This window comes from Hemiscyllium ocellatum, chromosome 33 (assembly GCF_020745735.1).
Source record: "Hemiscyllium ocellatum isolate sHemOce1 chromosome 33, sHemOce1.pat.X.cur, whole genome shotgun sequence".
Classification (NCBI taxonomy): Eukaryota; Metazoa; Chordata; class Chondrichthyes; order Orectolobiformes; family Hemiscylliidae; genus Hemiscyllium; species Hemiscyllium ocellatum.
In genome coordinates this window covers 6,471,466-6,572,825 of record NC_083433.1, presented here as the reverse complement: position 1 = coordinate 6,572,825, position 101,360 = coordinate 6,471,466, and the positions used below count along the sequence as shown (strand labels likewise).

The following is a 101,360-nucleotide window of genomic DNA, read 5'->3' as shown; positions in this document are numbered from 1 at the left end:
ACAGGTTTGAGAGATGAAATTTAATGATATCATTACTTATGGAGTAATAGATTCTGTGCACACTCCAAACTAGCTGGATGTGACTGAATGACAAATGAAGTCTCTTGTCGTTGGAAACACGATATTAACCTTCTCTCCACCTTTTCCAAACATATGAATGTGTCCCAGAATTTTACCTGACAAATTAAATGCTAAGGTTTTATTTTTGCTAGCTTCAAAATGGACCAAATTTCAAATGTTCATTCATTAATGGGACATGGGCATCGTGAGCTTGTCCAACATTTATTGCCTGTCCCTGGTTGCCCTTTTGTAGATGATGGTGAACTGCCTTCTTGAACTGAAGCAGTCAATTGACTTAGCTACACCCACAGGACTGTTAGGGAGGGGGATCCAGGATTTTGACCCAGTGACACTGAAGAAACGCCAATGTACTTCCAAGTCAGGATGGAGAGTGACTTGGAGGGACATTCCTTGTCCTTGTATATGGTATCAGTCATGTGTTTGGAAGGTGCAGACTCAGGACCCTGAGAGAATTACTCTCGTACATCTGGTGGATAGTACACACAGCTGCCACTGAGTGTCAGTGGAAGGGGGAGTGAATATTTGTGGATGTTTTGCCAATCAAGTGGGCTGCTTTGTCCTGGGTGGTGTTGAGCTTCTTGTATGTTGTTGGAGATGTACTCATTCAGGTAAGTAGGGAATATTGCATCTCACTCCTGAGTTGTGTTTTGAAGGTGGGAAGACAGGCTGTTGGGAGTCAGAGATTAGTTACTTGCTGCAGGATCCCTAGTCTCACTGAATTTATCTGACCAGTCCCATTCATATTCTGGTCAATGGTAATCCCAGGATATAGATAGTGGGGGATTGAGTCATGGTAATGTTATTGAATGTCATGGGGTAATGGTTAGATTCTCCTTTGGTGGAGGTGGCCGTGACCTGGTACTTGTATGGCTCAAATATAAATTGTCAATTGTCAGCCTGAACCTGGATATTGTCCAATCCTTACCATATATGGACATGGACCACTTCACTTAATGAGAAATTACAAGCTACTATGTAAATGCAGTTGAGAAATAAAACCAGAACATCCTGGAGAGTCTACATGGGTCTGGCCGAATCTGTGGGAGGAAGCATAGAGTTAATGTTGAGTCCAATGACTGAGTCAAAATGTGACTCAAATTATTAACTCTGTTTCTCTCTCCAAAGAGGCTGGCAGCTCTGCTGAGATTCTTCAGCAATTTCTGCTGTGGTTCCAGATTTCCATTTTCTGCAGGATTTTGCTTTTTGTTTTATCGAAGTGGTTGAAGTCCAAGGTGTGGTGGAGATGTGTTCCCTTTGATTAACCTCAGTGTGAGATAGGCCTGACAGAGTGGCTTTGATTCACATCTGGAGCCACCAATAACATCTCACTGAGAAGCCTCTTGTGAAAGATGCCTGTGGGCACAGTTGATGTGTCTGACCAGAAACTGTATTCATGTATTTACAGACATTCTGGTTAAAAAGGATCCAAAACATATTGGTATCCAACGGTCACAAAAGACATTATCCAAATGGATGGATATCACATGGTCATTCAATGATCACCAGAGACTTTGAAAAATGCCTTTGGGTACTGGCTCTGGGGTAACTATTGACTGATCCTTTATCTAAGATTACATTGAATTTAGTATCCCTAATTTATTCGGAAGTAGGGATGGGGATAGATTCAAAACAAAATCAAGGTGGTGAAAAACAAACTCCTACAGATGATTTTCTTCAAATTGACAGAGATGAAATAGGACTATAAATATCTTTGTGAGTTTAATCTTGCGACATTAATATCGCGTTTCATTGCCGTTCCCATGAAAGTCCTAACATACTATTCTATGGGATGTGGGTAATGGCTAGGCCAGCATGTACCCCATCCCCGGAACCAATCATATTGCTGTAGGTGAGTCTGGCGTCCCGTGTAGGCCAGCTCAGGTAAGGACAGCAGATTTCTTTCCCTGAAGAGCACTTGTGTACCAGGTCGGGATTCTCCCGGACAATGGACAACAGCTTCATGGTCACAGAATGTGGTGCTGGAAAAGAACAGCAGGTCAGGCAGCATCCGAGGAGCAGGGGAATTGATGTTTGGGGTATGAGCCCTCCATCAGGATGAAAGGCTGATACCCAAAATGTCGACTCGAGGGCCGCTGGGCCTATACTGCGCTGTAACATTCTCCTGCTCCTTGAATGCTGCCTGACCTGCTGTGCTTTTCCACCACCACACGTTTTGACTCTGATCCCCAGCATCTGCATTCCTCACTTTCTCCTAATAGCTTCATGGTCTTCTTTGACTGGATTCCAGATTTTTATTGAATACAAATTCCACCAGCTGCAATGGCGGGATTTGAACACGCCCCTACCCCAGTCTCGTGCTGATGGCAGTAGGTCATCACCTTCACTGCCTTAGACTACAGCTAACTGCCATCAGCATCTCCATCCACGTGTACAGGACGGTGAAAGAAATGGAGATAAGTGGAAGGTACATCTGGCGGTGAAGTACTGCAAAGCACCTAAATACAACGGTAACATCATGGGAAACCCCTTACTATTGGTTTGCGAACTGACTGAAGAGAAAAATATTTGGATGTGGAGGAGGGTGAAGGTGAAGCATTTACTTCAGTCCACGTTGAATTCACAATGCCCTATCTAAATTAGTTAATGGGGCACAGTTCCACAGACTCCACTCCTGCCAATACCTCCTGGTTGATGTTGAGGAGTACCTGTCTAGGTTAGAGAGGCTTAGAAAAAGGAGTTTATTTCAAATAGTGAACATTATGGCTGTGTTCAGCATTATCCAAGCAGCCACTCTTGCAGGTTCTCACTGTGTAGGGTTAAACTTCCCCAGTGAGTCTAATGCAGTAATTGGATTGGAGAGGGGGCCTAGGGCCATCACATGTTAAGATTACTGTGACATTTCACAGATTCACCAACTTTTCAGACTACCGAAACCTGGAAAGCTCTAGAGTAGACAAAATTTCAAACTTGTGGATTAGACTGTAATATTGACAGGACAGTACCCTCACCCCATCAAGCACAGCTTACTGAGCTCTGAAGACAAGCCTCCAAACTTTGCTTTTAAAAAAAAACCAGCAAATTTGATACAGTTGTGATTTCAGAGAGAACTGACTGTGAAACTTGCTCTAATTTAGGATGCAGGGAGTGGGGAAGTTGGTTGTGGATTTGTAAAACCAAAACAGCTGAGGTTTTAGTCTAACTGGTGATGGTCAGATAGTGTTAGCAAAGTTATTAACAGCAGCACTGGTCCTTGTACTTGTCTCCAAGGAAGAGGTTTGTAAAACTCCTCTTGCAGATCAGAACCTGGTAGTGCCCATCTCCCACTGTAGCAGATAAAACATTTCCTCCATAAACTCAGCTCTGTACTTGGTCTTATACCCACCCCACATATTTGGGGTCAGATGAAGTAATTTGGACTGGATTTAATTACTGATCTGGATCAAGAGATCCTCTGATAGCAAGTCCAAGCACAGACCTATATACACAGTTAGACCTAGTCAGCAAAAACCAATCCAACAATGAGCAGTTTTTTTTTTAAAAACAGTCAGTACATTCCATCATCAATCCCAGGACAGTGAGCTACTTCTACATCTTCAGATTCAATAGATCTCATTCATAAAAATGAAACAACAAAGTCTTGCTCCCTGCAGTCAGTTCAGTCACTCTTCCCCCAGGGTGAGCCTGTCAAACAGGTACTCTCCCAGGCCATTCTCAGGGGCTCCCAGTCTCTTCAGGTTGGTGATGTGATCTCCCAGCTTCTTGATCATCTTCACTTGCTCATCCAAGTAGTGCCTCTCCAGGAAGTCACACAGCTGGAAAGCAAGGAGAGAAGCCGATTAATGTCAAAATCAACTTGACTTTTCTCCAAGACTGGTATTCCCCTCAGTATGGAGAGTGGACAGTTAAGTGATGTGACAGATTGCTGAAGAGCCTTTAGAAAGTGCTCAGATCTGGGCTACACTAGAAGCATGGTCCACTCCCATACTGCACTCCCCACCATTTACATAGAAATCAGAGGCTAAAGGACCAAGTGTCTTATCCATTTAAAGACAGAGCCCAGATGTAAACACATCAGGAACTCACATGAGGGTCAGTGTGGCCAGAGGAGAGTTTGTGCAGATCCAGCAGACTCTGGTTCACATCCTTCTCCATCTGCAGAGCCCTCTGCATTGCCTCCAGACCATTGCCCCACTCATCCTGCTCTGGCTTCTGGAGGGCAGGAAAGGCAAAGTGGTCACTTTCTTTCAACTGGAGTCCAATTCAGCAAAAGGTGGTCACAAGAAAGAAGAGGGTGTAACAAGGCACAAATAAACCAATTGTGTTAAGCCACCTCAAATCCAGATTAAGTGAAGTTATTTCTAACCGAGTAGAATAGAAACTAAATTAATCCAACCTTGACATCCTGCAGGAGGACTTCGCATTCCAGAATAAACGTGGAGGCCATCGGTTTCTCAGCGTGTTCCTGTTCCTCATGGGACTGCTCCTTGAAGAACTCAGCAAAGTGACACAGGGCAACATCATCCCGGTCAAAGTAAGAGAACTGGAGGGGGAAAGAGTCAAATAAGCCAACTCACATCTGAAACAGAATTGCATATTATGATTTTAAAAGTTAAAAGCCAAGCTTAAGATTGTTGTTATTTAAAATTTGATGGGAACTGACTGCAAGAGAACAGGCATTAAGGAGACAGTTTAATGTCAGAAACTGACCACTGTTTCTCTGTTGTGGAAATTGTTCCTGACTATACATTCTAGTACCCAAGAAAAATTACATGAGACCCACATTGCTATCTTCAGCTCAAGACAACAAACATTAGTGAGGACACATACAACATTGCACCAGCTATGGTCACCTAATCATAACCACTGCTTCAAGTTACTGGCCAGTTAACCTGATTGTGTTGTTGGTTAGTTACATAGGAAGTAGCTGAGCTAGTCCAGCATTAAACCCCCACAGAAGACAGCTACTACAAGGAGCAGGCATTGCTCAATGTTAACTTCAACAAGAAATCCTTCACCACTCAATGGTTTCCCTCCCAGGAATAGAGTATGGCATAAAGCAATTTCATTAAACTGGAGAAACTCCAACTTCTTCAAACAGAGACCAGGAGAACCAGCCTCACCATGGAGAGGTAAACATAGGAGGAATAGAGCTCCAGGTTGATCTGCTTGTTAACAGCATCCTCACAGTCCTTGTGGTAGTTCTGACACACTTGGGTGGCCATCTTCACTATTCCCACTCACTATCACAGTGAACTCTAGAACTAAGCCTCTCACCCACAAACCATTCTATTTATTCTCCTTGGACATCCTGCACCCAACAGGGAGTGGCAGCACCAATGATTGATGATCCCTAATAACCCATCAGGAATCACCATGCAATATAAGCATCAATGAACAAAGGAAGAGGGGTTTGGCAAGGGGCCATAACCCAGAGCCAGAGATTTGGGAAATCAATCTTGCGATCATTGCTTATAGATGAATAGATCCTGAACAAACTCCAAACTTTTTGTCAATGGATGGATAAGAATGAATTTGAACAATCTGACCTAAACTGGTTCTTCTGCTTTAATGGGACAGTTTGAGGTTTCACACAATGACATCAGGTTCTGTTACAAATGGGTTCAGTTCTGAAAGTGATGAGATGTGCTCCCTTGGATTAAATTTAGTTTTAGGTGCACCAGACAGTGACTGATTCACATCTGGAACTGTTGGTTATGTGACAGGCTGGTGCCTCTGGGCAGAGATACCACCAACAGACACAGACACAATCAATGCTCACGCACAGAAAATGTATCTGGGTGTTGACACCTGTTCTGGTCAAAAAGGATTTGAGGTGCAATGAATATTCAGTGGGGGCTTTGTCCAACTGATAGACATCACGTGGCCACTCAATGGACACCCAGGTAGCCGCTGGAGACTGGTGATAGGCTGCCTTCAAGTACAGCAGGTAAGAGGCAAATCAGACGGACTGGTGGCAAGTATTTCAAAGGGAATGGAGTATAAAATGAGGAGCATCTTGCTATAACTGCACAAGGCTCTCGTCAGACCACAGGAGAAAGTGAGGACTGCAGATGCTGGAGATCAGAGGAGAGAGTGTGGTGCTAGAAAAACAGCAGGCCAGGCAGCATCTGAGGAGCAGGTGAATAGATGTTTTGGGCAAAATCCCAAAAGGCTGAAGGGCTTGACGAAGCCAGATTGAAGGGCTTATGCTGGAAACATCGATTTTCCTGCTCCTCAGATGCTGCCTGACCTGCTGTGCTTTTCCAGCACCACACTTGACATGTGCCAAACCACAGTTGGAGTACTGGGAACAGTTTTGACCCCTGATCTATAAAAGGGTTGGAGGCAGTCCAGAGAAGGTTCACTGGGCTGATCCTATGGAAGGACTCGCTCATGAAGAGCAGTTGAGTGGGTCAGAATAATGAGAAAAGACATTACCTGTAACATGTTTCTTCATGAGGTTGACAGGATGGATGCAGAGATGGTGGTTCGGCTTGAGAGAGTGTCCAGCACCAGAGTGTCTCACCTCAGAGACAGACATCACCTGTTGAAGACAGATAAGGAGAAATTTCTCCCAATCCCTTCTGGATTGGTGGAATTCTCTTGCAGGGGGCTGTTAAGGATGGGTTGAGATAGGTTTAAGTTTGTAATGATCAAAGTTTACAGAGACAACCAAGGATGGAGAGGAGGATCATATTTCTTATTTAAAGTATATTTTCAATCATAGAAATAAATCTGTCATTTGTCATGTCATTCATAGATATATACATTGTAATGTTAAGACATTACAAAGAACAGATTTAAATCAAATTTACAGTTCCTTTTTACAGTTCCCTTTATGAACCATCCAGTCTTATTGATTTGATGTGGCTTCAGCAGAACCCACCTAGTGAATGGGTGCCCTGTTATATGATAGCAAAGGAACCTTCTTTAACCCCCAGTATATGGGGTTACCATTGTCCATTTGACTGTCCTGTCTCTGGGGTAGCTGTCTGCATCCCCATGGTGAGCACAAACTGCTGGACCTGCGTTGGGCCGAGGTAGCTATCCAGCTCCTCACTGGGGTCATTTACCCCACTGGTGTCAGAGCCAAGGCAAGGGTCCGCACCGTCCAGTTCTGCATCTGACAATGGGACTGTCAGAGGATCACAGCTTTCAGTTCCCTGTAGTTGTGGGGCAGTGGGTACCCCCTGGTTCTCACTGGGTGGAGGGTAGACTTCAGGGGGTCTGTTGTTTCCTGGTTCAGAGGAAATGCCCTCCTCTATCTACAGCACTCTGGGATGACCTTCTTTGCGCCAGTCTTCCCCATCTGATGCGCTGGCTGTCTCCCTCATGCAGCTGTCTTTTCCCCCTTTGCTGGGAGGCTTTGGGGCCTGGCAGGATTTTCTCTCCCTGTTTTTAAAACAGGGATCCACTCCTCTGCCTTCTCTATTACCTCCTCCTCCATTGCTTCCATCTGCCCAGCTAGAGCTAGGATCAGCTGCTGTCTCCTGCCTCCTCCACTCCAGCCTGTTCTTTCTGGGTGCCACCAGACTCCATTTCCCTGCTGTCTGGGTGGACCTTGCTGGTCTTTGGTCCATGGCTCACATTGCCACCTCCAGCCATCTGTGCTAGAGTGGGTCCCCCATCTTGGGCAGGTCTTGTACATGTGGCCCACCTCTCCACACAGGTTGCAGCTCTTTGCTTCCTGACAGTCCTTAGTCAGGTGACCCTCCTGTTTGCAACTCCTGCAGATGGTCACCTTGCAATCCGCCACCACGCATCCTGCTTTCCTGCAGGTTCAGCACACTTTCAGCTGCCCTGCATTTTCAGGTAGGTAGCCTCTGCTCCCTCCAATTGCGAAGCTAGAGGGTGGGTGGAGAATGTTCCCATCGTCAACCCTCAGAGTTACCCTGACCTGCCGCTTACTGGTCCAGATCCCAAAGGGGTCGATCACATTGGTGGCTTTTCCTTCAACTTGGACATACCTTCCCAGGAAGGTCAGGACATCAGCCGCTGGAACATAGGGGTTGTACATATGGATTGTAACAACCCGACTCCTGTGCAGGAAGCACACACAGTGGGATTGCCAACAAGATGGAGAATAGCGGCTCCCCTTCCTTCTCCTTGAAGACCTTCAGGAGCTGCTCGCACTGCTTCACACTTCTGAAAGGCACATCAAAGTAAGCATGCCCCAAGGGAATCCTGCAGGCAGTACACATCCGCTGCAGTAAACCCACAGCATCCCAACAGCACTTTAGATGCTATCGACCGGTGTATGACCCTCTACCTTCTTCACAGTCACCCTGACTGTTTCGAACCCCCTGTCCAGGGCTGCGGGCAGCTGTTGAGGCCATAAATCTTGAGGTTGGCTGGTACCTGAATTGGCATTAGGCCAAAGCCAGCATGAAGATTCACCAAGAGCAGGTCAGCACAACCAAACAATCCTCCAACATCCAATCATGATCCAGCAATGATCTCCACTAGCTCTGATGACTCAACTCAACACCTGTCCTGATAAGATCAAGTGCCTGCAGGCAGTACACATCCACTGCAGTGAACCCACAACATCCTAACAGCACTTTCTTGTACACATCCACTGCTTCAAACCCACAGCACTCCAGCAAAGTCTTCTTCACAAACACCATCCGATCAACACCTCCACCTTCTTCAGTCACCCTGACTGTTGCAAATGACCTGGCCAGGGCTGCAAGCAGCTGCTGAGGCCGTAGCTGAGATTGGCTGGTACCTGAATTGGCATTAGGCCAAAGCCAGCATAAAGATCCACCAAGAGCAGGTCAGCACAACCAAATGATCCTCCAATGTCCAATCACAATCCAGCAATAGTCTCCAGCAGCTCTGACAACTCACAACATGATCCCCATGGTTTCTCTCCCACCAGCACAATCCAGTATCAAACCTGCAGCTCTCAAGCAGAATCCCTTCCTCTGGTCCTCAGGAACTACACATATTCTGAGCCAAACACCAAACAGGGTGAAAAATAGGAGGAATCAAGCTCCAGGTTGATCTGCTTGTTAACAGCATCCTCACAGTCCTTGTGATAGTTCTGACACACTTAGGAGGTCACCATTACTACTCCTACTCACTATCACCTAGATAACTAAACCACTCCCCACAAGCTCTTGTATTTTTCCTCCTGGGACACCCTGCACTCAACTAGGGACAGGCAGTACCAAGGATGAGTGACAATCTCCAATGTCCAATCAGATTCATTCTTGAATCCAGACACCAATGAACAAAGGAGAAGAGGTGGGAAGGGCTGACAGCCATAGCCAATCAGCTGAATCAACCCATCACTGTGGTTTAATTGCTTGGATTAGTAATGCAGCAGCTTGGACAAAGGACTGCTGAGATGAGTTCAAAACCCACCAAGGCCGCTGAGAAATACAAACTTGAGAAAGGAATCAGCAATATCTTTTTTTAACCTATCAGTGTAATTTCAGACTTTGAGCTGCCCTCTGACATGGTCTTCGAGGAGAAAGTGTGGACTGCAGATGCTGGAGATCAGAGCTGAAAATGTGTTGCTGGAAAAGCGCAGCAGGTCAGGCAGCATCCAAAGAGCAGGAGAATCAACGTTTCGGGCATGAGCCCTTCTTCAGGAAGGGCTGCACTTTTCCAGCAACACATTTTCAGCTCTGACATGGTCTGACAAGGTATGCAGCTCAATCAAGCTGCTGTGTGAAACTTAAACAGGAACAAAACCAGACAAACTACCCAGCATCAAACTGGGCATCGAAGCAGGCATTAAAATGGCACAGCCAGTCCAGCCGCGTTCTCTTCATTAATGTTTGGCGAGTTGTACCAAATTTGGGAGAGTTGTCCCACAGACTGGATAAGAAATGGCCTGAAATCGTCATTCTCATGTCTTTCAGTCAATTTCCTTGACTCTTCCATCACCCTCTCAGTGGTTCGCACTGCTGCCTCACACTGCCAGGGATCTGGGTTTGATTCCACCCTCGAGTGATTCTCTGTGTGGAGTTTACATATTCTCCTTGTGTCTGCTTGGGTTTCCTCCCACAGTCCAAGGATATGCAGGTTAGGCTAATTGACCATGGGAAATTGTCCCATAGAGTCCAGGGATGTGTAGGCTAGGTGGATTGGCCATGGGAAATGCAGTGTCACAGGGATAGGATAGGGAGGTGGGTCTGGGTGGGATTTTCCTTGGGGGTCAGTGAGGAATAAATGGCTTGCTTTCACACTGTAGGGATTCTATGATTCTACCTCTAGCCCTGGCTATGTCCTGTCCAGTGACCAGACTTACCAGAAGGGGCAACACAATGACACAGAGTCAGAACCGAGTGACCCTGAGAGTCCTCAGTGCAGTCCAATGTCATTGGATCAAACTTGGGCAAGGATATCTCCTGTTGACTACCACCTATAGCTGATGAGTCCACCAGGTTGAACATCACTTAGAAGAAAAACTGGGGGTAGGAAAGGAACAGAATGCACTCTTGGTGGAGAACCTCAATATCTATCATTGAGTATTTCCATAGCACAAGCGTTTCATGTGCCAGATTGGGTCACAGTAGATGGCGCAGGAATCAACACAAGAGAAAAACCTTATCATTACCAAGCTACCTGACAGAAATCCAGATCCTCATGACACAGTTGGTCAGAGTGACCACTGCACTTCATCTTGTGGTATGGTATTTACATTATGCTGAAATCTAGCAGCTCAAAACTTAGGCAGCACTAAGGTTTGCCATCCCCCAATGTGAATATTCACTCCTTTGGTTACACATTAGCGGCAGAGGATACCATTCTCCAAGATGCACTGCAGCAACTCATCAAGGCTCTATTGACAGCACCTTCCAGATCCACAACCTCAACATCATTGAAGGGCGGGGTACACTTTGATCCACCACCATTGACAAGTTCCTTTCCAAGTCACTTACTTGCCCGACTTAGAATGGTATCACCATTTTAACATTGTCACCAGGTCAAAATCCTGTAACCCCTTCCCCAACAGCATTGTGGCTGTACCACAGGGGCTACAGTGGTTCAAGGAGACAGATCACCACCAACGTTTCAAGGGCAACTTCAGATGGCCTAGCCAGACACACTCCCATCCCGCCAATTTGAACATTAGAATGTAAGAACTGGGAGCAGGAGTAGGCCTTTCAGCTTCTCGAGCTAAACATCACCTGGTGCCAATCTCCTCTTTTTATCCCCACACCGCTGCACATTAATTTCAAACAAATAATTGCCCAAAAGCCTCCTTGTTATAGACTGGCTCTGGCCCAGTGACATTACCACTACGTCACCCCTCCCCATGTTCAAGCTGCAATCAGATTTCTTTTGGTGAACCACTAAGTGCCTATTTTTTAGTGGGTGGTGAGCAATAGAAACATGACACACTAATAATTAAACCAGCATTAAAGAGCTATCAAAGGATGATTTCCCTCCCTCTTGCCAGCCTGCAGTCCAGTCTGTGCTGTGCACATTAATCACAGGAATCCCAAGTGTTCAATGTATTGTATGGCCCATGATCAGGGACACTTCAGCACAGCCAAAGCTGCAGAATGGAACTTAGGCAGCTGGGCTAACCGGTCCCCACAATTCTGCTGTGCCTGGGTCAGGAGATGGCCAAGACTAGAAGCTGAACTATGGGAAAGTCCTGTAGATTTTCCATGTATCAAATGACCAAGACCAGTGTGGGACTGTAGTGAAATATCCCTTTGGGTTCATCCAATCAACTAATAAGATGACAATATGAGGACATTTTATAAATTCCTGCTTTGGAAATAGAAGCAGTCTGACTCAAGGTTGGGTTACAGACAGATTCTAACCTCACACCTTTAATGCATTGTTTGAGCTGTGATGTCACTTTTTTAAATACTGATAAAAGTTGTCTAAGTTGTCTCAGGACTGTGACTTGAAATAAATTCTGGGATTTACATATTAATTAATTTGAAACCTGCATCCCTATTCGAAGTGATTAATGACTTAATAGCAACCTAGGCTTGTTCAATACACAGCATCAGTTGTATGACTGTGTCCTATGATCCTGCCCCACTCGGTACCTGATGAAGGAGCGATGTTCCAAAAGCTTATATTTCCAAATAAACCTGTTGGACTATAACCTGGTGATGTGTGATTTTTAAGGATGAGGATAAATTGCCATTATAACAAAAAGGGTACTTTCCCTGTAAAGTCAGGAACATAATATTGATGCAAGACATTCCAAATCCCAGATACAGTATATACAGGCCACAGTTGGTGATAGGTTTATTGGTGAATGCAGCTTCTATCCAGGACTATCCAAGCAACTGCAAAGTTTCGGAAGAGAAGCAGGCAGTCAGAATAATCATCCAATCAGAATCCATCACCAAAAAATGTTTTCTGGTCCAAGATGTCCATTGCATCTTGTGATTGGTGCCTTTTGATGAGTATGGAGCTCTGATTGGTTACTGGGAGTGGTCAATGACCAGCTGAAATGGCAATCTTGCTATAAAAGGCGGGGCTAGTGACTTTGACCCAAGTGTATGAGTTAGGAGTTAGAAAGCTGTGTTCTAGTAGAAATGGCTTCCCAAGTGTGTCAGAACTATCACAAGGACTGTGAGGATGCTATTAACAAGCAGATCAGCCTGGAGCTCTATTCCTCCTATGTTTACCTCTCCATGGTGAGTGTGGTGTTCCTGTGAATGTCCTGAAAATGTTGGGGGTTTCCTTACTCCAATTAAATAGTTTTAAGTTAATCTCAAAGCCCAACAGCAAGATTTCAAACTAAGTCTGTCTGTGTTCTCTTAATGAAGCACATTCCTCTATTACTAATGAAGAGGAAATTATAGGCTGCTCTTAACCTAAGTGCCCTAGTAATGAAAGGATTAATACAGTATCCTTCATCCAGAAGGAAGTTATTCATGTATCATGCCTGTTTGCTTTTTATTCTTTAGATAGTGCCTTTTTGGCTAAGCAAGCACTTATTGCCCACCCCTGTTGCTTAGAGTAATTGAGCTAACCATGTTGTAGTTGGTTTGGAGTCACATGCAGGAAAGACTAGATGAAAGTTTCCTTCCCTGCAGGACATTAGTTTTCCTGCCCACTGTCAATTTGGTAAACTAATGTTTCATTGTTAGACTTTTGTTTCCAAATTTGAATTGTATTTCTCCATCTGCCATGGCAGGATTTGAACTGGGTCCCTAGGACACTGCCTGGGTTGCTTGATTAACAGTCCAGTAATCACACCATTCAGCCATTGCCACTCCTAGTATTAAGTAACAATGCCCTGCTTTTACATACCCCCCCCCCCCACCACTTTTATCTGTAACATCAAACCCCTCCATGCTGCCTGCACAATCTATAGGCAGTGCCTTTCATCCTCCAACTAACTCAAAGGGTTTCTTTTCTACTCACCCCTGCTTTATCATGAGTTGATGAACATTACAATGCTGAGTGGACAGAATCTACACCCACTTTTAAGGGTGGTACAGTGGCTAGCACCGCTGCCTCAATGCCAGGGACCTGGGTTCAATTCCCACCTCAGGCAACTCTGTATGGAGTTTGCACAGTCTCCCTATGTCTGCATGGGCTTCCTCTGGGTGCTCTGGTTTCCTCCCACTGTCCAAAGATGTGCAGGTTAGGTGAATTGGCCATGCTAAGTTGCCCGTAGTATTAGGTGAAGGGGTAAATGTAGGGGAATGGGTCTGGGTGGGTCCCTCTTTGGAGGGTTGGTGTGGACTTGTCGGGCTGATGGGCCTATTTCCACACTAAGTAATCTAATCACTCCTGAAAAACACTGACTACTTGGCCATCTGCAATTTTAATCTGTATGTGTAATTGCAACCTTTGATCATTGACAGTCCTTGTGAACTTCATTGGAAGTGAACACCCTTGAAAAGCTAAGAGCTAGGTGGGTGTGCAAAATCAATGCATGCTAGTCATAATACTGAGACTGAAATTCCTACTTTAAACTAGTGGGATCTATTTGGACAGCTCTAGAATCTTAAAATTTTATTGCATTCTTAAACTTAGGTGCAATTGAGTTCTATTTCTCTCTTCTCCCCCAGTTCTCTTACTTTGACCGGGATGATGTTGCCCTGCATCACTTTGCTGAGTTCTTCAAGGAGCAGTCCCATGAGGAACAGGAACACGCTGAGAAACTGATGGAATTCCAGAATAAACGTGGAGGCAGGGTCCTCCTGCAGGATATCAAGGTTGGGTTCGATGGAATGAGTAGTTTGGTTTGTGGGTTAAGTCTCCTCTAAGCACTTATTTAATGAGTTACCTGTATGTACTCAGTTGCTGATGTCACTAACTGGGTTAAAATTGAAAGGTGCTTCTCCCTGTGGGAGGGGACCAAATTGATTGCTTTTCTAAAACTTCCCCTCAGACTGAGTTGAGGAAGTCATGAGGGTCAAATCCTGGGACAGTCCTCCCACCTGATCTTAATATTCCATTTCTTTTGAACAATAGCAAAGAACCACTTTGGTGTTCTACAATTGAATTAAGCTCCATTTGATGTTTCTGCCATAGACTACAGCCAGGTCAATGGGCTGGCTGGCCTGGTGTAACTTCTAAAATCTGATTCCTGGTCATGATTTGGAGATACTGGGTGTACAAAGTTTAAAAATCTCTCAACACCAGGTTATAGTCCAACCAATTTAATTGGAAGCACACTTGCTTTTGGAGTGATGCTCCTTCATCAGGTGATAGTGCTCAATCCTAACATAGAATTTACAGTGTGATGTAACTGAAATTATAACCTTGAAAAATTGCCTGTTAAACTTGTTAGTTTCACTACTATCATGTGTAAACCATAATACCTTTAAGTTTCATTCTCAGGTTAGCTGTTAACAATGGTGATAGCTCTTTCAATATGTTGAAGGTGTTAGTTCCCTGTGTTCTGTCTAGGCCATGTTTAGATTAGATTCTAATCTAAAGTGAGATAACAAAGTTTTACATAAATTTATGCAGTTTTGAGCTCAGTTCTACATAAATGCATGCAGTTTTTGAGCAAAGTACAATTTAACCCTGCAAGTACAAATTCACTCCCACAATGTCTGTGGGGACTGTCTATGTACCATTGCACAAAACACAATCTCAGATATTCCTACATGCTCTCTCTCAGGCACTCCTACACACATACACACTCCCACATGCACCCTCTCATCGACTTAAGACACTCTGCACTCACCACACACTTTCTCTCTCTCTCTCAACCCCCAACCCAGACTGATAGACACACAACGATCCACGTGCACACACTTATATTTTGTGGGGCAAATTTGTACTTGCAGGGTTACATTGTACTTTGCTCAAAAACTGCATGCATTCATGTAGAACTGAGCTCAAAACTGCATAAATTTATGTAAAACTTATCTCTTTCTAGATTAGAATCTATCTGAACATGGGGGCTAACACCTTCAACATATTGTCTAGCTATCACCATTAACAGCTGACCCAAGAATGCAATTTTTTAAAGTTGTGATTTACGCAAGTGAAACTCGCTCATCTAACAGATGAAAGGCCTAACAGCAATCAAGTTCTCAATATAATTTCAGTTACATCTGTTTTTGCTATAAATTGTTAGGATCGAATCCTCCATTATCACCTGATGGAGGGTTGCTCTGAAAGCTAGTGCTTCCAATTAAACCTGTTGGACTATAAACTTGTGTTGTGATTTTTTTAACCATGATTCCTGGTGACATGGCTTTGTCTTGTGCCCCTGTTTCTCCATGTTTGTTCAATCCATTTGAAGCATCTGCCTCTTCTCTCCCTCCAGAAGCCAGAGCAGGATGAGTGGGGCAATGGTCTGGAGGCAATGCAGAGAGCTCTGCAGATGGAGAAGGATGTGAACCAGAGTCTGCTGGATCTGCACAAACTCTCCTCTGGCCACACGGACCCTCATGTGAGTTAGCAATGTTTTAATGAGCTTGTAAGTAAATTTTCTGGTACACAACACTTCACAATCTGAGATCCTTTTTTTTGAGCATGGAATTCCCCAACGCACCAATCCCCTGAAGGGATGGGAGGGAACAGTTGTCCTGATCCTTAATTCTAAGATCCTGCTGTACAGGATGTTTTCAATATCTGTTAGTCTCTTGACTAAAGGTAGTCTTTGCCTGTCAATGCCATTAGTGTTTAAACTCCAGTCAACTCTTGCCATTTTAAAAATTGTTTTGGACACTTCTATTTTTTTTTAAAATAGATAAAACACAAATGGGAACTCAGGCCTGGCAGCATCTGAAGAGAAAGCAGTGTTAATGTATTGGGTTCCAGTGAATGTTCTGATTTTTTTTGCTGCTTTTTAAGCATCTGAAGTTCTTTCAGCTTGTCAGTTTGGATAATACATGGATTTTAGTATTGTCCTGATTGCTCAGCAGTCTGTCCTTGATAGAGACATACAAGATCATCAGGATTAGATGGGGTAGATAGTGAAATATTTTTCCTAGGATGATGCCAGCTTGTACAAGGGGCATAACTACAAATTGAGGGGTGACAAATTTAAGACCACATCAGAGGCAAGTTCTTTAGGCAGACAGTGGTAAGGATGTAGAATGTCCTACCTGCTAAGGTAGTCAACTCTGCCACATCAGGGAGATTTAAACAATCCTTAGATAAGCACATGGATGACTTTGGGATAGTGTAGGGGGATGAGGTGAGTAGTTCACAGGTTGGCAAAACATCAAGGGCCAAAGGGCCTGTTCTGCACTGTATTGTTTCTCTTTCTACTCTAAGAAGGTGCTGAAAGTCAAAGTAAATTTTGAAGTTAAACACTAAAAGCTGCCTGAATTGATGGGGTTGAGCTCCCATTGAACTAGGTTTTAGTTTGGTTTTTCAGTACCAGTTACTGCTAGGGCCTCTAAGCTGGATGTGGAAGTTGTTTTTATTATATAGCTAATCTGGGCTGCTTTCTGCTGCTAGAGTTGAGAATTTTACTGAATTTCTTTGTCAAGGGTGTTATGGGCTGCGACTATTTAGTAACTAAATCTAGCTTCCAAGAGTTAGAAACTAACTACTTTCACACTGTATTTTAACTATCCAGTCTCTTGCTTCTAGACTGGTATTTGACCAATTGAATTACATCTAGAACAACACCTCACATTGCCTTTAAAATGAGTTAGGATCTCAGCTGCCTCCTTGACGAGGTGAGGGTTTGGCCTGGTTAGAACTTCTTCTTTTTTTTGCCTTCCAGCTGTGTGACTTCCTGGAGAGGCACTACTTGGATGAGCAAGTGAAGATGATCAAGAAGCTGGGAGATCACATTACCAACCTGAAGAGACTGGGAGCCCCTGAGAATGGCCTGGGAGAGTACCTGTTTGACAGGCTCACCCTGGGGGAAGAGTGACTGAACTGACTGCAGGGAGTGAGCTTAATGTTTTTCTAGATGTTTAAAACATGCTGAGATGTAGAGCTGGGAGACCTGGGATTCAAGTGTTCTGATCACTAACTCAATAAAACTTTCAAAGACTGGATTTTGTTTTCAATAGCTGCTAATTCTCTTTCAACACCAAAGTGAAGATATTCACTTTAAGTGAACACATCAAGATATGGTTATGACATAACAAAGTCCTAGTTTGCTTAATTGCATTGCAGAAGGTTACTTAATCCAATTGCAATTCACCAACTTGAATTTGTGTAGTGCCTTTCTCCTAGAGGGCATGGGACAGATTCCAGTCTTAGATGGTAGTGGGTTTAGGAAACACTAGCTGCTTGAAAACAAGCTGCTGAAATTCTCCTCAGTCAATGAGAAACTGACCTAGTGAAGCCAGGAGTGTTAGCATTCTCACGAAAGAATAGTGCTAGAGTGAAATACCCTTGCAGTACAAACAGATGCAGCTCTAAAAGCTGGGCTAATAGCATCTGGCTGATTTTTCTCTAATGTTTCAGGTTATGACCCTTCATAGAATGGTGGATCCCTCTGATTATAATATTCATGAAATCCTGTGCAGAGTAGTTTATAGAATCACCTGGGGCTTGGAGTTCTTTACATGTAGGCCCATGCAGTCATTTGAGCCTAGTCTACCACTTCAAGCTGATCTATGGCCTAGCTCCATATGTCTTCCACATTTTTCTTTTAACAAGTCCAAAATTAACAAAACAATTTCTTAGTGGAAAAGTTTACAAAATCTCCAGCTTGACTTGCTGCAGAAGTGTTTCCTAACCACTCTACTGAACAGTGGTACTAATTCTCAGACAATAGCACTCGTTCTAGAATCAACAACCCAGGGATTACAAATTGAAATAATTTGTTTTGTCTTTCCTGTGATCTGACTTCAGATTACCACCTATCCCATGTAAATACTTGGGGAAAACAAGGAGGGATTGTATAATCTCCCTTCCATAAATCAACACCTGACATTCCAGTGCCATTCTTGTAAGCCTACACTCTCTTCCAATGTCAATCTATTCAAGTTATGATACCCAGATCTGTTCACTGCTCCAAGGGGGGTGGAGGGTATAATCAGGGTTTTGTATAACAACCTTTTAGCAAGAAGATTTGAGGCCAGTGTTCTATTAAGCTTCCTTGACTGGCACATTTTATTCTTGAAAGAGCCAAGTGGAAATCTGTGTTGAAAATTGATTGTAAAGTTGTTTCTTTAAAACTCCTAATTAAATCTCAAGCAGTAGCTTTGAAGGGGAGTTAAAAGCTATCAAACTCAAGTTAACTCACTTTACAGTCGTTCTCTCCATTAACAAAACCCCAACATAACAAACTGTAATGTTTACATGGAGTGTCATCACACATTAATTTGTCCTCCACTCTACCGGATCACCATTTTCCTTCATGCTGTCAATGTTTTCATCTTTTTTACAACTGGAACTATCCAATGTTTAACCATTCACTTCAGGAACTTGCTTAAGAAATGCTGTGAAGGCCAAGGAGATTAGTATTAATTTTGCATCTTACAAGGAGGTTACTATCAAAATCCTCCAACACAAAATGGCAATTCTTATCACTGTCCCTAAAGGTAAATACTGAATTCTGAGTTCTTGTAGATAAGACCAATCATTTTCCCCCCAGTCACAGTAAATTCAGGTCTCAATCAACATTTCTCTTGGAAACTGAGTGATTACGTGATGCCTATCAGTTTGCATATGATCCTTTGTGACCACAAAGAAGCTTTTGTAGGACAGTGGTAATGTTCTGACATTAGAGATAGGAGGCACCGGCTCAAGGCTCATCTGCTCCAGAGGTATACAATAAAATCTCTGAACAGATCAATTAGAAAATATTCCTCAGCCACATTGAATGTCAATGGAAAAGGACTCATCGAACAAACAATACAGACGGGCAGGAAAAGACCAGCTGCTCCATTGAGCCTGTCCCTAACCCCACTGCAGCCAATGTGGAATGAGTCTGTGGGTGACACTGGCTACAGTCACATTCATTCCCTCTCAGTCTCACATTTCCATTTCTCTATCCAATACCTGATTTGCAAATTCAACTTGAATTCAAGATAGCTTCATTACTTTGAGTATTGTGTCAGCTTCTCAACTCCTCACAAGTAACAAACATGACCAGGTTATGAAAAGCTGCCCCAGCAAAAGTAATATGTTTTCATTAAATTGAAAGTTGTAGTTCCAGGGTATTAAACATTGAGATCTTTGCAGATTATGAAAACTTCAATGATATCATCAGATCTAATTTCCCAAATTTCTCTGCAGTCCAAATCTGTGATTGGATCTGGGTTTCAGCCCCAACCACACAATCCCCTCTCCTTTGTTCATTGGTGCATGGATTGATAAGCAATTCCTAGTGATGATCCCTGATAGCCAATCAATGTTGATGATACATCTCTCTGGTAGAGTGCAAGATGTCCCAGGAGGATAAATACAAGATTTTGTGGGAGAGAGGCTCAGTTCTAGAGTTGTTTAGGTGATAGTGTGCAGAAGTAGTGAAGATGGCCTCCCAAGTGTGTCAGAACTACCACAAGGACTGTGAGGCTGCTGTTAACAAGCAGATCAACCTGGAGCTCTATTCCTCCTATGTTTACCTCTCCATGGTGAGGCTTGGCTACTGATAGAATAAAGTCAGCCTTAAATTCAATTGAGTAGTTAGAACACCTCTCAATATGAGTCGGCTCATTAAATGCATTTCAATAGCTTTCCCTAAATGTGGTATGGTGAATATTTTAAAAATAAGTTTATTGTTACTTGAAAATAGCTGCCCCCTTTCCTGACCAGTTCAAATCTAAAAATAATACTCCTCTTATGGAGCTTTCTAATTAAGGCAAATGTGATGTTGTAAATAGTCATGAGTATTGTTAATACTTAGCTCTATCCAATCAAATCCTTTGGATTGGAAAATCAAATATCTTTCAATTGAATATAACTTATATGACATGCTGCTAGACATACTAATTTTTAATATTGGTTTCTAGTATCCCTAGTTCTTAATTTAACTGGGTGACTTGTTAAACTCTAGCAGCTAGTGGAAAACCTTTCACTGTCTTAATCTTTAAACATAATTGTTACCCTGAAGTTCTACCAATAATCCTGATTTTTGTTTTCAAATGTTGTGGCTTTTTTTCTCCTTGTGCTTTCAATGGATCAGCATTTTGCGCAGGCTTGGGAAAAGAATGGATCATGGAAATTTGTCTATTCTGACTCTCTCCTTGTCTATTCTCTGACTTGCAGTCCTCTTACTTTGACCGGGATGATGTTGCCCTGCGTCACTTTGCTGAGTTCTTCAAGGAGCAGTCCCATGAGGAACGGGAACATGCTGAGAAACTGATGGAATTCCAGAATAAACGTGGAGGTAGAGTCCTCCTGCAGGATGTCAAGGTTGGATTTAATTTTACTTCTAACTAGCATCAATTAGACTTGTGGCACTAAATGTTTGAAACAAATGATTGTAACTATGTTGTAACTATTATGACATGCTAATTCATTGAAGCATCTGTTTTTCCCCCCCTTCAGAAGCCAGAGCAGGATGAGTGGGGCAATGGTCTGGAGGCAATGCAGAGAGCTCTGCAGATGGAGAAGGATGTGAACCAGAGTCTGCTGGATCTGCACAAACTCTCCTCTGATCACACGGACCCTCATGTGAGTTCCTTCTGCTATGATTGTTGACTTGTGTTTTTTGTTTCTTTGCAGTTGTAAAAGATCTCTGGTAGAGTCTGCATAGATCCCCTCCCTAACTCCTGATATGGTTGGCTCTGTCAGAATCTGTTGCATTGGCCTATGACCAATGTGGACAAATGTGGTGTTTTTTGTCATGCTCTGAAGCATTGACAAAAGAGCATTTGTTCCTTACAGGTCATGCTGGTGCCTTTTCTAATGTTAACTAGCCATTCAAAACTAAAGCAAAACCTTCAGAATTGGTCTTTCAGACCCCTTTTCAAAAACAGTTGGAAGTTGCATGTGCAGTCCAATCAAATTGCAAGATTTCTAATTTCAACTCACTTAAATTATTCTAAACTTCCTGACCTTGTTCAATTGAACACTTTTTGGGCAGGTGCTATTCCATTGCTTAGCAGTGACTTGCTGTGTCACTGGGCAAATTGCAAGACCCCACCCCCACCCTCAGTAGTGGCATTGAATATAAATGCTGTCTTTGGATACTGTGAATAAGTCATGTAATTCTTGAACCCTACTGCTAACTGATATTTCAGGGTTATGTTAGGGCACTGACCTCTTAGTTCTGTGGCATCACTTGATTATGTACCAAAGAATGGGATTCTTACTGTTAAGGAAACTTCTTTGCTTTTTTTTTCCCCCAGCTGTGTGACTTCCTGGAGAGGCACTACTTGGATGAGCAAGTGAAGATGGTCAAGAAGCTGGGAGATCACATCACCAACCTGAAGAGACTGGGAGCCCCTGAGAATGGCCTGGGAGAGTACCTGTTTGACAGGCTCACCCTGGGGGAGAGTGACTGAACTGTTTAGTACTTAGCTTGTGTAGTTGAAATTGTCCTGTAATGACAGATTTGGCTTGATGTTAATGACAGCTCAACATTAAATAAACTGCTCAATAGACAAGATGGTGTTAAATGGGTGCCTGTTCTTAAACACAAGACAAGTAAGTACACTGGGCTACTTCAGTTTTATCATGAGTTTGCTGCAAAAATTTTAAAAATACTCAACTCTCTCTTTGGCATTTTTCTATGTTGCAATCATAGAATGTTATGTCACCCATGTAAACTGTTCAGTGCATTTTTTTTTCTTTGGACTAAAATTTCCACCTGAATGGTGAGCAGCCAGATCACTCCCTGCCCCAACCCCCAAAAATCTCCACAATCACCTGATGGAGTAGCACTCAGAAAGCTAGTGCTTTCAAATCAACCTGTTGAGCTGTTAACTAGTGTTGGCTTTTTTAAAAAAAAAAATCCCAAAAAACATTTGGGCTAATGCTGACTGGATTGGATCTGAGATCAAAACCTGGACTGTTGCCCTTGATCCTGAATATTTTTCTTGCATCAATATCAATTCCCCAGATATTCATGGTTAAGAATTGCAGAAGGAACAGTGCCTTGAATCTTTCAGCATCTCCTGCCCACAGAGACAATAATTGTATCTCTTTTGGGTGCGACATCTAAAATTGAACATGGAATTAGGAGTGGAATGCCTTGAGACAGGTCATTAATCCAAATATCCTACTGCTCTCTGGGCAAGTGAAATACTGGAAATCTGATCTTGATGCAAATGAAATGCAACAGGTTTGTAGCACCTTGGGGGAGCAGCTCTGAAGAGCTGCAGCATCTTGGACAGAATGTAGGCTAACTTTTTTCCCCACAGATACTTCTAGACCCAATAAATTCTCCTCAATTATTTACTTTTTTCTTATATTCTTCCCCACCCCCCAAACTGAGGAAAGTAGTGAAGAGCCACAGTTTCCAGATCATGTACTTATTAGCTGTTGTAATGATTAGTGATCGGGATAGCTCCCAAATTGTCAGTCTTTTGGTTTAAGCACTTGATCAGGTTTACATGAATTATTGGTGTATTCACACATGATTAACCGTGATGTGCCTCCACCCAAGGGGCCATGCTGTCAAAGGTTCTAAAAGTTGAAACTTTCAGTTACAAACAACAAAGTAAACCATTAGGTATTTACTGATCAAGCAAAAGCCATGTGCTTTATTGTTGGAAGAAAGAAAAGCAGCATTCCAGCTTGAATATCATGGGAGAAAGTTTCCACAAGACTAAGTATTTCAAATGTTACGTTTACATCAAACTGCACTAATAGCAGTATCTTGATTTTTACCAAAACCTTTTGAGTAGGGATTGCTTTTCCCCCAACACAGCCTAACAGGCTATAAGTAGCATTTTAAAGTGATAGCATCAAAAACGTTATCCTAATCTACTTAGTGTGAGTTGGAGGTCACAGACATCCTTTCTGAATTTCCATATTCTAAATAAAATGGAGCTCCACCTTTTAGAGCTGGCTGTCATACAGCCAGATCACCAAGCAGTGAAAATTAAGACCACTGGGGACAAGGGGTTGCACAGATTCAACATCTGAATATTCTTTAGAAGATTAATGTGATCCTACTAAACTGTGGGACATGCAGAAAAAAAACTCAATGGAGAAGTAAACTTTAAAATTCACAATCTGGATATTTTAACAGGCCACTGTCACACAAAATCAATTGTCCAGTTTGTGGGACTGTCTGAGACAGGGGAAAGGATGGTTTTTATGGTGGGTAGGCTTTCTGAAAGAAGAATGGAGCTAGTCGTAACTTTTGAACCATTCTTAAAAAGACTTCAGAAAAATAGAAAGGTCATGACATCAATACTCTGCTTAAAGACGGCAGGAAGTATGAAGCCATTGTAGCTGATCAATGACTAGATGTGGTTGACAATACTTCCAAGCTGGATGCTGACAAAGCAAGCTGTGCGTAACCATGGTTTGTCTGTTAACATTGCAAAGCTGCCCTGAGATCCATGATCTTTGCAAGTCTCATTGTATAAATGGACATCAGGCAAGAAATTTGATTCCAGAGAAGCAAGCAAAGGCTAGAATAAGACACAAATGAACTAAGGAATATGCAACACAAGAGGCTGTTTGTCAGAGAGCTGCATAAGCATAAATTCATATGTGAGGTTAGCAGTCAGACTGACCAGGTTGATGTTTCAGAGTGCGAGAGCCTTGTTTTCATATTGTGAATGTGACTCACTGTGTGGACAAAGTCAAACACTTATAGAGTCAAACAGCAAGGAAACAGACCCTTCGATCCTACTATTCCACACTGACCATGTTCCCAAACTAAACTAGTCCTACTTGAATAAAATTAATATAATCATAAAAAGATAGTTTTTTTTATCTAAGTTTTTTACATGATCCTTTCAGCACTTGAGATGAATGTTTGTAAAAAGATTTACTGTGTACTGGTGATAAATGGATATACATACTACATTTGTGGATGACACTAAGGTTGGTGGTGTTGTGGACAGTGCAGAAGGATGTTGTAGGTTACAGAGGGACATAGATAAGCTGCAGAGCTGGGCTGAGAGGTGGCAAATGGAGTTTAATGTGGAAAAGTGTGAGGTGATTCACTTTGGAAGGAGTAACAGGAATGCAGAGTACTGGGCTAATGGTAAGATTCTTGTAGTGTAGATGAGCAGAGAGATCTCGGTATCCATGTACATAGATCCCTGAAAGTTGCCACCAGGTTGATAGGATTGTGTGTATTAGCTTTTATTGGCAGAAGGATTAAATTTTGGAGCCATGAGGTCATGCTGCAGCTGTATAAAACTCTGGTGTGGCCACATTTAGAGTATTGCATACAGTTCTGGTCACTGCATTATGGGAAGTATGTGGAAGCTTTGGAAAGGGTTCAGAGGAGATTTGCTAGGATGTTGCCTAGTATGGAGGGAAGGTCTTATGAGGAAAGGCTGAGGGATATCTGGCTGTTTTCATTAGAGAGAGAAGGTTGAGTGGTGACTTAATTGAGGGATCATAGTTTTAAGCTGGTCGGAGAGAAGTATAGAGGGGATGTCAGAGGTGGGTTCTTCACACAGAGAATTGTGAGAGCATGGAATGCGTTGCCAGCAGCAGTTGTGGAAGCAAGGTCATTGGGGACGTTTAAGAGACTGCTGGACATGCATATGGTCACAGAAATTTGACAGTGCATACATGAGGATCAGTGGTCGGCACAACATCGTGGGCTGAAGGGCCTGTTCTGTGCTGTACTGTTCTATGTTCTATATAAAATAACCAGAGAGTTAGATATAGAGTGGACAGTGAGAGTCTTTTCCCTTGGATGGTGATGACTAGTACGAGGGGACATAGCTTTAAATTGAGGGGCGATGGATGTGGGACAGAAGTCAGAGGTAGTTTCTTTACTCAGAGAGTAGTTGAGACATGGAACGCACTGCCTGTAACAGTAGTAGACTCGCCAACTTTAAGGGCATTTAAATGATCATTCAATAAACATATGGCTGAAAATGGAAGAGTGATAGGATAGATGGGCTTCAAATTGGTTCCATAGGTTGGCGCAACATCGAGGGCTGAAGGATCTGTACTGCGTTGTAATGTTCAATGTTCCCACGGGAAGTTCAGGTGGGAAATCAAAAACTCTTAGAGGGATGTGTTCTGGAGGGCAATAGATTCCACTTTATGGACTAGAAGCTTATAACATTGCATATCCAAAGAAAATTGACAAACACATGCTGAACACCAAAGTCAACACAGAAACTAATGCAAATATCACAGGCATCCCATCTAAGTTGGAGCTAATCCCTTGGAACACCTGCTCATGGACTGAAACACTTCTGTTTAAAAATCAGCTATTAACATGTGATCTCAGAGAAACAGTAATGTGAAAGAAAGGAAGCAGAGGTAGAGATGAAGAGAATTCATCTTAAACAATGAGTCATTATGATCGGAAATGCAGAGCCTGGAAGGATGTTGGAAGTATATTCAATAAGAACTCTCCAGAGGGAATTAGATCGTAGACATTTAATGAAATGTGAGAAAGATAAGGGAACTGGGATTCATTGGAAAGATCCGAAGGGTAGCAATTGTCACAATGAGCTACATTGCCACACTTTATGCCCACAAATCAATGATAAGCCAAAGAATTCGAGAACAATTGTGTCTTAATATTTCAATCTGGTTCGAATATTCCTCAGCCACATTGAAAGTCGACCAGAAAAGGACTCATCGATCAAACAACGCTGTCGGCCAGGAAAAGGCCAGCTGCTGCATAAGAAGACCATAAGAAATAGGAGTGGAAGTAAAGCCATTCAGCCCATCGATTCCGCTCCACCATTCAATCATGGCTGATGGGCATTTCAACGCCACTTACCCGCACTCTCCCCGTATCCCTTAATTCCTTGCGAGATTAAGAATTTATCAATCTCTGCCTTGAAGACATTTAACGTCCCAGCCTCCACAGCGTACCATGGCAATGAATTCCACAGGCCCACCACTCTCTGGGTGAAGAAATATCTCCTCATTTCCATTTTAAATTGACCCCCTGTAATCTTAAGACTGTGCCCACGAGTCCTAGTATCCCCGCCGGAAGGAAACAATTTCCCAGCGTCCACCCTTTCTAAGCCATTCATTATCTTGTAAGTTTCTATTAGATCTCCTGTCAACCTTCTAAACTCTAACGAATACAATCCCAGGATCCTCAGCTGTTCATCGTATGTTAGGCCTACCATTCCAGGGACCATCCTTGTGAATGCTCCGTCGCGTCTGTCCCCAAACTCACTGCAGCCAATGGGGGATTGAGTCTGTGGGTGACATACTATTAAGTAACATTCACTCCCTCTCATTCTCACATTTCCATTTCTCTGTCCAGTGGCTGGTTTGCAAATCCCCTTAAGGCAACTTGATTTGCTACGGTTGTTGCATTAGTTTCACAGCTCCTCGCAAGTAAAAAAAACTTGACCAGCAAAGCATCATCAGTAAAAGTAGTAACTTGTTATTAAGCTTAAACTAGAGTGTTGAACAACGAGACATTTCAATATTGGAAGAAGGTCATGGAACTCAAAAGCAGTGACATCAATGAGATGAATTTCCCAAACTTCTCTGTATTTTAAGTCTCTGATTGGCTCTAGGTCTCAGCTCCTCCTCCACATCCTCCTCTCCTTTGTTCATTGGTGTATGGATTGATTGGGGATATCTGGTTGGCTGTCAGGGATTGTCAGTCATCGTTGGTGATGTAATTCCCTGGTTGGGCATGGGATGTCCCAGGAGGATAAATTCAAGAGCTTGTAGGAAAAAGGCTCAGTTTTAGAGCTGTCTGGGTGATAGTGAGCAAGAATAGTGAAGATGGCCTCCCAAGTGTGTCAGAACTACCATAAGGACTGTGAGGCTGCTGTTAACAGGCAGATCAACCTGGAGCTCTATTCCTCCTATGTTTACCTCTCCATGGTGAGGCTTGTATTTGTGTGACTATGTTCTTAAAAGTGTGATTTTTCTGCAGTTGAATGCAATATCTCATGTTTCTTTACTTTTGAGGTCTGTGGGAAATACTTAAGCAATGAACCTCTCTCTGGTATGAGAGGGGTGATTTGTGGAGTGAATGAATGGCTCCTTTGTTTCAACTTGTAACTAGTGGCTGAGAAAGAACAGTAGCTCCTCATGAAGGCTGTATTGGTGCAGTGTCCTCACCACTGAGTCTCAGCTTAAGTTCAAATGTCCTCTGCTTCAGAGGTATTAGTAATATCTCTGTATAGATTCACTACAGGAAACTGAGCAGTTTCATGCTGGTTAACAAGTACACATACCTATTTATATTAGGGGAAATAAGCTCTCAATGGGATGACCTTTTTTAAGCTTTTGTTGGGTGAAGTTCTAAGGTTCCCTTGTTTGTTTTTCATTTTGATCAGTCAGAATGTTGACTGTCTGACCTTCTCTACCTGCAGTAGAAAGCACTTGTCCAGCAGCTTAAATCCACCACATTTGATGTGGAACTTTTTAAAGACTGAGGAAAATGGTCCATAATGTTAAGATTGCCTAAACTAATTTTTCAGTTAACTTTGGAGGGAAATGAGTCCAAAATAGTCATAAACCTGGTTAACTATTCTTTCTTGCAGTCCTCTTACTTTGACCGGGATGATGTTGCCCTGCGTCACTTTGCTGAGTTCTTCAAGGAGCAGTCCCATGAGGAACGGGAACATGCTGAGAAACTGATGGAATTCCAGAATAAACGTGGAGGCCGAGTCCTCCTGCAGGATGTCCAGGTTGGGTTTGATTTATATCTCTAACCAGCTTCACTGGAACTTGATGTAGACAGGGGGCTGGAAGAACATGGCAAGCCAGGCACATCAGGAGGTGGGGAAGCTTTTTGTTTTGGGTGTCCCTCTTCAGGACTGGGGGTGGGTTTAGAGGGAGCTACAGATAAATGGGGTGGTGATAGGTGAAGACAAGTAGAGAGTATGACCTAGTTGGTCAATGGGAGGAATGAATCTGCTTGAAGGGAAGCTATTTGAAACTAGAGAATGGAGGCAGTATGGTGTCTCTCAGCACCAGGGTCCCAGGTCTGATTCCAGCCTCCGACCACTGTCTGGGGTGTTTGCACATTCCCTCATGTCTGTGTGGGTTTCCCCTCAGTCTAAAGATGTGCAGGTCAGATGAAATGGTCAACCTAAATTGCCCATAGATTTAGGTGCATTAGTCAGAGGGAAATGGGTCTGGGTGGATACTCTTTGGAGGGTCAGCGTGGACTGGTTGAGCCGAAGGGCCTGTCTCCACACTGTAAGGAATCTAATCGGAGTCCTCTGGGCTGTAGGCTGCCCAGGTGGAAGATGAGGTGCTGTTCCTCCAATTATCTGTAGTTTTGCTTATATCAACAGAGGAGGCCAAGAATCTTCTTGTGAGAAGGGGAGTTGTTTCTAACTCTAACTTGTGGCACTATGTTTGAAACTATTGAATTAATTGGTTCAATGCTGTAACTATTATGATATGCTAGTTCATGGAACATCTGCCTCTTCCCTCCCTCCAGAAGCCAGAGCAGGATGAGTGGGGCAATGGTCTGGAGGCAATGCAGAGAGCTCTGCAGATGGAGAAGGATGTGAACCAGAGTCTGCTGGATCTGCACAAACTCTCCTCTGGCCACACTGACCCTCATGTGAGTTCCTCTTGCTAATGTTAATCCTATCTTTTGGACAAGACTTGTTCATGAGCCTCAGGTCTCTTAATTCACTGCTAAATGTTGGAACATTGTGATTTTGGGGGTGAAGGAAAAGTCTTGTAATGGAACTCATCCACTGTTTCTCAAACTGATCATATACTACTTGGCAAAAGGGGAAATTCAAACTCCAGTTGATTTCTGGTTTTCTTGTTTAGTATCTAACTAGTTTCCTCCTTGCCTTTCCCTTCCAGCTATGTGACTTCCTGGAGAGGCACTACTTGGATGAGCAAGTGAAGATGATCAAGAAGCTGGGAGATCACATCACCAACCTGAAGAGACTGGGAGCCCCTGAGAATGGCCTGGGAGAGTACCTGTTTGACAGGCTCACGCTGGGGGAAGAGTGACTGAACTGACTGCAGGGACTGAGACTATTGTTGGGCTATGCTGTAGAGATGAATGGCCTGACTTCTAGTGGTGACCTGGGATATATTGTGAAACTATCTACAGTGAATAAATGTTCACTACCTGTAGTCTAAACACTTGTTTTGGTTTTTTTTGAAAGCAAAATCTGAAAATGTTACCCTCTACAAGCTGGGAAGACCCACTGTTCCAGCTAACCTTCTAATATTAATCAATGTTAATTTCTGAGCATTATTGGGAGTTCCTGTCTGGGATGTTGAAACCTGAATGCTTGACTATTTCCTGTTGCTCTAATGATTAACTTCAGCTATTTGTTTAAAATACAAAGCACAAACTTAGCTGTGACCACTAATATCTCAGCTCAGTGTAGCCTAAAGTTTACTGATTGCAATGCAACAGCCCATTAGCTAATAGAATATTTTCAAGGCTAATTGCCATGCAATAAGATAAGGACCAATCTTATTCCATATTTCCACCGAACCTAATCTTTGACCAAATTGAGAATGATCATCCATTGAAGGTTGGAGAGTTTGACTGACTTTAGTATCACTAGGATGGCTCTCTTCTGTGGAAGGTCAGCCTGTTAACCACTAGTCCAGGATCTATATCAGATCTTAAAGACTTCACCCAAAAATCTACATTTTGTAAGATTAGGTTAGGGTGCTATCAACTGTCCAAGTGACTGGTTTTTCAGGGTTTAGAGGCAGAGTCCCCTATGCTGCTAGGAAAGCACTAACTTCAAATGTGGGAAGCTTCCCACTTCACAGCTGCATTTTTTTTAACTTCAATATGCTTTCCTGAACAATTCTTTTTCCTTGGTCTGTGGTCTAATTCTGGCTGTGCACTGTTCTCTAACCCCTCCCTCCAATTCCCTGATATGCTGTAACCATTTACTGGGCAGGTGCCCTTTTTTAAGCCATGGTTATTCCTGATCAGATATTCATCCTTCAGGAGAGAAGGGATAAACCAACTTCTGGGTGGGTCACCAATACCATTATCCCTTGACACCTTTTACTGGCACAAATACCTTGCTTTTCAAAGGAGACAAATTAATCAGGCTCTAAACCAAAAAGGTCATTGTGCTCAGTAGCTAAGAAATTTACCAAGTAAATTCAAGATTTGCAGATGCCAGTGTTGGACTGGGGTGTACAAAGTTTAAAAATCACACAACACCAGGTTATAGTCCAACAGGTTTAATTGGAAGCACACTAGCTTTCGGAGCGGTGGTGTTACAATGGAGCCCTCCACAATCACCTGATAAAGGAGCGTCACTCTGAAAGCTAGTGTGCTTCCAATTAAACCTGTTGGACTATAACCTGGTAGTGAGATTTTTAAGTAAATTCAAGATTAGGAGAAGAATTAGGTCATTCAGCCCACTGAATCAACTCTCCCATTCAAGCATGTTTCTCAATCTCATTCTCCTGCCTTTTCCTTGCAGTCCTTGATTTCCCCTTAATGAAAAACCTATCCATTTCTGTCTGAAACACCCTCCATGACCTGGTTTCCACAGCCCTCTAGGAATGAATTCTACCCATTAACCACTCTCTCGTAGAAGAAATTCCTTTGAAGGTTTATGTATCATTCTTCTTCTGTGAAGAGTATGTGAAACATTGGCCACTTTTTAGAGTGTAATCGTGATACTCTTGAAGCAGTTTATTTCAAGAGACCTAGCTTTGTGCATTTGTTGGAAGACCTTTGTGTTGTTTTCTTATCAATGGTGATTTCTGCTTCCACCACAGTGAGGTTCAATCTCTTAGCTGCAGCATTGACGGAGGGAAGAGAAGGGAGGTGGGAGTTCTAAAACCTGTTCTTAGGTTGTGATCTTTACAGCCCATTAACATAAGGCACTACAATACATATTTAACCCTTTTCATAACTTGGAAAGTTAAGTGAGGCATGATCTTCAGGAGTTGGCTTTCTGTTGAGGGATATTCAACCCCTCATTACTGTTATAGCCACAGAGGATCAGTGTCTAGCTTGTTTTCAACGGCATCTTTCCCTTTGAGGTGTTGCTGTTTGAGGTTTTCTGAGTAGCTTTTTCTGGTATGACATTCCATGCTTTCTCTCAGGTCTTTGCCAGTCACTGAATCTAAATCTAGTCAACTGTTGGCTGTACGTCCTCTTTTCAAAAGCACATTCTCATGAAAAGTTCAATCTGTCTGTAAGTAGACAGGGATTTTGATCCATTGTCATGACCGAAGCAATTTAGATACTCCGCTTTGCAGACCTGTTCCATCAACTTATAAACCTCCTCTCTTTTCTCCCCCCCCCCCCCAAACCAACAGCTCCTCCATTAAACAATCTGTTTATGTTTGGGTGCAACATCCATTTCAAACCTGTTGTATCTTGGTACCTAGATACTAACCACCTGTGTTTATTGTCACCAATTCTCCCTTTGATGCCAGTTAAAGGGATGGTTTCAAAAGCTGTGGTGCAGGATGAATGACAAAAAGTCTCTCCTTACCTTAAGTATTTTATTACATAACTCTTCTTCATTGGTAGTCCTTCAGGGTTGAGAATAACTTGCTTTCTTCTGGCAGTGTGGGTTGTACGATGGTTGAACAGACCAATCCTGGAGGTGCAGAATGTGTCCCAAGTGGGGTCAGGTGGTGTCTGGGGAGGTCTGGGTGTGGAGGAGGAGGGGTGAGACCCTCTGGATACTGCCTGCTCTTTCTGCTACTGGTACTTGGTTTTCTCTCAGTGTGGTTAGTGTCTTCATGGATGTTGTTTCTCCAGTTTGTGCATTTTGAGGGCAAGTGATTCCTTTCTGTCAGTGGACATTTTGCATTTCTTCAGACAGGCTTTTATAGTGTCCTTTTCTCTGCCCTCCTCACGGTCACTTACCCTTGTATTCCACTCAGTCATAGGTCTGTGCCTGTGCTGTGCACTTCTTTCAGTCCAATTCGTCCATTCTGACCAGATATCCTAAATTAATCTAGTCCCATTAGACAGCAATTGGTTGCTATCCCTCTAAACCCTTCCTGTTCATGTACCCATCCAGATACTTTTAAATGCTGTAATTGTACCAGCTTCCACCACTTCCTCCAGCAGCTCAGTCTGTACACGCACCACCATACACGTGTGAAAATGTTGTTCCTTAAGTCCCTTTTATACCTTTTCCCCTCTCACCCTAAGCCTATGCCCTCTACTGCTGGACTCCATCAACCCAAGGAAAAGACCATGTCTATTACCCCCACCATGCCCCTCATGATTTTATAAATCTCTGTAAAGTCACCCCCTCAGTCTCTGATGCTCCAGGGACAACAGCCCCAGTCTATTCAGCCTCTCCTGACAGCTCAAACCCTCCAACCCTGGTAACATTGTTTTAAATCTTTTCTGAACTCTTTCAAGTTTCACAACACCATTCACGTAAACAGGGAAGATATTTGCCTCTCTACAAAGACCTTGTGTCCCACAACCACTTCTATTTTCAATTCATTCAGAGGATGTGGGCATCACTAGCTAGGCCAGCATTCATTGTCCAGAGGGCAGTTGAGAGTCGACCACATTACTGTGGCTCTGGAGTTACATGTAGGCCAGACCAGGTGAGGATGGTGGATTTCTTTCCAATAGGATATAGGTGAGCTGATGGATTTTTACCAACATTCGATAATGGTTACATGGTCAGCAGTAAATTTGTAATGCCAGGTCCTTTTTTATTTTATTGAATTCAAATTGCATCATCTGCTGTGTTGGGATTTGACCTGACTTGCTCCAATTGCCAAATAGCCAATGCTTCATCCAGTGGCTGTGCTATACTTCAGAGTGGGTGGAGCTTCATGTTCACTCATAGATTAACCCTTTCGTGTATGTTTCCTTATACAACAATAGACGATGGGAATCTTCCATTTCCAAATCCTGCTGGATCCTTATTGGTGTCCTTCACACCGTGAATGGATTTAAAGTTTAAATGATGACCGTTCTAATTAGTTCATTTTAACCAGAAAGGATTCGGAAAGGTTGAGGGAACCAGACTGAACAGTGGTTAGAATGCTGCCTCACAGCGCCAGAGACCCGGGTTCAATTCCCGACTTAGGCAACTGACTGTGTGGAGTTTGCACATTGTCCCCGTGTCTGTGGGTTTCCTCCGGGTGCTCCGGTTTCCTCCCACAGTCCAAAGATATGCAGGTCAGGTGAATTGGCCATGCTAAATTGCCCGTAATGTTGGGTAAAGGGTAAATGTAGGAGTATGGGTGGGTTGCGCTTCGGTGGGTCGGTGTGGACTTGTTGGGCCGAAGGGCCTGTTTCCACACTAAGTAATCTAATCTAATATCAGAGGCATGGATAAGATAGGTTTAGAGAGATATGGGCTAAATGCAGGCAAATGGAACTAGATTAGTTTGGGAAACTTAGTTGGCATGGACAAGTTAGACTGAAGGGTTGGTTGCCGTGCTGTATGACTCTAGGGCTCAAATGGCAGGGCCATCAGGAAAGGATCTGGAAATGAGACAAATTGGGCAGCTCTTTTTTTTAAAAAAAAAGCTGTAACAGAGAGGGTGTGCCAAATACCCTCATTGTGTGACAATGAGTAAATGAAAAACTGTCTCCAATTTTGGTCTTCTTGCTTGAGAAAGGATGTAGTGGCATAGAGGGGATACACAAGAGGTTCACTAGGTTAATTCCAGAATTGAGAAGGTTGCTTTAGGAGGAGCGATTAATAGATTAGGACCATACTCATTGGAATTTTGGAGGCTCTTAGAGACATATATAACATTTATGAAGGGAATAGATAAGATAAAAACAGGGAGGTTGTTTCCACTGGAGTGTGAAAATAGAATTAGGGGGCATTGCCTTAAAATAAGAGGGAGCAGATTCAGGACTGGGTTCAGGAGGAACTTCTTCACCCAAAGGGTTGTGGTTCTGTGGAATTCCCTGCCCAGTGAAGCAGTTGATGCTATCTCGTTGAATGTTTTTCAGGTAAACTTTTGAACATTAATGGAGTGAAGGATTATGGAGAGAGGGTAGGTAGGTGGAGCAGAGTCCATAAAAAGATCAGCCATGGTCTTACTGACTGGTGGAGCAGGCTCAAAGGGCCAGACTGCCTACTCCTGCTGCTAGTTCTTAGGTTTTTTGGATGAGCTGAAGAGTTTAAGAAAATCTGAATCGACAACTATCAGATTCAAATATTACTCAGCCAATTTTAAAGTCGACCAGAAATGGACTCATTGAACAAACAACACAGATGGGCAGGAATAGACCAGCTGCTCCATCGAGTCTGTTCCCCAACCCCACTGCAGCCAATGGGGGACAGGTCTGTGGGTGACATCGGGTACAGTCACATTCGCTCCCTCTCAGTCTCACATTTCCATTTTTCTGTCCAATGGCTGGTTAGAATTCCCCTCAAAGCAAGTCAGTTTGTTTAAAGTATTGTATCAGCTTCACAGCCCCTCATTCGGATAATCCATCTCAGCAAAATGTGAGAAATTATCACTAAATTCAAAGTTGTGGTTCCAGACTGTTATCTGGTGACTCATCTTCAGATTTGGAAAAGGTCGTGGAATTGAAAAGCAGTGACATTAATTAGGCAAATTTCCCAATCCTCTTTGTATTCCAAATCTCTGGCTCTAAGCTCCTCCTCCACATCCACCTCTCCTTTGTTTGGTGGTGTCTGGATTAATGGAGGATTTCTGATTGACAATCCCTAATAGCCAATCATCATTAGTGCTGCCTCTCTCTGGGTGGGTGCACAGTGTCCCAGGAAGATAAATGGAGAGCTTGTAGGAGGGAAGCTCAGTTCTAGAATTGTCTGGGTGATAGTGAGCAAGAATAGTGAAGATGGCCTCCCAAGTGTGTCAGAACTACCACAAGGACTGTGAGGATGCTGTTAACAAGCAGATCAACCTGGAGCTCTATTCCTCTTATGTTTACCTCTCCATGGTGAGGTTGATGTTCCTTGGTGCTGTGTTCTGAAATATTGGGATTTCATTGGATTGGATGTAAATTGTATTTCTTTTGATCCTGGGGATGAGGTGTAGGGATAGGTCTTTGTGTAGTGAGTACTTCTGGAGTGAAATACAGGGTGATATTGAATGATTGTATTTAGCTGCAGCTTCCCTTGTATTGAGGCTTCATGTGCAAACCACTTCACTGTTCTCAACAGACTACTACCACCCTGAAAGGAGAAAGTGAGGACTGCAGATGCTGGAGATCAGAGCGGAAAATGTGTTGCTGGAAAAGCGCAGCAGGTCAGGCAGTTCCTTGGATGCTGCCTGACCTGCTACGCTTTTCCAGCAACACATTTTCAACTATTACCACCCTGGCCAAGTACTTTTTGGGCATTAAAGCATGCACACTAGGGTGCTGAAGTGAAATGTTGGCAGATACCTGCTAGCTTATTTCCTCTGTTTAACTGCTCTGTCTCTCTCCAGAGGTATTCAGTTCTGATTAATGTTGGTTTTTAAAAAATGGGAAGAATGTAGCTTCCACTGTAGTGGGATAGCCAAAAGTGCTCTATATCCTACAAATTTGCTTTCTTAATGTAGTTACTAGGCATTGTGCCTGAAGTTCAGAAGCACCAAGTTATGCACAACATGGTCTTCCTGCTAACAATGAAAACAGGCCCTTCAGCCCTCTTAGCTGAATGCTCAGATCCATTCAGAGACCTGAAGTGTAATTAGTAACCAGGAGAATGGTTAGCTGTCCCTATATTTGGCATTGTCAATCCATCTGAATGGACAGATTGGTGTTTCCCCCTCCGAAATGATGGGTTGTAGGAGCTGTTGCTGTGTGGATATCCTGGGGATCATGGTAATTTCAGGCTAAGATTTTGACTTGTAACCAAGGGAGAGGTCAATGATAATTCATACTTGTGACCGATAAAGAAGTGTCTTTGTATCTGGAAGAAATGACTCTTTGGGGAAGAAAATCTTTCATGACACAGCTTTGTCATTTCAATTCTCGCCCTCTCTTCCCCCAGTCCTCTTACTTTGACCGGGATGATGTTGCCCTGTGTCACTTTGCTGAGTTCTTCAAGGAGCAGTCCCATGAGGAACGGGAACACGCTGAGAAACTGATGGCATTCCAGAATAAACGTGGAGGCCGAGTCCTTCTGCAGGATGTCAAGGTTGGGTTTACTGGAATGAGTGGCCTCTGGCCTGGAGTCCCTTCACAACTTAATTTCCTTTTTTGAAATGAGTTTAATGTAGCAATCTCATTCTTGTCACAACTTTGTTCCTTTTATAAATATCTAGTTTGTTTTTAACCTTCATCCAACTGAGTGAAATGTCTGCCTTTTTTCTCTCCCTCCAGAAGCCAGAGCAGGATGAGTGGGGCAATGGTCTGGAGGCAATGCAGAGAGCTCTGCAGATGGAGAAGGATGTGAACCAGAGTCTGCTGGATCTACACAAACTCTCCTCTGGCCACATGGACCCTCATGTGAGTTTTCATGTGCTTGGTTCAGTTGGAATGATTGCTCTGAGCTTCATCAAAAGGCGTCCATTTCTGAATAGCCTTGTTAATGTCTCAATTCCATGGGCCTCTGTGGTAAACATTAACCCGATGATCTGGGATCTGATACTGTTTTATCTTACCAATAGATCCGATTGAAATTGCATCCGTCTCTTCTTCCTGGACTGGAGGATGGTCTTTTTTTTGAAAATTTCTTTTGTTAAAAAAATCCCTCTTTCCAGCTGTGTGACTTCCTGGAGAGGCACTACTTGGATGAGCAAGTGAAGATGATCGAGAAGCTGGGAGATCACATCACCAACCTGAAGAGACTGGGAGCCCCTGAGAATGGCCTGGGAGAGTACCTGTTTGACAGGCTCACCCTGGGGGAAGAGTGACTCAACTGACTGCAGGAAGTGAGCTTTTTGATGTGTAAAATGGAGACAAGATCTTTTGGAGTATCTGAGACCTGGGCACTACTGTGACTATACATAAACTTTAAATAAACTGCTCCATATAGGACTAAGAATGGCCTCATTTTGGATTCCTTTCCCCATAACACAAGGATTGAAATGATGCAGCAACTTTGAAGCATAGTTTAGTGCACAGGGAGTTCTCTCCTTGATCTTGACATTCAACGTCAACCTCATCCCTTGACGTGAACAGTAGTTGCCACTAACGGGCATGTCATGAAATGCTGACCTTGGCTGTACAAACTGCTAACCTAGTCCTTATGGAATATACTTTTAAAATTTAATCAAGGGGAAAATATCTCTTCAAGAAAGATCTGACTCGACTCACTACTAGATATTTACAGCAAGGTTGTACTCTAACACTATGCACCTTTCTGATCCTGTGCTGTGAGGTCTCCCACACAGGTATGGCTAAAATCAGCTGTTAACTTTGATGGTGTTAACTTTTCCCAGACTCACACTTTTTGTCCAGAGATATTTGAAATCAAACAGCAAAGGCAGTAACTGTGCAAATTTACTCTAGTGTCAGACATCATGCAGAGGCTGGTGTGTGTATGGAATGAGCCATCAGAGGAAGTGGTGGAGGCTGGTACAATTGCAACACTTAAAAGGCATCTGGATGCGTATCTGAATAGGAAGAGTCAAGAGGGATATGGGCCAAGTGCTGCTAAACGAGATTAGATTAGGTTTGGATGTGAGGTCGGCATGGACAAATTGTTTCTGTGCTGTACACCTCTATGACACTATACTAGCTAATTCCATAAGTAGCACATCATCTTTAGATACAGCGCAGCAAAGGGTCAAAAGTATTTCATGAGCTGAAGCAACTCACAATTGAAGAATCATCCAATTTATTCCTAGACAATCCAACCAATACATTTTGGTAAGTAACAATTCTTGTCCATGTACAAGCCAGCAAGTGTTACTGTATTACAGTTAGAGTTAAGGTCAGGATTATAAGATCATATACTATGGATGAAAAATACTATTTGCAATCCACAATAGTGCAACTACATGGTCCAGGAGGAATACCATGTAAGGTTAAGGGTATAATACAAGCAACTCTGCAATACAAATAAAGAAGAAAATGTAGATATGTTTCACAATTGAATATTCACTTGTGAATGAAGGTCTTAAACATAGAGTTAAAGAGATGAACAGCATGGAAACAGACCCTTCGGTCCAACCTGTCCATGCCAACCAGATATCCCAACCTAATCTAGTCCCACCTGCCAGCACCCAGCCCATATCCCTCCACACCCTTCCTATTTATATACCCATCCAATGCCTCTTAAATGTTGCAATTGTACCAGCCTCCACCACATCCTCTGGCAGCTCATTCCATACATGTACCACCCTCTGCGTGAAAAAGTTGCCCCTTAGGTCTCTTTTATATTTTTGCCCTCTCATCCTAAACCTATGCCCTCTAGATCTGGACTCCCCGATCCCAGGGAAAGACTTTGTCAATTTATCCTATCCATGCCCCTCAATTCTGTAAACCTCTATAAAGTCACCCCTCAGCCTCTGACGCTCCAGGGAAAACAGCCCCAGCTTGTTCAGCCTCTCTCTATAGCTTTCAAGTTTGTGAGACATGATTTCCCATGCACAAAGCTATGTTAACTATCCCGAATCAGTCCTTGCCTTTCCAATTATATGTAAATCCTCTCCCTCAGTATTCCCTCCAAGAACTTGCCCACCACTGAGGTCAGGCTCACCGGTCTATAGTTCCCTGGCTTGTCTTTACCACCCTTCTTAAACAGTGGCACCACATTTGCCAACCTCCAGTCTTCTGGCACCTCATCTGTGACTATCGATGATACAAATATCTCAGCAAGAGGCCCAGCAATCACTTCTCTAGCTTCCCACTGAGTTGTCAGGTACACCTGATCATGTCCTGGGGATTTATCCACCTTTAACAGTTTCAAGACATCCAGCACTTCTTCCTTTGTAATGTGGACATTTTGCAAGATGTCACCATCTATTTCCCTACAGTCTATATCTTCCATCCTTTTCCATAGTAAATACTGATGAAAAGTATTCATTTAGTATCTCCCCCATTTTCTGTGGCTCCACACAAAGGCCACCTTTGCAGAACATTATAGAACGTAGAACAATACAGCACAGTACAGGCCTTTCGGCCCTCGATGTTGCACCTTCGGAAGCCCGTCTAACCTACACGATTTCATTTTCATCCATATGTCTATCCAATGACCATTCAAATGACCTTAAAGTTGGTGAGTCTATTACTCTCTCAGTAAAGAAACTGCCTTTAAAGGCAATGTCCCCTCGTGCTAGTAATCACCATCCAAGGAAAAAGGCTCTCACTGTCCACCCTATCTAACCCTCTAATGATCTTATATGTGTCAATTAAGTCACCTTTAACCCTCTTCTCTCCAACAAAAACAGCCTTTTATCATAAGACCTTCCCTCTATACCAGACAAGCTTCTAGTAAATCTCCTCTGCACCCTTTTCAAAACTTCCACATCCTTCCTATAATGCGGTGACCAGAACTGTATGCAATACTCTAAGTGCAGTCGCACCAGAGCTTTGTGCAGCTGCAGCATGACCTCATGGCTCTGAAACTCAATCCCTCTACTAATAAAAGCTAACACACATATGCCTTTTTAACAACCCTATCAACCTGGTGGCAACTTGCAGGGATCTATGTACGTGGACACTGGGATCTCTCTGTTCATCTACACTATCAAGATTCTTACCATTAACCTAGTACTCTGCATTTCTCTTACTCCCTCCAAAGTCAATCACCTCACACTTTTCCACATTAAACTCAATTTGCCACCTCTCAGCCCAGCTCTGCAGCTTATTTATGCCTCTCTGTAAACTGCAACAGCCTTTGCCACTACCCACAATTCCACTGACCTTAGTGTCATCCGCAAATTTACTAACCCATCCTTCTACACCCTTATTCAGGTCATTTATAAAAATGACAAACAGCAGTGGACCCAAAACAGATCTTTACGGGAGCAGGGCCCCAAAAGAGATCCTTGCGGTACATTATTCAAATAGTAAAGGAATTGAAATTGATAGTGAACAGTTGAATTAGTAGTGAACAACCTACAGGTGAAGTCATTCAGCTTCCTAGACCTTTTATGGACCACCACAAAGAGAGAAATTGCTGAGATTAATAAGGTCAATTATCAGGGAATTGTTTCAGATGGTCCACAGGATGGAAATCTGTGACTACGTAGGATTGGCCTACATAGTTTTATGGACTGGACCAGACTTCCTCCAAATATATTAAGAAGGTAGTCTAGACCCTCACTTTTTCTGATTTTAAAGATAAATGTGTTGTTCTGCTTTCCAGCTGAAATTTGATTGGTCAAACTACTTTATGTTAAGCACAACACAATTTGGTCAAATACTACAATTGAAATACCACAGAAGAGTAGAATAGAATTAGCCTAGCTGTAACTATTGGAATGCTTAACAAAATAACATATACAGCAATTATTACTAATTAACTGTTCCAACATAGTAACATGCCATAAACAGGTTGTCCAGCAACTGCTTATTCAGTGCTTAATATTTCCTTTGGATCCATATCTGGTTGCTCCTTGACTTGACGTAGACTCCCTTTAAAGACACTTGGCATAATTGACTATAATTCAACTGTTCACTATCAATTGCAATTCCTTTACTATTTGAATCCTTGACTAAAGGCAAATTTAGGAAACAGATTGTCTCACGTGCAATTCTCCAATCCAGGAGGAAAGAACATCAAAAGACAATTCTGAGAGAGAAAAAACTCCAGCTTTCAGCTGTAGCAAAGAAAAATGTGGCAGCTTTTCCCAACCCTAGCTGCTTTCAACCCTGCTGAGCCTTCAACAGCAACTAACAATCCCTGGTTCTGTGGGTGGGGGCTCAACCACACCCATTCAGGCTGCTTCTATTGTTCCAACTATTTTTTTAAAAACCCAAAGCCTCACAAGTTGATTATCTTCTCATTGACTGCTCAGCACCTATTCCCAATCTCTCTCAACCTTCAATACAAGAAAGCAGGACAAAACAAACCTCTTAAAGCATAATCTTAGCAGAAATGTTTTCCAATCCTATCAACACAAATGGAGTTCAGATGACAAAAATCTGCCAAGGGATAAAAGGGCATCTAGTGGAATCAAGGTCAGCAATCCTCAAGGCAAAGTTCTGCTCATCCTCCAAATTGGAAGAGATCACTTTTTGAATGAATAGATTTTGAAACCTCCAGATTGCCTGAATATGCCTTGGGGAGAGATGGGGTCGTGATAATTGTAATTATACATAAGAATGCATCAAGGTTTGTTATGAAAAAAGAAGCTTGTCAAAGGTAATGATTCTGAAAGATTAAATGCTGAGCGTAGCATTAAGATCATAGAATCCTTATAGTGTGGAAACAGGCCATTATGCCCAACAAGTCCATACCAACCCTCCCAAGAGTAACCCACCCAGACCCATTCCCCTACCACTCTATATTTACCCCTAACTAATGCACTTAACCTCCACATCCCTGCACACTATGAACAATTTAGCATGGCCAATTCACCTAACCTGCACATCTTTGAGCTGTGGGAGGAAACTGGATCACCCGGAGGAAACCCACACAGACAGGGGGAGGATGTGCAAACTCCACATAGACAGTTGCCTGAGGCTGGAATCGAACCCAAGCTCATCCGGCACCATGAGCTAGCAGTGCTAACCACTGAGACACCGTGCCTTAAGCACCATCCAATTTAATGATGTCATAAGGACTTGGGTGGGGAATGGTTGAACAGCCCTGGATTGAGCAATGGACAGACCTACCATCTCACTGAAACAATTTCTGTCATCGTGCATTAAGATACATCTTATTTACAACTCTTCTTATTTAAAATGAGTCTCTTCTCATGAGCCCTGCCTAGTGATTTTCCTCTGCAACACTTGACAAAGATTAGATCCCAATGTAAAAGGAGCATAGTGTTGTATCATGGCACACAGTCATTACCCCTTTAAAAGACACACCTAGGATCTCACCATTGTATCATACCATATGACCCAAGGGTATAAAGGTTTCAGACTCCATCTTACTGAGGATCTCCTGAAGCATGGCACACTACTTGAAGCAGTTCTGTGCTGTAGCCAGCCACTCATGTGCTTCTAGATACAGTGCTTATACATAATAACTACCTGTTGGATTTTCTGTAATACCACAACTGCACTGAGCTTCTTCTGTTACAAGAGATATCATAAATATTGTGACATTGGATTAAACACCCTACTGGGATCAAAACTCATATCAGATGATGGCTGCAAGCCTATTCCACAATGAGCAAGATTCCAGCAATCTCATACAAAATGACGTCAATGATGGTTGTCCAAAGGTTGAGTTTACCCGCTTCCAAACAATAAACACAACCAGAATTTTGATGCAAGAAGACAAGGTGCAGCATCTCATCCAGGACCTAACCACCTTGGGATCACAGAGGTCACAGCTGTATGAGGCAAAAAAACAAATTAGGTCAAATTAAAAGAAAGTGTTTCATTAGAAATAACATTTTTTTTTCGCTCCATTCATTCTTATTTCTCTACTTAAAAGAAAAACAAAAATCAGCTGCTTTCGGCTGGGTACAGGATCTATCAATCCAAAATCTCTCCATGTCCCAATCTCTGATTGGCTCTGGGTCTCAACTTCTCCCCACAGCACCGCCTGCTCTTCCCCCAACTCCTTTGATCATTGGTACCTGGATTCATGGAGATTTCTAATTGGTTATCAGGGATTGTCAGTCATTGTTGGTGACATCATTCCCTGGTGAGGTGCAGGGTGTCCCAGGAGGATAAATGCAAGAGCTTGTGAGAAAGTGGCCCAGTCTAGCTGATAGTGAGTAGGAATAGTGAAGATGGCCTCCCAAGTGTGTCAGAACTACCACAAGGACTGTGAGGATGTTGTTAACAAGCAGATCAACCTGGAGCTCTATTCCTCCTATGTTTACCTCTCCATGGTGGGATTTGTGTTCTTTGGTGCTACTTTTTGAAGTTTCTCTCTTTCAACAAAGTGTTTTGAGCTTAGTTTTTGCTGCTTGGAGATCTCTCTATTTGCTGAGTGACAGTTTTTTTTTCCATGAAGTGAATGGACTCTACCTAGTTGCAGCTGCTCTATAATTAAGCTTCATCTCTTTTAAAGTATTTCAGCTGCTGCCTAGGTTTTATGAAGAGAAAGTGCTGCCTATTGGGTGTGGTGATGCAAAAGGTGTAGCTCTTTGCTAATGTTATGACCTTCAAAAGATCATAAGAATCCTGTTAAGCCCTTGACCAATACCATGTGAAATTGGTATATTTGTGTGTGGTTTTCTACAAACATAATATCTCTTAATTTGGCAAAATGCTTCAAATTCAATTGATGCCCATCAATTGAATGTATGAAACATGTCAGTCAATTCTAAACAGCAACTTCTTGCCAAGTGAGCAGTATCTTATGGTTCCTGAGGGGTCAATCTTTCTGACATGGAAGCAAGTTTCCCCATCCTCTTTAGTGGAGCAAAGAAAATTCTCTAGAGTGGGTGTGATAGCTCTTTTCCATTTCTGAAAATAAAAAGCACCAGTCATGTATTCAATGTGACTGAATAACTTCACAAACTGGGGCTACTCCTGATGTCCAACAGTAAACACTTAAACTAATTTGTGGTTTGGTGTTAACCAATTACCTTCATTGCTGAAGCAAATTTAGTGCAGGAAATAATTCCTGCCTGTTAAGATTAGATGTGAGTGGAAATTCTGCTTTTCTTCCCCACCCCCCCCCACACCCAGTCCTCTTACTTTGACCGGGATGATGTTGCCCTGCGTCACTTTGCTGAGTTCTTCAAGGAGCAGTCCCATGAGGAACGGGAACACGCTGAGAAACTGATGGAATTCCAGAATAAACGTGGAGGCAGGGTCCTCCTGCAGGATGTCAAGGTAGGGTTTGGTTTTTTTTTTAAAAAATAGATTAAACAACTGTTTAATTTGAAACAATTTGATTCTATTGGTTTAATGCTATAGTTTAGTCCTTCATTTTCAACTTTTCATCCTTCTTTCCCATGTGCATTTCTTTTTTTAAAAATTAATTCTGTCTGTTTCTTCTCTTCCAGAAGCCAGAGCAGGATGAGTGGGGCAATGGTCTGGAGGCAATGCAGAGAGCTCTGCAGATGGAGAAGGATGTGAACCAGAGTCTGCTGGATCTGCACAAACTCTCCTCTGGCCACACTGACCCTCATGTGAGTTTTCCTTTCTTCCAGGAAAGCTCCTCGGAAACTTTTCTGAAACTTCAGCCTAGTCTGAAGATCTAATTACAAAATTCTGAAGCTAAAGTGAAGTTTTTACTGTATAGGAAGTAAAATCATCCAGTGATAGTCTTAACAATTCTACAAACATATTCCATCAATCTTCACTGTTGGCTTTGCTGTCCACCAGTCTGATTTTGATGTAGGCAAATCAATCTCAATTGCTTTCCCCTTCCAGCTGTGTGACTTCCTGGAGAGGCACTACTTGGATGAGCAAGTGAAGATGATCAAGAAGCTGGGAGATCACATCACCAACCTGAAGAGACTGGGAGCCCCTGAGAATGGCCTAGGAGAGTACCTGTTTGACAGGCTCACCCTGAGGGAGAGTGACTGAACTGACTGCAGGGAGCAAGACTTTATTTTTCTTTCTCTCTCTATGAATGAGTTCTATAGAATGTGAAGCTGTGGAAGTAGCTCACTGTCCTGGGCTTGATTATAAAATGTACCAACTATAAATAAACTGTTCATTGTTGGATTGGTTTTTGCTGACTAGGTCAAACTGTGTATATAGGTCTGTGCTGGGACTTGCTATCAGAGGATCTCTTGATCCAGATCAATAATTAAATCCAGTCCAAATTACTTCATCTGACACCAAATATGTGGTGTGGGTATAAGACCAAGTACAGAGCTGAGTTTATGGAGCAAATGTTTTCTCCGTTACGGTGGGAGATGGGCACTACCAGATTCTGAGCAGCAAGAGGAGTTTTACAAACTTTTGTCTGTAGACAAGTACAAGGACCAGTGCCACTGGTAATAACTTTGCTAACACTATCTGACCATCGCCAGTTAGATTAAAACCTCAGCTGTTTTAGTTTTTCAAATCCACAACCAACTTTTCCCCCACTCCTCGCATCCTAAATTAGAGCAAGTTTCACAGTAAGTTCTCTCTGAAATCACAACTGTATTAAACTTGCTGGTTTTCTTGGAAGCAAAGCCTGGTGGCTTATCTCCAGAGCACATTAGACTGTGTTTGAGGTGTTGAGGGTACTGTCCTGTTAATAGTGTGGTCTAATCTGCAAGTTTGGAATTTTGTCTACTTTAGAGCTTTCCAGGTTTCGGTAATCTGAGTGTTGGTGAATCTGTGGAATGTCACAGTAATCTTAACATGTGATAGGCCTAGGCCCTCTCTCCAATCCACAATTACTGCATTAGACTCACTGGGGAAATTTAACCCTACACAGTGAGAACCTGCAAGAGTGGCTGCTTGGACAATGCTGAACACAGCCATAATGTTCACTATTTAAAATAAACTCCTGCTCTTTTTAAGCCCCTCTATAATCTAGACAGGTACTCCTCAACATCAGCCTGGTTACGATATTGGCAGGAGTGGAACTGTGCCCCATTAACCAATTTAGATAGGGCATTGTGAATTCAACATGGATTGAAGTAAATGCTTCACCTTCACCCTCCTCCACATCCAAATATTTTTCTCTTCAGTCAGTTCGGCAAACCAATAGTAAGGGTTTCCCATGATGTTACCGTTGTATTTAGGTGCTTTGCAGTACTTCGTCGCCAGCTGTACCTTCCACATTTTGCTTATCTCCATTTCTTTCACCATCCTGTACACGTGGATGGAGATGCTGATGGCAGTTAGCCGCTGTCTAAGGCAGTGAAGGTGATGACCTACTGCCATCAGCATGAGACTGGTGGGGGGGGCGTGTTCAAATCCAGCCATTGCAGCTGGTGGAATTTGTATTCAATAAAAATCTGGAATCCAGTCAAAGAGGACCATAGAGCTGTTAGGAGAAAGTGAGGAATGCAGATGCTGGGGATCAGAGTCAAAACGTGTGGTGCTGGAAAAGCACAGCAGGTCAGGTAGCATCTGAGGAGCAGGAGAACGTTACAGCGCAGTATAGGCCCATAGGCCCTCGAGTCGACATTTCGGGTATCAGCCTTTCATCCTGATGGAGGGCTCATACCCCAAACATCAATTCCCCTGCTCCTCGGATGCTGCCTGACCTGCTGTGCTTTTCCAGCACCGCATTCTGCGACCATGAAGCTGTTGTCCATTGTCAGGGAGAATCCTGACCTGGTACACAAATGCTCTTCAGGGAAAGAAATCTGCTGTCCTTACCTGAGCTGGCCTACACGGGATGCCAGACTCGCCTACAGCAATATGATTGGCTCTAGGGATGGGGTAAATGCTGGCCTGGCCATTATCCACATCCCATAGAATAGAATGTTAGGAATTTGATGGGAACGGCAATGAAATGAGATACTTATGTCCTTGTTACGCTCAAAGATATTTACAGTCCTATTTCAACTCTGCCATTGTGAAGAAAATCATCTGTAGGAGTTTGTTTTTCACCACCTTGATTTTGTTTTGAATCTATCCCCATCCCTGCTCCCGAATAAATTAGGGATACTAAATTCAATGTAATCTTAGACACAGGATCAGTCAATAGTTACCCCCAGAGCCAGTATCCAAAGGCATTTTTCAAAGTCTCTGATGATCATTGAGTGACCATGTGATGTCCATCCATTTGGATAAGGTCTTTGTGACTGCTGGATAACAGTGTGTTTTGGATCCTTTTTAACCAGAATGTGTGTAAATACATGAATACAGTTTCTGGTCAGACAGACCAATTGTGCCCACAGGCATCTTGCACAAGATACTTCTCAGTGTGATGTTATTGGTGGCTCCAGATGTGAATCAAAGCCACTCTGTCAGGCCTATCTAACATTGAGGTTAATCAAAGGGAACACATCTCCACCTCACCCTGGGATTGAACCAGTTCGATTAAAAAAAATCAAAATCCCACAGAAAATGGAAATCTGGAACCACAGCAGAAATTGCTGAAGAATCTCAGCAGAGCTGCCAGCCTCTTTGGAGAGAGAAACAGAGTTAATAATTTGAGTCACATTTTGACTCAGTCACTGGACTCAACATTAACTCTATGCCTCCTCTCACAGATTCGGCCAGACACACGGAGACTCTCCAGCATGTTCTGGTTTTATTTCTCAACTGCTTTTACAAAGTAGCTTATAATTTCTCATAAAGTGAAGCGGTCCATGTCCATATATGGTAAGTACCAGGCAACGGCCACCTCCACCAAAGGAGAATCTAACCATTACCCCATGACATTCAATAACATTATCATGACTGAATCCCCCACTATCAATATCCTGGGATTACCATTGACCAGAATATGAACGGGACTGGTCAGATAAATTCAGTGAGACTAGGGATCCTGCAGCAAGTAAACAATCTCTGACTCCCAACAGCCTGTCTCCCATCTTCAAAACACAACTCAGGAGTGAGATGGAATACTCCCTACTTACCTGAATGAGTACATCTCCAACAACATACAAGAAGCTCAACACCATCCAGGACAAAGCAGCCCACTTGATTGGCACCACATTCACAAATATTCACTCCCCCTTCCACTGACACTCAGTGGCAGCTGTGTGTACTATCCACGAGATGTACGAGAGTAATTCTCTCCGGGACCTGAGTCTGCACCTTCCAAATACACGACCGATACCATCTATAAGGACAAGGAAGGTCCCTCCAAGTCACTCACCATCCTGACTTGGAAATACATTGGTGTTACTTCAGTGTCACTGGGTCAAAATCCTGGATCCCCCTCCCTAACAGTCCTGTGGGTGTAGCTAAGTCAATTGACTGTTTTGTTTCAAGAAGGCAGTTCATCATCACCTTCAGAAGGGCAACCAGGGACAGGCAATAAATGTTGGACAAGCTCGCGATGCCCATTTCCCATTAATGAATGAACATTTGAAATTTGGTCCATTTTGAAGCTAGCAAAAATAAAACCTTTGCATTTAATTTGTCAGGTAAAATTCTGGGACACATTCATATATTTGGTAAAGGTGAAGAGAAGGTTAATATCGTGTTTCCAAGGACAAGAGACTTCATCTGTCATTCAATCACATCCAGCTCATTTGGGGTGTGCACAGAATCTATTACTCCAAGAGCAATGATATCATTAAATTTCATCTCTCAAACCTGTCTAGCTTCCAGACCTCTGATTGGCTCTGGGTCTCAGCTCCTCCCTCACAGTCCTCCCTGTTGTGTTCATTGGTGCCTGGATTGATTGGAAATTCCTGAGCGGCTGTCAGGGATTGTCAATCTTGATTGGTGCTGCCACGCCCTGGTTGAGTGCAGGGTGTCCCAGTAGGATAAATACAACAACTCGTGGGGTAAATAAATTTAGTTTTAGTGATAGTGAGTAGGAATAGTGAAGATGGCTTCACAAGTATGTCAGAACTACCACAAGGACTGTGAGGATGCTGTTAACAAGCAGATCAACCTGGAGCTCTATTCCTCCTATGTTTACCTCTCTATGGTGAGGCTTGTGGACTTGACACTTCAACCTGAAGAGTTAGATGTTTGTTGATTTAATGTATTGGTAAAATGGATTGTGCAATGTTCTAGTGATTTTGAACATGGAATAACCTTTTGAGTGAACAACTCCTACAGCAACTGCTCTCTATGGTTATTTAAGGTGTAATGTGGGCTTTTTGTGGTACAGTGGTAGTGTCCCTGCCTTTGAACCAAGAGGCCTAGGTTCAAGTACTATCTACTCCAGAGGTGTATCTGAATTATACTTGGGTTTTTGTATCAAACCATGGACTTACCTATTGCCAGAAGGTCACACTCTCTAGAGTCACTGCTGTAGTCTGGCAGATCCTCCTTCGTATTGTTCCCTCCCTTTTGAATGTTATGCTCTCAACCTTCTGATGTTGAGACTTCATTCACAGCCATAATCACTGTTTTCATTAGTGGAATAGAAAATGTGTATAATTAACTTGCTCCATGGTATTTGAGAGTATCTCACTGCTTGTTCTGGAATCAATTTGAAGTACCTCCCCTCTTGTTTCCCTGATTCCATACAGTCATGGAAATGTTTGCAAGAGTATCTGGCAGTAAACCCTACCATGTCAGACTATCTCACCCATCATTGAGAGACTGTGGAGAGATCTATCCTGTTATGAAAAATCTCCTCTACTAAGGAACGTAGGGCACTTTGGTTTAATCCATTGAAAGCTGGATGTACTACAGACTCTGACACAAGTTGACCCTAAATTCTCGGCATGAAACCTAATCCTTTAGCTTCAATGAATTTCAGCTGAAATAATGAGCTGAATCTAGCTTAGATTTCATGGAGTACAGGGAGAACTGACCATTTGGATACAGAAATGGCTCAAAGGTCCAAGAGTGTGGTGGTGAAGGGTCATTTTTCAAACTGGAGGCCTGTGACCAGTGGAGTGCCACCAGAATCTGTGCTGGGTCCACTCATTTTCACTTCTAAACGACTTTGGATGTGAACATAAGGAGGCATGGTTTGTAAGTTTGCAGGTGACTCCAAAATTGGAGATGTAGTGGAAAGTGAAGAGGGTTGCCTCAGATTACAACAAGATCTGGACCAAAATGGGCTGTGAAGTGAGATGGAGTTTAATTCGGATAAATGTGAGGTGCTGCATTTTAGAAAAACCAATCTTAGCAGGACTTGTACACTTAATGGTAAGGTCCTGGGGAGTGTTGCTGAACAGACCTTGGAGTGCATGTTCATAGCTCCTTGGAAGTGGAGTCGCAGGCCACTAGGATAGTGAAGAAAGCATTTGGTATGCTTTCATTTATTGGTCAGAGTATTGAGTACAGGAGTTGGGAGGTCATCCTGTGGCTGTACAGGACACTGGTTAAGCCACTGTTGGAATATTGTGTGCAATTCTGGTCTCCTTCCTATTGGAAAGATGTTGTGAAACTTGAAAGGGTTCAGAAAAGATTTACAAGGATGTTGCCAGGGTTGGAGGATTTGAGCTATAGGTGAGGCTGAGCAGGCTGGGGCTGTTTTCCCTGGATTGTCAGAGGCTGAGGGGTGACCTTAGAGGTTTACAAAATTGAGTGGCATGGATAGGATAAACAGGCAAAGTCTGTTCCCTGGGGTCAGGGAGTCCAGAACGAGAGGGCTGTTACATTGACTGACTACTTGAAAACTATTTCAATTGAAGATCTTGAATTGCTTTTGGAGCTTTAGATGACACTTGATTTTTCTCTCCTTCCCCCAGTCCTCTTACTTTGACCGGGATGATGTTGCCCTGCATCACTTTGCTGAGTTCTTCAAGGAGCAGTCCCATGAGGAACAGGAACACGCTGAGAAACTGATGGAATTCCAGAATAAACGTGGAGGCCGAGTCCTCCTGCAGGATGTCAAGGTTGGGTTTGATGTTTATTGTAGATGGACTAATTCTGAGCATTAAGCTGCTTCATAGCAGTGTCTGTGGTTTATTACAGTAACTGACACCACAGTTCTCTCTAAACCCAGTGTCTCAAATGCGACTGTAGAATGTGAAGCCCTTCTCCTTTCTCTCTCCTCCCAGAAGCCAGAGCAGGATGAGTGGGGCAATGGTCTGGAGGCAATGCAGAGAGCTCTGCAGATGGAGAAGGATGTGAACCAGAGTCTGCTGGATCTGCACAAACTCTCCTCTGATCACATGGACCCTCATGTGAGTTTTTGATGTATTTATGTCTGGGCTGTTGTCCATTTAACCCAAGACACTTGGCCTTTTAGCCTCTGATTTTTGTATCTAAATTGTAGTGTGTAGCCTGGAAGTAGACCAAGCTTCTGGTGTAGTCATGATCTGAGCACTTTCTCGAGGCTGTTAAGCAATCTGTGACATCCCTTAACTGTCAGAGTCCTAGAGATGTACAGCATGGAAACAGACCCTTTGGTCCAACCTGTCCATGCTGACTAGATATCCTAATCTAGTCCTGCCTGCCAGCACAACCCATATCCCTCCAAACCCTTCCTTTTCATAAACTCATCCAAATGCCTTTTAAATGTTGCAAATGTACTAGCCTCCACTTCCTCAATTGTCCACTCCCCATAGAGGGGATTACCAGTCTTGGTGGAGAAGAATATATTTGATCTTGACCTCATCAGTTTCCTCTCTTTCCCTTCCAGCTGTGTGACTTCCTGGAGAGGCACTACTTGGATGAGCAAGTGAAGATGATCAAGAAGCTGGGAGATCACATCACCAACCTGAAGAGACTGGGAGCCCCTGAGAATGGCCTGGGAGAGTACCTGTTTGACCGGCTCACCCTGGGGGCGAGTGACTGAACTGACTGCAGGGAGGAAGTCGTCTTTTTTATTCTATGCATGAGATCTATAGAAACTGAAGCTTGTAGAAGTAACTCACTGTCCTGGGCTTGATGGAATGTACCAGCTGTAAATAAACTGCTCATTGTTGGATTGGTTTGTGTTTGACTACTGGGTCAAACTGTGTGTATACAGGTCTGTGCTGGGACTTGCTGTCAGAGGATCTCTTGATCCAGATCACTCGTTTATCCCTGTCCCAATCAGAGTTCCACTCCCACCCCAACAGCAAATAGTATGTGAGGTGGGTGTAAGGCTAGGTACAGAGCTGGGTTTATGGAGTAAATGTTTCTCCAGTACAGTGGGGGATGGGCACTCTACCACATTCTGATCTTCAAGAGGAGTTTTACAAACTTCTTCCTGAACCGTTTCGTGCAAAGGTCAGGGCCACTGGTAACTTTCCTAACACCATCCAACCATCAGTTAGATCACAACCTCAGCTGTTGTGGTTTTTAAATCCAAAACCAGCTTTTCCACTCTTTGCATTACTAAATTAGAGCAAATTTCAGAGTAAGGTTTTTTTTCTCTCTGAAGTTACACCTGTATTAAACTTGCTGATTTTTCTTTTCAGCCTCTAGCCTTTGCTTATCTATGTAGCTCATTAAGCTGTGAGAAGTGTTGAGGATACCGTCCTGCCAATTTTATGGTCTAACCTGTAAGGTTGGAATTTGTTTAGGTTCTAAAGTGGACCATCTAGTTTCAGTAATCTCAAATCTAGAGAGGAACCGGAAAGCTTGGTGAATCCATAGAATATCACAGTAGTCTTAAGTGGTAGACCTAGGACCTGACTCACTGGGGAAGTTTAACCCTGCGCACAGTCAGTGAAGAACTACATTCAAAATGTCCCAGGCTGACAGCATTTAGATAATGCTCAACTCTACCATAAGGTTCTTTTATTTCAAACAAACTCTTTCTAAATCTCTTTAGAACATAGACAGGTAACGTTCAACATCCACCAGGTTAACATGGTGGTAGGAGAGGAATCTGTGGAACTGTGCTCCATTAACCCATTTAGGCAAGACATTGAGCAAATTCAGAGGTAAATGCTTCACCTTTACCCTCCTCCACATCCAAATATTTTCTCTTCAGTCAGTTTGGCAAGCCAATAGTAGGTGTTTCCCATCATGTTACCTTTCTATTTAGGTGCTTTGCAATACTTGATCACAAGATGTACCTTCCACCTATCTCCATTTCTTTCATCGTGTATACATGGATTAAAATGCTGACTGCAGTTATTCAGTGTCTAAGGCAGTAAAGGTAATGAACTAGTGCCATTAGCACGAGACCTGGTGGGCTGGGGGTGTGTTTCAAATCCAGCCATTGCAGCTGGTGCAGTTAGGATTCCAGATCTTTATTGAATACAATCTAAAGAGGACTATGGAGCTGTTAGGAGAAAGTGAAGAATGTAGATGTGGGGGCTCAGAGTCAAAAAGTGTGGTGCTAGAAAAGCACAGCAGGTCAGGCAGCATCTGAGGAGCAGGAAAACATTACAGCACAGTATAGGCCCATCGGCCCTGGTTGACATTTCGGGTATCAGCCTTTCATCCTGATGGAGGGCTCATACCCCAAACATCAATTCCCCTGCTCCTTGGATGCTGCCTGACCTGCTGTGCTTTTCCAGCACCACGTTCTCGGACCATGAAGCTGTTGTCCGTTGTCAGGGAGAATCCCGACCTGGTTCACAAATGCTCTTCAGGGAAAGAAATCTGCTGTCCTTACCTGAGCTGGCCTACACGGGACTCCAGACTCACCTACAGCAATATGATTGGCTCTAGGGATGGGGAGGAGAAAGTGAGGACTGCAGATGCTGGAGATCAGAGCTGAAAATGTGTTGCTGGAAAAGCGCAGCAGGTCAGACAGCATCCAAGGAGCAGGAGATTCGACATTTCGAGCATGAGCCCTTCTTCAGGAATGGGGTAAATGCTGGCCTGGCCATTACCCACATCCCATAGAATAGTATGTTAGGAATTTGATGGGAACAGCAATGAAACAATATATTAATGTCCTTGTAACTCACTAAGGTATTTATAGTCCTATTTCATCTGTCATTGTGAAGAAAATCATCTGTAGGAGTTTGTTGTTCACCACCTTGATTTTGTTTTGAATCTATCCCCATCCCTGCTCCCGAATATATTAGGGATACTAAATTCAATGTAATCTTAGCTAAAGGATCAGTCAATAGTTATCCCCAGAGGCAGTATCCAAAGGCATTTTTCAAAGTCTCTGGTAACAATTGAGTGACCATGTGATGTCCATCCATTTGTATAAGGTCTTTGTGACCGCTGGATATCAATGTGTGTTGGATCGTGTTTGACCAGAATGAGCAAAAATACATGAATACAGTTTCTGGTCAGACACATCAACTGTGCCCACAGGAAACTTTCACAAGAGGCTTCTCATGATGTTATTGGTGGCTCCAGATGGGAATCAAAGCCACTCTGTCAGGCCTATCTCACACTGAAGTTAATCAAAGGGAACACATCTCCACCTCACCTTGGACTTCAACCACTTCAATAAAACAAAAAGCAAAATGCTGCAGAAAATGGAAATCTGGAACCACAGCAGAAATTGCTGAAGAATCTCAGCAGAGCTGCCGGCCTCTTTGGAGAGAGAAACAGAGTTAATAATTTGAGTCACATTTTGACTCAGTCATTGGACACAACATTAACTCTATGCTTCCTCCCACAGATTCGGCCAGACACACGGAGACTCTCCAGCATGTTCTGGTTTTATTTCTCAACTGCTTTTACAAAGTAGCTTATAATTTCTCATTAAGTGAAGTGGTCCATGTCCATATATGGTAAGGATTGGACAATATCCAGGTTTGGGCTGACAATTGACAATTTATATTTGAGCCATACAAGTACCAGGCAACAGCCACCTCCACCAAAGGAGAATCTAACCATTACCCCATGACATTCAATAACATTACCATGGCTGAATACCCCACTATCAATATCCTGGGATTACCATTGACCAGAATATGAACGGGACTGGTCAGATAAATTCAGTGAGGCTAAGGATCCTGCAACAAGTAACCAATCTCTGACTCCCAACAGCCTGTCTCCCACCTTCAAAACACAACTCAGGAGTGAGATGCAATATTCCCTAATTCCCTGAATGAGTACACCTCCAGCAACATACAAGAAGCTCAACACCACCCAGGTCAAAGCAGCCCACTTGATTGGCACCACATCCACAAATATTCACTCCCCCTTCCACTGACACTCAGTGGCAGCTGTGTGTACTATCCACCAGATGTACGAGAGTAATTCTCTCCGGGACCTGAGTCTGCACCTTCCAAACACACGACCGATACCATATACAAGGACAAGGAAGGTCCCTCCAAGTCACTCACCATCCTGACTTGGAAATACATTGGCGTTTCTTCAGTGTCACTGGGTCAAAGTCCTGGATCCCCCTCCCTAACAGTCCTGTGGGTGGAGCTAAGTCAATTGACTGCTTCGGTTCAAGAAGGCAGTTCACCATCACCTTCAGAAGGGCAACCAGGGACATACAATAAATGTTGGACCAGCTCGCGATGCCCATGTCCCATTAATGAATGAACATTTGAAATTTGGTCCATTTTGAAGCTAGCAAAAATAAAACCTTAGCATTTAATTTGTCAGGTAAAATTCTGGGACACATTCATATGTTTGGTAAAGGTGAAGAGAAGGTTAATATCGTGTTTCCAACGACAAGACAATTCATTTGTCATTCAGTCACATCCAGCTAGTTTGGAGTGTGCACAGAATCTATTACTCCAAGAGCAATGATATCATTAAATTTCATCTCTCAAACCTGTCTATCTTCCAGATCTCTGATTGGTTCTGGGTCTCAGCTCCTCCCTCACAGTCCTCCCTGTTGTGTTCATTGGTGCCTGGATTATTGGAAATTCTTGAGCGGCTGTCAGGGATTGTCAATCATGATTGGTGCTGCCACGCCTTGGTTGAGTGCAGGATGTCCCAGGAGGATAAATACAACAACTAGTGGGGGAAATAAATTTAGTTTTAGTGATAGTGAGTAGGAATAGTGAAGATGGCCTCCCAAGTATGTCAGAACTACCACAAGGACTGTGAGGATGCTGTTAACAAGCAGATCAACCTGGAGCTCTATTCCTCCTATGTTTACCTCTCTATGGTGAGGCTTGTGGACTTGACACTTCAACCTGAAGAGTTGGATGTTTGCTGATTTAATGTATTGGTAAAATGGATTGTGCAATGTTCTGGTGATTTTTGAACATGGAATAGCCTTTGAGTGAACAACTACAGCAGCTGCTCTCTGGTTATTTAAGGTGTAGTGTGGGCTTCTTGTGGTACAGTGGTACTGTTCCTACCTCTGAACCAAGAGGCCTAGGTTCTAGTACTGCCTACTCCAGAAGTGTAACTGAATGTTGCTGAATTATACTTGGGTTTTTGTATCAAACCATGGACTTACCTATTGCCAGAAGGTCACACCTTCTAGTGTCACTGCTGAAGTCTGACAGCTCCTCCTTAGTATTGTTCCCTGACTTTTTGAATGTTAAGCTCTCAACCTTCTGATGTTGAGACTTCATTCACAGCAATGATCACTGTTTTCATTAGTGGAATGGAAAAATGTGTATAACAACTTGCTCAATGGTATTTGACAGTATCTCAACTGCTTGATTCTGGAATCAATTGAAGTACCTCTGTTTCCCTGATACTCTTTCAAACATTTCCATGACTGTATTGTATCTAGCAGTAAACCCTACCATGTCAGACAGTCTCTCAATGATGGGTGAGATAGTGGAGAGATCCAACCTGTAATGAAAAATCTCCTCTACTAAGGAGCGTAGGGCACTTTGGTTTAATGCATTGAAAGCAGGATGTACTACATACTCTAACACAAGCCAAACCTAAATTCTTGGCATGAAACCTAATCCTTAGCTTCAATTAATTTCAGCTGAATCTAGCTTAGATCTCATGGAATACAGGGAGAACTAACCATTTGGATACAGAACTGGCTCAAAGGTCCAAGACAGAGGGTGGTGGAGGGTTGTTTTTCAAACTGGAGGCCTGTGACCAGTGGAGTGCCCCAAGGATTTGTGCTGGGTCCACTCTCTTTCACTTGTATAAATGATTTTGGATGTGAACATAAGAGGTATGGTTTGTAAGTTTGCAGATGACTTCAAAATTGGAAATGTAGTGGAAAGTGAAGAGGGTTACCTCAGATTACAACAAGATCTGGACCAAATGGGCTATGAAGTGGCAGATGGAGTTTAATTCAGATAAATGTGAGGTGCTGCATTTTAGAAAAACAAATCTTAGCAGGACTTGTACACTTAATGGTAAGGTCCTGGGGAGTGTTGCTGAACAGAGACCTTGGAGTGCATGTTCATAGCTCCCTGAAAGTGGAGTTGCAGGCCACTAAGATAGTGAAGAAAGCATTTGGTATGCTTTCATTTATTGGTCAGAGTATTGAGTACAAGAGTTGGGAGAACATGTGGCTGTACAGGACATTGGTTAGGCCACTGTTGGAATATTGTGCAATTCTGGTCTCCTTCCTATAGGAAAGATGTTCTGAAACTTGAAAGAGTTCAGAAAAGATTTACAAGGATGTTGGCAGGGTTGGAGGATTTGGGCTATAGGAGAGGCTGAGCAGGCTGGGGCTGTTTTCCCCTGGAGTGTCAGAGGCTGAGGGGTGACCTTAGAGGTTTACCAAATTGAAGGGCATGGATAGGATAAACGGGCCAAGTCTTTTCCCTGGGGTCGGGGAGTCCAAAACTAGAGGGCTATTACATATTGACTGACTATTTGAAAACTATTTCAATTGAAGATCTTGAATTGCTTTTGGAGCTTGAGATGACACTCGGTTTTTCTCTCCTTCCTCCCAGTCCTCTTACTTTGACCGGGATGATGTTGCCCTGCGTCACTTTGCTGAGTTCTTCAAGGAGCAGTCCCATGAGGAACGGGAACACGCTGAGAAACTGATGGCATTCCAGAATAAACGTGGAGGCCGAGTCCTCCTGCAGGATATCAAGGTTGGGTTTGGTGTTTATTGTAGATGGACAGTAATTCTGAGAATTAAAATGTTTCATATCAGCATCAATGGTTTTTATGGTGACTCTGACACCACAGTTCTCTAAATTTAGTGTAGAATATGAAGCCCCTACTTTTCTCTCCCTCCAGAAGCCAGAGCAGGATGAGTGGAGCAATGGTCTGGAGGCAATGCAGAGAGCTCTGCAGATGGAGAAGGATGTGAACCAGAGTCTGCTGGATCTGCACAAACTCTCCTCTGACCACACGGACCCTCATGTGAGTTCTTGGTATTGTTAATCTTTTGCTTCTAGTGTAATAAATCGAACAACAAATCAAAAATCAATCCTTCTCTTGCTTGTGGAGGGTGTTGTATGGGAGTGGACCAAGCTTCTGGTGTTGCCAAGATCTAAACTTTAAGAGGTTCCTCAGCAGTTTGTGACATCATTAAGTGTCCACTCCCTTGTATTAATGGGAATATTTCTCTTTTTTGAGGGGGGGGGGTGGGGAAGAGAGGAGGAAAAAGGTGCACTTGATCTTGACCTAATCAGTTCCCCTCTTTCCCTTCCAGCTGTGTGACTTCCTGGAGAGGCACTACTTGGATGAGCAAGTGAAGATGATCAAGAAGCTGGGAGATCACATCACCAACCTGAAGAGACTGGGAGCCCCTGAGAATGGCCAGGGAGAGTACCTGTTTGACAGGCTCACCCTGGGCAAGAGTGACTGAACTGACTGCAGGGAGCAAGCTGTGTAACTTTTTGGTATTGGAGGTGTGCAGAGTAAGGTCACTCTTCTTTAAAAAGTGACCAGCCCTCTATTGTGAAAATGCCAAGTGTAAATAAACTGTTCAATATTGTACTTTGTTTACTTGTTTGGATGAATGCCTCAGTTGTGAAGAGGTATGATGAGATGTAACCTGTTGTGGAAAATCCATACCACAATAAAAAGGAGCAGTTTATCCTGAGAGCTTGCTATTCAGGTGGCTTCAATCCAGTTTGAATTGTCCCTCTTGGGAGGGTGTAATATTAGCCATTGGCTGAGACATGTTGAGAAGAACAGACACTGGGTTTATAAATCTCCTCCTCTCCAAACAGGAGGACTGGCCATAAATGTAGTCATGGCACAAGTGATCAGATTTATTCCATGTAGGTTTTTTTTGAGGGAATTTGGCAATACTGGCTTCCTGGCAAGTCTGGACTTAGACCAGTCCCACTGCTGTTCCCAATTCATTGGGAATGCCCTCCATAGAACTGCTTGCTTTATGTCCAATCTGTCTTTGGAGCATTGTGCAAAGCTCAAATGTCTTCATTGCTTTTCCAGTGTTGACTCTGACTCTGTTAGCAGTTTCTGCATTTTGCAGAATACGTGCAATCCCTCCAGTGTTCTGTAGGAGTGAAATTGAGGGAGTTTTCTCCCCCCTCAGTAGGGGAGGCTAAAATGACAGGGCATATGTTTTTAGAGGGAGAGATGCAGAGACTGGAGGGTGCAGTCTCTGGAATGGACTGCTTAGAGATAGTAGTGGAGGGAAAGATAACTGTCCAATAATTACATGGATTAGATAAGTATGGTGACATTATATCCCAAATGGGAGTAGACTAATTAAAAAGTGGGTGGCATGGAAAAGATGCTTTTCCTTTTGAGATGCATCAGTGTAGTCATAATGTTACTGATCTGCAACTTCTGTAAGAGGCTGTCTTCATAGCAGACAATGCTGCTTTGTACAAGAACAATTGCTGACTCATCTGGGCTTGTAGGAAAGGGACCCTCTACCCTCCAACAGTTGGGCTGGGTGTGAACTCACTTGACTGGAATAGACTTCCTGAGAACTTGTGTGACCTCCTTGGTCAGTCAGAGCTCAGTGCAAGGTCTCTGGATTCAAATCACCAAAAGATGCTACACTCAATCAAATCTGACCTATAATTACTGTCTCCTTTTGCAAGGGAGCCAATTAATACAGGAGCACAGTGCTCATCAAATAACATCCTTCAGTTCTTGTCCAGTACAGATATTAGGAAGAGGAATTCTGCCCCAGGAATTCCAAAAAGAAAGTTCCTAGTATATGTAAGGAAATAATCCAGATGATTGAGCTGAATATTCCCTCCTTGCCCCCACAATATTCTCCAACCGTTTCTGTTAGCAGCAATCGGGTGACAACTAACAACTTGTAACTCTGCACTGATTGTAGCCAAATGATTTAATCTTTATACATACTGCTCCATCTGGTTGTATCATTACCCCTCTGAATGGGTGCCACCCTGGTTGCTATTGCAGTTATGATTACCCATTGTTTATGTTGGTCTCACATGTTTGAAAAATGCCACACGATTCATTAAAATCTCAATCTTTAGTCATCCATCTTAGAATCCCGACAGTGTGAAAGTAAGCCATTCAGCCCATTGAATTCACTCTGACCCTTAGAAAAGCATCTTACCCATACACCCCTTCTTACCTTATCTCTGTGATCCCTCATTTCCCATGGCTAATCCAGCTACCTACACACCCCTGGACTCTATGGACAATTTCCCATCACGAATCCACCATAAACTGCACATTTTTGGACTGTGGGAGGAAACTGGAGCACGCAGACACAGAGAGAATGTGTACATAGAACATAGAACATAGAACAATACCGCACAGAACAGGCCCTTCGGCCCACAATGTTGTGCCGAACATCTATCCCAGATTAAGCACCCATCCATGTACCTGTCCAATTGCTGCTTAAAGGTCGTCAATGATTCTGACTCTACCACTGCCACGGGCAGCGCATTCCATGCCCCCACCACTCTCTGGGAAAAGAACCCACCCCTGACATCTCCCCTATACCTTCCACCCTTCACCTTAAATTTATGTCCCCTTGTAATACTCTGTTGTACCCGGGGAAAAAGTTTCTGACTGTCTACTCTATCTATTCCTCTGATCATCTTATAAACCTCTATCGAGTCATCCCTCATCCTTCGCCATTCCAACGAGAAAAGGCCGAGAACTCTCAACCTGTCCTCGTACGACCTATTCTCCATTCCAGGCAACATCCTGGTAAATCTTCTCTGCACCCTCTCCAAAGCTTCCACATCTTTCCTAAAGTGAGGCGACCAGAACTGCACACAGTACTCCAAATGTGGCCTAACCAAAGTCCTGTACAGCTGCAACATCACTTCACGACTCTTGAATTCGATCCCTCCAGTAATGAATGCTAATACACCATAGGCCTTCTTACAAGCTCTATCCACCTGAGTGGCAACTTTCAAAGATCTATGTACATAGACCCCAAGATCCCTCTGTTCCTCTACCTGACTAAGAACTCTACCGTTAACCCTTTATTCCGCATTCTTATTTGTTCTTCCAAAATGGACAACCTCACACTTGTCAGGGTTGAACTCCATCTGCCACTCCTCAGCCCAGCTCTGCATCATATCTAAGTCCCTTTGCAGCCGACAACAGCCCTCCTCACTGTCCACAACTCCACCAATCTTCGTATCATCTGCAAATTTACTGACCCACCCTTCGACTCCCTCATCCAAGTCATTAATAAAAATTACAAACAGCAGAGGACCGAACTGATCCCTGCGGAACTCCACTTGTAACTGGGCTCCAGGCTGAATATTTACCATCTACCACCACTCTCTGACTTCGACCGGTTAGCCAGTTTTCAATCCAATTGGCCAAGTTTCCCTCTATCCCATGCCTCCTGACTTTCCGCATAAGCCTACCATGGGGAACCTTATCAAATGCCTTACTAAAATCCATGTACACTACATCCACTGCTCTACCCTCATCCACATGCTTGGTCACGTCCTCAAAGAATTCAATAAGACTTGTAAGGCAAGACCTTCCCTTCGAGTAAAAAATGAGGTCTGCAGATGCTGGAGATCACAGCTGAAAATGTGTTGCTGGTTAAAGCACAGCAGGTTAGGCAGCATCTCAGGAATAGGGAATTCGACGTTTCGAGCATAAGCCCTTCATCAGGAATGAGAGAGAGTAGCCAAGCAGGCTAAGATAAAAGGTAGGGAGGAGGGACTTGGGGGAGGGGCGATGGAGGTGGGATAGGTGGAAGGAGGTCAAGGTGAGGGTGATAGGCCGGAGTGGGGTGGGGGCGGAGAGGTCAGTAAGGAGATTGCAGGTTAGGAGGGCGGTGCTGAGTTGAGGGAACCGACTGAGACAAGGTGGGGGGAGGGGAAATGAGGAAACTGGAGAAATTTGAATTCATACCTTGTGGTTGGAGGGTTCCCAGGCGGAAGATGAGGCGCTCCTCCTCCAGCCGTCGTGTTGTTATGTTCTGCCAGTGGAGGAGTCCAAGGACCTGCATGTCCTCGGTGGAGTGGGAGGGAGAGTTAAAGTGTTGAGGCACGGGGTGGTTGGGTTGGTTGGTCCGGGCGGCCCAGAGGTGTTCTCTGAAGCGTTCCGCAAGTAGGCGGCCTGTCTCCCCAATATAGAGGAGGCCACATCGGGTGCAGCGGATGCAATAGATGATGTGTGTGGAGGTACAGGTGAACTTGTGGCGGATATGGAAGGATCCCTTGGGGCCTTGGAGGGAAGTGAGTGTGGAGGTGTGGGCGCAAGTTTTACATTTCCTGCGGTTGCAGGGGAAGATGCCGGGGGTGGAGGTTGGGTTGGTGGGGGGTGTGGATCTGACGAGGGAGTCACGAAGGGAGTGGTCCTTGCGGAACGCTGATAGGGGAGGGGAGGGAAATATATCCCTGGTGGTGGGGTCCGTTTGGAGGTGGCGGAAATGACGGCGGATGATACGTTGTATGCGGGGGTTGGTGGAGTGGTAGGTGAGAACCAGTGGGGTTCTGTCTTGGTGGCGGTTGGAGGAGCGGGGCTCAAGGGCGGAGGAGCGGGAAGTGGAGGAGATGCGGTGGAGGGCATCGTCGATCACGTCTGGGGGGAATCTGCGGTCCTTGAAGAAGGAGGCCATCTGGGCTGTGCGGTGTTGGAACTGGTCCTCCTGGGAGCAGATGCGGCGGAGACGAAGGAATTGGGAATATGGGATGGAGTTTTTGCAGGGGGCAGGGTGGGAGGAGGTGTAGTCCAGATAGCCGTGGGAGTCAGTCGGTTTATAGTAGATTCACAAATCCATGCTGGCTGTCCCTAATCAAGCAGTGTCTTTCCAGATACTCATAAATCCTATCCCTCAGTACCCTTTCCATTACTTTGCCTACCACAGAAGTAAGACTAACTGGCCTGTAATTCCCGGGGTTATCCCTATTCCCTTTTTTGAACAGGGGCACGACATTCGCTACTCTCCAGTCCCCTGGTACCACCCCCGTTGACAGTGAAGACGAAAAGATCATTGCCAACGGTACTGCAATTTCCTCTCTTGCTTCCCACATAATCCTAGGATATATCCAGTCAGGCCCGGGGGACTTGTCTATCCTCAAGTTGTTCAAAATGTCCAACACACCTTCCTTCCTAACAAGTATCTCTTCTAGCTTACCAGTCCGTTTCACACTCTCCTCTTCAACAATACGGTCCCTCTCGTTTGTAAATACTGAAGAAAAGTACTTGTTCAAGACCTCTCCTATCTCTTCCGACTCAATACACAATCTCCCACTACTGTCCTTGATCGGACCTACCCTCGTTCTCGTCATTCTCGTGTTTCTCACATACGCATAAAATGCCTTGGGGTTATCCTTGATCCTATCCGCCAAGGATTTTTCATGCCCTCTCTTAGCTCTCCTAATCCCTTTCTTCAGGTCCCTTCTGGCTATCCTGTATCCCTCCACTGCTCTGTCTGAACCCTGTTTCCTCAACCTTATGTAAGCCTCCTTCTTCCTCTTTACTAGACATTCAACCTCCCTCGTCAACCAAGGCTCCCTCACACGACCATTTCTTTCCTGCCTGATAGGTACATACATATCAAGGATGCGTCGTATCTGCTCCTTGAAAAATTTCCACATTTCCACCACATCCTTCCCTGACAGCCTATGCTTCCAATTTATGCTCCTCAAATCCTGTCTTACAGCATCGTAATTTCCCTTCCCCCAATTGTAAAATCTACCCTGTTGTGCGCACCTATCTCTCTCCATAACCAAGGTGAAAGTCACAGAATTGTGGTCACCATCACCAAAATGTTCACCCACTAACAAGCCCATCACATGTCCCGGCTCATTACCGAGTACCAAATCCAATATGGCCTCCCCTCTGATTGGACAATCTACATACTGAGTTAGAAAAGCTTCCTGGACACACTGCACAAACACCGCCCCATCCAATTTACTTGATCTAAAGAGCTTCCAATCAATATTTGGGAAGTTGAAGTCGCCCATGACTACGACCCTGTGGCTCCTGCACCTTTCCAAAATCTGTTTCCCAATCTGTTCCTCCACATCTCTGCTGCTATTGGGGGGCCTATAGTAAACACCCAACAAGGTGACTGCTCCTTTCCTATTTCTGACTTCAGCCCATACTACCTCCAAAGGCAGATCCCCCTCAAACTTCCTTTCTGCAGCTGTTATACCATTTCTAATTAGCAATGCCACCCCCCCCCTCCTTTTTTACCACCCTCCCTAATCTTACTGAAACATCTGTAACCAGGAACCTCCAACAACCATTCCTGTCCCTCATCTATCCACATTTCCGTGATGGCCACAACATCGTAGTCCCAGGTACCGATCCATGCCTTAAGTTCACCCACCTTATTTCTGATACTTCTTGTGTTGAAGTATACGCACTTGAGCCCATCTCTGTGTCTGCAAGTATTCCCTGTCAGTGCTACCTTCTCCACAGCCTCCCTACATTCTTGGACATCCTGAAACACAGCTAGCTTACTTGCTGGACTACAAGTCCGGATCCCATCCCCCTGCCAAATTAGTTTAAACACCTCCCAAAGAGTGCTAGCAAACCTACCCCCCAGGATATTGGTGCCCTTCTGGTTCAGGTGCAACCCGTCCTGTTTGTACAGGTCCCACCTTCCCCAGAATGCAGTCCAATTGTCCAAATACCTTAAGCCCTCCCTCCTACACCATCCTTGCAGCCACGTGTTCAACTGCACTCTCTCCCTATTCCTTGCCTCACTGTCACGTGGCACCGGCAACAACCCAGAGATGACAACTCTGTCTGTCCTAGCTTTTAGCTTCCAGCCGGCACGGTGGCACAGTGGTTAGCACAGTGGTTAGCACTGCTGCCTCACAGCGCCTGAGACCCGGGTTCAAGTCCCGACTCAGGCGACTGACTGTGTGGAGTTTGCACGTTCTCCCCGTGTCTGCGTGGGTTTCCTCCGGGTGCTCCGGTTTCCTCCCACAGTCCAAAGATGTGCGGGCCAGGTGAATTGGCCATGCTAAATTGCCCGTAGTGTTAGGTAAGGGGTTAATGTAGGGGTATGGGTGGGTTGCGCTTCGGCGGGTCGGTGTGGACTTGTTGGGCCGAAGGGCCTGTTTCCACACTGTAAGTAATCTAATCTAATCTAACTCCCTGAGTTCTTGAATGACCTCCCCACCCCTCTTCCTACCTATGTCGTTGGTGCCAATGTGTACCACGACTTCTGGCTGCACACCCTCCCCCTTAAGGATTCTGAAGACACGGTCCGAGACGTCTCGGACCCTGGCACCTGGGAGGCAACAAACCATTCAAGAGTCTCGCCCATGTCCACAGAACCGCCTGTCCGTCCCTCTAACTAGAGAGTCTCCTATAACTAGCGCTCTCCTGCTCTCCCCCTTTCCCTTCTTAGTCTCAGAGACAGATCTCACGCCACAGACCCCTTCACTGCAGCTTACATCTGCAAGGCTGTCCCCCCCAACAGTTTCTAAAGCTGTATACCTATTTTTTAGGGGAACGACCACAGGGGAACCCTGCACTGCCTGCTTCTTCCCTTTCCCACCTCTAACTGTTACCCAGCTACCTCTGTTCTCTGGCATAACTATGTCCCTGTAACTTCTATCAATCACCCTCTCAGCCTCTCGAATAATCCTCAGTTCATCCAACTCCAGTTCCAGTTTCCTAACTCGTTCGGTGAGGAGCAGGATCTGACTGCATTTCCTGCAGACGAAGTCGGCAGGAGTATCGGTGGTCACCCCTACCTCAAACATCCTGCAGGAGGAACATTCCACCGCCTGTAAACTCCACACAAACTGTTGCCTGAGGGTCCCTGGTGCTGTGAGGCAGCAGTGCTAACCAATGAGCCACCGAATCACCCGATGCCTTTGTGAAACAATAAAAATGCAAAAACGTTGCAGCCTCTTTGTTTTCACACCCATCCCCATTCTCACTTTGCAGGTAGTGATTGTGAAATCAGTGAGTCCCAACGAATAGGAGCAGAGGGAGCTTATTCAGCCCACTGGGTCTGACAGCCACATGTTGTGGAAAACCCATTACCACAATAAAAAGGAACAGTTTATCCTGAGAGCTTGCTATTCAGGTGGCTTCAATCCAGTTTGAATTGTCCCTCTTGGGAGGGTGTAATATTGGGAGCCACCCCACTGATCTGATAATCCTCATCTCCATATTCTCGTTTGTCTCCGTAAACTTTGATCATTACAAACTTAAAAACCTATCTCAACCCATCCTTAACAGCCCTCTGCAAGAAAGAATTCCATAGATTCAGAAGGGATTGGGAGAAATTTCTCCTTATCTATCTTCAACTGGTGATGTCTTACTCTGAGATGATGCTCTCTTGTGCTGGTCACTCTCACAAGGGGAACCACCGTCTCTGCATCCACTCTGTCAACCTCCTGAAGAAACACATGTTACAGGTAATGTCTTTTCTCATTATTCTGACCCACTCAACTGTCTCTTCATGAGAGAGTCCTTCCATAGGATCAGCCTAGTGATACTTTTCTGGACTGCCTCCAACCCTTTTTTAGATCAGGGGCCAAAACTGTTCCCAGTACTCCAACGGTAGTCTGGCTAGAGACAACATTATGGTGCTGGAAAAACACAGCAGGTCAGACAGTGTCCGAGAAAGAGAATCGACATTTCGAGCATAAGCCCTTCAATCAGGCTTCATCAAGCCCTTCATAAGCCTTACTGGGATTTTGCCCAAAACATCTGTTCACCTGCTCCTCAGATGCTGCCTGGCCGGCTGCGTTTTTCTAGCACCACACTCTCGACTTTGATCTCCAGTCCTCACTTTCTCCATCTGTAATGGAACCCGATGTCATTGTGTGAAACCTCAGAGAAACTGGACCATAAAGCAGAAGAACCAGTTTAGGTCAGATTGTTCAAACTCATTCTTATCCATCCATAGACAAACAGAAAGTTAGGAGTTTGTTCAGGATCTATTCATCTATAAGCAATGATCGCAAGATTGATTCCAAATCTCTGATTGGCTCTAGGTTATGGCTCCTTGCCAAACCCCTCTTCCTTTGTTCATTGATGCTTATATGCATGGTGATTCCTGATAGGCTATTGGGGATCATCAATCATCATTGGTGCTGCCACTCCCTGTTGGGTGCAGGATGTCCTAGGAGGATAAATAGAAGAGCTGGTGGCTGAGAGGCTTAGTTCTACAGTTGTCTAGGTGATAGAGTGTGGGAATAGGGAAGATGGCCTCCCAAGTGTGTCAGAACTACCACAAGGACTGTGAGGATGCTGTTAATAAGCAGATCAACCTGGAGCTCTATTCCTCCTATGTTTACCTCTCCATGGTGAGGCTGGTTCTCCTGGTCTGTGTTTGAAGAAGTTGGAGTTTCTCCAGTTTAATGAAATTGCTTTATGCCATACTCTATTCCTGGGAGGGAAACCATTTTGAGTGGTGAAGGATTTCTTGTTGAAGTTAACATTGAGCAATGCCTGCTCCTTGTAGTAGCTGTCATCTGTGGGGGTTTAATGCTGGACTAGCTCAGCTACTTCCTATGTAACTAAAAAACAACACAATCAGGTTAACTGGCCAGTAACTTGAAGCAGTGGTTATGATTAGGTGACCATAGCTGGTGCAATGTTGTATGAGTCCTCACTAATGTTTGTTGTCTTGAGCTGAAGATAGTAATGTGGGTCTAATGTAACTTTTCTTAGGTACTAGAATGTGTAGTCAGGAACAATTTCCACAACAGAAAGGAACATTGGTTGGTTTCTGACAGTAAACTGTCTCCTTGATGCCTGTTCTCTTGGAGTCAGTTCCACTGTCTGCAGAAGTGGAGTGGCAAGAAATTCCACCCTCCCCCACTTCCTGAGGGCAAGGGGTGGTATATTCCAACAATTTCAGTTTTAAAATTAATTCTTAAACATTTTGCTTGTCTAAGAGCTACCTGCTCAACAAATGTAAAATAACAACAATCTTAAACTTGGCTTTTTAACTTCTGAAACAGAATTGCTTGATTATTAAATGAGATGGCTTGTTTTACTCCTTCCCCCAGTCCTCTTACTTTGACCGGGATGATGTTGCCCTGCGTCACTTTGCTGAGTTCTTCAAGGAGCAGTCCCATGAGGAACGGGAACATGCTGAGAAACTGATGGAATTCCAGAATAAACGTGGAGGCAGAGTCATCCTGCAGGATATCAAGGTTGGGTTTGACTAATCTCTCTGAGATTAAACAATTGTACTTCATATTATTTAAAGCAACTTGATTTAAAGTTTATCTGGTCAGATTTACAGTAATTGTGCTAATGTGGATTTGAAGCAATTCAATTCCAATTGATCATGCGAAAAGCCATATTGCTTAATTCACTAAAAATGAACTTGACCTGTAAGAAAGTGACCACTTTGCCTTTCCTGCCCTCCAGAAGCCAGAGCAGGATGAGTGGGGCAATGGTCTGGAGGCAATGCAGAGAGCTCTGCAGATGGAGAAGGATGTGAACCAGAGTCTGCTAGATCTGCACAAACTCTCCTCTGACCACACTGACCCTCATGTGAGTTCCTGATGTGTTTATGTCTGGGCTCTGTCTTAAATGGATAAGACACTTGGTCCTTTAGCCTCTGATTTCTATGTAAATGGTGGGGAGTGCAGTATGGGAGTGGGCCACGCTTCTGGTGTAGCCCAGATCTGAGCACTTTCTAAAGGCTCTTCAGCAATCTGTCACATCACTTAACTGTCCACTCTCCATACTGAGGGGAATACCAGTCTTGGAGAAAAGTCAAGTTGATCTTGACATTAATCAGATTTTCCCTTTCCCTTCCAGCTGTGTGACTTCCTGGAGAGGCACTACTTGGATGAGCAAGTGAAGATGATCAAGAAGCTGGGAGATCACATCACCAACCTGAAGAGACTGGGAGCCCCTGAGAATGGCCTGGGAGAGTACCTGTTTGACAGGCTCACCCTGGGGGAGAGTGACTGAACTGACTGCAGGGAGCAAGACTTTGTTGTTTTCTCTATGAATGAGTTCTATAGAATGTGAAGCTGTGGAAGTAGCTCACTGTCCTGGGATTGATGGAATGTACCAATTGTAAATAAACTGTTCATTGTTGGATTGGTTTTGCTGCCTAGTAGGTCAAACTGTGTACATAGGTCTGTGCTGGGACTTGCTATCAGAGGATCTCTTGATCCAGATCAATAATTAAATCCAGTCCAAATTACTTCATCTGACGCCAAATATGTGGTGTGGGTATAAGACCAGGCTTTATGGAGCAACTGTTTACCCCATTACGGGGGGAGACTGGCATTACCAGAGTCTGATCTACAAGAGGAATTTTACGAACTTTGTCTGTAGACAAGTACAAGGGCCAGTGCTGCTGTTAATAACTTTGCTAACACTATCTGACCATCACCAGTTAGACTAAAACCTCAGCTGTTTTGGTTTGTCAAATCCATAACCAACTTCCCCACTCCTTGCATCCTAAATTAGAGCAAGTTTCACAGTAAGTTCTCTCTGAAATCACGACTGTATTAAACTTGCTGGTTTTCTTAGAAGCAAAGCCTGGAGGCTTATCTCCATAGCTCATTAAACTGTGCTTGAAGTGGTGAGGATACTGTCCTGTTAATATTGTCTAATATGCAAGGTTGGAATTTTTTTTTTGTCTACTTTAGAGCTTTCCCGGTTTAGGTGATCTGAAAAGTTGGTGAATCTGTGGAATGTCACAGTAATCTTAACATATGGCCCTAGGCCCTCTCTCCAATCCACAATTACTGCATTAGACTCACTGGGGAAATTTAACCCTACACCGTGAGAACCTGCAAGAGTGGCTGCTTGGATAATGCTGAACACAGCCATAATGTTCACTATTTGAAATAAACTCCTCTCTATAACCTAGACAAGTACACCTCAACAGCAGCCAAGTTAAGATATTGGCAGGAGTGGAGTCTGTGGAACAGTGCTCCATTAACCAGTTGAGATAGGGCATTGTGAATTCAATGTGGACAGAAGTAAATGCTTCACCTTCACCCTCCTCCACATCCAAATATTTTTCTCTTCAGTCAGTTCAGCAAACCAATAGTAAGGGTTTCCAATGATGTTACCGTTGTATTTAGGTGCTTTGTAGTACTTCATCACGAGATGTACCTTCTGCTTATCTCCATTTCTTTCACCATCCTGTACACGTGGATGGAGATGCTGATGGCAGTTAGCCGCTGTCTAAGGCAGTGAAGGTGATGACCTAATGCCATCAGCATGAGATCGGGGGGGAGGGGGGTAGTGTTCAAATCCAGCCATTGCAGCTGGTCGAATTTGTATTCGATAAAAATCTGGAATCCATTCAAAGAGGATCATGGAGCTGTTAGGAGAAAGTGAGGAATGCAGATGCTGGGGCTCAGAGTCAAAACGTGTGGTGCTGGAAAAGCACAGCAGGTCAGGCAGCATTCGAGGAGCAGGAGAACGTTACAGTGCAGTATAGGCCCATCGGCCCTCGAGTCGACATTTTGGGTATCAGCCTTTCATCCTGATGGAGGGCTCATACCCCAAACATCAATTCCCCTGCTCCTCGGATGCTGCCTGACCTGCTGTGCTTTTCCAGCACCACATTCGGTGACCATGAAGTTGTTGTCCATTGTCAGGGAGAATCCCGACCTGGTACACAAGTGCTCTTCAGGGAAAGAAATCTGCTGTCCTTACCTGAGCTGGCCTACACGGGACGCCAGACTCACAAACAGCAATATGATTGGCTCTAGGGATGGGGTAAATGCTGGCCTGGCCATTATCCATATCCCATAGAATAGAATGTTAGGAATTTGATGGGAACGGTAACAAAGTTAGATATTTATGTCCTTGTAGCTCACAAAGATATTTACAGTCCTATTTCATCTCTGTCATTGTGACGAAAATCATCTGTAGGAGTTTGTTTTTCACCACCTTGATTTTGTTTTGAATCTATCCCCATCCCTGCTCCCGAATAAATTAGGGATACTAAATTCAATGTAATCTTAGATAAAGCATCAGTCAATAGTTACCCCCAGAGCCAGTATCCAAAGGCATTTTTCAAAGTCTCTGATGATCATTGAGTGACCATGTGATGTCCATCCATTTGGATAAGGTCTTTGTGACCGCTGGATATCAATACGTGTTGGATCGTTTTTGACCAGAACGAGCGTAAATACACGAATACAGTTTCTGGTCAGACACATCAACTGTGCCCACAGGCATCTTTCACAAGAGGCTTCTCAGTGAGATGTTATTGGTGGCTCCAGATGTGAATTAAAGCCACTCTGTCAGGCCTATCTAACACTGAGGTTAATCAAAGGGAACACATCTCCACCTCACCCTGGAATTGAACCATTTTGATTAAAAAAAATCAAAATCCCACAGAAAATGGAAATCTGGAACCACAGCAGAAATTGCTGAAGAATCTCAGCAGAGCTGCCAGCCTCTTTGGAGAGAGAAACAGAGTTAATAATTTGAGTCACATTTTGACTCAGTCATTGGACTCAACATTAACTTTATGCTTCCTCCCACAGATTCGGCCAGACCCACGGAGACTCTCCAGCATGTTCTGGTTTTATTTCTCAACTGCTTTTACAAAGTAGCTTATAATTTCTCATAAAGTGAAGCGGTCAATTTCTATATACGGTAAGGATTGGACAATTTGTCAGTTCAGGCTGACAACTGACAATTTATATTTGAGCCATACAAGTACCAGGCAATGGCCACCTCCACTAAAGGAGAATCTAACCATTACCCCATGACATTCAATAACATTACCAAGAATCCCCCACTATCAATGTCCTGGGATTAAACAGAAAAATTAATAGAAAAAACACACCGAATCATCAACGCCACACTCACAGGAATACGATTCACGAGAGAAGAGGAAAAGGATAGCCAACTCCCATTCCTAGACGTGTTAGTATAGAGAACACCCAACGGAGAATTCACCACAAGGGTACACAGGAAACCAACACACACAGACCAAGTCCTAAACTATTAAAGTAACCACCCCAACACACACAAACGAAGCTGCATCAGGACACTATTCAAAAGAGCCACAACACACTGCAGTACACTAGAACTGCGAAAAGAGGAAGAGGAACACCTATACAAGGTATTCGCCAAAAACGGATACCCATGCAACTTTATCACCAGATGCCTAAGAGATAGACCACGGAACGAGGACATGCCACAACCAAAAGGACTAGCCACACTACCATACGTCAGGAGCGTCTCAGAACTGACAGCCAGACTACTGCGACCCTTAGGACTCATAACAGCACACAAGCCAACTTCCACACTCAGACAACAACTCACTAGAACAAAGGACCCAATAGCCAGCACGAGCCAAACTAATGTAGTTTATAAAATACCATGCAAGGACTGCACAAAACACTATATAGGACAAACAGGAAGACAGCTAACAATCCGCATCCATGAACATCAGCTAGCCACAAAACGACACGACCAGCTATCCCTAGTAGCCATACACTCAGACAACCAGGAACATGAATTTGACTGGGAAAACACTACCATCATAGGACAAGCCAGACAGAGAACAGCCAGGGAATTCCTAGAGGCATGGCATTCATCCACTAACTCCATTAACAGACACATGGACCTGGACCCAATATACAAACCACTACAGCTGAAACTGACACCCGGAAACGGCAAGAACATCCATCAACAGACACATCGACCTGGACCCCACATACAAACTACTACAGCTGAAACTGACACCCGGAAGCGGCAAGAACATCCATCAACAGACACATTGACCTGGACCCCACATACAAACTACTACAGCTGAAACTGACACCCGGAAGCGGCAAGAACAAACCACTATAAATACCGGAAGAAACATCAAAGCAGCGCTTCACAGGAGGCTCCAAAAGCACTGATGATGTTCCCTAGCCAGGGAACGAAACGTTTGCAGCAAAAACTTCCAGCTTGGCGAACAGAACCACAACATCTTGGGATTACCACTGACCAGAATATGAACGGGACTGTTCAGATAAATTCAGAGAGGCTAGGGATCCTGCAGCAAGTAACTAATCTCTGACTCCCAACAGAGCTGAAAATGTGTTGGTGGGAGGAGAAACGTCGATTCTCCTGCTGTTTGGATGCTGCCTTACCCACTGCGCTTTTCCAGCAACACATTTTCAGCTCTTATCTCCAGCATCTGCAATCCTCACTTTCTCCTCGAAGATTTTAACCTACTGCGAATCCTCTTGCAAGGATGCCTTCCTTGAGGAAGCTCTCTTCCTCCCTCTACAAGGATTTCAGTGAGTCCCTCTCTCACTGCACACCCCAGGTCATCTCCTCTGCACAGAAGCTCTTCAGCCACGTTCAGTCAAATCCCTCGAACTCAGCACCGCCTTCCTAACCTGCAATCTTCTTCCTGACCTCTCCACCCCCACCCCCCTCTGGCCTATCACCCTCACCTTGACCTCCTTCCACCTAGCACTTCTCCAACGCCCTTCCCCCAAGTCCCTCCTCCCTACCTTTTATCTTAGCCTGCTGGACAAACTTTCCTCATTCCTGAAGAAGGGCTTATGCCCGAAACGTCAAATCGCCTGCTCTTTGGATGCTACCTGACCTGCTGTGCTTTTCCAGTAACATATTTTCAGCTCTGATCTCCAGCATCTGCAGTCCTCACCTTCTCCTCTGACTCCCAACAGCCCATCTCCCACCTTCAAAACATAACTCCGGAGTGAGATGGAATACTCCCTACTTACCTGAATGAGCACATCTCCAACAACATACAAGAAGCTCAACACCACCCAGGACAAAGCAGCCCACTTGTTTGGCACCACATCCACAAATATTCACTCCCCCTTCCACTGACACTCAGTGGCAGCTGTGTGTACTATCCACCAGATGTACGAGAGTAATTCCTTCCGGGACCTGAGTCTGCACCTTCCAAACACACGACCGATACCATATACAAGGACAAGGAAGTTCCCTCCAAGTCACTCACCATCCTGACTTGGAAATACATTGGCGTTTCTTCAGTGTCACTGGGTCCAAATCCTGGATCCCCCTCCCTAACAGTCCTGTGGGTGTAGCTAAGTCAATTGACTGCTTCGGTTCAAGAAGGCAGTTCACCATCATCTACAGAAGGGCAACCAGGGACATACAATAAATGTTGGACAAGCTCGCGATGCCCATGTCCCATTAATGAATGAACATTAGAAATTTGGTGCATTTTGAAGCCAACAAAATAAATACTTAGCATTTAATTTGTGGGAACACATTCAAATGTTTAGAAAAGGTGGAGTGAAAGTTAATATCGTGTTTCCATTTATCATTCAGTCACATCCAACTGGAAGCATCCAGCTAGTTTGGAGTGTGCACAGAATCTATTACTCCATAAGTAATGATATCATTAAATTTCATCTCTCAAACCTATCTATCTTCCAGATCTCTGATTGGCTCTGTGTCTCTGCTCCTCCCTCACAGTCCTCCCTGTTGTGTTCATTGGTTCCTGGATTGATTGGAAATTCCTGATTGGCTGTCAGGGATTGTCAATCATGATTGGTGCTGCCACGCCCTGGCTGAGTGCAGGGTGTCCCAGGAAGATAAATACAGCAACTAGTGGGAGAGAGGCTCAGTTCTAGAGTTGTCTAGGTGATAGTGAGCTGGAATAGTGAAGATGGCCTCCCAAGTGTGTCAGAACTACCACAAGGACTGTGAGGCTGCTGTTAACAAGCAGATCAACCTGGAGCTCTATTCCTCCTATGTTTACCTCTCCATGGTGAGGCTTGTGGACTTGAGACTTCAACCTGAAGAGTTGGACTTTTGTTGATTTAATGTATTGGTAAAATGGATTGTGCAATGCTCTGGTGATTTTAAACATAGAATAACCTTTGAGTGAACAATGTCTACAGCAGCTGCTCTGGTTATTTAAGGTGTAGTGTGAACTTGTGGTACTGTCCCTACTGAACCAAGAGGCCTAGATTCTTGTACTACCTACTCCCAGAGGTGTATCTGAATGTTGTTGAATTATAGTTGGGATTTTGTATCAAATCATGGACCTACTTATTGCCAAAAGTTCACACTGCAGTGTCACTGCTGTCATCTGACAGCTCCTCCTTTAGTATTGTTCCCTCCTTCTTGAATGTTAAGCTCTCAACCTTCTGATGTTGAGACTTTATTCACAGCAATGATCACTCCATTCATTAGTGAAATGGAAAAATGTGTATAATAACTTGCTCAATGGTATTTGACAGTATCTCAACTGCTTGTCCTGGAATCAATTTGAAGTACTTTCTCTAATGCAATACAGTCATGGTAATGTTAGAAATAGTATCTGTCAGTAAACCCTATTATGTCAGTGTCTCTCAATGATGGGCCAGATAGTGGAGAGCGCTACCCTGTTCTAAAAAATCTCCTCCACTGAGAGAAGGGCACTTTGGTTCAATTCATTGAAAGCAGGATGTACTACATAACCTGACATAAGAATTCAGGTTTAGCTTGGTATGAAATGTTTAGCTTCAATGCTATTCAGCTGAATAGCAAGAGCTGAATCTAGCTAACTGCTTTAGCAGGGAACTAAGTTGTATGCTGTTACAAATTGTCTATTAATTGAAGATCTTGAATTGCTTTTGGAGCTTTAAGTGACACTTGATTTTTCTCTCCTTCCCCCAGTCCTCTTACTTTGACCAGGATGATGTTGCCCTGTGTCACTTTGCTGAGTTCTTCAAGGAGCAGTCCCATGAGGAACGGGAACACGCTGAGAAACTGATGGAATTCCAGAATAAACGTGGAGGCCGAGTCCTCCTGCAGGATGTCAAGGTTGGGTTTGATGTTTATTGTAGATGGACTAATTCTGAGCATTAAGCTGCTTCATAGCAGCGTCTGTGGTTTATTACAGTAACTGACACCACAGTTCTCTCTAAATGTAGTGTCTCAAATGCAACTGTAGAATGTGAAGCCCTTCTCCTTTCTCTCTCTTCCCAGAAGCCAGAGCAGGATGAGTGGGGCAATGGTCTGGAGGCAATGCAGAGAGCTCTGCAGATGGAGAAGGATGTGAACCAGAGTCTGCTGGATCTGCACAAACTCTCCTCTGGCCACACTGACCCTCATGTGAGTTTTTGATGCATTTGTCTGGGCTCTTGTCCTTAATGGATAAGACACTTGGCCCTTTAGCCTCTGATTTTTGCATCTAAATTGTAGTGTAGCCTGGGAGTGGACCAAGCTTCTATTGTAGTCAGATCTGAGCACTTTCTTGGCTGTTAAGCAATCTGTGACATCCCTTAACTGTCTGAGTCCTAGAGATGTACAGCATGGAAACACCCTTTTGGTCCAACCTGTCCACGCTGACCAGATATCCCATCCCAATCTAGTAGCACCTGGCCCATATCCCTCCAAACCCTTCCTTTTCATAAACTCATCCCAATGCCTTTTAAATGTTGTAATTGTAGTAGCCTCCAATTCCTCAATCCTCCACTCCCAAGCTTGAGGGGAATACCAGTCTTGGTGGAGAAGGGTATATTTGATCTTGACATGATCAGATTTTGTTTTTCTTTCCAGCTGTGTGACTTCCTGGAGAGGCACTACTTGGATGAGCAAGTGAAGATGATCAAGAAGCTGGGAGATCACATCACCAACCTGAAGAGACTGGGAGCCGCTGAGAATGGCCTGGGAGAGTACCTGTTTGACAGGCTCACCCTGGGGGAGAGTGACTGAACTGTGTACTTCTCAGTTGGGCTTTGTGAAATGTGTAACTTGAAATAAAACTTAATATTTACTTGTTTGTGCCTCTTTAATTTGGAACCAACATCTGTGCAGTGATGGAAACCATTTAAGATCACTCTTTCAATCTGCCAATTCTCAGTCCCAGCTCAAGGCCAAAGAGCATTGTTTGAAAGACTTTTTTAATGTAAGTTTCCTCTTTACAATCTAATCTTGGGCTCTAGAAAATGGAACAATGTCACTTGGTCCATTGACTATTTCAACACCATCATGACTGAGCATTCAACTCTACCTTTGATATCTTTAGCCTTAATTCTATTTTTCTCTGATCTGTGTTTTGGCTTCCACTGCAGTGTTAGGGAAATCTGTGTAGGCTTTTCAAGGATGGAGAAATGTTTCATTAGTCCTAATCAAGCCAGTCCCCTCTACATGTTCTTGGCTCCTACATCTCCACTTGCTTTTTGTATGAACTTACAATCTTGGCAAGACACTTGTATAACTGTACTTATTCACCACTTCCTCTAGCAGTTCATTCCACACACAAACTAATATGGTGGTTTCACAAAAAGTCAAACTTTATTCTTGTAATTTTATATTTTAAAAGAAAAACCATCTGAAATTCCTTCTTTTCTTAGGCAAAGGCACCTGTCAATCACCTTATCTATACCTCTGAGGTCATTTAGCCTCCTCTGTTCCAGCCTCCCTTTGTAATTCAAAGTCTCCAATCCTAGCAACATTCTGGTATATCTTTACTGAAACCTCAAAGTTAATAATTGCCTTCCTATAGTAGTGACCAGAGCTGATCGAAGTACTCCAGGAAAAGCCCCTCCAATGTCCTGTACAATCCCAACATGATGATCTAACTCAAATGACTGAGCAAGGAAAGCAAGTATGCTAAATGTCTTTAAAAGCCTTGTCCACATGTGACACAAACTTCCAAGGATTATGTATCAGAGTCCCTTGGTCTCTGGTCTACAGTACTATCCAAGGGTCTACTTCACTTGTATAAGTCATGCCCTTGTTGTTTTACCAAAATGCAATACCTTAACGCTTATCCAAAATCAAGTCTCTCTGCTACTCTTTAGCCTATTGAGCAAGATCTCTTTGCCCTATTATAATTTCATGGGCTTCTGGCGTTCTTCCCCTTATCACCACTAACCTTCTAAGCTCCAGTGTGTGTGTGTGTGTGTGTGTGTATATATAGTCCTAATGATCCAGCTATCCTTCATTCAGTCCTTCCATGTGGTAATTTTTATTGGAGTCATGGAACCCTACAGCACAAAAACAGGCCCTTTGGTCCAAACCAGTCCATGCCAACCAAAATGTCCATCCATGCTCACCCCATTTCCCTGCAAGTTGGCCCATATTCTTCTAATCCTTTCCTATCTGTGTATTTGTCCAAATGTCTTTGAAGTTTTGTTAATGTACCCACTTCCACTGGCAGCTCATTCCGTATGCGTACCACCCTTTGTAAAAAAGTTGACACTTGGGTTCCCTTTTATTCTTTCTCCTCGATTCCCCAACCCTGGCAAAAAGACAGAATGCAATCACCCTATCTATACCCCTCATGATCTTATACACTTTTGTAAGATCTTCCCTTAGTCTCCTCCATTCTAAAGAAAAAAGTCCTAGTTTGTCCAACCTTTCCCTATAACCTAGACCATTGAGTCAGTGTAAATTTCTTCTGCACTCTTTCCAATTTAATACCATCCTTCATATAGCAAGGTGCCTGAAATTGAACACAATACTCCAAGTGTGGCCTCATCAAAGTCCTGTAATAACTGCAACATTTCCCAACTTCTATACTCAATGCTCTACCCAATGAAGGCCAGTGTGCCAAAAGCATTTTTCACTGCCCTGTCTACATGTGACTCCACTTTCAGAGAATTGTGAACCTGAACTTCAAAGTCCCTCTGTTCCACTACACTCCTTAAGATTCTACCATTCACCATAAAACTCCTACCTTGATTTGACTTTCCAAAATGCAAGGCCTCACACATACCTGTATTAAACTCCATTTGCAGTCAGAATATCCACCATGAGACCAAAACTGCACACACCATTCAGCGTATGGTCTTATCAATAACTTGTACAATTCCAGCAAGACGTCCCTGCTCCTATATTCTCATCTTTCTGTTGCAAAGGCCAACAGGCCATCTGCGGTCATCCCTGCCTGCTGCAGCTGCATGTTTCTTTCAGCAGTTGGTGTTCAAGGATACCCAGGTCTTGTTGCATCTTCCCCGCACTCCAACTTCCCAAACTATTGCCATTTGGATAATCTACATTCTTCTTGCGAACTGACATCAGCAATATGAGATTTAAGTCCCTGCATTGTTTTATGTTTGCAGTCATATTTCATTTTGCCGCTGTATAGGGCACAATGGCTCAGTAGTTAGCACTGCCAGCACCTTGGTTTGATTGCAGCCTCAGGTGACTGTCTGTGTGGCGTTTGCACATTCACCCCGTGTCTGCGTGGGTGTCCTTTGGTGCTCCTGTTTAGTCCCACTATCCAAAGATGTTCAGGTGAGGTGAATTGGCCATGCTAAATTGCCCATCATGTTCAGGGATGTGCTAGGTGTATTAGTGAGGGGTAACTGTAGAGTAGTCCAGGAATGGATCTGGGTGGATTACTCTTGAGAGGGTTAATGTGAACTTGTCAGGCCAAATGGCCTGTTTCCATACTGTAGGGATTCTGTGATGATTCTATAGAAGTTCAACAATAAGAATTTATGCTTCTTACCACTTTGATGTTTTAATCCATGTCCGCAGGTAGATATTGATTGGAAGCAGTTCCTGTGGGAAGGATCAATCAATAATTGCCCCCAGAGCCAGTACAACCATAGGCTTTCATCAAAGCCTGTGGGGACCATTGAGTGGCCACATGATGTCTGTCAGTTTGGTCAAAGCCCATTGTGACCATTGGACATTCACTGCATCTTGAATTCTTGTTTCATCTAGAACGGGTATCAAGATCTGAATGTATTTTCTGTTCATGTGGATTGACTGTGTCTGTTGGTGGTATTTCTCCCTGGAAGCTCCTGCCTGTCATGTAACTAACAGTTCCAGATGGGAATCATTGTTGCTCTGTCTGGTGCACCCCAAGCAAAAGTTAATCCAAGGGAGCACATCTCATCACTTCATCCAAGAATAAACCCTTCTCAAATGAAGCCAGAAGTCAACATAGGAGATCTCAGTAACACAGCCACTTGAAGCAAAAGGATCAGAAAAAGCACTTGAAATCACTTGAAAAAGCACTTCAAAAGTAATTTTTAAAAAATCATTCCATTTTTATCTAGCTGTATACAACCAGGAAGTTTGTTGAGAACCTATTAATCTGAAAGCAGTGACCTCATCAAGAATAATATCCCAAATATTGACATTTCAAACCTCTGATTGGCTCTGGGTCTTGGCCCTGCCCCACTAATCTCCATCCCCTTTGTTCATTGGTGCCTGGATTGATGAGAGATTCTGTTTGGCTATTAAGATTTGTCAATCATCATTGGTGATGTCACCACTGGTTGAGTGCAGGGTGTCCCAGGAGGATAAATGCAACAGCAAGGGGGGAAGAGGCTCAGTTCTAGAGTTGTCTGGGTGATAGTGAGCAGGAGTAGTGAAGATGGCCTCCCAAGTGTGTCAGAATTACCACAAGGACTGTGAGGCTGCTGTTAACAAGCAGATCAACCTGGAGCTCTATTCCGCCTATGTTTACCTCTCCATGGTGAGGCTTGTGCTTCTATCAAAGTATTGTGGAAAAAGTTGGACTTTCTCCAATTTAACACTAACCTGAACTTTTTTTCTCCTTGAGAATTGAGGTACTTCAAACATATGGTTCACAACATTGCAGTGACTGCTCCTTGTTGCTACACGCTGATGCAAAGCTTTAAAGCTGAAGCTATCTTGGTTCCTGCCTTTGCTTATGTAATAAATATGAACCTGGATGAATGTCTGTTTGCTTTTCTTATTGACACGGGCAAAGTTTGTTCTGTGCTGACTACAACTAGAAAATGTCTTTTTTTTTTAACTTAACACTGATTCAGTGTTATCAGTCTTAGCTCCATTTAGAGTTGTAACTGTCTTACTGTTGCGAATCTGTCTCTACAAACTCTTTTTGGTTCTGGCACCAAGATTCCAAGACTGAGTGAGGTGGTTTGTGTTGAAGTATTAATTTGAAATCTAGGGATCTCTGCTTTATCACCTTCTCAGTGAGGTCAGCTGAGTTGATCAATATCATAAGAGAATCCTTGAGGTGTATGTTGTCCCAGAATGTAGGATAATTTCCTGTTATTTGAAATAAAGCTGAAGCTCTCCCTATCAGGTGCCAGTGTATCTATGTAGTTATCAGGTCAATTTGTAATTTACATGGAAGGTAATTCCAATAAATCTCTGGGTTTTAACAAGTAAAGCTCATTAACATTCACAAGTGAATTTGATCTCATTGACTAATGAAGCTTATTCCCTCCCTCCCCTTGACCTCCTGTAGGCTGTGCATATAAGTTAGTCACTTGAAATAACTTGGGAAATTTACAAACCTGGGTGACCAGCTAGTGGCTAATAGATCAGGAAAACCTCCGGAGTGGCCTTCCCCTTGAGGTCGGAGGTAGTGGGCCATTCAGTTATATACGAACACGTCTGTATATTTTAAAAAAAAACAAATTGTTAGGTTATCTTGGAGCACAGTGTCCTGACCACTGAATGTGAAGGCCCACCTGCTTGGCAGTGTATAACACCACTTGAACAAGCTTATCTTTAACCACCACATCCCAATTTAGATTCTAATGTGATTGGGCTTGAAACTGAGAGGCTTGGTCAGATTCTTGGGATTTGGGTTCAAATTGAATTCAATTTGATTAAGTGACCAAGATTCTGTCCACCTCACTACTGATGAAGGAACTTAGTGCTCCTTTGGTGTAGTGGTGGTGTCTCCTACTCCTGAACCAGGAGGCCCAGGGCTCGCATCCCAAAGGTATGACATGACAAACATGTTTTAAAGTGGTTGACAAGAATCATGCTGCATGCTGTAATTTCATTATGAAATCTGTTCTACTTTATCCCCAGTCCTCTTACTTTGACCGGGATGATGTTGCCCTGTGTCACTTTGCTGAGTTCTTCAAGGAGCAGTCCCATGAGGAACGGGAACATGCTGAGAAACTGATGGAATTCCAGAATAAACGTGGAGGCCGAGTCCTCCTGCAGGATGTCAAGGTTGGGTTTGACTAATCTCTCCTAGATTAAACAATTGTACTTTTATATTATTTAAAGCAACTTGATTTAAATGTTTATTTGGTTAGATTTACAGTAATTGTGCTAATGTGGATTTGAAGCAATTCAATTCCACTTTAATCATGCTATAAGCCATATTGCTTCATTCACTAAATATGAACTTGGCCTGTAAGAAAGTGACCACTTTTCCTTTCCCTCCCTCCAGAAGCCAGAGCAGGATGAGTGGGGCAATGGTCTGGAGGCAATGCAGAGAGCTCTGCAGATGGAGAAGGATGTGAACCAGAGTCTGCTGGATCTGCACAAACTCTCCTCTGACCACACTGACCCTCATGTGAGTTGACCAATGTGGGCTTCAGTCTAATTATAAAGCAATTTCTTTGCACTAAACAATTATCTTGAGATTCACTGTAGTTCAAGAGGGGCTTAAAACTCCTACTAATGAAATAAAATTGGTCTTTTTCATCTAAAATTCCTTTGCCTTCCAGCTGTGTGACTTCCTGGAGAGGCACTACTTGGATGAGCAAGTGAAGATGATCAAGAAGCTGGGAGATCACATCACCAACCTGAAGAGACTGGGAGCCCCTGAGAATGGCCTGGGAGAGTACCTGTTTGACAGGCTCACCCTGGGGGAGAGTGACTGAACTGACTGCAGTGGAGAAACCTGTAGAGCTGCTGCTTCTAATACACTAAAGTGTCCTGGGCTCTCTTTTGTAAATTACTAAATAAACAATTCTCAAATGAATTGGGGGTTTTCTTTGTGGATGAATTGATCAAGTTGTGGATTTTTCCACATTATGGAATGGGATCACTATCTAAATATTCAGGGTCGATTGGAGTGCATCCGGTAAATCTTGTTATGATCCAATGTGAGAAAACAGACTTGTCTTAATCCAAAACAATGATCTACAGATGCTAGAAGTCAAATTGCTGGGGGGGAGGAGAGAAAAGCTCTGCATTTCTAGCAACAACTGGGGAGAGAAAGCAACTTCTGACTTTTTTGCTTACCTATGTACAAGTTTTTTTTTAGTGACTTTCCTTGTGCTGTCAAACTTCTCAGAATCTAGGTTTCTTGCTGCAACAAAACTGCTGCAAGTGATCTGGGTGTTAGTTTCCCAATGACTCCAGTATTGGGTCACTTCATTACAGGACCAAACCTAGTCAATGGTGGTCACCAGTATAGGAAGTCTCTGAAAAGCCTGTTAGAAACCCCAACAATCAACCAAACGAGTTTGTCTCCATGGGAGTTCCAAATCTCACCATAGTTGCCAGAGGGAGAATCCATTTCTTTCCCCCAAGTTGTTAATGTAACATCATTGGATTGTGGGTCCTGTCCCAATGTGGGAGTCATCCATGGGCAATGGAGTGCTGCAATCATTCAAGTTAAGGTAGTTAAACTCCTTCATAGTTCATAAAATGTGCAAAGATTAGGGATAGCTAAATCTCACCTTCCCACCATGCTACACCTAGGTATTGCTAAAATCAGTCTCGCATAACTACATATGACAATCAATTTGTAGTGGGGGAATTACTCAGTTTATTTATGCAACTGGCAATCTGTCCTCCTCCTGCTCCTTGTCCTATTAATACTGTCGAATGGCTTCAAATGATGTTTCAGTTGTAACTATCCAGTGTCCGAAGAGCTTTGAGGAATGCAATAGGTTTAATAAGATTTCAGTGTTTTATTCACTATTAATGCCTCTTCATTTCAGGGTTCTTTTTTGTTTTTGCTGTTGAGAAATTCATGGAGGGAAATGAATTTAAGAATTAAATAATTTCTGCCAACAGGGGATACCGAATTTAAATACTCCTTGGGGAAAGATCGCTCCTGTTAGATATTTCCTGACAGTCCTTAAGATCACTGTACGATGTCAAGTGTGACATTGCACTATAATAGCACCTGCTCTGTAACAGTCCGCTCGGTCTGTTGTTAGAATAGACAGTGATACTAAGGCACAGAAACCAGACTAAATGTGCTCAGTGTAAACCACAAATTAAACCATGGGAGCAGCCTATGGAGGCTAACACCGAACTGGTGAGAGTAAACCTGCAAGTTGATGTAGCGATAAACAGAAGTGTGGGGAGTCTCTGTACAGTATGAGAGGCTGCTGATCCAATTTTTGAGAAAGGAAATTTTAAACACTCCTGAAAGGCCAACCCAGAGAACTCTTTGTTTAAAAAGTAATTACCTCTGTCCATATGCTAGCCATCTGTCATTTTCTACTTCCAAATTATTGGAATAGTTAGGGAAACGTGCTGTTGGGAGATTGGATTCCCCTCCGATGGGAATTAATGGAATAAAGTGGGAATAAATTCAAAACCTCCCAGATACAAGTACTGTGAATAAAAGACAAGACTCACTACAAAACATGTGGATGAATGATACGTTTGAGAGGTTAATCTCAGACATTCCTGCTGCCTCACAGCACCAGAGACCCAGGTTCAATTCCCACCTCAGGTGACTGACTGTGTGGAGTTTGCACATTCTCCCCGTATCTGTGTGGGTTTCCTCCGGGTGCTCCAGTTTCCTCCTACAGTCCAAAAATGTGCAGGTTAGTTGAATTGGCCATGCTAAATTTCCCGTACTGTTAGGTGCAGGGGTAAATGTAGGCGAATGGGTCTGGGTGGGTGCGCGTCGGTGTGGACTTGTTGGGCCGAAGAACCTGTTTCCACACAGTAAGTAATTTAATCTAAATAAGGAAGTTAAGAATGCTATCAAATTTACTGGGCGGCACAATGGTTAGCACTGCTGCCTCACAGCGCCAGAGACCCGGGTTCAATTTCAGCCTCAGGCGACTCTCTGTGTGGAGTTTGCATATTCTCCCCTTGTCTGCGTGGATTTCCTCTGGATGCTCCGTTTTCCTCCCACAATCCAAAAACGTGCAGGTTAGGTGAATTGGCCATGCTAAATTGCCCATAGTGGTAGGTGAAGGGGTAAATGTAGGAGTAGGAGTATGGGTCTGGGTGGTATGCGGGTCAGTGTGGACTTGGGCCGAAGGGCCTGTTTCCACATTGTAAGTAATCTAATCTAATTATTCCAACATCAGAACAGAACTGATGATATTAAATGGGCTGGAAGTTGGGATTTGAACACAACAATGGCACAGGATAACCACCATCATGTCATCTAACTGAGGCATGGAGAAGGATATTGAAGAACCAAGTGGTCCCAGACAACTGCCATTCAGAGGATTGGATTGTGGAAATAATAACATTGAGCAGGCCTGTCTGGATCAAAGAGGGGGCTACGCATTGACCACTCAGCAGGCTAGCCTCAAGAAATGTGCTGATATTATTTCCATAAGGATCATCCTGAATGAAACACCTGGCATTGCAGTTGGAAGATGGGATAGGATCGGTCGGCCTGACTCCAGCCTCTAATGAAAAGCAGACGGAGCCGTGGGGTTGGGGGTTTTGGGAATGGCGAGTGTTCCTGTCAAATCGGAGTGATCCTGGACTGGAGGGGTCTGCAGCTGGAGGGAGGGTGCGAATCAGTCAAGCCATCATTCTCACCAGAAACTGAGAGGAGGGAGGTCCATCATCAGCTATATCTGAGGGGCACAGGGGCTGAGAGCTTTACACAATTTTTTAAAATTCTCTCATGGGATGTGGGGTTGCTGGTTGGTCTGTCCCTAGTTGCCCCTTGAGAAGGTGGGGGTGAGCTGCCTTCTTGAACCACAGCAGTCCATGTGCTGTAGGTAAACCCACAATACCCTTAGTGAGGGAATACCGGGATTTTAACCCTGAGACTCTGAAGGGACAGTGATATATTTCCAAGTCAGGATGGTGAGTGGTTTGAAGGGGAACTTACAGGGGCTGGAGTTCACATGCATCTACCTCCCTCGCTCTTCTAGATGGAAGTAGTCATGGGTTTCAAAGGATCTTTGGTGAATTTCTGCAGTACATCTTTCAGATAATACACATTGCTGCCTCTGAACGTTGATGATGGAGGGAGTGGATGTTTGTGGGTGTGGTGCCAATCAGGTGGCTGCTTTGTCCTGGATGGTGTCGAGCTTCTTGAGTGTTGTTGGAGCAGCCCCCATCCAGGCAATTGGGGAGTATTCCTTCACACTCCTTGTATTCTGTGGACGGAATTTGGGGAGTGAGGAGGTGAATTAATCACCACAGCGTTCCGAGCCTCTGCTCTCGTAGACATTGTGTTTATGTGGTGAGTCCAGCTGAGTTTCTGGTCAATGGTAAGTTAAAGGATGTTAATAACGGGATTATTCAGTGATTGTAGAGTCATTGAAAGTCAAGTGACCTTTGGTAGATTGTATTGCAGGGGGTCATTGCCTGGCATTTGCCGGGTGTAATTTTATTTGCCACTTCTCAGCCCAAGCCTGGATATTGTCCAGATCTTGTTGCATTTGTATGTGGACTGTTTCAGTATCTGAGGAGTGGTGAATGGTGCTGAACATTGTACAATCATTAGCAAACATCCTCAGTTCTGACCTTATGAGGGAGGGAAACATAAAGTAATTTAGTGGCAACAAACCAAACCAGGCATTTTTGGATTTGAGTTGTATACAATTTGGACAGAAATGTAAGGTTATGTTGGTTGAAGTTTCATTCAAATCAGCCATGCCCCTCTGCTGTCTGTTTTAGGTGAGTCTCAATATTAAACTGGACAAACCAATCAAGATGTTGTACCGTTTAGACAAGCTGAGAGGTATTGTACCAGGGCATCATGAGGTTTATTCTAACAAACAGGTTTGTGGTTGATCAAACACTGCATCTGTGTGATAGTGTTCTTTATGAAATTCTAAATTCCAAGGACTATTGTCAGAGGGAACAAGAACAGGAACCATTAGGATATATTCACCCCGTTTTTTTGGTGAGGATGCTATCTGCAGGAAAATCCCACTCCTACAGGACTGCCATTCTTAAATGGGCAGCAACATACAACTAACAAAAGAGCACAGAAGCCAACAAAAACATAGAAAAGCATTATACCGTACCATTTAAAGATCACAAAAATGGAAAGCAAAACCAGGTTTGATACACCGTTGACACTCTGTTAGACCTTCAGTTATTTTAATAAAGAATCAATCTTACTTTATGCATCAGCCGGTAACTGACAATGTTTGACCAAAGTCCTTTGTGATCACTGGGTATTCCCTGTATCTCAGACCCACTTTGACCAGGACATGTATCAATCTCCAAATACACTTTGTTTCTGGGTGGGTCAACTGTGTCCATTGGTGGGGTCTGTCTCAGGAGAGTAGTGTTTAGATGGTGATTGGTGGTTCCTGCTGTCAATCACATGCTTCCCCCATCTAGCCCACCTGAACCAGAGTTTAATCCAAGGGAACAAATCTCATCACCTAATCCAGGACTGAACCACTTTTAGAATGAAACCAGATGGAAAGTCGAGGCAAAAGGACCAGGTTTGGTCAGATGATGAAAAAGTGCTTCCCTAAAAGTAACATTCTTTAATTACGTTGCGAGTTTTGAGAAGATTTGTAGCTCAGGTTGAGGTTTTAATTACCTCATTTGCCAAAAAGTTAGTCCCTTTTTTTCTAAAAACTGTTCCTTGGTTCAAGGAGACTCTGTCCTTGATTTTTTTCCGAGGGGCAATAAACCAGGCCGGGCTCTGATCAGTCTGGTTTGACACAGAGATGAAAAGGATTTGAGAGGCCTTTTGTTTATATGTAAACAGATGAGATTTCAGGCCAAAGTGGTCATGTTTTAGAAGTGACCTGTATAATGAAAGGGAAATGGTCAGCTCACCAGCAGCAGTTTTAGTTCAGTCTTGAATAGGGAAGTTCAACAGGGGAGCTGTGTGGAAACTATCTCCCTTTTCTGCCCTTTAAATTCAACCTGTAAGCATGTGTTCCATTTATACTAGTTTCTAAAGGGAGTTTTTTATTGGCACTATTGTGTATATTCTGAACAGCATAATTAAGTCTAGTGGATAGGTTGAGTTCTGTAAGGGTTCTTTATTCTGTTCTTTGATTTCATTGTATAATTTTATGAATACTTTTTTGTCTGTTTTAAAATCTAGTAGTCAACCTAGTTATCTTCACTGTACACTGATCAAATCAAATTGCAAAGTTATGGTCTGGGGCTTTCTGCTTCAGAATGTTTTGAGCGGTCTGGCGAACTCCATAACACATTCCAATCCCATTGTAGGTATTTTCTGGGCATCTAGTTCCAGAGACAGGGAAATCTGAAACTGGAGTCTTCAGAACCAGAGGTATGGACACTACCACTGTATCACATATTAAACAGCAAGCAGCCAGTTAGTTTGCAGTGTGTTGAAGATCCATCACTTCAAACACACTTGTATAATCAAGACTAATTGTCCAAACCTCTCTGTATTCCCAATCACTGATTGGATCTGGGTCTCAGTACTGGCCCCACAGCCCTCTCTCCTTTTTCATTGGTGCCTGGATTGATAGAGATTCCTGATTGGCTGTTATGGATTGTCAATCATCATTGGTGATGTCATTCCCCAGTTGAGTGCAGGGTGCCCCAGGAGGATAAACACAAGAGCTTGTGAGAGAGAGAGAGGCTCAGTTCTAGAGTTGTCTGGGTGATAGTGAGCAGGAATAGTGAAGATGGCCTCCCAAGTGTGTCAGAACTACCACAAGGACTGTGAGGATGCTGTTAACAAACAGATCAACCTGGAGCTCTATTCCTCCTATGTTTACCTCTCCATGGTGAGGCTTGTGATCCTGAGATTGTAGTTTTCTTTTGAAAGTTAGAATTTATCAGTTTCAAAGAAATGACTACGTTCTTGTTTTGTTGGGTATGAAATCTGGGAGTAATGTTTGAGTAGTGAATGCTTCTTCTTTGTCATGTTAACTGCCTGAGGATCAGTTTTAACAGCTACTCTGGAGAAGCTTAACATGAAACCTGTTTAAAGAGCACTCTCACGGAGCAGTCTGTGTCCCTGTCTCTGAACTTGGTCTGGGTTCAACTCCTACCTGTCTACTATCTCTGATCAGAAGATACCTGGGGGAGAAAAAGATAGCTGCTGTGTGGTTTGCTGAAGACTGTTATAGTGGAGTACTTAATGTTAGTTAAAGCCCCAGCATTAATGGGATGCCACTTTTTTTTTCAAAAGAAACTAATGTCACTAATACATCATTGGGATATGAGGTTAAACCGAGAATCTCCAACTATATGGTGTAAGACTGGAGAGTTTTCTTCCACCATATAGGTGTGAGTATTACATTTTAGTATCAGATTGTCCCAATTTTCATGGCTAATAATTCACTTTGCAAATCAATTAACTTCATAAGTTTGAAGCTTCCTGTAGTAATTAATGCTCTTCACACTTAGTGAAATCATTGAATTGCTTATTTGTCTAGGGTTCATGATAAATTACTCCAGAACATATTCCATTAGAAATGATAGTGTTTAAATATCCAAGAACCTCCAGGCTCTTGCTTAACTTAGAAAATTCTGTGCATCAAACTAAATTTATGAACTCCATATAATTCACTTTTTGCTAGCTGCTCATGCTGAATGAGTTGTTGCCCATATTTGGGATTGATGAAACTAATAGCAAACTTGTAACTGTCAAATTGAGAATAAATCTTAATGAGGATGGAAGAATTTCTGACTGGAAGAATTCCTGTTTTAAAATTCAATTCTCTTGTCAGTCCTCTTACTTTGACCGGGATGATGTCGCCCTGCGTCACTTTGCTGAGTTCTTCAAGGAGCAGTCCCACGAGGAACGGGAACACGCTGAGAAACTGATGGAATTCCAGAATAAACGTGGAGGCCGGGTCCTCCTGCAGGATGTCAAGGTATCTTTTTCATTCCCTTCTGAGGAATAAGCTTCTGTTAGTAGTGGCTGAGGCCAAAAGGAAATGGGATTGATTTGAGAACAAAGCACTTTACAAAAACTATTCTGGAATTGGCTATTTGCTGCATGTGTTGAGTCCCGTCTTCTCCAGTGTGATTCAATTTTGATCCATTTGGAGTTGGCTCGGAGATTGGTATGACTAGCTTGAATTGTTGTTCACTACTCTATCCTGCCTCTTATCTTGCATGGATCATTGCTTTGACAGGAACCCTCCTGATGCTTTTACATGCTGTACCTGAACTTTTCCTTTCTTCTTCCAGAAGCCAGAGCAGGATGAGTGGGGCAATGGTCTGGAGGCAATGCAGAGAGCTCTGCAGATGGAGAAGGATGTGAACCAGAGTCTGCTGGATCTGCACAAACTCTCCTCTGGCCACACTGACCCTCATGTGAGCTCTCCATGATTGAATGGTGTTTTGGGCACAATTATTGAAAGATGCTGCTTTTGTCTTTAATTGATGCTAATAACTGTCCCAGTACCTGGAGATGTAGGGATTTGGAGAGAATGGGCAGATAAGTGTCAAATATTTTTACACAATCCTAGCATTTCCCTCTAAGGATTTAGTAGTTCATTAAAGGAAATGTTTGTTAGATCATGTCTTCTAGTCAAGAATTAAATTCCAATTCATGGATTAATATTGGTCCTTTGGAAACTTCCTTCCAGCTGTGTGACTTCCTGGAGAGGCACTACTTGGATGAGCAAGTGAAGATGATCAAGAAGCTGGGAGATCACATCACCAACCTGAAGAGACTGGGAGCCCCTGAGAATGGCCTGGGAGAGTACCTGTTTGACAGGCTCACCCTGGGGGAGAGTGACTGAACTGACTGCAGGGAGCAAGTTTAGTTTTGTACTCTACTAAAATAGACAACATTCTATCATTTGTGTAGGAGGAAAGAAATGTGATTTGCTTAAATTGTACCAGGGCTGAAATCTGGGCTCTTTATTGTGAAATGTATTAGACTCTGGCAAAATAAACTGTTCAAATATTGGACTTTGGTTGGCTTGCTAATTTTCCAAAACTTTGGTTTTATAGCTGCCTTGTCTAACATTGGGTAGAGGCCCAATTTTGCAACACTCCATTCAAATGCTCAACAGCAGAGATAGTAGTACAAAAAAAACTGCCAGATGCTCTATAGTTATTCCCTGTAGTGCCAACTAAAACCATATTTGTTTTAACTTGAGTCTGAGCACCAGGGTCCCACTAGCAATAACGATGCCTTTGCATCCCAGGGAAATCACCAAGCATAATGTTCCAAATTTTAGTTCAACAGAATTACATGGTCAACATCATTCATGAGGGATTTAAATCCCTCCAGCTGCCATGGTGAGATTTGAATCCATGGTCTCTGAGCATTAAACCTGCAGGATACTAAACCAGTGACACTACAACAGCACTTCTCCACAGGTTTCAACTGTCTGAAAATCTCTCTCTGGAATGAACTTGAGGAAATAACTGGGACTTAACACTCCAGCAAAATATTTCCAGTAACTATTTTTCCTTGAGTTGCCACAAACTGTTCATGATTTCCTGGGGGCAATACTTTAAGTCCTTCTTTTCTCACAACTTCCATGCAATTTCAGTTTATAGACAATAACATTGATGGTTTTTTGGTAATTAATCACTTTCCAAGTTTTTTTTTTGGATTTGCTACCATAATCCAATTGCAGCAAGCTAATAGAAAGTGTAATGGTTGTTGTAGTATACACTAAACTTCATTCAATGGGGTTTGCATTTTAATATGGTCTTAGTCGCTACTTGAGAGTAAGTGAGTAAACCATACAACCCGTCACTGTTACTCAGCTCACCTGGATGTGAGCACTATTGACTGGGCCCGTATTTATGACCCATCCCCTGGTGATGTAATGCCACCTTGAATGGCTGAGAGTGCATCCAATTACCCAGAGGGAAGGGCTTCCAGGTATTCTGATCCAACAACATGGAATTACAAGTCAGGCTGGTGTGTAGCTTGGGGTGGGGATCTTGCAGGAAGTGGTGTCCCATGTATCTGCTGCATTCTTCCTTCCAGATGAAGTGCTTGTTGGTTTAGAAGAGACTGTTAAAGGTGTTTGAATTTCCAAAGTGCATTGTGTAGATGGTGTACACTTCTACTGAGTGTCAGTGATGGAGGGAGTGGATGTGGCTGCATTCCTGGATGCTGTCAAGCTGCTTGTGGTATTGGTACTGCACCTATCCAGGCAAGTGAGGAGTATTCCATCACATCCTGACTTGTGCCTTGCAGATGGTGGACAGTATTTGAGGAGTCAGGAGGTAAGATACTTGCTACAGGATTCCCAGCCTCTGACCTTTGACTGCTTTGCCTGTTAAGTACAATAATGGTTGACTTTGGGCTTCAACTCAACTTTTCCATTTCCTTCTATAGCCTTGAAGTCCTGAGTAACTCAAAGTCCATCTAGACCAGTGATACATAAGTCTAACTTGGTATTTACATATCTCCAGTGCAGGAATTTCAAAAAACACCCAATCTTTCGAGCAAAGTACTTTATGCTCCTCTCCATCTCAATTAGCAAAGGATAACTTTAACTTTCACCCCCGTCACCTATGCCACGGTCCTAAATTCAGACTCCTATTGACATGAGAATACAATATTTAGGCTATTAAACAAACAATACATTTTGCTCACCAGCTTTGTGGAGATAGGTTCAACTGAGCTATTCAAGAGGGAATGGGATTATTTCAATGGGAATAAAGTACAGGGTGACAGGGAAAAGGCTGGCTAATGCTAAGTCAAAACGCTCATTCGGAAGGCTAGTACATGCACGATGGGCGAAATGGCTGCTTTCACCACCATTATATTTTTGATTATCCATGTGAATGTTTAGAAAGGGTCAAGAGCTGACCTCCAGTGCTGGGCACCAAGGGAGATGACCATTCTGCTGTCTTGGTAGCTGCCCAATACTCACTGGGGGCAAGGGTTCAAACCGATGGTTGACGCAAAGTAAATGTGCAGCCACTCAATGGGTCCATGCTCTTGATGCACAGTGGTAGTGTCTCTACCTCTGAGCCAGGAGGCCTGGGTTCAAGTCTCACCTGCTCCAGAGGTGTGTCACAGCATCTCCATTGGTTTGATTTGAAAAATAACTGAAACTAGCTTGAGATGGTAATCAGCAGTTGGACGCGGTGACATCAGTTCCAGAGGACACTGCTGAACATGAATCTCGGAGATCCACGCAGCGGCAGGAAACATCTGCGGGAACGTAGTTTACAGCCACTAAGGGAAGGACCCATCACTGCCACAGTCACAGGGTAAAGGGACACCCATCGAAGACTCAGATGAGGAGGAATTCCTTCCCTCAGAGGGTTGTGGGTCTTTGGAATGCCTTGCCACAGACAGCTTGGGATATCTTGCGTATATTTAAAGCCGCGATAGATTCTTGAGGAGTTGAAGAATCAAGGGTTATGGGGAAAGGGCAGAAAGTAGATGGGAGGAACATTGGATCTGCTGTGATCCTATAGAACAGTGGAACAGGTTCAAGGGACTGAACGATCTACTCCAACCCAGGGACCTAATGGTTTTATGGTTTATGATCTGTGGAGGAGGGGTGAGGGGAGTTAAGAATTTGCCAGGGAGAGGAACAAAACCTTGCTGGTGTCTCAGCTGACCTGGGAATAAAACAATAAAGAAAAGAAAGAGCCTTACCATCAGTAAATGCTGAAAGACTGTCACTCCAAACGACACGACCAGCTATCCCTAGTAGCCATACACTCAGACAACCAGGAACATGAATTTGACTGGGAAAACACTACCATCATAGGACAAGCCAGACAGAGAACAGCCAGGGAATTCCTAGAGGCATGGCATTCATCCACAAACTCCATTAACAGACACATAGACCTGGACCCCATATACAAACCACTACAGCTGAAACTGACACCCGGAAACGGCAAGAAGATCCATCAACAGACACATCAACCTGGACCCCACATACAAACTACTACAGCTGAAACTGATACCCGGAAGCGGCAAGAACAAACCACTCTAAATACCGGAAGAAACATCAAAGCAGCGCTTCACAGGAGGCTCCAATAGCACTGATGATGTTCCCTAGCCAGGGAACGAAACGTTTGCAGCAAAAACTTCCAGCTCGGCAAACAGAACCACAACAACGGACACCCGAGCTACAAATCTTCAACCAGACTTTAAACTGTCACTCCTGCTATCAAACGCTATAGAGATTGGTTGCATCCATTTATCCATTCTCTGGGGTCAATAAAACTCTCCATTATCTCACATGTCTAAGCAGTTACTATAAACTGAATACACTATCTTAAAACTACTTACAAATCCTCAACAGCTGACCTTAGGTATCAGTAATCCCCAAATCCAAAATCTTACAAATGTATAGATCCCACTGAGACTGTCAAATGTTGCTGGGGATGTCACTTCTCAGGTATCACCTCAGCAAGGACAATCAACCAAAACCCCAAAAAGAGAAGGGTGAGATGTTGCCCCACTATCTGTGTTAAAGGATAAGTGGGGATCTCTGATAGTGGAGAAAGTGAGGACTGCAGATGCTGGAGATCAGAGATGAAAATGTGTTGCTGGAAAAGCGCAGCAGGTCAGGCAGCATCCAAGGAGCAGGAGAATCGACGTTTCGGGCATGAGCCTTTCTTCAGGAATGAGGAAAGTGTCTTTCATCACTCCTGAAGAAGGGCTCATGCCCGAAACGTCGATTCTCCTGATCTCTGATAGTGGGACATTGAAACTCCCTGTTACAAATGGAAGCTCCCTACTGTGGAACAGCAGCTGAGTGTGTGGGTGACACTGGAGTTGGTCACATTCACTGCCTCTCATTCACACATTTCCATTTCTCTGTCCAGTGGCCGGTTGGCAAAGTCCCACAGAATGACTTAATTTGTACTGTATCAGCTTCACAGCTCCTCACACACAACAAACATGACCAGGTTCTGAAATGTTATTTCAGCAAAAGTTACAAGTTATCATTAACAACAAGAACAGAGATTACTGGAGAAACTCTGCAGGTCTGGCAGCATCTGTGGAGAGAGAAACAAAATTAACATTTCAAGTCCAGTGTTCATTCTTCAGATAATCTATTCTGACGAAGGGTCAGGGCTTGAAAGATTTACTCTGTTTCTCTCTTCACAGATGCTGCCAGACCTTCTGAGTTTCTCCAGCAATCTCTGTTTTTGTTTCAGATTTCCAGCAGCTGCAGTTCCTTATTTCATTTTCGTCGTTATCACTAAGTTCAAACAAGAATGTTAAACACCTTCAATTTGAAACAAAACCTAAGAACAGTGACATCATTGAGAAAAAGCCTCTCAATTTGTTTGCATTCCAAAGCTCTGATTGGCTCAAGCTCATATCCTTATTCATTGGTGCCTAGATGCATGAGTGATTTCTGATTGGCTGTCATGATTGTCAATCACGGTGACATCATTCCCTGGTTGGGTGCAGGGTGTCCCAGGAGGATAAATGCAAGAGCTTGTGGCAGAGAGGCTCAGTTCTAGAGTTGTCTGGGTGATAGTGAGTAGGAATAGTGAAGATGGCCTCCCAAGTGTGTCAGAACTACCACAAGGACTGTGAGGATGCTGTTAATAAGCAGATCAACCTGGAGCTCTATTCCTCCTATGTTTACCTCTCCATGGTGAGGTCCTATTCCTATGAATGTGTTCTGAAAAGTCTGATGTCAGTAAATTGAATTTAAACTGTGTTTTGGTGGAAGGTTGGGTTCAGGACTGAATCTTTTAAACAGTGAGTGTTTGGTATGGTGTTATAAATTAGTAGACCCTGTTACAACATCTGCTTTTTCCCTATTGCATACAGACCTAACTCAATTCTGGAGTAGGTGGGACTTTTGGTTCTGATATGTAATAATGTCTCTCTAAAGTGCACTAGAAAAGTATCTAAAATGAACACTAAACTCTGAGTTTGTGGATCTGGTCAAATTGTTGTCAAGTTCACTTGGTGAGCTGACTGACTTGAAGTGTAAAGTTATGGTAAACTTGTCTATGACAAAATCCATGGCTGAAAAGAAATCAAGAATGCTGTTGATTCAAGATCTCACTTCCTGTGTAATTGGTTTAAGACTAAACTATTGACCAATATTTGGTCAGCACAGTTCAGATACACTTGTGTCCCTTCAGGTGTCCTCATGCACCTAACAAGTGAGATGGTGGCCTAATGGTCTTTTCTTAATCAAGAGGTTCAAATGTTCTTGGGGTTTGGGTTCAGCTTATACCATGGCAGATAGTGGTGTTTGAATTTAATTAATTTAGAATTAAGGATCCAATGATCATGAATCAAAGTGAGAAGGCCCACTTTGTTAACCGATGTCCCTTTTAAGGGAAGGAAACCGCCATCCTTACCTGGTCTGGCCTACCATGTGACTTCAGACCCACAGCCATGTGGTTGTCTCCTAAATTGTCTTCTGGATAACCATAATTGGGTAATAAATCATCTAGACAGTGGTGTCTTCATCCTGAGACTTTTTCAAAAAGCAATAACTTGCTTTCTTACTGTTCTCTAATGTATAGGATCCCAAAATGCCAATGTATGTGCAGCAAGGACAGAGCCAGATCCTTCTGTTTTGACCACTTTTTAAAAAGTAACTTGCTAAATTTCCAGAATACAGCAGGGTTTCTATTCTTTAAAAAAAAAATTCCTCCCTAATTTTCTTTTGATATAGAAGATGCTGATGTGAAATGAGGATTCCAAAGCCCACCTAATGGGGGGAGGGGTAATGTGAATTTTACTTTTTTTTTAAAACAAAAAGCCTTCATAGTCAAGATTTGACTTCCTAAGTGAGAAGGAAATCTGGTACTAATTAATGTGAAATTATCCACAGTCCTCTTTCTTTGACCGGGATGATGTTGCCCTGCATCACTTTGCTGAGTTCTTCAAGGAGCAGTCCCATGAGGAACGGGAACATGCTGAGAAACTGATGGAATTCCAGAATAAACGTGGAGGCAGGGTCCTCCTGCAGGATGTCAAGGTATCTTTTCATGCCCTTCTAAGGAATGAGATTCTATTAATGGTGGTTGAAGCCAAAAAGAAATGGGATTTTGTTTGAGAACAAAGCTATTTTATAAAACTCTTCTAGAGATCAGTTATCTATTCCATGTGTTTTGAAACTTGTTGTCTCCAATGAGGTTCAATCTTTAATCTGGTCAGAGTTGGCTAGGAGACTGGTATGATTGCCTTGAATTGTTATTTATCTCCTACTTTGCACAGATCATTGCTGTTTCACAACTGACTTTAAATACTTTCCCTTCAGAAGCCAGAGCAGGATGAGTGGGGCAATGGTCTGGAGGCAATGCAGAGAGCTCTGCAGATGGAGAAGGATGTGAACCAGAGTCTGCTGGATCTGCACAAACTCTCCTCTGGCCACACTGACCCTCATGTGAGTTCCTTCTGCTAATTGGGGAAGTTGCAATGACTTAGTGCCTTGGGATTCCTGCAGCTAATGACTCTTTGTGGGGGTTACACAGAACAGATGTTGTGACTGAGGTCTAGCATTCTTGACAATTTGTCATTGCTATATTTTGCTTTCCAGCTGTGTGACTTCCTGGAGAGGCACTACTTGGATGAGCAAGTGAAGATGATCAAGAAGCTGGGAGATCACATCACCAACCTGAAGAGACTGGGAGCCCCTGATAATGGCCTGGGAGAATACCTGTTTGACAGGCTCACCCTGGGGGAGAGTGATTGAATGGACTGCAGAGAGCAAGTTTAGTTGTCTACTATACTAAAATAGAATGTTGTCTATCATTTTGTGTAGGAGGAAAGAAATGTGATTTGCTTAAATTGTACCAGGGTTGAAATCTGGGCTCTTTATTGTGAAATGTATTAGACTCTGGTAAAATAAACTGTTCAAATATTGGACTTTGGTTGGCTTGCTAATTTTCTAAAAGTTTGGTTTTACAGCTGCCTTGTCTAACATTGGGTAGAGGCACAATTTTGCAACACTCCAGTCAAATGCTCAACAGCAGAGATTGTAGTACAAAAAAACTGCCAGATGCTCTATGTATTGTTTTCCAGTACAGGGAATAACTAAAGCCATATTTGTTTTAACTTGAGTCTGAGCACCAGGGTCCCACTAGCAATAATGATGCCTTTGCATCCCAGGGAAATCACCAAGCATAATGTTTCAAATTTTGTAATTCAACAGAATTACATGGTCAACATCATTCATGAGGGATTTAAATCCCTCCAGCTGCCATGGTGAGATTTGAATCCATGGTCTCTGAGCATTAACCCTGCAGGCTACTAAACCAGTGACACTACAACAACAGCACTTCTCCACAGGTTTCAACTGTCTGAAAATCTCTCTCTGGAATGAACTTGAGGAAATAACTGGGACTTAACACTCCAGCAAAATATTTCCAGTAACTATTTTTCCTTGAGTTGCCACAAACTGTTCATGATTTCCTGGGGGCAATACTTTAAGTCCTTCTTTTCTAACAACTTCCATGCAATTTCAGTTTATAGACAATAACATTGATGGTTTTTTGTAATTAATCACTACTTCCAAGTGTGGTTTTTTTTTGGATTTACTACCATAATCCAATTGCAGCAAGCTAATAGGAAGTGTAATAGTTGTTTTAGTATACACTAAACTTCATTCAATGGAGTTTGCATTTTAATATGGTCTTAGTCGCTATTTAAGAGAGTAAACCATACAACCCGTCACTGTTACTCAGCTCACCTGGATGTGAGCACTATTGACTGGGCCCGTATTTATGACCCATCCCCTGGTGATGTGATGCCACCTTGAATGGCTGAGAGTGCATCCAATTACCCAGAGGGAAGGGCTTCCAGGTATTCTGATCCAACAACATGGAATTACAAGTCAGGCTGGTGTGTAGCTTGGGGTGGGGATCTTGCAGGAAGTGGTGTCCCATGTATCTGCTGCATTCTTCCTTCCAGATGAAGTGCTTGTTGGTTTAGAAGAGACTGTTAAAGGTGTTTGAATTTCCAAAGTGCATTTTGTAGATGGTGTACACTTCCACTGAGTGTCAGTGATGGAGGGAGTGGATGTGGCTGCATTCCTGGATGCTGTCAAGCTGCTTGTGGTATTGGTACTGCACCTATCCAGGCAAGTGAGTATTCCATCACATCCTGACTTGTGCCTTGCAGATGGTGGACAGTATTTGAGGAGTCAGGAGGTAAGATACTTGCTACAGGATTCCCAGCCTCTGACCTTTGACTGCTTTGCCTGTTAAGTACAATAATGGCTGACTTTTGGGCTTCAACTCAACTTTTCCATCTCCTTCTATAACCTTGAAGTCCTGAGTAACTCAAAGTCCATCTAGACCAGTGTTACATAAGTCAAACTTGGTATCTACATATCTCCAGTGCAGGAATTTCAAGAACACCCAATCTTTTGAGCAAAGTACTTTATGCTCCTCTCCATCTCAATTAGCAAAGGATAACTTTAACTTTCACCCCCGTCACCTATGCCATGGTCCTAAATTCAGACTCCTATTGACATGAGAATACAATATTTAGGCTATTAAACAAACAATACATTTTGATCACCAGCTTTGTGAAGATCAGTTCAACTGAGCTATTCAAGAGGGAATGGGATTATTTCAATGGGAATAAAGTACAGGGTGACAGGGAAGAGGCTGGCGAATGCTAAGTCAAAATGCTCATTCAGAAGGCTAGTACATGCACGATGGGCGAAATGGCTGCTTTCACCACCATTAAATTTTCGATTATCCATGGGAGTGTTTTGAGGGTCATCTCTTGACCCTTTCTAATGCGACATCAAGAGCTGACCTCCAGTGCTGGGCACAAGGAAGATGACCATTCTGCTGTCTTGGTAGCTGCCCAATACTCACTGGGGGCAAGGGTTCAAACCAATGGTTGACACAAGGTAAATGTGCAGCTACTCAATGGGTCCATGCTCTTGATGCACAGTGGTAGTGTCTCTACTTCTGAGCCAGGAGACCTGGGTTCAAGTCTCACCTGCTCCAGAGGTGTGTCACAGCATCTCCATTGGTTTGATTAGAAAAACAACTGAAACTAGCTTGAGGTGGTAATCAGCAGTTGGACAAGGTGACATCGGTTCCAGAGGTCACTGCTGAACATGAATCTCGGAGATCCACGCAGCGGCGGGAAACATCTGCGGGAACGTAGTTTACAGCCACTAAGGGAAGGACCCATCACTGCCACAGTCTCAGGGTAAAGGAACCCCCATCGAAGACTCAGATGAGGAGGAATTCCTTCCCTCAGAGGGTTGTGGGTCTTTGGAATGCCTTGCCACAGACAGCTGTGGATATCTTGCGTATATTTAAAGCCACGATAGATTCTTGAGGATTGAGGAATCAAGGGTTACGGGAAAGGGAAGAAAGTAGATGGGAGGAACATTGGATCTGCTGTGATCCTATAGAACAGTGGAACAGGTTCAAGGGACTGAACGGTCTATTCCAACCCAGAGACCTAATGGTTTTATGGTCTATGATCTGTGGAGGAGGGGTGAGGGGAGTTAAAAATTTGCCAGGGAGAGGAACAAAACCTTCCTGGTGCCTCAGCTGACCTGGGAATAAAACAATAAAGAAAAGAAAGAGCCTTACCATCAGTAAATGCTGAAAGACGGTCACTCCTGCTATCAAATGCTATAGAGATTGGTTGCATCCATTTATCCATTCTCTGAGATCAATAAAACTCTCCATTATCTCACATGTCTAAACTGTTACTATAAACTGAATAAACGATCTTAAAACTACTTACAAACCCTCAACAGCTGACCTTAGGTATCTGTAATCCCCAAATCCAAAATCTTACAAATGTATAGATCCCACTGAGACTGTCAAATGTTGCTGGGGATGTCACTTCTCAGGTATCACCTCAGCAAGGACAATTGACCAAAGCCCCAAAAAGAGAAGGGTGAGATGTTGCCCCACTATCTGTGACAAAGGATAATTGGGGATCTCTGATATGGAGAAAGTGAGGACTGCAGATGCTGGAGATCAGAGCTGAAAATGTGTTGCTGGAAAAGCGCAGCAGGTCAGGCAGCATCCAAGGAGCAGGAGAATCGACGTTTCGGGCATAAGCCCTTCTTCAGGAATGAGGAAAGTGTCTTTCATCACTCCTGAAGAAGGGCTCACGCCCGAAACATCGATTCTCCTGATCTCTGATAGTGGGACATTGAAACTTCCTGTTACAAATGGAGGCTCCCTACTGTGGAACAGCAGCTGAGTGTGTGGGTGATACTGGAGTTGGTCACATTCACTGCCTCTCATTCACACATTTCCATTTCTCTGTCCAGTGGCCGGTTGGCAAAGTCCCACAGAATGATTTAATTTGTACTGTGTCAGCTTCACAGCCCCTCACACGCAACAAACATGACCAGGTTCTGAAATGTTATTTCAGCAAAAGTTACAAGTTATCATTAACAACACGAACAGAGATTACTGGAGAAACTCTGCAGGTCTGACAGCAACTGTGGAGAGAGAAACAAAATTAACGTTTCAAGTCCAGTGCTCATTCTTCAGATAATCTATTCTGACGAAGGGTCAGGGCTTGAAAGATTTACTCTGTTTCTCTCTTCACAGATGCTGCAAAACCTTCTGAGTTTCTCCAGCAATCTCTGTTTTTGTTTCAGATTTCCAGCAGCTGCAGTTCCTTATTTCATTTTAGTCGTTATCACTAAGTTCAAACAAGAATGTTAAACACCTTCAATTTGAAACGAAACCTAAGAGCAGTGACATCATTGAGAAAAAGCCT

The 101,360-nt window shown here is 43.5% G+C and overlaps 12 protein-coding genes across 12 annotated transcripts; 11 read left to right on the top strand and 1 right to left on the bottom strand.

The window, feature by feature from the left end:
• Positions 1 to 3,701: 3,701 nt before the first annotated feature.
• On the bottom strand, positions 3,702 to 5,264 carry LOC132831186 (ferritin, heavy subunit-like). The gene is made up of 4 exons (XM_060849199.1): positions 5,163 to 5,264; positions 4,436 to 4,582; positions 4,126 to 4,251; positions 3,702 to 3,854 (listed from the first exon to the last, which is right to left on the bottom strand). The coding sequence occupies exons 1-4, from the start codon at positions 5,262 to 5,264 to the stop codon at positions 3,702 to 3,704; spliced, it is 528 nt and encodes a 175-aa protein (XP_060705182.1).
• Positions 5,265 to 12,563: 7,299 nt separating this feature from the next.
• Positions 12,564 to 17,332, top strand: LOC132831535 (ferritin, heavy subunit-like). Its single transcript, XM_060849740.1, has 4 exons — positions 12,564 to 12,665; positions 14,052 to 14,198; positions 15,767 to 15,892; positions 17,180 to 17,332. The coding sequence occupies exons 1-4, from the start codon at positions 12,564 to 12,566 to the stop codon at positions 17,330 to 17,332; spliced, it is 528 nt and encodes a 175-aa protein (XP_060705723.1).
• A 2,557-nt stretch (positions 17,333 to 19,889) lies between these two features.
• Positions 19,890 to 21,866, top strand: LOC132831185 (ferritin heavy chain A-like). Its single transcript, XM_060849198.1, has 4 exons — positions 19,890 to 19,991; positions 20,626 to 20,772; positions 20,908 to 21,033; positions 21,711 to 21,866. Exons 1-4 carry the CDS (start codon positions 19,890 to 19,892, stop codon positions 21,864 to 21,866), a joined length of 531 nt encoding a protein of 176 aa, XP_060705181.1.
• A 5,344-nt stretch (positions 21,867 to 27,210) lies between these two features.
• LOC132831184 (ferritin, heavy subunit-like) lies at positions 27,211 to 37,215 on the top strand. Its single transcript, XM_060849196.1, has 6 exons — positions 27,211 to 27,312; positions 27,978 to 28,124; positions 28,886 to 29,011; positions 36,351 to 36,497; positions 36,683 to 36,808; positions 37,063 to 37,215. Exons 1-6 carry the CDS (start codon positions 27,211 to 27,213, stop codon positions 37,213 to 37,215), a joined length of 801 nt encoding a protein of 266 aa, XP_060705179.1.
• Positions 37,216 to 43,161: 5,946 nt separating this feature from the next.
• On the top strand, positions 43,162 to 44,914 carry LOC132831534 (ferritin heavy chain A-like). The gene is made up of 4 exons (XM_060849739.1): positions 43,162 to 43,263; positions 44,069 to 44,215; positions 44,389 to 44,514; positions 44,759 to 44,914. Exons 1-4 carry the CDS (start codon positions 43,162 to 43,164, stop codon positions 44,912 to 44,914), a joined length of 531 nt encoding a protein of 176 aa, XP_060705722.1.
• A 3,871-nt stretch (positions 44,915 to 48,785) lies between these two features.
• LOC132831533 (ferritin heavy chain A-like) lies at positions 48,786 to 51,662 on the top strand. The gene is made up of 4 exons (XM_060849738.1): positions 48,786 to 48,887; positions 50,611 to 50,757; positions 50,923 to 51,048; positions 51,507 to 51,662. Exons 1-4 carry the CDS (start codon positions 48,786 to 48,788, stop codon positions 51,660 to 51,662), a joined length of 531 nt encoding a protein of 176 aa, XP_060705721.1.
• A 4,074-nt stretch (positions 51,663 to 55,736) lies between these two features.
• LOC132831456 (ferritin heavy chain B-like) lies at positions 55,737 to 58,421 on the top strand. The gene is made up of 4 exons (XM_060849613.1): positions 55,737 to 55,838; positions 57,553 to 57,699; positions 57,848 to 57,973; positions 58,266 to 58,421. The coding sequence occupies exons 1-4, from the start codon at positions 55,737 to 55,739 to the stop codon at positions 58,419 to 58,421; spliced, it is 531 nt and encodes a 176-aa protein (XP_060705596.1).
• An 8,752-nt stretch (positions 58,422 to 67,173) lies between these two features.
• On the top strand, positions 67,174 to 68,902 carry LOC132831455 (ferritin heavy chain A-like). The gene is made up of 4 exons (XM_060849612.1): positions 67,174 to 67,275; positions 67,984 to 68,130; positions 68,351 to 68,476; positions 68,747 to 68,902. The coding sequence occupies exons 1-4, from the start codon at positions 67,174 to 67,176 to the stop codon at positions 68,900 to 68,902; spliced, it is 531 nt and encodes a 176-aa protein (XP_060705595.1).
• A 5,674-nt stretch (positions 68,903 to 74,576) lies between these two features.
• Positions 74,577 to 76,639, top strand: LOC132831469 (ferritin heavy chain A-like). The gene is made up of 4 exons (XM_060849632.1): positions 74,577 to 74,678; positions 75,572 to 75,718; positions 75,884 to 76,009; positions 76,457 to 76,639. The coding sequence occupies exons 1-4, from the start codon at positions 74,577 to 74,579 to the stop codon at positions 76,610 to 76,612; spliced, it is 531 nt and encodes a 176-aa protein (XP_060705615.1). The 3' UTR covers positions 76,613 to 76,639.
• Positions 76,640 to 80,234: 3,595 nt separating this feature from the next.
• On the top strand, positions 80,235 to 82,479 carry LOC132831470 (ferritin heavy chain A-like). Its single transcript, XM_060849633.1, has 4 exons — positions 80,235 to 80,336; positions 81,674 to 81,820; positions 82,044 to 82,169; positions 82,324 to 82,479. The coding sequence occupies exons 1-4, from the start codon at positions 80,235 to 80,237 to the stop codon at positions 82,477 to 82,479; spliced, it is 531 nt and encodes a 176-aa protein (XP_060705616.1).
• Positions 82,480 to 88,395: 5,916 nt separating this feature from the next.
• LOC132831412 (ferritin heavy chain A-like) lies at positions 88,396 to 90,468 on the top strand. Its single transcript, XM_060849545.1, has 4 exons — positions 88,396 to 88,497; positions 89,446 to 89,592; positions 89,912 to 90,037; positions 90,313 to 90,468. Exons 1-4 carry the CDS (start codon positions 88,396 to 88,398, stop codon positions 90,466 to 90,468), a joined length of 531 nt encoding a protein of 176 aa, XP_060705528.1.
• A 4,704-nt stretch (positions 90,469 to 95,172) lies between these two features.
• On the top strand, positions 95,173 to 97,338 carry LOC132831413 (ferritin heavy chain A-like). Its single transcript, XM_060849546.1, has 4 exons — positions 95,173 to 95,274; positions 96,475 to 96,621; positions 96,904 to 97,029; positions 97,183 to 97,338. Exons 1-4 carry the CDS (start codon positions 95,173 to 95,175, stop codon positions 97,336 to 97,338), a joined length of 531 nt encoding a protein of 176 aa, XP_060705529.1.
• Positions 97,339 to 101,360: the final 4,022 nt, after the last annotated feature.

Coding starts and splice junctions, on each gene's coding strand:
- LOC132831455 (XM_060849612.1), top strand. CDS start 67,174: ATGGCCTCCCAAGTGTGTCAGAACTACCACAAGGACTGTGAGGATGCT. Junction 67,276..67,983: donor CCTATGTTTACCTCTCCATG/GTGAGGCTGGTT, acceptor TCCTTCCCCCAG/TCCTCTTACTTTGACCGGGA. Junction 68,131..68,350: donor TCATCCTGCAGGATATCAAG/GTTGGGTTTGAC, acceptor CCTGCCCTCCAG/AAGCCAGAGCAGGATGAGTG.
- LOC132831412 (XM_060849545.1), top strand. CDS start 88,396: ATGGCCTCCCAAGTGTGTCAGAACTACCACAAGGACTGTGAGGATGCT. Junction 88,498..89,445: donor CCTATGTTTACCTCTCCATG/GTGAGGCTTGTG, acceptor TTCTCTTGTCAG/TCCTCTTACTTTGACCGGGA. Junction 90,038..90,312: donor CTGGCCACACTGACCCTCAT/GTGAGCTCTCCA, acceptor ACTTCCTTCCAG/CTGTGTGACTTCCTGGAGAG.
- LOC132831469 (XM_060849632.1), top strand. CDS start 74,577: ATGGCCTCCCAAGTGTGTCAGAACTACCACAAGGACTGTGAGGCTGCT. Junction 74,679..75,571: donor CCTATGTTTACCTCTCCATG/GTGAGGCTTGTG, acceptor TCCTTCCCCCAG/TCCTCTTACTTTGACCAGGA. Junction 76,010..76,456: donor CTGGCCACACTGACCCTCAT/GTGAGTTTTTGA, acceptor TTTTCTTTCCAG/CTGTGTGACTTCCTGGAGAG.
- LOC132831186 (XM_060849199.1), bottom strand. CDS start 5,264: ATGGCCACCCAAGTGTGTCAGAACTACCACAAGGACTGTGAGGATGCT. Junction 4,583..5,162: donor CCTATGTTTACCTCTCCATG/GTGAGGCTGGTT, acceptor TTCCCCCTCCAG/TTCTCTTACTTTGACCGGGA. Junction 3,855..4,125: donor CTGGCCACACTGACCCTCAT/GTGAGTTCCTGA, acceptor CTTGCTTTCCAG/CTGTGTGACTTCCTGGAGAG.
- LOC132831535 (XM_060849740.1), top strand. CDS start 12,564: ATGGCTTCCCAAGTGTGTCAGAACTATCACAAGGACTGTGAGGATGCT. Junction 12,666..14,051: donor CCTATGTTTACCTCTCCATG/GTGAGTGTGGTG, acceptor CTTCTCCCCCAG/TTCTCTTACTTTGACCGGGA. Junction 15,893..17,179: donor CTGGCCACACGGACCCTCAT/GTGAGTTAGCAA, acceptor TTTGCCTTCCAG/CTGTGTGACTTCCTGGAGAG.
- LOC132831184 (XM_060849196.1), top strand. CDS start 27,211: ATGGCCTCCCAAGTGTGTCAGAACTACCATAAGGACTGTGAGGCTGCT. Junction 29,012..36,350: donor CTGGCCACACTGACCCTCAT/GTGAGTTCCTCT, acceptor CTCTTCCCCCAG/TCCTCTTACTTTGACCGGGA. Junction 36,498..36,682: donor TCCTTCTGCAGGATGTCAAG/GTTGGGTTTACT, acceptor CTCTCCCTCCAG/AAGCCAGAGCAGGATGAGTG.
- LOC132831456 (XM_060849613.1), top strand. CDS start 55,737: ATGGCCTCCCAAGTATGTCAGAACTACCACAAGGACTGTGAGGATGCT. Junction 55,839..57,552: donor CCTATGTTTACCTCTCTATG/GTGAGGCTTGTG, acceptor CCTTCCTCCCAG/TCCTCTTACTTTGACCGGGA. Junction 57,700..57,847: donor TCCTCCTGCAGGATATCAAG/GTTGGGTTTGGT, acceptor CTCTCCCTCCAG/AAGCCAGAGCAGGATGAGTG.
- LOC132831470 (XM_060849633.1), top strand. CDS start 80,235: ATGGCCTCCCAAGTGTGTCAGAATTACCACAAGGACTGTGAGGCTGCT. Junction 81,821..82,043: donor TCCTCCTGCAGGATGTCAAG/GTTGGGTTTGAC, acceptor CCCTCCCTCCAG/AAGCCAGAGCAGGATGAGTG. Junction 82,170..82,323: donor CTGACCACACTGACCCTCAT/GTGAGTTGACCA, acceptor TTTGCCTTCCAG/CTGTGTGACTTCCTGGAGAG.
- LOC132831185 (XM_060849198.1), top strand. CDS start 19,890: ATGGCCTCCCAAGTGTGTCAGAACTACCACAAGGACTGTGAGGCTGCT. Junction 19,992..20,625: donor CCTATGTTTACCTCTCCATG/GTGAGGCTTGGC, acceptor TCTGACTTGCAG/TCCTCTTACTTTGACCGGGA. Junction 20,773..20,907: donor TCCTCCTGCAGGATGTCAAG/GTTGGATTTAAT, acceptor CCCCCCCTTCAG/AAGCCAGAGCAGGATGAGTG.
- LOC132831413 (XM_060849546.1), top strand. CDS start 95,173: ATGGCCTCCCAAGTGTGTCAGAACTACCACAAGGACTGTGAGGATGCT. Junction 95,275..96,474: donor CCTATGTTTACCTCTCCATG/GTGAGGTCCTAT, acceptor AATTATCCACAG/TCCTCTTTCTTTGACCGGGA. Junction 97,030..97,182: donor CTGGCCACACTGACCCTCAT/GTGAGTTCCTTC, acceptor TTTGCTTTCCAG/CTGTGTGACTTCCTGGAGAG.
- LOC132831534 (XM_060849739.1), top strand. CDS start 43,162: ATGGCCTCCCAAGTGTGTCAGAACTACCACAAGGACTGTGAGGATGTT. Junction 43,264..44,068: donor CCTATGTTTACCTCTCCATG/GTGGGATTTGTG, acceptor CCCCACACCCAG/TCCTCTTACTTTGACCGGGA. Junction 44,216..44,388: donor TCCTCCTGCAGGATGTCAAG/GTAGGGTTTGGT, acceptor CTTCTCTTCCAG/AAGCCAGAGCAGGATGAGTG.
- LOC132831533 (XM_060849738.1), top strand. CDS start 48,786: ATGGCTTCACAAGTATGTCAGAACTACCACAAGGACTGTGAGGATGCT. Junction 48,888..50,610: donor CCTATGTTTACCTCTCTATG/GTGAGGCTTGTG, acceptor TCCTTCCCCCAG/TCCTCTTACTTTGACCGGGA. Junction 51,049..51,506: donor CTGATCACATGGACCCTCAT/GTGAGTTTTTGA, acceptor TTTCCCTTCCAG/CTGTGTGACTTCCTGGAGAG.